This window comes from Haliotis cracherodii, unplaced genomic scaffold (assembly GCF_022045235.1).
Source record: "Haliotis cracherodii isolate W230 unplaced genomic scaffold, xgHalCrac1.p SCAF_11, whole genome shotgun sequence".
Classification (NCBI taxonomy): Eukaryota; Metazoa; Mollusca; class Gastropoda; order Lepetellida; family Haliotidae; genus Haliotis; species Haliotis cracherodii.
This window is the reverse complement of record NW_027266266.1, coordinates 42,456,931-42,601,109: the sequence shown is the minus strand read 5'-3', so window position 1 is coordinate 42,601,109 and position 144,179 is coordinate 42,456,931. Positions and strand designations below refer to the sequence as shown.

The 144,179-nt window shown below is 41.8% G+C and overlaps 5 protein-coding genes and 2 pseudogenes across 6 annotated transcripts in view; 2 read left to right on the top strand and 5 right to left on the bottom strand.

The window, feature by feature from the left end:
• LOC139455114 (NXPE family member 3-like) overlaps positions 1-3,567 on the bottom strand; it is a 9,215-nt gene extending 5,648 nt beyond the window's left edge. The window contains exons 1-2 of the mRNA XM_071236681.1: positions 3,549-3,567; positions 1,161-1,257 (exon numbers count right to left, since the gene is read on the bottom strand). Of these exons, the coding sequence (XP_071092782.1) occupies positions 1,161-1,257; positions 3,549-3,567 (116 nt within the window). The remainder of the gene's footprint in view (positions 1-1,160; positions 1,258-3,548) is intronic.
• A 12,236-nt stretch (positions 3,568-15,803) lies between these two features.
• Positions 15,804-34,495, top strand: LOC139455113 (NXPE family member 4-like; annotated as a pseudogene).
• A 4,876-nt stretch (positions 34,496-39,371) lies between these two features.
• On the bottom strand, positions 39,372-40,073 carry LOC139455112 (NXPE family member 4-like; the record flags this gene model as incomplete). Its single annotated transcript, XM_071236679.1, has 1 exon — positions 39,372-40,073. A coding segment is annotated over one exon (702 nt), but the record flags the coding sequence as incomplete, so codon positions are not given.
• Positions 40,074-41,194: 1,121 nt separating this feature from the next.
• LOC139455111 (uncharacterized) lies at positions 41,195-42,834 on the bottom strand (annotated as a pseudogene).
• A 4,946-nt stretch (positions 42,835-47,780) lies between these two features.
• On the top strand, positions 47,781-80,562 carry LOC139456523 (acyl-CoA dehydrogenase family member 10-like). Of its 2 annotated transcripts, XM_071238291.1 has the most exons (22): positions 47,781-47,824; positions 50,066-50,318; positions 52,299-52,447; positions 54,225-54,413; positions 55,099-55,257; positions 55,582-55,741; positions 55,863-55,957; positions 56,266-56,381; positions 57,814-57,995; positions 59,349-59,499; positions 60,093-60,238; positions 60,985-61,158; positions 62,009-62,206; positions 65,500-65,666; positions 69,918-70,058; positions 70,621-70,758; positions 72,390-72,480; positions 74,042-74,200; positions 74,915-75,087; positions 77,655-77,798; positions 79,354-79,431; positions 79,695-80,562. In XM_071238291.1, exons 2-22 carry the CDS (start codon positions 50,132-50,134, stop codon positions 79,845-79,847), a joined length of 3,150 nt encoding a protein of 1,049 aa, XP_071094392.1. In that variant the 5' UTR covers positions 47,781-47,824; positions 50,066-50,131; the 3' UTR covers positions 79,848-80,562. The 2 variants fall into 2 exon arrangements, with proteins under 2 accessions (XP_071094392.1, XP_071094393.1); XM_071238292.1 differs by lacking the exons at positions 47,781-47,824; positions 50,066-50,318; positions 52,299-52,447; positions 54,225-54,413 and adding an exon at positions 54,666-54,673.
• Positions 80,563-82,184: 1,622 nt separating this feature from the next.
• On the bottom strand, positions 82,185-107,734 carry LOC139455825 (ester hydrolase C11orf54-like). The gene is made up of 9 exons (XM_071237375.1): positions 107,607-107,734; positions 98,789-98,887; positions 96,123-96,196; positions 92,058-92,159; positions 90,100-90,174; positions 86,767-86,853; positions 85,940-86,089; positions 83,875-83,988; positions 82,185-83,385 (listed from the first exon to the last, which is right to left on the bottom strand). Exons 1-9 carry the CDS (start codon positions 107,665-107,667, stop codon positions 83,215-83,217), a joined length of 933 nt encoding a protein of 310 aa, XP_071093476.1. The 5' UTR covers positions 107,668-107,734; the 3' UTR covers positions 82,185-83,214.
• An 8,999-nt stretch (positions 107,735-116,733) lies between these two features.
• Positions 116,734-123,383, bottom strand: LOC139455824 (flavin-containing monooxygenase 5-like). The gene is made up of 6 exons (XM_071237374.1): positions 122,819-123,383; positions 120,670-120,725; positions 119,576-119,763; positions 118,672-119,024; positions 117,769-117,872; positions 116,734-117,138 (listed from the first exon to the last, which is right to left on the bottom strand). The coding sequence occupies exons 1-6, from the start codon at positions 123,381-123,383 to the stop codon at positions 116,734-116,736; spliced, it is 1,671 nt and encodes a 556-aa protein (XP_071093475.1).
• Between the last annotated feature and the right edge of the window lie 20,796 nt (positions 123,384-144,179).

Genomic DNA, 144,179 nt, shown 5'->3' with positions numbered 1-144,179 from the left:
GGTGTTCCATTTTTTGCACAACATCAACAACACATTTTCCAGCAGGACAACGCTCGTCCCCATGTCGCCAGAGCTACCATGGCCTTTCTGCAACAACACAACATTCGTGTTCTACCGTGGCCAGTCCTCAGCCCTGATCTGAACCCCATCGAACACTTGTGGGATGAGGTTCAAAGGCGCCTGCACAATGTGCGCCCAGTCCCTACAACTGCCGATGAACTACGCACAGCTGCTCTGGATGTGTGCAGCAGGATCCCTAGGGCCTTCACAAATCGCCTGATCCACTCAATGTACAGGAGATGTGTGGCAGTGATCAATGCTAATGGTGGTCACACCAGGTATTGACTGACATTTTGGTTATTGACCCGAAACTGTGTAAGCCTTAAACATTTGAAAAAAAAAAAATTAAGTCATCTGCCTTTTAATCCATTAAACTGTCTTCAGTCAATTTTTTGTCAATCTTGCCCTATTAGTATTTCTTGTCTTTACTGTTGAAAATAAATAACATGTATACTGCATACTCGACTTACGTTTCTTTTGCGTGTGAGTATATATTTGATATCAAAAGACACGAGAGTCAGATTCTCTCTATATATAGGGCTATCCGACAGACATAACATGCCGCAGTTCAGCATGGATACCCCACTCATCCGACCAGTCTTTGCTTTATCCCCTTAATGCCGAGAGCTCGGCGGGATAGCAACAGTTATCATCCAAAACTTGCTCCCACTGGAGATGTCGCTTGGGTGAGATCAAGCGATATCTACACTTTAGATATCGCTGCAATGAAATTGCATCACACTGCTTTGCAGACCATTGTGACGTCATTGTTATGATGACATCACAATCAAATGACATCACTAATGGCCCTGCCACTAAAGCTATTAGAAGTACTTTATACACTTAAGACACTGCTTATTACTGTCTACAAACTGAAAAAGTTGGAAGAATGATTTTGGATGATAAATAAAATCTCCCCCTCGTGTCTTCAATATCAAATATATCAACACTCGTTGTGAGATTCTCTATGTACCATCTTTTAACGTCTTTCTGGGGATCGAACCACCGACCTTCCGTTCTCCGGGCAGACGACTAGACCACGGAGTCGTTCGGATTGTCCATGAAAGAAACAAAAGGTAATACAAGCATGCCCTGCTCACCCTTGTACTCTCTGCCACGACAGAAACGACATCGTTACTATTACCAGAACAGCAGCCAGCAGGAGCAGTTGGATTTGGGCTGAAGCCATGATGGTTTCTAAAATAATAAACATCATGTTTTTCAGTGAAATATAGCTCTAAGGGATGCATGTATACTGAACAACAAACGTTCCTTTGACATTGAATAAGATTTACTGCAAAGTTATGTTTTTTACCAAAACTGAAACAATTTCGGTTTGCAACAGATAAAAGACTCCTGTAAGTGCTCAGATGGTTTAAATTTGCCATACTGATTTCATAAAAAAAAACATGAACATGCCAGAATGTCAATTTACAAATCAATAGCGTGTGTGTCCACCTCTGGTTGCGATGCAAGCAACACATCTTCGTCTCATGGAATTGACCAGGCGTCGCACAAAGTCCTGTGGGATATCTGTCCATATCTGCTGGGGCATGTTTCGAAGCAATAAGAGGCCGGGCGTTGTCATGTTGAAAGGTAATGCCTGGGCCATGACGACGCAAAAACGGTAGAACAACTTGGCCGATGATCTCGTCGCGGTAACGCTGTTCATTGAGATTTCCCTCTACCACTATCAAACGGGTCCCCTGTCGTGGTGAAATCCCACCCCATACCATAACGCTGCAGCCCCCAAACCGATCTTCTTCCATGACACCATGATTGACGTAACGTTCACCACGACGTCGGTACACTCGAATCCGTCCATCGCTGTGGCTGAGGTGAAAACAAGACTCGTCAGTGAATAGAACTTGTCCCCACTGCATGGTCGTCCAGCGTAGGCGCTGTCTGCACCACTGTAGACGTGCTTGACGGTGGTTTCCTGTCAAAATGGGACGTCTGGCGGGTCTTCTGGCGACAATCCCTGCACATCTGGGTCGGCGACGTACGGTTTGTGAAGATATTCGTCGAAGGCCAGGGATGCTTCTTGCAGTCACTGTTGCTGGCTGGAATCGATTTCGTAGGTGTGTTGTTCGAATCCAGTTGTATTGTCGATTATTGGTTACGCGTGGCCTGCCACTCACGAGGATGGTCTCTGACTGCATTCGTCTGTTGCCAACGTTGCCAACAACACCAAATGGTGTTTCTGTGGACGTTAAATTGTCTTACAACATCACGTTGACTCGATCCTGCTTCAAGCATACCAATGGCTCGCAGGCGCTCATTTTCGGATAGGCGTGGCATTTCGTAAATTGAATAATTGCGTAATTTTGTTGTTTTTCTGAGTGGTTGTTGTCAGTACGATGCTAAACAATGCATATGGAATCCCGTTAACGCATATGTTTTTATACCCATTCGTGGGTAGTGAAATGCATGGGGCTTGCATAAAAGTCATCTTTTGCATGGAATGCATGCTTTTCTGTAGCAGTTTTTGTGACTTGATTCCATACATGTACTACAATATTAAAAATCAAACTTTACTTACTTACTTTACACTAAAATATTGGTGTCACAGGAACTTTTGTTGTTGAGTATAGTAAAAAAACTGGCATTTACATAACGCACAAAAGAATACTTCCGTTTAAAATCACAAATGAAATAACAGAAATAATTAAAACATATTAAAGTTGCATGAAATATTGATAAGACTATATTTAATTACCAAAGATAGCTAGGATCGTAATGACACCCAAACCGGAAAAACGTAGTTCAGTATGTTATTTTATGTCTTAGTTTCGTGTGTTTCCACATCTTGACTTAACATGATGGGACACGGACTAAAGCGCCGACATTGGCTGTGCAGAGTTGTGTCCCTTGGGCACGCCAGAAACCTATGATTGTGGGTTCGAATCCCGGTTCGCCCCGATTATGTTTCTAGGTTTGTCAGCACCATACCCGTGCTCGTGGAAAACGTCTGAGACCTGCATCACTTCGGTCTTTCCTCCCACATTAAGCTGACACACCGTGATATAACTGGAATACTGTTAAAAGCGGCGTTAAAGCCCAACTCACTCACTTAACTTGCCTTTGCATTTGTTTGTGAGTGGCTCAATCGGTGAACACCTGGTGTCATCACTATTTGTGAGACCGCCTCCGTGGTCTAGTGGTAGAGTGTCTGCCAGGAGAGCAGAAGGTCCGGGGTTCGATCCCCGGCCGCGTCATACCAAAACAAGTTAAAAGATGGTACTTGTTGTTACCCTGTCTGGCTCTCGGCATTAAGGGGCTAAAACAAGGACTGGTCGGCTCGGAGTCTGTATACTGTGTCTGAGTGGGGCATTCATGTTAAACTGCGGCATGGTATCTCAGTGAGCTAGCACTATAAATCGGCATCGGTCCGGACTAGTACAAGCAGCCACACACACACGTGCATGCACGTCGCCATATAAGTGCAATAATCTTGGACGCGACGTAAAAACCCCATTTCACCTCACCTCGCCTCCTTTTGCCCATCAGTTCGCTCCAGAAGCATGCGTTTATCAATCACTATCAAATAGTATTGATGTCAAGAGAATTTTGGTGGCACCTGTCAAAAAGAAGAAAATCTGTTCATTTGATCTTTTACAGACATTGTAGGATCAGATGCTATAGGCAATTCATGGTAAGAATCAGAGCACGCTCAACACTCACCGTCACCTTCTGACGAATAGTAATCAATATTAACACAGGCATTGTCTTAAACCTTAGTCAACAAACACACTGGGCGTAGGACGGTTGGCCTGGCGTAAGGTATCGTGTTTCTAAGGTTTGCCAGATAACTCGGATAATTATGTGTATCACAGGTTCGTGTGCGTGCCTCCGTTTGTGCACGCGGCACAACGTAATGACCATTCTCGTGTTCCAAGTTCCAAGCCTATTATATCAGTGACAAGTATATCTCCAAGACATCAGTGTACCTGTCACACTGCACTTTACCTAGCGGTTTCGATTATTCAGGGTTTTTTCAGGACATATCTCTTCTAGGTGATCAGCGCAATAAGATCCTACTCTTGTTTAAGCAAACTGATCGGCACATATGAAGATTTCTTGCATGTCTTTGTGTTTGTGACGGGTGCCATCCGCGAGGCAGGGTATACTCGCCTTTTCCCGAATACGCGGTGTCATCACTATTTCATAAACATATGTTCATCGACTCTGCTTTTAGCAGTGATTTCTTATGAATATGGAAAGGATTTTGTCGCTTTTATGTATATCTTGTGATTATTATTACTTATCATACGCTCCGATTATGTTTCTAGCACCATACCCGTGCTGGTGGGTTTCACCGAAGTGGTAAACGTCTGATCACACTTGCTTTGATTTGTTTGTTTTTGTTTGTTCGTTTGTTTGTTTGTTGTTTAACGGCAGTCAGAACTATACCAGCTACATGATGGCGGCCGGTAAATATTAGAGTCTGGACCAGTCAATCCAGTGATTGATATCATAAGCATCGATCCACGCAATTGGGATACGGTGAAATGCATCAACCTGGATCTTCACGGATGTGCCATGACTGCTTTGCACACAGAACTGGGGCGAGAGGTAGACTTTCAGGTGGGATTTCAGTTCTGATAAAGAACAGTTTTATACCATTTTTCAGCAAGATATATGAAGATTTGTATATTGCTTAACTCTCAGATCAACACTCTTAAGATCATCTATGTATAGAATTTATATATACATTTAGAAAACTCACACGAGCATGAAAAACATAATGGAAATAGAATAGACAACTTGGAAAAAGTAATCTACTTCAGATTATCTATGACTTTGGCTCATATAACTTGGAAGGAGATTGATCATATCTTAGTTGATGCAACCAAATATCAGTTTATCACGCTGCTCATCTAATTGTGTCATCAATAATTGTGGTAGTCTGCTTATTGAGCTCTGTAGATCGGTGTCAGATCATCAATGACAATATACGTTTCTTTCACAAGCAGGATTTAGTCTTGTGGAATATGTTATTCTATCAAGTGATACCTCCCCCCTGACAGTACATATGCCTGTCAGCGCTAGGAATGAATCTGACCACGTAGCTTTTGTTGCACAGCTAAGGGAGCGACTATTTGATTTCTATGGGGGGGGGGGGGGGGGGGGGGCGGAAGTTGTTTTCTCAGCAAACTATTTTTTTCTGAAGCCATTTCTAACAAACTATTTTTTTGTAACATACAGCTGAACAAACTATTCATTTCAGATGGTAATTTTGCAATTTTATTATAGAGTAAAATATGCAATCATATTTCAGCAAATGCAGCCTGTGGTGTATTATAACATGAACAGCTATAGAACACCCGTTATAATAGTCTTTTTCATTCCCTGACATAAATACAGTAGTCCTGTTTGTAGCCTGGTGGAGGACGCGGTAATAGCTGTTTCTTTAGTCCCGGCCCGTATCGGTAGTATACTTCCAAGCCATCGTAACTGTACCAACCTTTGCCTGGCACACACACATCCCACGAAATGACCCCCATTGCCATACACTAAAGCAAATAGTGTATATACTCGTTCATTCATCTGAATAACATTGGGGTATCTGGTGAGAGGACAATTGTCTATCTCTATGTACACTACTGGTGGGGAATCAATGGTGAACAGTCTTGAAGATAATGTTCGGACACCAGAACAATTCTCATTGGAGTCTTTACCCTGAAACAGGCATGGTCGAGGATCATGTTCATTGGCAATCCATAAATTTAACTTCTCCTGAAGAGTAGTGTGTTGACCCTCCTCCCACGACAAAGAGATGTCAGTACTTGTTCTGTGAATGACTGGATTCTCACAGTCATCTTTTGCACTACATTCTGATGAAAATTCAGTGGTGACGAGAGGTTTCATCTTAGAAAATACTCTCCCCTGTTGTCCACCATAGCAGTTCCAATGTCGTGAGTCTTCGGAAAATTCATCAAACTGTTGTAGCCAGCATATTTTTCCATCAGCGTAGTGTTTCTCTTTAAACAGTGTGTGAACTTCCAGCAATTTAAGCGCAAATGGTTCTATAATTCTCTGAAAATTTCTCAAGATGTCTCTTCTGAATGTGAACAAAATATGGAAAAAATATAAAATGTTGTCAATAGGACAGGTGTTCGTCAGTCGGATGTCATCTTCTAAGCTGTAACCTCCCCATGGAACTGGATCTGGTATGCGCTTTACACGTTTATCAATTTTCACTGGCCCCTTAAATCAGACAATGTATACAGCAAAAACAGAGCAAGACGTGTCTCTCCAGCAAAGGATGATGGTGTGCATTGACGTGTTCAAATAGATGTTTCATCACAACAGAAACACTTATGACCAGGTCATATCCAAAGATCATATAATATAGTTTTATTTGAAGGATTTTGGTGAAAATTGTTCATACCGATACCTTTTCATTTAATACATATGCTTTATTTGTATTTCAAACCATTACTCAAACAAACCACAAAATAAATATGTTCAACATTTATCAGTGAATAAATGTGTTCTTTTACAACATTGTAGCTTGGTTATTTCTTTTTGGAAATTGTTAAATTGGACGCCTGAATATTTGTACATGCATTTAAATAGCAAAATGTGCTGAACTGAAGCCATTAACTTCATATACAGAAATAGCAACAAACAAGATTAAAGTAATAGTGATGTTGCGCCGAAGGCGGCGGAAAATTTTTACGTTTATAATGCTGGAATAATTCTTTAATTTAATAGATAAATGTTGCAATGACATGCAAAATTATATCTGGAAACAAACTATTCATTTTTCTCACAGTAGTAAACATTCTATTTATTTTACTGATTATCTCCAACAAACTATTCATTTGCAAATACTTCCGCGCCCCCCCCCCCCCCCCCCCCCCCCCATAGAAATCAAATGGTCGCTCCCTAAGCCTCCCTCGCAGATACCTACCCCTCTCTGTTATTACACGATATCGACAAAGTACTAAGTAGACATTATCTATGGATCACAACTCCTTTGATTAATGTAAAGGCGGCGTTTCGGTATAGATCCTTATACAGTTGTCAAACAAGGCTGGAACCTTCCAGATTGTGTCTACTTTGTCATCCGTCAACTTCTTATTAATGCCTCTCAAACAATTCATGGACCGAGTACTAAGGAACCAGGAATAAATTGATTGAGACATTGTTAATGTAATAAACAGTGAAATCACTCTATTATTAGAGGTGAGGTGAAATGGGGTTTAACGTCGCGTCCAAGATTATTGCACTTATATAGCGACGTGAATGCACGTGTATGTGTGTGTGTGTGTGTGTGTGTGGCTGCTTGTACTAGTCCGGACTGATGCCGATTTATAGTGCTAGCACACTGAGATACCATGCCGCAGTTCAACATGAGTACCCCACTCAGACACAGTTTACTGACTCCGAGCCGACCAGTCCTTGTTTTAGCCCCTTAATGCCGAGCGCCAGACAGGGTAACAACAAGTACCATCTTTTGACGTCTTTTGGTATGACGCGGCTTGGGATAGAACCCCGGACCTTCCGCTATCCGGGCGGATTGTCTACCATTAGACCACGGAGGAGGTCTCTATTATTAGAAGAGATATATATCGAGCAACTTACAAACTGACCGATCTATTTTGATATCGTTTTTCCATAATCTTCAGTTCATCAGATTCCAGGTACAAATCTCAAAAAAACAACAACTCAAAACATGTGAAAAACTCAAAACATGTAAGCTCTCATGTTTAAGTCTTTTCAGACATTTTGAGTGTGAGGACAATTTAAAGAGGTATATAAATGCCAAATGTGAGTTTGTAAGATGCTGTACCGGAAGGAAAGAAATCTGTGAAAGAAAAATCACTGAAGAAAGAAAACAATGATCACATGACAGTGACTGTAAAAAAAGTCTTTGTGATAACTGCTTTTAGTTAAAAAATGTCACGAAATAAAAATTTCTGCTGATGTTTGGTTCAACTATTTTAGCGATATACTTAACCCTACTGTGAGGGCTAACTTACTGATTTTGATTTAAATATTGTAGATTGAGTTGGAAAAAACACATGTAGCCACTGTACAGATTCACTTTTACCGAAGATCTTCTATCTGGTGTTATAACCGAATGTGAAATTATCAAAGCTATAAAGTCTTTGAAAGCAGGAAAGGTGCCAGAGGAAGATGGCATTCCTTCCTAATTTTAAAAAATGTTTGATAAATTTACACGTGCACATTTAAATATACTGATCAAAATAATACTAGATCATGGTAAAATCCCTGTTGCCTGGAATAATGGCATGAGTATCCCTGAATTCCAGCCAGACAGTGAAAATAAGCCAAATAGTTATAGAGACATCTCAATTTTAAATGTAATGGGTAAAGTATTCACAACAATTCTAAAGAAAGGATTGAGAATATGGATGGACGTTTTCGTCCTAACTACTCAACAACTGATATTTTCACAATCCAGGCCTTGAGCACAAAATATCTATGTAAAACGAAAGGAATATTCTTTTGTACTCTTATTCATTTTAGACAAACTTTTGTTGTTGTGGACAGAATATAACTATTGTAATTGCTTCATGCTTAGGGTGGCCAAGGTAAAATGTTTAATATTTTACGAAACATGTATTCTGTTGTATAATGTATCGTGTATAATGGTCGGAAACTGTTCGTTTCACAATGTGGTGTACGCCAAGGGTGTATTCTGAACCCGGTACTGTTTACTTTCTATATTATTGAATTAGCTGATCTCGCATCATGGTATATTTGTTACATGGTATATAAAAGATATAATGTTACACAGTAACACGCTGGTATTGTAAAGCAATCTGAAAAATGGACTTATAATAATACGGTTATTAAAACCAGTACCTATTATAAATATCTTGGGATAATGTTTTGATCAAGCTCAATAACAGCATGTACAACAATTGCCAGCCAAGCTTTTAAAGCCATAATTCCTATTTCACCTCTTTTCATTCAAAATCGCTGTAGCTTTGTTTGATGGAAAAAATGCTCCTATTCTACTTTATTTGACAGAAATTTAGGGTACCAAGGATATCAGTGCCATAGTCGAGACTCAGATTTTATACCTGAAAACATTCCTTGAAATTCATAAATTCGCTTTAAATAAAGCAGTACCTGGGGATACAGGCCACTATAGTACATATGTTATGTGCCAGCATAGAGTTGTAAAATATTGGACACGATTCCTAAGAATGGAGGCTCGTGTTATTTGATGCATGAAAGTTTGGATGATAATTTATTTTAATTAAATTATTCTTATTTAAGATATTTACTATTTTCAACAGTATTTTCTTTTGTGTGGACTTAGCAAGAAGTTGGTAATGACGTCTGTGCACACTCTGCCGACCATCAGCTCGAAACCAGCAAAACATGATCTCAGCAGATAACCATCATCCCGAGGCAAGAGAGTTAACTGACTATAAAAGTCCAGTTTCCACCCTTGCCGAACTAGGCTGGTATTATGGAGTTACATTTTGGCTGGACTAACGAGTCTATGCATAGTCCAATCAAAATAGCGCTCAGAAATCGAAATCTGGTTCGTAAACTGTCATGCAGATTTCGGTCGATTGAAGGATTTGCAAAGCATGTGCACCGCTAACTCGTTGTCAACAGATATTTTCCAAATCTTTTCATGTTTTTAATCAAGGTGCTCACGTGTTTTGATGCACTTCGCGATGTAAGACAAGTTTTATCACAATATATAGACCTTGATTATCGATCAGATCGTCTTGACTGGTCGCCGCAGTTTGTGTAAAGCAAACGCAAGTGATACGAGAGTAGGAATCTGATTGGTCCATAGGAGAGGCATAGAAGGGACATAACTCGTAATAGTCACTGGTGGCGCTACGATCGAGCCCAGGAATTCCAGCCTAGCTCGGCAAGGGTGGAAACTTGACTTTTAAAGTCAGTTAACTCTCTTGCCTCGTGAAGATGGTCAGATAACAGGAATCATCCCCAGTCTCGAAAATGCCAACGCCAAACCCGTCTGCGTGCGTGCATGCGTTTATATATGCGTGTGTGCGTAGCATATACATGTGTGTGTGCGTAGCATATACATGCCTATATGCGTGTGTGCGTGCGTGTGTAGGTGCGTACGTGTGGATTAGACAGGTTTTATCAGTATGTAGACCTTATGGCTAAAACTACAGATACAAAACAATAGGTTGGTCAGCATCCAGTTAGTTTGTGGGAATACAACTATAAAACAATATAGGTCTAGTTACAGTAGTACCTGGTATTTTAAAAATACCATGGCATTCATTCTAAAATCTCTCTCTCTCTCTCTCTCTCTCTCTCTCTCTCTCTCTCTCTCTCTCTCTCTCTCTCTCTCTCTCTAATTAAACTAATGAATATTTAATGTTTTCCCAGTTGAAGCGATCATAAAATCCCGAGTAGTTGTCTCACTTCAAGCACTCATAGTATGCCCATTTGAAAAAATCACAACTAAAATATCTATTTCAAGTACAGAGCCATTGATTTGATCAGGTCTTAGGTACAAACATAATCAGGTGTTCTTCCATACAGGTTTATCTTAAAGGGATGGCGTGATATTCTTAATTTACATACTGCCCTAATTAATGATCTATCCTGTAGTTGAATGATATATAAATCTGGGTGCAAGTGTAATTTAAAATCAACATAATTACTTAGAAACGTTGATGTACTTACCAATTTGTGCAACGGTTTTGAAAATAAAATCTATTAATCTTTGCTTCTATTGATACCATCATTAAATATATCCTCCAACATGATTTTACGAAGACATTCCAAGACATATCTGTCTGACACTTATGTACCATATCCTGCTCTTGACAACTTGCACTCATGGCATCCTTTTGCAGTCAAGCATATGGAAAAAACGGCCAATGGAAAAGACCAACCTGTAGAATGTCTTTCAGATTGGGTTAAAGGAAGTTTATGGTGTTGTCAATAGTAGAATGCACAAACTGAAAACTAGGTAACGGAATAGGAATAAGCCCCAGGCCAGCCGTTATCCAAAGTCTGCCGACATCAAAAGTGTGGCGTTGTTACAACTGACAAGACCTCAAATAACATAACCTTTACATGTAAGTATCACTACATTAATTGTTTGATGAAAGAAATTGGTATATTATATCATATAATGTCGCCTATAAGGCTTGTACACTAACTGAGGCAGATTTCTGCCAAACCATAAATCAGTACTATCAAATATGGGCTAGACTCCAATACCCGAAGACATGCCAATTCCTGTTTTGTACTGGATTTCAGAGCTCAATACACATCCGTACACAGAGAGGTATATTCTGGTTCCAGCAAATGTACCGACGAATCCCTGTCTCAAAGATTAACCGTAATCAATGATGCAATCAGGGAATGACTTTCACAATATTCACAGTATTGAGAAAGCGGATGTAATACTATGTCGATGATCAAAATCTCAAAAGATTTTGCTTTATTTTTTGTAATCTCTGAACAGAACCAAGGTCAATTATGTCAAAAACCTTTATTTTTCAACTTTGTACACCTTTGCCCCACGTGACAAACTTTATTCCTTGCATTAACCACTAAACCTGCTGACTATATATATACATGTCTATCTTCAGGTTATGAAAGGTTCTGGACAATTTGTCAAAAATATGTATTTTATTGAGAAACCAATTTGTGAAACGATGGAGATGCTCATAAGTAACATCAATGTGATATTTGTTGACAGGCATTCCCATGGGCACCAATTGTGTTCTCCTCCTTGCTGATCGCCGCCGCTGATTGGAACTAAGCTTCAGGTTAATCCATGATCACTCAATAATAGCCAAACAACAAATTCGTTTCCGCTGATTTACCCACCTGAACAAGAAAACAAAGCCTCCACTGTTTCATATTTGCATAAATATTCAGATTGACAAAAGACAATATCAACAAGGCTGTATGACAAGAGGGTTGACTTCAGCTTTACATTAGTCAACTTTCCCTTCATTTCGATATGAACTAGTCCCGCAGCTCCATTTTGTTTGTCAATATTTCATATGTTTGAGATACAATCGAACATGTTCGTTCTACGAAGATGTCAAAGAGCGTCATACAAACACTTGCTCAAAAGTTGTTTGATCAGGGTTACAACGTTTTTGGCCTTAGTAAAGCTTTCAAAACGCTTTATGGTAGACCAGCGGAAGACATTTCCAAATTTGATGCATCACTGACCAAAATTATGTCCGATGCAAATCCCTATTTTAACTTGTGCCATATGGGTTTTTTCATGTAAACAGTTGCTTGTGTTTGTGTCGACTGCCACAGGTGGGGCAGAATACGATCACCTTATCGTGAACACCTGATTTCATCACGAAGTGATTGTCATTCATAAACACATGCTTATCGTACAGCGGATTCTCATTTCAGCAAAGATTTTTTTATGATCATGAAAATGGTTTCGTCGCTATTTACACAATGAACCCATGTGGGAATTTGAACCGGGCCGAACGAACGCTTTATCCACTTGGCTAACCCACCGCACCAATTGACATTATAAATAATCAAACCTGAACTTTAAACAGACACCACTAAGATAAAGTTTTTTTATAAAGGTAAAATACTTATAATATATAAATGCACAAAATATACATTTATCAGAACAGAAATTAAACTATTACCAAGATTTCCCTGCATCCATGCAATACGAGAGAATGTATTCATCATACAAGCAACAAAAGCTACCATTGCTGAAGTCAAATTCCCAAATGATCTTGAGACAAGACTTAGCTTAGAGCGAATAAATTCACATAACCCGTCAAACTGCATAACTTATATACAGACTTTGAGGGTTGTTATTACATCTACAGTGTCTCGTTGCAACAGTAGTTATCGTGGAATAAATAAAAAAGCTACATTAAAGGCTGAATACTGATTTGAAATCTTCTTTTAAAAACTGCCCCTCTTAGTTTTAAACATACAGGAACAAATACTATTACGATGACATAAGAACAAACTAACGCTGAAACTAACATTGATTCATAATTATATATAAACTCCTTACAATGTGAACACAAACGTTTAGATTGTTAAACCAGTTTTCAAGCATAATTTAAATGATTTTAACAACTAAAATATCGAGGTTATTGATATGGGAGTAACAATAGCAGCAGTTACCATCTTACTGCAAGTGCACATTGTGCCATATTCTGTCATTTAAGGTAATGCATTAATTGCTAAGGACTGTTTTGTCAACAATAAAAATGGAAAAAAATGCTCACCCTATATAGTTATATCAGAGGATTCCATGTGTTATTGAAGGGGCCCACGATGAAGACAGGAGCTAGGAACGAAATACCTTAGGGCAAGAATCTAGATCTAAGCAAGAACAGCAGTAAAGCTTCCTGATAAACTGAAGCATAATTATCGTTTTACTTAACCTATTTCCAGGCTAGATTTATGGGGATATAGACATGCTGTTTTGATGTGGATATACATGTCATGAAACATTGTGAAATCATTTATCACATGTTGTTACTCAACACTTAACACCTTTCAGTATTACCCTTAAAGTTCTGTGACGTGATTAAGTCCCACTTCAAACGTTACATCTCACCTTCAGGGCTGTTTTTAATGTGGCATTCTTTGGATTCTTTCGGTACCATATCTGATACTGGGCGACAAGCAGTTATTCACCTGCGGTATTCCTAGACCAATCAGTCAGGAAAAGGTGCGTATATCCATCTATCGTCAATTCCACACTCACCAATGTGTCCACTGATTACAATGTCTCGCTACTTGTTGGTTCGACCTACTGGATGTCAGCACCTGTTCATCCATTTCGATGGTAGTTTCAGATATCAATTTCAGTCCCTTCTCAGAGAAGACATTTCTTTTCTTGGAATTGACTCCGGCCAATATCTCATTCCTTTCGAATTAGCGCTGCTACGTCGACAGCAATGAATGGGGTTGATTTTCTTTTGATAAAGATGAAACCAATTTTGCAACGGAAATATTAGATTCTCCAATCTCAAAAAAGAAATTAAATCTGCTATTCAAAATCTGAAAAACTTGAAAAGCCCTGGAATTGATATACTTTTAACAGAATTATTTAAATACTCTCTTGATAATACCCTGTCGTATTTGGAAATATTATTTAATACAATAATGGATACCTCTTACTTTCCTAAAGGTTGGACACTTGAAACTATCGTTCCAATTCACACAAAAAGGCTCAGCGACTGATGTTGAAAATTATAGGGGGGTTACACTTACCAGTATATTCAGTAAGATATTTATTAGCATTATTAATAAACGCTTGCTATTGTTGTCGGATGCACTTGATAATATTGAGGAAGAGCAAACAGGTTTTCGACAGGGTTACCCTACAAATGATAACATGTTTATCCTTCAGGCTCTTATAGATAGGTATATTCAACGTAAACGTGGAAAATTGTACGCTATATCTGTAAACTTTTCTAAAGCATTTGATTCAGTCTGTAGAGACAAGTTATGGTATGTAATTAATTCACATGGTGTCAGTAATAAAATGGGTAAATTGTTATTAGGTATTTATAAATAAGTTAAATCATGTGTTAAACAATACGGCATGTATTCAGATTCTTTTATCTGTCATACTGCTGTACGCCACGGATGTGTATTAAGCCCTTTTTCGTTTTTTGTTTTTTTTATTAATGAGCTTGCAGCCCAAATCAAAACAAATTATGATGATGGTGTTCAATTACATCCTGAAATATTTATGTTACTATTTGCAGATGATTAATCATGTTCGTGAGTACTGTAAAAGGTTTACAAACTTTGATAAATCAGCTACAATAGTAATGCAAAAGTTTTCTTGGTGTTAAATACAGTACTTCTAACGTAATGGTTCATGGGGAATGTGGTCGCATGCCCTTGCATATATATAACTATATAAAAATCATAACATATTGGTTAAATTTACTTTAAAATGCCAGAAAGTAGATTGCCAAAAAAATGTTACAATATAATGCTATTGTATGAAAAGAATACAATGGGCATACAATGTTAAATGTGGGTATGTTTACATCTGGTACAACCATGTTTCTTAGAGAATCATGCAATGTTCATATCGAAAATAAGGCAGGCGCTTTTTGACATGTACTTTCAAACAAGGAGATCTACTGTATAATATTATAAATATTATAAAATGCCAATATGCGCAGAAAATTATTTAACTGATGCAGAATGCAGAAAATGCAGAATATCATTAACACAATTTACATGCAGCTGACACAGGTTAATAGTTGAAGTTGGCAGGCACACAAAAAATACCAAAATGTTTAACATTATGTAGGCAATGTTCTTTAAATGTCGTCGGAGATGAATTTCACTTTTTATTTGTATGTTGTAAATATGATAATTTAAGGGGAAAATATTGAACAAAAATACTATGTACATCCAAATAAATACAAGTTTATCTCTTTAATATCATGTGAGCAAAACGGTTATACAATATTGATCTCTCTTTATATATCATGCCATAAAGAAATGAATCCTTGTAACATTTCTAACCGCTTCCACATTGTCATGTTTTCTGTACTGTGGGTCTGTGGCCTTACAGTTATACATGAATAACTTCTTTGAGTGGCAATGTTTATATATGAATAAACGGAATTAAATAAATCCAGCAATATGGCAGATTGCAATCCTTGTGCTGTCAGAATTACATTCGATTCTAACTCCATATTCTGAGACATATTCTGAGGGACCTATTATACACTCGTCTTCGCCTCTCTCATTCCACACGGATATGGTCTTGAATGCTTCCACGCAGGGAGTGGCGAGGGGCCAACAACGTGTGCAAGGTCGAAACAGCAAGCAAGAAGCTGAATCGTCGGATCGACAATCGAGTTGAAGAGCTCAAGGGCCAAGTGGTCAGGAACGACCACGTTGATCGACATGCTGATAGTATGTACCACAAAGACAATGTGCACCTTAGTGCAAGAAGAACACAGACCATCTTCATAGAGGATAGACTATCATTTAGTCTATGAAATCTTATATTACACAATATGCTTCTTGACTTTAAAAATAAAATCAAAATTTCCCATGCTCAGGGTCCAGAGGAGAGAGAGGTCAGCTCGTCTGATCAGGGTACAGCAGAGAGCTGATTTATTTGCAAGCTGCACTATACTAACACCACGGGAGTTATCTCCCTTTATGCGTGGTGCCCGCCTCGTCCATCCACAACTTGGCCTTTTCTTCCCAAAAATTTAACTTCTGTTGTCATTCTCAGTCATTCAGTGTATATTTCAACAGTCGTTTACGTCACACCAGTGATCTACCGACTATACAGATTTAATATATTCCTATCAAAGTCACAGATCTCTCAATAATAACGCAATTGTATCAGTCCAGCTGACCCCCTGAATGTGAGATGTAACGTTGGAAGTGGGAATTAATCACGTCATAGAACTTAAAGTGTAATACTGAGAGGTGTTCAGTCTTGATAATAACATGTGACATATAAAATACTAAACGAGCTCCCGTGTAATACCAATTTTATGAAACGAGTAAATAGTTCTGGTATTTGACGAGCGAAAGCGAAAGCTGATGTAGCTAGGGTGAGCATTTTGTTCCATTTTTATTCTTAACAAAACGGTCCTTAGCAATTAATGCACTCCCTCAAATGACAGAATATGGCAGAATGTGCACTTGTCGTGAGATGGTACCAGCTGTTATTGTTACTGTTTGTTTAAAAATCCCATATCAATAACCTTGATATTTTAGTTGTTAACAAAATCTTTTGAATTATGCTTGAAAACCGGTTTAAAGATCTTTACGTTTGCGTTCACATTGTAAGGAGTTTATATATAATTATGAATCAATGTTAGTTTCAGCGTTAGTTTGTTTTTATGTTATCATATTAGTATTTGTTCCTGTATGTTTAAAACTAAGAGGGACAGTTCTTAAAAGGAGATATTGAATCATTATTCATCCTTCAATGTAGGTTATTAATTTATTCCACGATATGTACTGTGGCCACGAGGCAATGTAGATGTAATTACTCTAAAAGGCTGTATATTAGTTATATTATATATTAGCTCTAAGCCGAGTCTTGCCTCATGATCATCAGGGAGTTTGACTTCAGCAATGGTAGCATTTGTCCTTTGTATGATGAATGCATTCTCTCGTTCAAGGAACAGAATTGCTGCTAGCCTGAGGGATGTTCAATGGTATGTCGTTTCATGAGTGATTAGGCGGAGCTTAGTGTAGCGAGTCACGGATGCAAGGAAATCTTGGTAATAATTTATTATTGTGTTCTGCTAAATGTATATTTTGGGTATGTATATATTATAATTATTTTACCTTTATAATAAAAAACCTTTATCTTAGTGGTATCTGTTTAAAGTTCTGGGTGGATTATTTATAATGTCAATTGGTGCGGTGGGGTAGCCAAGTGGATAACGCCAAGTATCCAAGTGGAACGGTTCAAATTCCCACATGGGTTCATTGTGTAATAAAAGATCGACGAAACCATTTTCATAATCATAAAAATCCTTGCTGAAATGAGAATCCACTGTACGATAAGCATGTGTTTATGAATGACAATCCCTTAGTATACTACCTTTATTAAATGTATCTCAGTGGTGTCTGTTTGAAGTTCAGGTTGGATTATTTATAATCTTTATCAAAATGAGAATCCGCTGTACGACAAGCATGAATTACAATCAAGTAATGATGATATCAGCTGTTCGCGAAAAGGTGGTCGTATTCTACCCCACCGGTGGTAATCGTCACAAACACAAGCAAAGGCAAGTCAATCGTGGAAACATCATGGAAACATGTGGCACAAGCTAAAAGAGGGAATTGCATCCTTTTATGTCAGCACTGCGTCAAATTTGGAAATGTCATGCGCATGTATACCATAAAACGTTTTGATAACTTTACTAAGGCCATCAAATGTTACCCTGATCAAACAACTGTTGTATGTTAAAAGTGTGGATTATAGGCAAAAATTGAGCTGCGGGACTAATCCATAAAATAATTAAGGGAAAGTTGACTATTGGAAAGCTGAAGTCATCCCTTTTGTCATACAGCCTTGTGGATATTTGTTTGGTCAATCTGAATATTTATGCAAATATGAAAAGAGGGAGGCTGTTTCACTAGACTTTTTTATTTCTTGTTTGGAATTTGCTGTGTTTGACTATTATTGAACTAGATGAGATTATCGATTCACCTGAAGCTTAGTTAAACGTCTTCCCTTGTTTGATGTTGCCAGTTCGAGCAGAAATTCCGATTCATATGCATTAAGAAACCGATCAGCAAGGAGGGGAACACAACTGGTGCCCATGGGAATGCCTACCTTTTGCCTAAACGTCCTGTCCACAAATATCACATTGACAGAATTCAGATATTTGTTTTCATGTTTGACAAATTGTCCTGGACCTTTGAAAATTGACATGTAACTATACACAATCGTGAACACTGTGAATATGGTGAAAGTCATTCCCTGATTGCATCATTGATTACGGTTAATCTTTGAGACAAGGATTCGTCGGTACATTTGATGGAACCAGAATATACCTCTCTTTGAACGGATGTTTATTGAGCTCTGATATCCAGTACAAAAGAGGAATGGGCATTTCTTCGGGTATTGGAGTCTAGCCCATATTTAATCTAGGTATTTTTGTTAGTTTCCAATGATTGCTTAGATTAGCTATAATCGCCGGCAGCTGAATGGACGGTGTAAATCCTGCTTGGGTCCCCACAGTCCCTGGTATGGTTGCCTAACTTTGGTTGCTAGCTCGTTTTTATCATGTTTTGTTATGTATAGTGATATCGTTTTATGTTTCAATACTATTCTAAATAAGCTGTGCCACTCTAGTTATTTTACGACAGTGGTTTTAGAAATTCAAAACAAATTTTGTATTGATGTCTATATTGTTGTAGTCACGATATCGATGGAAGACTGCTGATGTGACTATAAATCAATACTCACTCACTCGAAGCTATCACGACAGTAATCGCCATTATATATCTTGAAACATTATATTTTTAGGTTTTGGGGTGCATTTTACTCTTTAACAATATCTGTAATACAGGCCTGTGGCCTAATGATGTGAGTGAGTGAGTGAATTTGGTTTTACACCGCTTTTAGCAATATTCGGGGGATGGGATGGCCCAGTCGTCTAAGCCGCCGCGATTCGCTGTGCAGAGGCGCGTCCCTTGGGCGAACCAGAAACCTATGATTGTGGGTTCGAATCCCGGTTCGCCCCGATTATGTTTCTAGGTTTGTTAGCACCGTGCTCGTGGGTTTCACCAAAATGGTAAACGTCTGAGACCTACACCACTTCGGGCTTTCCTCCAACATTAAGCTGGCATACCGCGATATAACTGTAATACTGTTAAAACAAACTCACTTACTCACTATAGCAATATTCCAACAATATCACTGCGGTGGACACCAGAAATGGACTTCAAACATTGTACCCATGTCGAACATCGAACATCGAGGCACTCGTGAAGAGCAACCTCCCCGTGGTGAGTGCTGGGTAACGCTAATAGCTCTTCCCCCGTGTGGAACCGGGGCAGAATATTTCCACAGCACCCCATTGCTGGTCGTAAAAGGCGACCGAATTGGGCAACCTGTTTGCCGTGGGTTGCGTCCCTGTGTCGGCGGAGGACGGGAGTCTGGTGCTTGAGGGCACTGGATCCAGGAATAGCGTTCCTTTGCCCAACACGCCACTTCGACCCTTACTTCGCCCAGACGGGTGGTAAGATGGGCCCGGTCTTATCAATCGGCTGGTCATGCCAAGCCTTGAGCACCTTACATTTTGCTCACTGCTCTCACTATTTGGCTTGGAAATGTATAACTATAATTGAATTGTTTCAGTTTATGACCTAAATGTTATATATGAATTTATATGAATATTGATTTTTGTACTACTTGATATTTTCAAAATTTGCCTAGATGCCAGTGCCATAAGGTGGTGGCTCATGGGCCAATCCGGTGGATTTATTGATCTTTGATTACTACTTCTGCTTGAGTACACCCTCCTGGTATCCTTGGTGCCGTCTGTTGGAGATCCACAGACGTGTTGCATCGTCCACGTAGACACTCTATGGTGGGTGGGGAGCCAGGAGGGCGAATCAAATTTAATACTACCATGGCACCCCCACTCAAAAAACGCTCTCACGAATCTGATGATTCTGGAGATGAAGATTCTCCTCACCCTCTCAACAATCCTGCTTGGTCTCGTTTTCTCGTAATATCTGCGCCAAATGGAGATCCACTGATACTGAACCCATTTGCTATATCAAAGGGTATCTAAGGTTTTTTTTAGTAAAAAAGTTACGATCTGGCTCGCTACTTATCCATTGCAAAAAACAAATCCAGTCACAAATTCTCCTTTCCACCAAATCACTAGCTACTGTTCCTGTTCAGGTTACCCCTCACAGGACATTGAATTGTAGTAGAGGAATCGTCCGTGATATCGGACGATGCCTTTGCGATATGACTGAAACCGAAATTGTCCAAAGTTATACCCCCAAGGAGTTACAGCTGTAAAACGTTTTACAGCAAAAAGAAATAACGAAAGCACAAAAACAAACACATATATGTTTACTTTTTGTCTTCCAATGCGTCCAGACTCTCTCAAAGCTGGTTATTGTATCTTAAGGGTGGATACTTTTATCCCTAACCCCTTGAGGTGATACACTTGCCAAAAGTATGGCCATGGCTCGAAATCTTGCCATGAATCAGCCGCATGTCATAGATGTGCTGGAGCACGTGAAGACAGTAATCTCTGTGACAAACCACCTCGCTGTGTGAACTGTTCTGGTAACAACCCCTCTTCTTCAAAAGAATGCCCTACTTGAAAACTACAGTACAAAATATCAAAGATCAAACATATACGGAACATATTTTTTTTTTGCAAAAAAGTTTGTTCTAGCTCAGGAACAAGCAGGTCCGACATATTCTACTACTGTTTCTGCTTCTCTTCAGGTTTCCAAGCCTAAACATGTTTCATGTAAATCCATAGCATGCCAGACTGATTACACGTGGGCTAAAACCTCTGGTCCATCGTTATTATCTACAGCAATTCAGGTGAGACAATTACAAGAGAACTCTAGCTGTCAAACGTCACAGGTATTCATCGAATCCACGACATCATATGATAAGGATGCAGCTCTTACTCAGGACCGGACATCAAAAAAAGTTTCTGAACAGTCAGAAACAACCGTCAAACAAATTTCAAAAACCAAATCCAAATCCAAAACCGAACAATCTAACCAGTATCAATGTGTCAGAGCCCCAAAAGGGACAGAAAACAAGATCTAGCTATTTAATAAGTTTGGATCCCTTGAGGACATGGATGTGTCCGACGTGAGCCATCACAGGGCACATAGCTTGTCGCCCTCAAGGAAGGTGAGGGGTAGGTCCCCAGTCAATCCCCCTAAAAGATAGTTTCTCCAACAAATAGTGGAATTGTAGAGGATTAAAGACTAATTTTAATGAATTACATCTATTAGTCCAAGATCTTAATCCGTCAGCATTCTGCTTACAAGAAACATATTTAAAGCAGACAGAGAATTTTAATTTACGTCAGTTCAGTGCTTATCATTCGTTTTCTCCTCCAGGCGATAGGGCCACTGGAGGATCTTCAATCACTGTGCGACAGAATGTTATCCACAGTCCTGTTGTACTAAATACTAATCTGCAAGCTGTTGCAGTGCTACTTACTTTACACGTTGCACTTACATTGTGTTCTTTGTATATTCCGCCGTCTCTCCTACAGTCTGATCTTTAAAATCTTTACGATCAACTACCTAAGCCATATTTAATCATGGGTGATTTAAATGGCCACGATCCTCTTTGGGCTGGTACAAACACTAATACTAAAGGTAAAGCACTTGAGGATTTTATAACCAGTAATGATCTATGTACCTTTAATGATGTTACACACACTTATCTGCATCCCGCAACCGGGACTTACTCTTCTTTGGATTTGTCCCTTACTGACTCTAATCTACTTAACGATTTCGATTGGTCCGTCCACAATGATCTTTGTGGAAGTGACCATTTCCAATCCGACTGATGTTCCACCTCCTACAAGATGGAATTTTACAAAGGCAAACTGGTCTTTGTTTCAAACACTGCTTAAATAAAATAAAACCTGATTGTTTCACTGATGTTACTGACCCTATTAAGGAGTTTTCTGACGTTTTAAATAGAATTGCTGACGAATGTATACCTAAATCCTCAACAATTCCACATATACGTAAACCATAGTTTATCACCGAATGTAAACAACCTAGAAAAGCGGGGGGAAAAGCAGAGTAATATTTTCGACGCACCCTTCTGTCCACAATTCAAATAAATTTAAAATGTTAAATGCTAAAGCTCGTCGAGCATTTAAACAAAATTAACATCAATCATGGCAAAGCTACATCTCGAAAATAAATTCCCGTACACCAATATCTAAGGTTTGGAATATGGTGCAAAGGATAAAGGGTAAAGGAACAAAATCTGGTGTTCACCATCTTAAGGAGTGTGATACACTATTTACCAATAAATGTGACATAGCAAACAGATTAGGAGAAACTCTTGCTAAACATTCTTCCTCATCAAATTATACACCAAAATTTCAAAAATGTAAAGACCAACAAGAAAAAAAGACAATTAATTTTAATTCTGATAATGGTGAGAATTATAATGAATTTTTCTCCATCCATGAGCTGCATACCGCCATGGGGCAAGTTCATGATACAGCCACCGGTGCTGATAATATTCATTATCAGTTACTCAAACATTTACCCGAGTCATGCTGAGAAATATTATTAAATATTTTCGATCATATCTGGACAACTGGGAATTTCCCTTTATCATGGCGAAATGCTGTTGTAATACCTATACCAAAACCTGGCCGGGATCATACCGATCCTTCTAATTATAGGCCGATATCGCTTACCAGCTGTGTATGCAAGACCATGGAAAGAATTGTAGATAACCGACTTATATGGTATTTAGAAACTAATAATCTTTTAACAAATATTCAATGTGCTTTTAGAAAAAATAGAAGTACAGTTGACCATTTGGTTAGACTGGAAACATTTGTGAAAAAAACTTTAATTAATAAACACCATGCGGTATCAATATGTTTCGATTTAGAAAAAGCGTATGATACCACCTGGAAACATGCAATTTTAAAAGATCTTTATGATATGGGTTTGAGAGGGCGTTTGCCTCATTTTGTAGATCAGTTTTTAACAGAAATTTCCAGGTTCGTGTGGGATCCACCATGTCTGATTTTTATGATCAAGATCAAGGTGTCCCACAAGGTAGCATATTATCAGTAACGTTGTTTAGCATAAAAATTAATAGTTTAGCTAAGGTTTTAAATGACTCTGTTGACGGGTCTTTGTTTGTTGACGATTTTAATGTATCATGTCGAGGTAAAAATATGCACACGATCGAGAGACAATTGCAACTTTGTCTGAATAAAATCAATGTTTGGGCAGAGCAGAACGGCTTTAAGTTTACTAAATCTAAAACTAATTGTATCCATATCTGTCGAAAATATAAACCGCATAAGGACCCAGATTTACATCTAGCTGGAACTCCAATTAAAGTTGTAAAAGAAGCTAAATTTTTAGGAATATTTTTTTATCATCACCTTACTTTCTTACCGCATATTAAATATTTGAAAGCTAAATGTCTGAAGGCACTAGATTTACTGAAGGTCATTTCTAATTCCAAGTGGGGAGGAGATCAAACGACCCTCCCTCACTTATATAGATCACTTGTCCGTTCTAAGCTCGATTATGGCTCCATCACCTTTGGTGGAGCCTGTAAAAGCAACCTTAAATTACTCGATCCAATACATCACCAGGGTCTGAGGCTTTGCCTTGGATCTTGAAAATCCGAACTTCTCCAATTGACAGTCTATATGTTGAGGCCGATGAGCCATCCCTGAAACAACGCCGTATCAAACTATCTCTACAGTACATCACAAAATTTATTCTAATCAGTCTAACCCTGCATACTATTGTGTATTTAATCCTCTTTATGAGGATCTGTACAGTAAGAAGTCCTCTCTTATTCCGCCTCTCGGAATAAGAATTAAACCTTTTATAAATGCTGCAAATATTGATCTCGAAAATATAGCTCCTTTTCGCCAGCTTTCGTCTCCTCCTTGGCAGTTGGTAAAGCCACAGGTTGATCTTACCTTATCTAAAGGTTACCAAGCCATGTTGGAATTGTTGGTAATACAATGGCTGATGCTGCTGCAAAAGCAGCACTCAACAAATGTGTGACATCACTTCTTATACCATACAGTGATTATAAACCTGTCATTAGGTCTTACATCAGAAATCTAATGCAGAAGAAGTGGGTATAAATAAATTACATGCAATAAAAGCAAATATCGGTTATACCTACTTGGGTTGTCAGTCCAGATTTGAAGAGGTCATTTTAAGACGATGTCGTATTGGCCATTTACGTTACACTCATGAATATATTTTAAAAGGTGAGGATCCTCCATTCTACATCCCTTGTGATGAAAGAATCACGGTCAAGCATGTCCTGTTTGACTGTATTGATTTTTCTATCACAAGGGATAACTATTTCAAAGTTTCATCACTCAAGGATCTTTTTAATCACGTAAGTAGTCATTTAATCATATTTTTTTTTAAAAGAAATAGAATTATTCAATAAATTTTGATGATATGTTTTGTAATTAATAAATATTTCCGAATTGGTAGAAAGAAACATGTTAACTGAGATTGTTAGTGGCTGTACCCTTGATAGGGGTTAAAGTAGTGTAAAATAATTGTCCCCCAGAAAGGGTACGTCAGACCACGTCATTAGAAGTAAAAAATTTCCACCACAATTTTAATTGTAGAATTTGTGTTCGTTTAATCTGGCTAAATTTGTGAATAATAGCCAACAGCTGAGTGGGTGATGTAAATCCGGCTGGGGTCCATGCAGGTAGCAAAAGTACTGTAAGTCCCCATGGACGCTAGCATGGTGATCTACCTTCGGTTGCTGGTGATCTCTAGCCCATTTTTGTATTGTGTTGTTCACGGATACTTATGACTTTTATATATTCTCAACTAATTTTAATTAATGTACTTCTCGTCACGATATAGCTGAAATACTGCCGATGTGACGTTAAATCTTAACGCACTCACTCACTCGAACATCGAACCGCTTTAACCACTAGGGTACCCTACTGCCCCTCTAATTATTGTAAAACAGGAAATTAATGCGAGCAGAATATTAATGCGAAAAATGCGAGTGACGGAAGGTCGCATTAATTTTATGCGCATTAATTTTTCAAATAACAAAATACTTGAATTTGAACTGTACTGGGGCAGTACGGAATTACCCATTACAAACGTCGTACATTATTAACGTTTCTTTGTCAAGAATATGTTTGATATGGTGACGGGTTGTTAATGTGTAAACTGTTATTTATATTGTGAAATAATACACTTTTCGAGATACAAAGGGTACAATGTGAAAAATGTGTTTAGCACTTACACACTTGAAACGGGCCAGTATCCCCGAACTTAACACAAGCTCTTATATAAACACGTTTAAATTTCAATAAACATTGAGGACAAAGTATACTTGTGAATAATTCCACGAACTGAATGAAAGTGTGATCCTTGTATCAACGTAATATCACCGGCACACCTGTAGCTGACTCGGCGTTTAAACCTGGAAACCAAGAGTGCGATCTGTTATCAAGAAAGGCTCGCCAGATGTTTCATTGTATTGTAAATTAACACCTATGCAGCCTGCGCTGCCCGATTTTACACATAAAACCTACATAATTCGTTCTCGTTCTGTCATGAATATCTTGCAAGTCTTTCTGAAAGGCTGAAACTCGTGAGTTTGTGTTTATTTTCATTATGGTATTTATACAAATGCCAAAATGTGTTATTGGTTCAATCCGTGGAATATATTGAGCAAGTTTATGGATTGTTAGTAATAGTATTGGTCTCAATCGGTTTAATCAGCTGCCTTATATGTCTTGTTGATGTGTTGGTTTAGCCATCTTATGTAATTAACTGCCACACAGTTGCATAGTTAACGAACTTACATATTCGTTCATTGTTTCTTGATCAGTTATTGGGTCCATCTACTTTAAATTGTCTCTCGTTGATAACAGTACGCTGTTAATAATAAAACTGTGAACATTATCTATAATTTCCTTATTTACATGTATTGACACCTTAGTCGCAGGAGCTCTGCTCCGTGACAAACGGCCCGTGAAGATCTGGGGTAGAATAGGTCTCCAGCAACCCCTTCTTGCTGTAAAAGGCGGCTATGCTTGTCGTAAAAGGCGACTAACGGGATCGGGGGGTCAGGCTCGCTGGCTTGGTTGAAACATGTCATCAGTCCCAATTGCGTGGATGGATGCTCATAATATTTTTACTTTGTATTAATTTGCACTCTCCGCCGTTAACGCTAATCGCAACACAATCCAACATTAACTGAAGCAATACCAAAGACAGCGTGTTTGGTTCATCTATGAGAAGACAAATCACTTAAATATAAATGCCTTTTAGTTTATTAACTACTGTGGGATATATTAAACATCTTTCACAAATGTACCACTGTATACTGATAAATATATGTATCTCATGTATAGGTATACGCGTGTATATGTACAAGTTTATGTGTATGTAAGTATATGTGTTTGGGTGTAATACTGTGTAGAAATATATATATATATCATCACAAACAAATTAAAGGCACAGCAATGGGGACAAAATGGCCCCTACTTAAGCAAACCCTTGTACTTGGTTATTTGGAGACACTGTACTAAAAAAATGAAGAAAGATTCGGCATTAAATTTGGATAGGGATTTCAAGATAAATGGAAAAGATGTTTAGATGATTGTTTTGTTCTGTGGAATCGGAATGAAAACGATCTACAGTGTCTGATAAATATTTTACAGACACTCCATCCAAGTTTAATCTTTACTTTAGAGATGAGCGATAACGATCTATCGTTTCTAGATGTAATGGTTACAATTTCAAACAATAAGAATGAAACAGATGTATATTACAAACCGACCGATTCCAAGCAATACCTCAATTACAATTCCTGTCACCCCCGTCATACTAAAGACAGTGTTCCGTACTCATTAGTACGTAGAATCTGCGCGACAGTATCAAATTCAGATAGTGATATCAGATTCAGATCAAATATCAATATAGACTCGATGAACTGAGGGAGTCACTATTAGAAAGAAACTACCTTAGAAAAATAGTGGAAGACGCAATAAACAAGGCTAAATCACAAAACCGTTGTGATCTTTTAAAACCGAAAGATAAACCTAACGAGAGTATTCTCCCTTTTGTTACAACCAAACCAAACCAAACCAAAATTAAATGGCCTGAAATAACTGAATTATTTTATACAATTACAATTTATCATCCAAAACTGGCTCCCACAGGAGATATCGCTTGGATTAAATCAAGCGATATCTACACTGTAGATATCGCTGCAATGACATTACATCACAGTGCAAACCATGTCACAATCAAATGACATCACTAATGGCTCTGCTACTGAAAATGTTAGCAGTACTTTTTACACTGAAGACACTGCTAATTACTGTCTACAAATTGAAAAATTTGGAAGAATGATGTTGGATGATAAATAAAATCTCACCCTGGTGTCTTTTGATATCAAATATATCAACGCTCGTTGATAAAAGGGGCAAAGCCTCGGAATTTTTCCACTTTTATCAACTCGTGTTGATATATTTGATATCAAAAGACACTCGGGTGAGATTCTCTATGTATTGTACATATTTTACTGCCACTTCAATACTTTATTTCTGTATTATATGTGTCGTACGCCTGCCCTATCGTCTTACGCCTGTCTTATTATGACGTCACAAAGTTAGATTGTACTATATCTATATTTTATCTATATATATATATATAGAGTGTATATATATAGAGTGTATATATATATATATATATATATATTGAGAGAGAGAGAGAGGGTGTATATATATATATATATATAGATATATAGATATATATAGATATATAGATATATATTCATAATTCACATATTACAATTACAATGTAACAAAATGTATGTAGGAGAAGGCCTCGAAGTGTGTCACTTGTGCCTAATGCATTTGATTTTCCGCAAAAAAATATGCTTAAATCAATACAAATCCTAGTCAGTCGAGATATATCCCCTCACAAATGAATGTCGCAGATGTTCTCAGCAGAGGTGTGCATTTGGAGAGCCGGAACTGTAATTCTGATTTCTACTGTAAATGATTGACCAAAATAATATGTTGACTTCAGTAACTGTGATAAACTTAGTAGCTACCAAGTTATCTAAAACATTTTAAGTACAGCTTTGTCGTTTAGAACCTTCTTGGATAACTCTCGACTTCTTGGCAGCAGAGTTAAGATATTTCGAGGACCGGATACTTATGTTCGAGTTCAGGTTGCCAAATCTTTGCTTATGAGGCATGTTACGAACAGTATCAGAGAACAAGTCATTATCACTCACAGTGAAGCTATGATACCAGATGGTTAAGGACATTAGTAAATCTATATTTCTTGTACTTAACCTCCTATTTGTATCAGTTAATAGGCATGCTTCTTTGATCAAGAGAAGATATGTTGTGGAGAGGTATTAAACTCGCATTGATTTGGGTTCATGGTACATTAACACTTCATAAAAACACACAATGCATTTGGAAAACACTTCCAATAGATTGTTGCATTCGCTGCACGTGCAGGAACTATATTCTGACACGTGATACTTACAATCATCGAGTGTTCTTGTTCGAATAGCTTTTCATTCCTGCATCCAAAGTTATATGTTTCTGGCCTGTTTCGTGAACTTCATTCAAGATAATCACGTTAAGTTCCATAAAATATTATTATAGAAAGGCAGGTCTAGTTCCTAACTATTTGTATTTATTCATATAGAGTTAGAAGGACAAGGGCAGATACTTGCTCATCGTCTTTCACTGCGTAACACAGATTGGTTTCGATCCCTGGGGATCCCAAGCTGCCTAAGAGTTGCTGGAAAGTTAACAGTCACATTACTTTTATCTGAACGGGCGCCATTCGCTGCTGGGTGAACACAGGCATATTTCGGTAAAAGTCACTTGTCCAAACACGTAGTGGTTTCAGAAAGAAAACCCAAAAGCATCTCCACTTATTAGAAACATTTTATATACAGATTAATGGTTGTGTTTTTTTAATTTTAGATACAACCATGGCTTCATTTAACCAGAGGTTTCTCCTTGTTTCTTTTCTTGGGACATTAACCACTTTGTATTGGTGGTGCGGTTACAGGTGAGCTGGGCTTCATTTCTTTCTGTCACAGAACACGATGGACATAATACAACAGGCAGTTTAGAAAGTACCATCGTTTCAAAGGACCTTTTAGGCCTACTATTTGTTCCAGGTTACACTCATGGCTGAAATAAGCATATCACAAAAATATTCGGTAATTCCCGTGTCTCTGAAATGAGAGTGCAAATGGCCGGAGGGATGGCTGCTACCAGTAGCGTGGGACATGTCCTTTTCCGCCTGTACTTGCTGTCATCACTGATTTTCAGTAATCCGTTCATTTAAGTTTCATTGCTGGGTTTCCTTAAGTGCCTAGTGGACTCTTTTTTCGGCAGATTATAGAAACATTTTGAATTGATATGTAACAAGTGTTTACTGATGGAATAATCTAGTCGAACATTATCCAGAATGACGTGGATGTTGCTAATCATTAGTTCTTAACTATTCTCAAGTCTATATCACGAACATTGCATTTAAACCTAAAACCGGATTGTCACGTCTCAGTTGATTCAAAGCACGTGGTTGTAAATCTTATGACGTGTTTCTTGCACGTAATAGCTCAGAGCTATCATTATGTTTATTGCTATGAATATGCCACTTTGAAGAGACCCATTGTTTTAATTATGTTTGGGTCATTTTTAAATTTGAGTATTCCTTGGCACAGATTTCAAAACATGTCAAATGGACTGATGGCTATATCTGCTTTGAAACCTTATTTGAACAAAAGCACCTTAAGATGGAAAAGTTTCATAAACGATTCAAGTTGGCATGCTTCTGGAAAACTCTCAAGTTTGGCATTAATTGATGTCAAACATCTGTATAAGCTGGAGGAAACTGTCAAAGTGAAAATCGTCCTGTTTGACCAAAAGAAAAGACCTAAATCTCGTGGAGGTGATATGGTAGTAGTCTGGATGAAAGACACAAAGAATGGCGCTGCTTCCGCCGGAATTGTAAAGGATCGTGACAACGGGACGTATACAGGTATTCTGCGCACCTTGTGGACCGGAACAGCAGCAATAAAGGCAGCTGTTATTACATCCAAGGAACGAATGGACTTTACATATGACATTTTACGCAAAGGATACCAGGGGAAGTCAATTAATTGTATATTTAGGTCAACTAGGGCAGTTGAGACTACAAATGGATACATGGACATTAACAATATGAAAACAGACAATCTTTGCAATTTCACCAGTCAGTACCATGGTGTTCCATTCTATTGTGGCAAACCTAAAGGAGAGGGGTTGCAATGCGTGGACTGGACACAAGTGTCTTGCAGAGTGAAGAAAATGACTCTTAGCTCAAACGAGCAATGGTTTTACGAGTAAGTATTTACTCTTTCAGAATATGTTGATGCCTTTTTTATTGTGAAACGTAGATAAGTCAGTTTCTGTTTGAACAGGAAACATACAAGTTGTGTACGGTATTATTCTATATGTGTTGAAATGTTATACAACAAATGTCAATAATAAGGAGAAAACTCGACGGTTATATGAGAATGCTCATTGTTTTATCTTGTGCAGTGTTTGAACATGTATTTCAACATCTATTCTGTCCACTCAACATACTCTTTACCTCTGGATGAGACCCCTTATACAAAATGTATGCACTTATTATTACTCAGTTTATGAACATTTAGTTTTAACTGTTTAAGATGGAATGACAGCTGCTTTAATTAAAGAAACTCAAAGAGCGAATACTTACATCTTTTGATCACAACGAATACTGGATAGCGTTGAACACACATGGCTTTAGCATGTGGGGATATATGGAAATGAAGATTTCATGCACTCAAAAACTAAAGGAAGAGAATTTATATGTCAACTTCTTTATTATGAGGGACACAACGTTTCAGGGTATACACTTCCTGGTCATGGTTCATGTCAGATGAATGTAAATAATAATGTAACTGTAGTTATGGAAGATAATCCAGTAATTAAACACTTACAGAACAATACTTATCTTTATTGCCAATTATACAATGTATGCTACTTCTCATGTCACTTTCAATACATTGCTATTTGTATATGTACCATGTTTGGGAGGGGCATTCAGATAAGCAAATTTTGCTTGTTTGCTAATCCCTCCACTTTATGGAAATAAATATGTTTATATCACCAAAATCTAAAGGAAGAGAATTTATGGATGTCAACTTCTTTCTTATGAGGGACGCAACGTTTCAGAGTATGCACTTACTCCTGGTCACTGGTCATGGCAGGGTTGTGTCTCCTGATGTCGATGGCTTAGGTTATACATTGGAAAAACCCTCACATCCCTCAACACCAAACATAAAGAACACCTGTCGACAAACTAGATCTGAAATCCGCATTTCCGAACACATCCTCATGAACCAAGGCCATAACATCATGAGGGAAGCCGCCAAAGTCATGCCTACCAACAACAACAAATGGTGACAAAGAAACCTACAAGAAGCCATTGACATCAGGAGACACCAGTCAGCCATTAACCGTGACCATGGATTTATTTCTTTGATATTTGTCGGTGCTAATTAACTAACTGGCTTCTATTTGTCCATTGTCGTTTCCATTCTATTACCTATCAGTGCTTATTACCCCCGGCATCGCATTTGTCCATAGTCCATTGCCTATTACCAATCAGTGATAAGTTAATTGTTGACTTCACTTTGTCCATTGCTAAACACCTCTCGGCGCCAATTATCTGTTGGCTCCCCTTGTTAAGTATCCCCCTTTCTTGTCTTATTATTTTTCTTGTTCTTACAGGTACATATTTTGTTCTCTGCCTCATGGCATTTATTCAACTGAGTAAGGAGAAAATATATACCCTGAAACGTTGTGTCACTCGTAATAAAGAAGTTGACATCCATAAAATCTCTTCCTTAAGTGTATCACTTCTAAATGCCTTTCAAAGACTTGACTCAATACATTGACAATAACATTTCTTCTTTTCAGATCTTTGGCCCCAGAAAAACTTCCTGACGTTATCAATATAACCATTGGTCATGGTATGTGTGAACATAGTGGATATTCCATGCTTCCAGTGAAATATCATGTTTCTCTCGTCGAGTGACGGGGGCAAAGGAGATAGTTTCACGAATGGCGTAGCCACGAGTGAATCTATCTCCTTTTCCCATGTCACGAGATGAGAGAAACATGATATTTCACGAGACACATGGGCTATCCTATTTATGATATACTTGTTGTGTCGTTGTCTACCGGAAAATTAAATTATTTCATTACAAATGTAAAACCTTGAAACGTAAATTCTCGCTACCTTATACACAGGGACGGTTCACCACCCCTTGTATTTGCGATTTAAAAAGTAGTTTCGTGTTTGGAAAAGCTTAAAAAAATATAAACAAAAGTACAGTGTATCCAAAAAATTAGTCTCGCTCAAATTCTTTATCATACATTTAGATATGAGTATATACAAAATCAACTTTAACAAAAAATATTCTCGAAAACTTGGAGACTGCTGTTGGAAGCGAAAGAATACATACTGGTCAAGTAACAAAAGTGGCGCTTTGTGAAATGAAAAGTCTCGATTGGCGAGTTAAAATGAGAAATTTACAGTTTAAAACGGAACATGTTTTAGATATTTATTTAAAAAACGGCGAAAAGTGATATTAACTCCAAAAATGACCATTTCCATTATTTTGTCATTTCTTTGTCAATGTGGAACTAACGTAAAAAGGACGTCAACAGTTTGTGTACCTACTTGACATGTACGCTGAAGAGAGACAATTTAAGGGGAGGTAACTCTTGTAAGAGAATAGTTCAATCAAAGTGTTATGTTCACTTGAAATATCAAGTGTCATGTTCACTGCAATGAAAATATCTCTTTTCTCAACTTCTGAAAACTCACAAAGTGAGTATAAAATAAATGAATAAATATGTACACCAGTTGAATGGTACACATGATGTATATACCTTTGCAAACAAAATAATTATCACACAGTCTTTGTCAAAATAAACTTTCACCTTCCAATTTTGACGCATCAGTGACAAAAATGATTCCCAATGCAATTTTCTATTTTGACATCTACCATATGTTCCCGTTTCTTTTCAGGTGAACAGTTGACTTGCTTTTGCATGTGTTTGTAACGGGTGCCACTGGTGGGTCAGGATACGCTAACCTTTTTGCGAACCCCTGATATCATCACGATTTGATAGTGATTCATACTTGTTCATGATGTAGTCGGAATCGTATAATCGACGCTGTTTTCGCAGAGATTTCTGGAAAGCATTTTTTCGCTTTTATTTATTTCAATCGATGCTATCATGTGTTTATCAGTTTCAAATTATATGTCAGTATCACCTTTTAACAAAGAAGTATTAATGGTTGTCGTTTTATTGTTCTTACAGTGGAAGGTGATACCGTATCTGCATCTCGGCCATGTTACCTGCAGGACCCTCGGGACACCTGGCGTGCCACCCCTCCTGTTGGGTTTTCTTATCAACACACATGGCGCCCTCTATCGTGTTTTAGCAACATCACAACTTCAAATAGCTACCATCATTGCCTAGCGAACAGAACATTGAGACTGTATGGTGACTCCACTGCAAGACAGTGGTTTTCATATTTGTTCCAAAAGCTTAACCTCACCTTCAGAGCAAAGCCATCGGAGATTCTAAATAATGTTGAACTGATGTCCCAGAAATGGTATGAATACACTGCTGCATTCAACATCAGATACAACTATACTGTGTCTTGGTCACCACATGGTATACCCATGTTTCAGGATGGATCTAACCGGGAGGTAAAGCCACCAGTGTTTGTTCAATTAGAGGAAATACCATCGCAATGTACAGATATCATTCTCATTCACTTATATCTGCATTTCCAATTTTTTCCCTTACATGTTTATCGATCTCGAGTGAAGCGAACTAGACAGGCGATAGAAGAATTACTGATACGATCTCCGGATGTAACAATTGCTATCAAAGGACCACATATGGTTTCAGGTAAGCCCCAAACCACTCAGTTCGGGATGTGGGGTCCTGTGTATGAGAACATTCTCAAACAAGAGTTTGTTGATCTCAACAACCGGGTGGTTTACCTCGACTTCTGGGATATGACAGTTGCTCTAGAATCTACAGCTAATCACCCAAGTTCGCAGATAGTGAAAACGATGCTGGATATGTTCTTCGGATACGTTTGTAAAACTGAGCTGATTTGAAAGACTGAGTTGAGAAAAAAGTTTCGTTTGATCTTTTTGAAAATAAACTTGTTCCAGAAGAAACTATAAATTTAAGCAAAATAATCGCTGGAGATGCTAGATGGTATGAAGACATGTTGTGTTCTGATAAAAAAGAAATATTGTTTTGTTCAGCATTTCCTTTCGACCAACAAATGATATGTTTTAAAACAGTGACCAAATAAATACCAGCATATATTAGAAAGATTTGAATCTGGTAAATGTAGGTTGTTGTTATGCCTACGTGTGACATATATTAGTACCGACCTGTGTTTATTAAGTCATCTTTCACAATTTAGCGTTCTTCAGTCCAGTGACTTGATAAAAAATGACTTCCTCTCTGAGTATAGAGCAGCTGTTTTTACCCTAAAAGTTCAATCACTACAGGAATATTGATGAACGGATGCGTGCTGTTCATATGGAGGTTGCCCCACCGGAAGCCGCAATTTCACGTAAACGGGTGAAGGAATGTCAGTGTGGGAGAGATGGAAGAGCGTTTGGAACTTGGCGCCAGCTCCAGTCGATCCACCCCCAGCATCCCAAAAGAAAACATTGATCACATCCACAACTTGGTGTTAACAATAGGCGGATTACACACCATGTGTTATCGTTACCACAGGCTTCTCGTATGAACAAGAACATCTACAGATGTCAAACGTTTGTGTCCGATGGGTTCCTTGGATGCTGTCGGATGACATGAAGCATATGCCTTGTTAACTAGATATAATCACAAACGGAAGCCATTCTAAGCTAGTGACTGTTGATGAGACCTGGATCAATCACTATGATCCGTCCTGAGATCAAACAAGAATTCATGGAGAGGAAACACAACGTGTCTCTCCAAACCAAGAAGCAACTAGATCAACTAAGAATGTTATGGGCATCTTCGTGAGATTTTGCCATCCCAGGTGGTACTGCTTTATAAAATTTGGGGGTCTGGCTCATGGACTAATAATAGTTAAGTTCTATATATGCTAGCCTCAAAACGTTTTGACACTCTCTTGAATACTGTCTCTAACAAATATCCCAGGCCAATCTGAGGATGCAGGGGCACGGGTGACCCAGTCGTCTAAGGCGCCGCGATTCAATGTGCAGAGTTGCGTCCCTTGGCCCCGCCAGAAAACTATGATTGTGGGTTCGAATCCCGGTTCACCCTGATTATGTTTCTAGGTTTTTCAACACCATACCTGTGCGTGTGGGTTTCACCGAAGTGGTAAACGTCTGAGACCTAGGCTTTCCTGGGCTTTCCTCCCACATTAAGCTAAGTTAAACTCAAGTCACTCATTCACTGAGGATGTTACATGGTCAGTCTATTAAAAGAGAAAGACACTCCTCGGAGGCACCATATCGTTTACAGAGAAGATTAACTGTATCAAACGTCCTTTAAAAAGACGCCCGTGTATCCACCATGTCCAATTCTTGTTTCCACACCTTCTGATTACTCCCTGGCTGCTTATGTAGCACTGACTTCAGTCCATTGATGTATCTGTGTAAGTATCACTGTCCTGCCAAGATTGTCTAAGACTCCCAACATTACCCTACCCAATAATAAAGATGTATGTGATTGGGATAGTAAACACTGAATACATCAACTTATTCATGTGACAATGTGTCAACATTATTAAAATGTCCCCCAAAATGTAATTATTCAATAAATAAATGGAAACACCCCCGTGATTAAGTACAATCCACAAATTATAAACAAGGTGGGGTAACTGAGCACAAATTAAAACAAATTGGTGGTATTGGTGATATGAGAGCCTGTATACATGGTTGGATATTCCAAAGCAATAGGGGGGGAATGGTATTGAGGATATTTTTTCATAACATTATTCCTTTTTGTTTCAGTTAATTACAAAATGCGCCAAATATTTCGACCTTTTCTTTGAAATTGGATTCGCAATAACAGATCAGCAGCCGCATGTGCTTCCTTTTAGTATATATAATATACAAGGAATATATATATTATTAACTTTTTCATATCATATATATATTATATTTAAATACGAAAACAGAACTTTCTCTTTATCATAGTTTGTCATTTTAAATTAATATTAACATAAGTTTTGATAAATTCGTTTTCTTGCCAGGAGTTATATCATTATACATCATTTCATATATCAATTTCTAGTGCTTTCATAAATACCCCTGCATATCCTGAAGATCATCTCGTGAATAAAGACACAATTGAGTCAGTCCAGCTGAAGCCCTGGTGGTGAAATTTAACCTTTGAAGTGAGAATTAATCACGTCATAGAACTTTTAAGGGTAATACTGAGAGGTGTTAAGTGTTTTGATAAACAACAAGTGACAAATGATTTCACAATGTTTCATGACATGTATATCCACATGTATATAACATATGTATGGTCACCACGTTTAAGATTAATACGAGGAATGAGGTTTGTCATGTCTTACAATGGTGTACAAATTTGAAAAATAAAGGTTTTGACATAATCGAACTTGGTTCTGTTTTGCAAAAAAATCAAGGAAATCCTTTGCCATGGTATTATTTCCACTTACTCAAATGCCGTGAACACTGTGAATATGGGGAAAGTCATTCCCTCATTGCATCATTGATTACGTTAATCTTTGAGACAAGGATTCGTCTGTTCATTTGATGGAACCAGCATATACCTCTCTTTGAACGGCTGTTTATTGAGCTCTGATATCCAGTACAAAAAAGAGGAATGGGCATTTCTTCGGGTATTGGAGTCTAGCCCATATCTAATCTAGGTATTTTTGTTAGTTTTAAATGATAGCTAAGGTTAGCTATAATCGCCGGCGGCTGAAGTGATGGTGTATATCTTGCTGGGGTTCCCACAGTCCCTAGTATGGTTGCCTAACTCTAGCTAGTTTTTATCATGTTTTGCTATGTATAGTGATATCGTTTTATGGTTTTAAATAAGCTGTGACACTTAAATTATTTTACAGTCCTTTGCTGACATTTTTTTAGAAACATATTCCGTGTTGATGTCAAAATTGTTGTAGTCACGATATGGTTGAACTTGGCAAGAGTACTACAGTGTTAATAAATTTCAGATATTGCGTACAGTGTATGAAGTGCAAAGTGCTGTCTTTAAACAGCCCAGATATTCTTAGTTTGTTATCATCAGATTGTCCAGTATCATTCCATAAAGCACTGTACCAACTTTCATAATCAGTTGTAAATAGTCCTTCTTTCTCTGGAACTCTCGGGATGAAGTATCATCAACAACTACAACAGGTAACTGCTAATTAGCAAGCAATTTCAACACAGTATTATCCAAAGGCATTCTGATTTTAAGGGACCACGATTTAACGATACAAATGAACCGATTTGGAGAGGCCTTGTTCAACTTTCTCCAGTAACGAACAATATCAATTCTCTGCTTTGCGATGGGCAATAGCACCATCTCCGGCCTGCACAGCTGAATTTGGAGTTTTAGAATCCACACTAAGAAAATTGGCAAGCTCTGTTGTTGACCATGTTTTTACAGCTAAATTTTCAGCGACATTTCACCAATAACCTTAAATTTACCCAATTATTGCACCGACAGCTAGCCGACACTGTCCAACGGTCGACCGCTCGGCCGCTCGGCTTTCGTTGTTTGACTTTGTGTTTATGCCAGAGAATTTGTTGTCTGTAAATTTCCTTCTCTAGCATCAATAAATATTACCCCATTTTGGGTTTAAATGTATGTTTCCAAAATCCCCGTTGGCCGCTGTTAAAGTGACTTTCATCTCACGTCAGGTGGGATCTTATATGTATCCTGTGGTAGAAAGGATGTGATGATTATATTGGGGGATTATTAGTTAATATCATTTATGTAAATAATCATTGGTGTTGTGTGTTTATCTATGCACATATGCTTTTTGGTATCAACAATGCGTTGATCCTAGATCCATAAATTTTACGTTTCTCGATGGTCGTTTTTGTATTTTTCTGTCAAAATAACCCTCCTGCTTAATACTTTGGTCGTATAAGGCATGTGCTAGCTGTGTACAAATAATCTAACCATCGCGATTGCTACACAGTAGACCAGGTAAAGCTCTCGATTTAATGTTGACTACGTGTTACCACTGTGGATAAGGTATGCGTGTCAGGACGCTGCAAATGCGTTCATGAGATTGTGCTTATCACTTAAAATAGGACACAAAATAAGTACCTTTTTCAAGGCTCTGTAGCTCACCTGAATTATGAAGTAATAAATTGATAACACTCTAACCTTATTTTGGTTCAAATATCTTTTCAGCTAGGATGGATAGAATTACTATTAAACAGTCCGCGTGTTATCAAGAATTGACTTTCACTTTGTGTGAGTTCATTGGAGCATGAACCTTCATAGAGTGAGGGCCAAACTGTATGAACGTCGGAGCTTGTGTTCTAAAGGTGCTCCTAAATGTATCATGTAAGTACTCAGAACCAATCAGAGGAGCACCTTTAGAATACAGTGATAAAAAGAGTCTATGTTATGGTCTCTGGTCTGACTATCAGAACAGGACACTGCTGATCATGCTTGATAACTGACCACCAAGGTATTTTTGTGTAAATATTTGGTAAACATCTTTACCATCAGTGTTATCTGATCCCATCCCATGATCAATTCAGGGGGGCACGGTTGGCCCAGTCGTTTAAGGCGCCGCAATTCAATGTGCAGAGTTGCGTCCCTTGGGCAGGGCAGAACCCTATGGTTGTGGGTTCGCCCCGATTATGTTTCTAGGTTAGTCAGCACCATACCCGTGCTTGCGGGTTTCACCGAAGTGGTAAACGTATGAAACCTGCATCACGTCCGGCTTTCCTCCCACATTAAGCTGATACGCCGTGATATAACTGGAAATTCCGAATACTGTTAAAAGCGGCGTTAAACACAACTCACTCACTCACAATTCAGCTCTGTTTTACAAACGTATCCGAAGAACACATCCAGCATCGTTTTCACTATCTGCGAACTTGGGTGATTTGCTGTAGATTCTAGAGCAACTGTCATATCCCAGAGGTCGAGGTAAACCACCCGGTTGTTGAGATCAACACACTCTTGTTTCAGAATGTTCTCATACACAGGACCCCACATCCCGAACTGAGTGGTTTGGGGCTTGCCTGAAACCATATGTGGTCCTTTAATAGCAATCGTTACATCCGGAGATCGTATCAGTAATTCTTCTATCGCCTGTCTAGTTCGCTTCACTCGAGATCGATAAACATGTAAGGGAAACAATTGAAAATGCAGATATAAATGAATGAGAATGATATCTGTACATTGCGATGGTATTTCCTCTAATTGAACAAACACTGGTGGCTTTACCTCCCTGTTAGATCCATCCTGAAACATGGGTATACCATGTGGTGACCAAGACACAGTATAGTTGTATCTGATGTTGAATGCAGCAGTGTATTCATACCATTTCTGGGACATGAGTTCAACATTATTTAGAATCTCCGATGGCTTTGATCTGAAGGTGAGATTGAGCTTTTTGAAAAAATATGAAAACCACTGTCTTGCAGTGGAGTCACCATACAGTCTCAATGTTCTGTTCGCTAGGCAGTGGTGGTAGCTATTTGCAGTTGTGATGTTGCTAAAACACGATGCAGGTTACATGGACGAGATACTAAATCACCTTCCACTGTCAGAAAAATAAAAGGGGGCACGGGTGGCCCAGTCGTCTAAGGCACTGTAGGCACTAAGGCACTAAGGCACAGAGTTGCGTCCCTTGGGCACGCCAGAAACCTATGATTGTGGGTTCGAATCCCGGTTCGCCCCGATTATGTTTCTAGGTTTGTCAGCACCATACCCCTGCTCGTGGGTTTCACCGAAGTGGTAAACGTCTGAGACCTGCATCACTTCGGGCTTTCCTCCCACATTAAGCTGACACGCCGCGATATAACTGGAATACTGTTAAAAGCGGCGTTAAACCCAACTCACTCACTCAGAAAAATAAAACGACAACAATAAATACTTGTCTATAATACAGTGATACCGACATATAATTTGAAACTGATGAACACTAGATTAACTCATCGATTGAAATAAACAAAAGCGACAACACCCTTTCCAGAAATCTCTGCCAATAAAACAGAGCCGATTATACGATTCCGACTTAATCATGAGCATGTGTTTATGAATCTCTATCAAATAGTGATGATGCCAGGTGTTCGCAAAAAGGTGAGTCGTCCACGAGTGGAATGTGAAAGATTACTTTGAAAAAAACTGTGTAATAATTATTTTGTTTGCAAAGACATACATGTGTAGAGCATGTGTACCATTCAACTGGTGTGCAGATAAATTCAAGTTGACACATACCATGGCCTATGGTAAATATTAATAACATCAGGAAAGTATACGTATTCTGAGGCCCTTAATCTGAAAAAAAAATAAAATATTGCTGTCAACGTATTGAGTGTATAAAAGCGTCATATATGTTCAATGATATCTAGTATTCATTGTGATCAAAAGATGTAAGTATTCGCTCTTTAGGTTTCTTGAATTAAAGCAGCTGTCAATGCAGCTTATACAGTTAGAACTAAATGTTTATAAATGATTGATAATAAGTGCGTACATTTGTATGAGGTGTCTGATCCAGTATTAAAGAGTATGTTGAGTGGACAGATTAGACGTTGAAGGACATGTTCAAACACTGCACATGATTAAAACAATATTGTTTTTGAAATTTGTTGTATAACTTTTTAATACATGTACACGGATTACGTAAAACAACTTGCACGTATCGTGTTCAACCAGAAACTGACTTCAAACATTTTCTGGGAGAGTAAATACTTCCCAAACCATTGCTCGTTTGAGCATAGGTCATTTTCTTCAATCTGCTAGACACTTGTGTCCAGTCGACTCGTCGCAATCCCTCTCTTTTAGGTTTGCCACAATAGATCAACTGTCCGAGTTGACCCGAATATACAATTAATTGACTTCCCCTGTTATACTTTGCGTCTTATGTCGTATGTAAATTCCATTCGTTCCTTCAGGGGTAGAAACTAACATATTTAGTCCACTAGTCCTTATAATGATAACATATAGCAAAACCCTTAAAAATGGCAAATTTCTACTAGTCCTTATGATACCTTAACTATTGGGCAGTTTGGCAAGGACTACAGGCCTAGTGCCAATTTCTAACGCTGTCTTTGGATGAAACAACAGCTGCCTTTATTCCTGCTATTCCGGTCCACATGGTGCGCAGAATACCTGTATACGTCCTGTTGTCATGATCATTTACAATTCCGGCGGAAGCAGCGCCATTCTTTGTGTCTTTCATCCAGGCTACTACTATATCACCTCCACGAGATTTAGGTCGTTTCTTTTGGTCAAACAGAACGATTTTCACTTTGACAATTTTTATTCAGCTTATACATATGTATGTCCGTAATTAATGCCCAGCTTGAGAGTTTTCCAGAAGCATGCCAACTTGATTTTTTAATAATTTTTTTCCGTGTTTAGGTGTTTTCATTAAAATAAGGTTTTAAAGCAGGTACTGGCATCAGTCCATTTAACATGTTTTGAAATTTGTACCAAGGAAAACTCAAATCTAAAATAAAACAACATTGATGACCCTAACATAGATTAATACAACGGGTCTGTTCAAAGTGGCATATTCATAGTAATGTATTCAGATTGACCAAACAAATATCCACAAGGCTGTATGACAAAAGGGATGACTTCAGATTTCCAATAGTCAACTTTCCCTTAATTATTTTATGGATTAGTCCCGCAGCTCAATTTTTGCCTATATTCCAGACTTTTAACATACAACAGTTGTTTGATCAGGGTTACAACATTGATGGCCTTAGTAAAGTTTTCAAAACGTTTTATGGTAAACACGCGGAGGACATTTCCAAATTTGACGCAGTGCTGACATAAAAGGATGCAATTCCCTATTTTAACTTGTGCCACATGTTTCCATGTTGTTTACATGAGAACAATTGACTTGCCTTTGCTTGTGTTTGTGACGATTCATCACCAATGGTTGTCATTCAAAAACACATGCTTATCGTACAGCGGGTTCTCATTTCAGCAGAGATGAGAAACCTTATTTGTCCAAACACTGTAAACATACTTTGAGACATATTAAAAAGATGAAACTTGGCAAAAGTGATCATCAAGTTTGAAATTAAAGTGTCCATTGTTCTTAAAGTGAAACACATCACTAGTCTCTGCGACAATGGCATCACAAGTCAGTATCTCGTGTGTCCGCCATGTGCATTGATGACTGCCGTGCAACATCGATACATGGAATGGATGAGACGGTTGATGAAGGCCATAGGCACTTGAGCCCACACTCTGGGGAACGCCTGACGCAGTTCAGCTGCAGTTGTCGGCCTTGATCGGGCGCCATTCAGCCGTCTGTGAATCTCGTCCCACAGGTGCCTAATGGGATTTAAATCGGGACTGAGAGCAGGCCACTGCATGGTTTGATGCCATTCTGCTGGAGGAAATCTCTTCTCGCTCTCACAGTGTGGGCACGGGCGTTATCATGCTGAAACTCGTGGTTGCGGCGACGTGCCAAAAGAGGTATGGCGTGTGGTCTCAAGACTTGATCAATGTACCGAGCTGCTGTGACACCATTGCCTCTCCCTGGACTGATGTTCTGGAAGACCACAGGGCCGACCCTCTGTGCAAGACCAATTCAACCCCACACCATGATGCTCGGATCACCCCACGAGTCTCTCTCAACAACACAAGCATCCGAATAACGTTCCCCACGGCGTCGCCTGACTCTCTTTCTGCCATCTGCTGTTGAGATACAGTAACGGCTCTCGTCTGAGAAGAGGACTCTTCTCCACTGCTGGTGGCGCCAATGCTGGTGTTGTGTTGCCCACTGAAGACGGTCCCGGCGATGACGTGGTGTCAGAATGGGTCCTCGGTGTGGCCTGTGGCAGTGGAGGTGTCAATCGACGACGCACGGTGTCCGCACTAATGTGTCGCTGGTGTGTCCCCATAGTCTGTCGAGCAGTTTCCGCAGCAGTAACAAAGCGATCTTGAAGATGCTGTCGCACAATCTGACGATCCTGGCGTCGGGTGGTGACCCTTGGTCTTCAAGTACGTGGTCGGTCATCTGTAGTGTTGGTGGTCTGGTACCGTTGCTGGAGCCTGTATATGGTCCTTACGTGGACTTGACATGGACATTGGTTACTTGCCGGGCGGTTTGCCAGCTTGCAATCGTCCAAGGGCTTGGTGTCGCTGATTTCTTGTCAATCTTGGCATGTGGTAGCAATTCAATAACGAATGAATGTTATCCGATCTAGGTGGATTTTATAGGGCAAAAAATGGGGGAACGCATGTGAATTTCAATTTGCACGGAAATCACGTGCATCGGGTTACCGTTGCGGTTGCCGTGATGCGTTTGGAGTGATATGCACATCTCCTATGCGGCCAGCCGGAGTGTGATGTGCATATATTTAGATATAAAGGCGTTTTCTGCCACGTTCCTGCTCACTTACTTTTGAGCACAATTTTGACAATTGTGACAGTATTAAAATAGTAATATTAACATATATATCTATCATATAATGGGTGGGTTTCTTTGCAGGATAAAGCCAACGGATAAAAACGATATCCGTTGGTGTCATATGCGTGTGGTAGATAGTAGTTCTGTATATATCAATCATGTTTTATTAATTAGCTTTTAATTTACTATGTATGTTGTCAATAATGATATTTTGTATATTTCAGATATTGCAGTAATCAAGAATTATTTATTGTATTTCTCATTTCAGGCTGCATACTTAAATAGTTGTAAGTCAAGTATTATCATTAAAGCCCTATTCTAATGTCATGTTTTACTTAGTGGGTCAGTCAACTGCTTGGTGGTCAATCAGAGTGTAAGCCCAGGCGTCCTCTGGATTGGCTAGTTTTAAATCTCTGTGTCCCACTTTCAAACCCCTTTGTTTTCACCCTGCACTTGGCATTACTACTTCACTGTGCACTGGACTGGAAGAAAGGATATACTTATATAAAGGTTAGTAGTTAAAAGTTATAATTGTATTTCATGCCAGTATAATTATGCAAATCACTTAAGTTTAATCAATGTCTATATAGATCCTTAATTATATTTAAACATGTCACATTTACTAGTATTAGTGTGTGCATGGTGAGTGTATGTATACTAGATATATTTCATTTCACTATATGTGTGTCTGTGTTAATCTAGGACATTTGTGTATTCTGTGACTTGTATTGTGTATTAATAAGTTGATAATAGTTTACATGTTATGTTCATGTGTGTAGATAAACATACCTTCATGATGTATTTTATATCATGAACAGGTTTTCACGAGGGATTTAATCTATTTACAAGGGATTGTGACCACCCAAATACACCCCAGTGGGATTCACCGGGTATATATATATGTATACTTATATATTGCTTGCATTGTAACATAATATAATATTTATTGTACCATATTTATATTAAATGTGTAAATCCATTAAACTTACATATCTAAGCTTATAATTGTGAAATGTTATAAATGATATAACATGTATAGCTTATAAGTGTAGTAGATTATTAATTAATCTGCTTCAGTTTTGATGTACTAGATATAATTGTATGTTTATTATTGTATTCATTGTTCCAGGGTGTCGGTTTATCACGACAGAATAAATAATCAGACCTCACACCCTAGCCTGTGTCATTATGTTATCTGGGACACATATGCACCTATAATGGCTACAACATGCGGATAGAGATGCATATATCAAAGGTAAAGTAGGGACTAATTTCACTGTTTATAAACAAATATGACGTCGCCCTTGTCATTCGGCGATCGAGTCCGAATATTAACCAAAGGGAATTTGGAGAAACTACTGGGATAATTGCTATCATTATGAAAAGAACAGTCTAATATACTGAAAATCAGTGTCTAACTGTAACTTAGCTAAGACATTTTACAAGTTTTGGCAGCTTTGGAGATATAAATTGCGAAACAATTTTGCGAGAGCACGAGGCCTAGCCAAGCGGGATCTTTAGTCATATCTGTGCTTGTTGACCTCTGCGGCCTGGAATCTTTTCCACAAATAAAAATTGTTGGATTTGGCCGAAATATGTTCGAATTGTCACGTTTTTTCGTTTTGTGTACATCTGACTGCACTTCTTAACGTTATGACTGGACAGACTGTCAACAACGTCTCATAGACTAGGGTTAGAGTGCTTCCCTTTGACAAAGGGCAGCTACTCTAGCGGACAGACCGATTGATTGCCGCGAATGGCAAGTAAGAACCGGTAATGTTTGTGAGCGATGGAAACCGATTTTCAAAATGACATATGATATAGAGATTATCACGCTTGTGTGTTTGGGGATGGTAAATATCCTGTATTAGGAATAAACACTATGTATTTAACTCGCCAAGGCTTGCTAAGTACAATGTATATTCCTAATACGGGATATTTGCCATCCCCAAACACACAGGGTGTAAACAAGGACTGGTCGGCTCGGAGTCAGTAAACTATGTCTGTTTGGGGGTATTCATGTTAAACTGCCGCATTCTATCTTAGTGGACTAGCACTTTAAAATCGGCATTAGTCCGGACTATAGTACAAGCAGACACATGCACGCACGCACACACACACACACACGTGCATGCGCGTCGCAAAAAAGTGCAAAAATCTTGAACACGACGTTAAACCCTATTTCACTTCACCTACTTTCACAGTAGCTTGATCAAATGGCCAGTGGCATGGAGGTACTAAGCTGCAGCGCTGTTTTTCTAACACTTCCAAGATGACCCTGTAGGCGCAACAAACGCTGGTCGAGGTCGCAATAGATACCTGGACGAAGCTCCATGATCAAGTTGGTGACGCTTCACTCTTTAACATAGTCCACCCGATTGATGTGAGTCAAAAACTGAAAGATATCAGGATGGGCTATCTACAGTTGTTAAAACGAGAAATGTCCTTGAATTCTCGGGAAAGTCTTCTCTCGTAAGAGGCAGCTAAAGGGATCGGGCGGTCAGGCTCGCTGACATGGTTGATTCATGTCATCGTACCTCTATTGCGTTGATCGATGCTCATGAAGTCAATCAATGGATGTTCTGGTCCAGACTCGATTATTTACAGGCCGCCGTCATATAGCTGGAATATCGATGAGTGCGGCTTAAACAACAAGCAAACAAACAAACAACAAAACACAGTTGAGGACCTAGGGAGAAAGTAAATTGCACAATCCAATTATTGTCATTGCTAAATAGTGTTCCGGTCCTGTTTGTAATTTTTTAGAGCACACTACCGATGTGAAAGAAAAGATAATCAATAGCTGCCCGGAAGGAGCGATTGGTATCAATGCCTCATTACTACCATATACTAGAATACCATTTGGTACATCACAAAATATAGGTAACGAACAATATTTTAACATTCACCGTCGATTGGCGTTTGGACACTAATTATATTTCATTCTGCCATGAATTAGGAAAATATACGATTTTGAATGAGGTTTGATCAGAGATTATCATATCACAAAAAATCCCCTCGATTTCACGGCCGCATCAGGGATCAAGTACGCCAATATTTTTAGAATAGTACTTCTTTTACAGCCATTATCGGTAGGCATATTTTAATAATTATATCACAATTTTAGGCTACAAAATGCAAAGATGTGGTTACAACAATATTCAAAGAACTCGGGCAATACATTTCGTTCAGAAAATAGTATAGAAATCTACAAAGAGAATGACCACCTCATGTTAGCTTACGAAGTTTCCGTGCTACACACGTTCAGTGCCTGACATAAGTTCGAGTGAAGTATTACGGTGTTAACAAACTGCTTGAGCACGTAGAGTGCCGTGTTTGTTTTAAAGGCTGTTATCGGTGATTCAGATCGACAACCCACTCGAAACACTGGACTCAACCCATGCCGCTTCACTCAATGTATTTGCAAACACCAAAGAGTTCATGTTTTATTTAGTCATGGTAGAATGGAGATAGACATACTGTGTTTCCAATGTAGAGCTAGGGTACGTGTAGATTTAACCGCGCTACATTTAACATTTAACTGTGCGTTCGGTTCCAAATTCAAGATTTTAACTCCACTTTGAAAACAGTAGATCTATACAGTACATGTATCTCCTAACTCATTCACTATTAGTGAGTGAGCAATTCAAATTGATATATCGAAAAATGATAGAAGTAGCAGCAATAGTGACTGTTAGTACCTGGCCTTGAAACGATATTCATAAGATAAAAAAAACAGGGCTGAAAAAGAAGACTAAAATCCAACAAGCAGCTTCTGTGTGTTCTTAGTGGTCCACAGATTGTAATACCTCGTGATGGTTACCTCCCTTTGATGTGTTCTTTGAGAGTTCGTCTAGTTTTGTGTCACAGTTTACTGGTGCGTTTTCTTTCACATGCTTGTGTCATGATGTTACATGAATATTAAAATATATCTTATTTTAAAGAATGATTCAGAGCATAGGTAGAGTTGAAGTTCTCATTGTTTGACATTTGTAACTTTACCGAATGAAGAGAGATGAAAACAATGTTTACATTACCGACTCTCTCTACTGACTGGTCCAAAGTCCAAGAGCCGGTTTAGGCCTATTGGTAAAATGTTTTGATGCGGGATAAAACCATCCTCACTCACTCACAATGCAGGACTGGATACTGGAAAATGGTCATGCCAGGAATAATGTGGAGGAAAAAAAAGTTCAAATTTATGACGAATTTGTTGATACTGTTCAAGAACCCTATAGATTTCTATATATAGTTTTGGGTATTCTACAATTCAGGGGTCGGATGGTGAGTTTCACTTGCCACTTCCTGTACCTGCCTCGATTCTTCACATTGGAATGTAGGTCACCCACCTGCTGATATAGCTGGGATGTTGATAAAAACAATATAAAATCTCACTCACATTTTCGGTATTCTAGTGTAGAGTATTATTTTTTACAAGTGATCTCAACCTAGTACAAGTTTCTGCATTTTGATTAGCTACATCTCATGGAAAAGGAAAACAAGGTCGATAATGGTAAACAGTTGAGATGAAACATTCATAAACACAACAAACCCTACTGTAGTATATGGAAGCCACTGGTTGTAATGGAAATGTTATTGATAAACTTTAGGTAACTGAAAAAACGAGATGGCAGGCAGCAACGCCTAGTCTTGTATTTCTTTTATGTCATAGGTGGCACAATTAATTTAAGTCACCCAGTCGTCTAACGGACCGCATTTAACTGTGCAGAGTTGCGTCCCTTAGGCATGCCAGAAACCTATGATAGTGGTTCGAATCCCGGTTCACCATAGATACCCAGGCTTGTGAGTTTCACCAAAGTGGTAAATATTGGTACAGGGCCCACTTACACAAAGCCATCTTAGTGTTAAGGTTATCATAAGCCTATGTTAAAGTATGGGAGTTACGATCATATTAGCGCTAATATTGCTTTGTGCAAGTTTGCCTGAGACCTGCATCACTTTCTTCCCACCATATGTTGACATGTCATATAAGTTGAATACTGTTCAAGCCTGACCCACTCATTATTCATGTGACCCGTGAAGATTCACAGTAGACTAGGTCTTCAGCAAACCATGCTTGTCGTAAAAGGCAACTATGCTTGTCGTAAGAGGCAACTAGCGGGATCGGGTGGTCAGGTTCGCTGTCTTGGTTGATACATGTCATTGTATTGCATGAATTGATGCTCATGATGTCAATCACTGGATTGTCTGGTCCCGACTCGATTATTTACAGACGGCCATCATATAGTTGAAATATCGCTGATTGCGGCGTTAATGGGGCCTTTACACAGGATGGGGACCTTCGTGCCTCCAGTGTGCGACAATAAAATCTGCCAGGTCGTCTTTGGAGGCTTAAAGGAGGCAGAATGGTTGCCTAGGTCGTTCCAAGGTGGTACACAGGATTTTCAGACATCGCCATGGACGGCATGGTCGCTGTGAATTTTTAAACATGTTCAAAACAGTCGCACAAAGGTTGCCGAGGAGATTGGTTGTTCAAAGGTGGCTCAAAGGAGGCAGAAGGGAGGCACAAGCATTGCCGTTGTTGCAGAATGAAGGCACAGTGGCCGCTCAGTTGTCGCCAGGTAATTTTTCCCGTCAATCTGGGTGATGCTTCTGCCTCCCTTATGCTTCCTTTGGGCGACCAACAGCGTGCATTGAACGATGACCGTGGCGACTGCTGTGCCTCAATTCGGCAAGGACAGCAACCCTTGAGACACCATGGCAATGCTTCTGCCTCTTTTCTGCCTCCTTTGAGCTACATGTAATGCCTTCTTAGCCTGCCTATAAATAGAGGGCTTGTATCTGCAGTTTTTCATTGTCATTGCAGACGCTGAACAACTCGAGCAGTTACTGCTGAACAACTCCTGGAGCAGTTACATAGAAACATAATTTTCTGGGTTTAGGCGATCATTGAACGTCCTGGCCAGTTTTTGATCGCTCAAAGGTGGCACAAAGGTCGCAGCCCTGTGTAAAGGGGGCTTAAACAAGAAACAAACAAACATTATTCATGTCATAAAACTTGAGGGATTAAAAGACCAGTCTCTGCATTTAATATTGAAGTGAAGTACATTGTTTTACCCAACAACATAATAATATATATTTTCATTTTTTATTTCAGGTTGTATTTTCTGATCCACGTATGGGAAGTAGGTAGAATCAACTCTGTATAGGCCTGTTATGGAAGATGTCTAACTTACTTCTTGCAATGTCAAGATCTGTGCTTCGATCCCACACTGTAATCCCATACCAGTCGGTCGCCATGTTTTCCTCCTCAGCACGTAAACAAGGGCAGGCAACTCCTACAAGGACCAAAGCTGTCATCTTTGACATGGGCGGAGTGGTCATCCCATCACCAATTGAAGCCCTGAAAGGTTATTGTCCAATATTTATGTTTCATTGCTAATATTTGATATGACAACAAAAATGATAACAGCTTTACATTTTTTATATTGATCCGCGACAGTTAACACTAACTGTCAGTCAAACAATAGAAGTGAACAACCAGAAAGTCGGACACGACATGAGACCCACTGTTATCAGGAATAGGTGCATAGATAATATTAACAAATTCTTTTTATGATAATTTTCCCATTATGTAGACAATGAAATTGAAAAAGAAATACCGGTAGGTAAGGGGATATTATGAAATCGTTAGTGCTACCTCTGGATGTTATGAATGTGTCAGCTTACAATTTTATTAAAAGCAAACTAAGTTATGTTGTAAGATCATTACCATATTGGATGTAATAAGTGCCCAGGGTGCTCTCAAAATTAGAAATAGGGGGCTCTTATTGGAATATTATTTTGGTGAGAAAAAAAACAGAGTTGAAAGTTCGTAAATTTCGTGGTTTATGACGGCCTGAATTGTTTATATACAACACATAAATTTGACACATGAGTGTGTCATATGACACATGAGTACGTATTATACACGAATAAATAAGTCTTGTGTACATTGATCAATTGGAGGGGCTGCTAATTGAGATTGTTCACTAGCCAATATATTAGCAAATATCACCATGGGCGCTTATTACGGTATTTAAATAATATTTATAAACAGTAGGATTAGACCTTTCAAATGGTGTATAACATGTAGTAAAAGATGTTTTACAAGCTGATATTTTCCTTGATAAATGTAGGCTTCATCTATCACCCCAGAGTCTCTGGGAACTCGGTGGTATGGCAGTGAAAGATTCTACTTGACTGGTTTTGAAAGAGTTAACATCCATTGTTTGCCAAAAAAGTGTTCTGTATCAGATCAACATTCAGACAAAATAAAAAAGTAACAATTAAAAGAATAAACTGCATTGACAAATCAGGGGGCACGGGTGGCCCAGTATTCTAGGGCACTGTATTTCGCTGTTGAGAGTTGCGTCCCTTGGGCACGCCAGAAACCTATCATCGTGGGTTCGTATCCCGGTTTGCCCCGATTATGTTTCTAGGTTTGTCAGCACCATGCCTGTGCTTGTGGGTTTCACCCAAGTGGTAAACGTCTGAGACCTGCATCCCTTTGAACATTTATATAGAATTATTGAAATGCACAATGATCGTGATGATTTGCGAAATATGTTTGACATGGTAACTCATGCTGACTTTGTTAGAAATCTGCCTCCTTCCCCCAGCAATGAATGGGTACCCAGTAGGATGAGGTGGTAATGTGACTGTTAACTTTCTTCCACCTCACAGGCAGTTTGGGTTGTATACTCCCCAGGGAGAAGAGAATAAAAATCAAGTGCACACTGATCCATTGACCTGGGAAATAATGCAGTGCTTCGGGGAGTATTCCCGACATGGGTACAATGTGTGAAGCCTATTTCTGGTGTCCCCCGCCGTGATATTGCTGGAATATTGCTAAAAGCGGCGTAAAACCAAACTCACTCACTCACTCACTTTGGGGAGATGATTTGGCACAAATGATGAATATAACTATGTCCTATGTTATTAAATGTAACATGTCATGTCATTAGAAGTCTACAGATTGATAAAACGTATATATATGCATGATTAACTCCCCTCTGTTGTTCCAGCATGGTTAACTCTGGTGTGTACATGCTAGGTCCTTTCTGTGAAGGATTATGTCCCCTGTGTAGTGGTCTGTAAGGCTTAAAAAAATAATAGTCTTGGTTCTCAGGCACTGCCTGCATCATCATAAAGTTCGCCGCATGTTTCGTTTTTATTTCCATTTTGAAAAATAACACGAAAAAAATCCTTAATATGCAAATGGTAGTCAAATTGTCTATTCCAGTATTTTACTCATCAAGGAAAACATTTATGTGGGGAGGCCCTTTCCCAGGTTGATTGTACACATTGTTTATTTGGTTACACAAGTTTAGAACATTGACTATTTCCAGAATTTGAAGTGGGGCACAACCTACCGAGGGGGACTGTCATCAGTCTGATCGTCAATGGTGGAGAGAAGGGAGCCTGGCAACAACTGGAGAGTGGGAACATCACCCTCCAAGAGATGACGGACGCCTTTAGTGAAGAGTGCTCACAGAAGGTCAGTTCTCCATGGCAACGGGGAACTGTGTGCCAGCACTGTGTAGCTTCAAGGGTCTGCCGGGGCACGGGGGTCCAAGTCGTCAAAGGCGCCCTGATTTGCTGTGCAGACTTGCTTCCCTTGGGCACGCCAGAAACCTATGATTGTGGGTTCGAATCCCAGTTCGCCCCGATTATGTGTCTAGGTTTGTTAGCACCATACCCGTGCCCGTAGGTTTCACCAAAGTGGTAAACGTCCGAGATACGCATCATTTCAGGGCTTTCTTCCCACATTAAGTTGACACGCCGTGATATAACTGGAATACTGATAAAAACGGCGTTAAACCCAACTCACTCACTCACTCTCAAGGGTCAGCTGATCATCAGTATGAATCAATGAGGGCCCTGATGAGGTATGCTCTTTCGTGTACAACAACTACAAACTTTAATCGTAATGTGGTATATACACAAGTTAGTGTTTGGTATGTGCATGGTACAAACTGCAATGAAAAATAAAAGCAAATCTAGCTTTCCCAATGTTTTCCTAGAGACAGACTGACAGTCTGCTTTCACACTGCTGATATGCCAAACCACAAAAATATCAATCACAGCTGTGGAAGTTGGACTTGGGTCTTCATAACAGGGATTTCTCTAGACCTGTTCAGGGGCTGATATTCGGCCCTAAGTCTGCAGCAGATGCCTGCCAAAGGCACTTCGTTTGGAATTCCAGATAATTTTCATATGTTCCGATTAAGTCCATTTTATATGGACACCACAGTTGCCATTTTCTTTCAACAATGTATTCCAACACTGAGAGCATGCAAGATCGAAGGCGTTTGCGTTATAACCAGTATACCAGTATATTACCATATGCCTGTCTACAATGCATGTGTTGCAGTATGACCCTTGTGTATCAATATTTTCCAATAATAAGAAATAATATATAATATAAATTATATCTACTATATTGAGGCATTTGGATGGACTGGGTTCATTTCTAAACAGCATACACTTCGCACACTGCTAACATTATAATTCCATATTGATGACCTAATTGGAGGTCTCGTTTATCCATACTGTCATAACAGATATCGAAATCTGAAGTCTGGATTATTGAGTGAAGCATGGCAAAGGGGAACTGTGTGCCAGCACTGTGTAGCTTCAAGGGTCTGCGGGGACACGGGGGTCCCAGTCGTCTAAGGCGCCGCGATTTGCTGTGCAGACTTGCTTCCCTTGGGCACACCAGAAACCTATGATTGAGGGTTCGAATCCCAGTTCGCCCCGATTATGTTTCTAGGTTTGTTAGCACCATACCCGTGCTCATGTCCAGTTTCCAGTTTTGAGTTGCCATTTGTTCGACATTTTCTTTTGAAGGATTAAACCATGCCATCAGTCATGAAGTGTTATAGTATATAGTTCACTATTTGAAGAGTACAGATATGCCATCAGTCATGAAGTGTTATAGTATATAGTTCACTATTTGAAGAGTACAGATATTAGGCTAAAAAAAATAATAGTCTTGGTTCTCAGGTGCTGCCCTCAACATCAGAAAGTCTCATGTTGTTTCATACTATATATGACAAGAATCAATTCAGTATTTCTGAGCACACCAACATGAGCGAGTGAGTTAGTTAAAATTTATCGTTGCAATTGCATTATTTCAGCCATGTAGAAATGCAAACAATTTTGTATATATACCAGCGCATCATAAATACAAAGTTATATTTAGAAGCAAATATGTTAAATGTGTTTAGCATACACAATCACACCAACATGAGACTTATCTGATCTGTGTCCAGGTGGGCAGGAAGGTGGATGCCTCATCCCTGGTTGAGAAGCTGGGGATGAGTGTGACAGCATACCCCCAGATAGTGGACGCCATCAGGTGTATCCGGGCTGAGGGCATCAAGACGGCCCTACTCACCAACAACTGGTTCATCAACAGAGCAGAGAGTCTTGTGCCTGTCGACAGGTCTTTGTTTGATGTGGTAAGTCTTTGTTTGATGTGGTGAGTCTTTGTTTGATGTGGTGAGTCTTTGTTTGATGTGGTGAGTCTTTGTTTGATGTGGTAAGTCTTTGTTTGATGTGGTGAGTCTTTGTTTGATGTGGTAAGTCTTTGTTTGATGTGGTGAGTCTTTGTTTGATGTGGTGAGTCTTTGTTTGATGTGGTAAGTCTTTGTTTTATGTGGTGAGTCTTTGTTTGATGTGGTAAGTCTTTGTTTGATGTGGTGAGTCTTTGTTTGATGTGGTGAGTCTGTTGTGGTGAGACTGTATGATATAGGGTGAGTCTCTGTTTTATAGGGTCAGTCTCTGATCTGAATTTTTGTTTGATTGGGTGAGTCTGTTTGATGTGGTGAGTCTGTATGATATAGGGTGAGTCTCTGTTTTATAGGGTCAGTCTCTGATGTGAATTTTTGTTTGATTGGGTGAGTCTGTTTGATGTGGTGAGTCTGTTTGATGTGGTGAGTATATATTTGATGGACTGAGTCTCTGTTTGATAGGGTGAGTCTTTGTTTGATGTGGGTGAGTCTTTTTAATGTGGTGAGTCTGATGTGGTGAGACTGTATGATATAGGGTGTTTGATAGGATGAGTCTCTGATGTGGTGAATTTTTGTTTTTATTGGGGAATTTGTTTGATGGGGTGAGTCTTCATGGTGACTTCTACAATTCCAGATAGTTGAGTCATGTGTTGAGGGAGTAAGGAAGCCAAACCCTCGCATCTACCACACCTGCCTGGAAAGACTGAAGGTAGCACCAGCACAGGCCATGTTCCTCGATGACATCGGCAGCAACCTCAAGGCCGCCAAAGAACTGGGCATCCGCACGATCAAGGTAGAATAGGGAACTGACCATTTTGGAGTGAGGGGAGAGAGATTTGGTGTCGAGATTAGATATATTTTGCCACTCCAGGTACAAGTCTAGATATTGTTTTTGTTTGCAACTACGTTTTCAAGATTAACCCCCTTTCAACAATGTAGTTTTTGTGGCAGGGAATTCATTTTCTTTTTTTCAACAGTCTGAAGCATAAATCTCTTTTTAAGACTTTTTAAGAACAATTTATTTTTTTCAATAAAATTGCAATACTTAAGCTTTAACAATGTCTTGTGTGTCTGTTCATAAATATCATACAGTGATCAAGGGTTGCCATGGTTATAGGTAGAAGATCCTGACCAAGCGGTTCTTGCACTGGAATCTGAGTTAGGTCTACGCCTTCAGGGATATGTGGCAGGAACTGTATCTGTGCCGTCTCATCTAGCTCTGCCTGTAGACCATCTGATGTCCTACCTACAGTCTCACCTCAATCTGACATCTCAAGGTAAGCACATCTCATCTAGCTCTGCCTGTAGACCGTCTGCTGTCCTACCTACAGATGCTAAGCATCTAAGACCTGCATCACTTGGGACTTTCCCCTAAATCAAACTGCCACATTGTTTCAGGACCCCCAATACTGAGGTGCTTCAAGCATGGCCAGTCCAACCCAACCTACTTTCTCAACTATGGAGGCAGGAATATGGTCTTGAGGAAGAAGCCAGTGAGTTACAAGGACTATTTCCTAATTGTCACCATGACATATTCAGCTTATCCGTTTGAGAATAGGTCTTCAACAACACAATCTTGTCGTAAGAGGCAACTAATGGGATCGGGTGGCCAGGCTCACTGACATGGTTGGTGCATGTCATCGTGTCCCAAATACATTGATGGATGCACATGATCTCATTCACTACGTTGTTGGGTCCACACTCTGTTATTTACAGACCGTCGTCATTTAGATGAAATATTGCGGCATTAAACAACAAACAAACACTGTCATGCATGTGTGAAATCATGTTTTTCCTCCAGCCCGGCAAGCTGCTGCCATCCGCCCATGCGGTGGACCGAGAGTATCGCGTGATGAAGGCTGTCGGGGAGAACGGCGTCCCTGTCCCAGAGATGCTGGCTTTTTGTGACGATGAAAGGTGATTAGTAAACAACTTCCTGTTGTGGTTCTCTCCAACAATAAAATACCACTCACTATTTTTTACCTTCCTTGTCCGTCACTTTACCCAGAGATGTTTACATCAGTCACACTCTGACAAGTGTTCAGGTGCTGCACACACACAGTGGTAGGGCTGGGACAAGTCTGAATATACTGCCTGGTTACCTGACGCCACCCCAGAACTTGCCGTATAGGTCTGAAGAGTTGGGTTCAACATGTCCAGCTGGGAATTGTTTTATCAGAGCCCTTGCACTCACTCACTCACTCACTCACTCACTCACTCACTCACCCACTCACCCACCCTTCCACTCACTCACTCACTCACTCACTCACTCACTCACTCACTCACTCACTCACTCACTCACTCACTCACTCACTCACTCACTCACTCTCTCACTCACTCACTCACTCACCCACCCACTCACCCACCCACCCACTCACTCACTCGTCTGAGACCTGCATCACTTTGGGCTTTCTTGACACATTAAGCTGACACGACGTGATATAACTGGTATTATGTGGAAAACGGAGTTAAACCAAACTCATTCACTCACTCACTCACTCACTCACTCGTCTGAGACCTGCATCACTTTGGGCTTTCCTGCCACATTAAGCTGACACGACATGATATAACTGGAAACGGAGTTAAACCAAACTCACTCACTCACACTCCCACCCACCCAGCCACCCTCCCTCCCACTCCCTCCCTCTCCCTCCCTCTCCCTCCCTCTCCCTCCCTCTCCCTCTCCCTCCCTCTCCCTCTCCCTCCCCCTCTCCCTCCCTGATCCCAGCAGTACATAGTGGGACCACAGAAAACATATACACAACTGACAACTGACAAATCCCAGTTTCACATACCTCTTCCTTCTTGGTCGTGACAGAAATTGGTCAATGAATTTCCTTTGTAAATGTAATTTCTGCCTGATATTTGCTGAATGGCTCCACTGACTTGTTTAATGTGTTATTGACTTATTTTAAGGTGAGGTGAGGTGAAATTTGGATAACGTCACATCCATGATTATTGCACTTATATAAGCGACGTGTATGTACGTGTATGTGTTTGTGTGGCTGCTTGTACTAGTCCGGACTGATGCCGATTTATAGTGCTAGCTAACTGAGATACCATGCCCCAGTTTAACATGAATACCCCACTCAGATGCAGGATACTAACTCTGAGCTGACCAGTCCTTGTTTTAGCCCCTTAATGGCGAACGCCAGACAGGGTAACAACAAGTAGCATCTTTTAACGTCTTTTGGTATGACGCGGATGGGGACTGAACCCTGGACCTTCCGCTCTCCGGGCGGACGCTCTACCACTAGGCCATGGAGGCCGTCGACTTATTTTAAGAATTACATTATTTATGTTGGGATAGAAATTAAAAATGACAAAGTTTGTTTGATGTCTGTTTCAGTGTCATCGGGACCCAGTTCTACCTCATGGACTACGTACCAGGGAGAATATTTGAGGACTTCTACCTAACTGGGATGGATCCAGCAGAGAGGAAAAACATTTATTCCGCTATGAATGATGTTCTCTGCAAAATCCACTCCGTGGATATAAACAAAGCTGGGTTGGAAACCTATGGCAAACAAGGTAGCTTGCAGTGCCCTTCACAACTATTCCTTCACCAGTAGGTCAGCCTCTGTGGTCTAATGGTAGAGCGTCCGCCCAGAGAGCGGAACGTCCGGGCCGTGTGATTTCAAAAGACGTTAAGATATGGTACTTGTTGTTACCCTGCCTGGCGCTCGGCATTAAGGGGCTAAAACAAGGACTGGTCGGCTCGTGGGACAGTGTACTGTTTCTGAGTGCAGTATTCATGTATAACTGCGGCATGGTATCTCAAGTGGGCTAGCACTATAAATCGGCATTAGTCCGGACTATTACAAGCAGCCAGATACACACACATGTGCATGCAGGTCGCTATACAAGTGCAATAATCTTGGGCGTGACATTAAACCCTATTTCACCTCACCTTCACCAGCAGTGCATAAAGCGTCAACTGATCCCACTAAGTCAGGATTCTACACAGCCTTGTGAAAATAGGAGTCATGATTATGTACACATATCTGGAGGTGGGGGGTCATTTTCTAAATTTGGGGGTCACAATATTGTGAAAAGCAGTGTTGAACCCGACTCACTCACTCACTAGTGTCTAGTGTTTGCTTAGCTGTGTCTGGATTCCACTCATAAAGATCTGGATTAGAATAGGTCGTTAGCAACCTATGCTTGCCGTAACAGGCGACTATGCTGGCCGTAGGTGATGACTAATGGGATCGGGTGGTCAGGCTCTCTGACTTGTTTGCTGCATGTCATCGTATCCCAATGGCAAAGGCCCGCCGTGATATTCATGGAATATTGCTAAAAGCGGCGTAAAACCAAACTCACTCACTCCCAATGGCAAAGGTCAATGCTCATGATAGCAATAACTGGATTGTCTGGCCAGACTCGATTATTTACAGAGCGCCATCATACAGCTGGAATATTGCTGAGTGCGGCGTTCAACAACAAACAAACTAAAATGTTATAACATCCTAGACTCACCCCAGAATAACGAAAGGTCGGCCTCTTAGGACTGTATCATATTTTGCTAATATTGAAACATTTGCTCATGCTAACTCTCACCCCCAATACATGTAACAGTTTTTTTAGTTTTGACCACCCCCTCCCTAAATAATCTTCAAATTGATAAACAAAATTTTTGAAAACTAGAACTCTTCATGCCCATCCCTCTTATAGTTGTTATAAATTTTGGCGACTAACCACCCCACCACCCCACCACCCCACCACCCCTCTTTTGTTGCCTCTTTCATTACCCCCACCTCCCCCTAAATCTCACACCCTATGATAAATGCCCAGTCCCTAACGGAAATACTGTTCAAAGCACCCATTAGACTCTCTCACTCACTCATTCCACACTTACATCTGATGTCAAGATCTGCTTTCAAGGTAACTATATGGAACGGAACTTCAAGAGATGGGCGAAACAGTATGAGGCAAGCAAGACCAGGGAGATACCATCAATGACAAAACTGATGGACTGGATTCCAAAGAACTTGCCCCGGGATGAGAGAGTGACTGTTGTACACGGGGACTTCCGGTAAGGATTGGCACACGTACAACAGAGGAGTTCCCTTAGTACCCGGAGAACGGAAGGTCTGGGGTTTGATCCCTCACCGACTCATACCAAACAATGATAAAAGATGGTACTTGTTGTTACCAAGTCTGGGGCTCAGCAGAAGGGGCTCTAACAAGGACTGGTCGACTCAGTGTCAGTATACTGTGTCTGAGAGGGGTATTCATGTTAAACTGCAGCATTGTATCTCAGTGGGCTAGCACTATTCATCTGGTATTAGTCCCGACTAGTGCATGCAGGCTAGCTAGCTATATATTTTATTGACATATATACACCCCATTTCTGAGTGCCATGGATTCCACACACAAAAGGGTCTACTGTCAAAGAATATTTGTTCTACTTGGCATATTTTTTTTCCAAATCTAGGCGGTAAAGAGATGAAACCGAATCATTTTATTGAAATGTCATCTGATTGGGTGGTCAAAGTTCACTCAGGGTTTTCGACCTCACTTGATGAAGGAGTAACCTTACACTCCGAAACATTGTGTTACTCATTATGAAGAAGTTGACATCCAAAATTCTCCCTCACAATGTGCTTTTTCATTTTCACCTTGCAGGTTGGACAACTTGATATTCAGTCCATGCAAGTCTGATGTGCTGGGGGTTCTAGATTGGGAGTTATCTACCCTTGGTGACCCCTTGTCTGACCTTGCTCAGAGCTGTATTATATACTATCTGCCTAAAGACTTTCCATTGTTTGCAGGTTGGTATTGTTGATACAGACTCAAGTCACATTTTCTATATCGCAACAAGCTTTATGATGTACGAAAAAAATTCCAACAAATTGAAAAGTCATTATTCAGCAGTACTTGAACTTTATACAAAAGATGTGAATGTAACAAGGGGACCATCCTTGGTTATCAAGTGTATTTTTTCTCACTTTATGGTGATATCTACCCTCTATCCATTCTCTACCATAGCTTCGTTTTGAGCCCAATTTGGCAATTTGGTCTAAGGCAAAAAATAGCCATTCTATCCAATTACACTCTTGAGATATGGGAATACTGTGTTACGTTAGAGACATAATCGATGGAGGTGAGACGTCACGTCAGAAATGAAACTATGGTGGCAGATAGGTCAGTGCCTTTATCAACCTAGAATGGGGATTATACACTGACAAATAAAGGATATAAGGCTAAAAACAATATTAGTCATGGTTCTCAAGCACCACCCTCATCATCATGAAGTCTGCCGTACGTTTTGTTTTTATTTTCATTTTTTTTAAAATATACAAATCCTTATACTTAAACACAATGCACAAAAAAAAAAAATAGAAACAAAAACAAAATGTGCAGTGATCTTCATGATGAGGTGGGCTGTGCCTGAGAACCAAGACTATTATCATTATTTTTTTAGCCTAAGGTACTAGAAATACAAAAAATTATCAGGATTATTATGCCATATACATTGTTAAATAACACCAACAAAGGAAGATTTTGTTCACATCAGGATTTGTTGGTGAGGATGTGTCGAAGCTTGGTATTCCAACAGTCCAGGAATTTGTTGCCCAGTACTGCGAGAGAATGAACATTCCACCAATCACAAACTTGGATTTCTACATGGCCTTCACCTTCTTTAGGTTTGCAGCAATCTGTCAAGGTGTCTATAAACGAGCCATCTCAGGTACGACCCTGTAATGTTTCCATGAATTAATTTAGTGTTATTGAATCCCCAAAGTAAAAGGTTTAGTTTTTCAATATATCTGTTTTAACTTTACATAGTCAATGTCAACCTGAGTTGTCAGGTGTGGTAAGTTCGGAGTTATCTACTCCCAGTGACCTCTCACATGAGCTTGCTAGAAAAGTATCTTATAAACCACTGATGACGTCATACTACAGTTACAAGCAGGCAATATCAGCAATGCCCGGGATGTCCCAGTGGAATGCCCAGCCCCGGATAAATACATTCCAATTGTAATACCTAGGTTTTACAATTAACTTTTTATGAGCTTGCCTCTTGATGGGAACACAATTGTGTGTGATGATTGGTTGAAAGTCCCAATACTCTTTTATCATGTAAATTCAATTACGTGAATCTAACCTGCAACCTGATCACATATTGTAATTTTGTAACCCACTGAGCTACCAGGGCAGGTGATGAGAAGTCATTCAGTTTATTATATCATGACTCCAGCTAGTCCATGCTGCACATGTTTTTTCTCTCGCATGCTTTGAGCGAATTCCTTTTATACCATGATAAACTGTTTCACTTTAAGGTATGTAAATGTTTTCTTATTTTTTCTGGTATTTCTTGCATTTAGATGGTTCATAAGTTGGATAAAACACGCCTCCTTGGTTTTGGTTGAAAATGTAAAACTATGATCTCGGGGAAAAACCTCAGGCCGAATATAGGGATGTCGAAATCAATATATTAACCCTGACTTCGTGGGTAGGATGCTGTGGAAAAGAGCATGCATCAGTGATGACAACTATGTCTTGTCAGTGTAGGCTAGCGTGCTCTTCTTCCACTATAGGACAAGGAAGTTCCCCGATTGCTGAGAAAGTTGGCAAGTATGCCGAGACAATGTCCAACATTGGATGGAAGATGGCATCCCAGCAGGGCACGGGATCCCAGGTCCAGTCAGGGCGAAGAGCATATTCCACAAGTACCAGGTCCATGATGACGTACATGTCCCGACCCCTGTCCACACAACCACACACAGGCACTGTCGGTAAGTACCTGTCAGTAGGCTACAGCTGAGCTACCCTCTCACACACAGGCACTGTCGGTAAGTACCTGTCAGTAGGCTACAGGCTGAGCTACCCTCTCACACACAGGCACTGTCGGTAAGTACATGTCAGTAGGCTACAGGCTGAGCTACCCTCTCACACACAGGCACTGTCGGTAAGTACATGTCAGTAGGCTACAGGCTGACCTACCCTGTCCACACAATCACACACAGGCACTGTCGGTAAGTACATGTCAGTAGGCTACAGGCTGACCTACCCTGTCCACACAATCACACACAGGCACTGTCGGTAAGTACATGTCAGTAGGCTACAGGCTGACCTACCCTCTCCACACAATTACACACAGGCACTGTCGGTAAGTACATGTCAGTAGGCTACAGGCTGACCTACCCTCTCCACACAATCACACACAGGCATTGTCGGTAAGTACCTGTCAGTAGGCTACAGGCCAAGCTACCCTCTCCACACAATCACACACAGGCACTGTCGGTAAGTACCTGTCAGTAGGCTACAGGCTGACCTACCCTCTCCACACAATCACACACAAGCACTGTCGTAAAGTACATGTCAGTAGGCTACAGGCTGACCTACCCTCTCCACACAATCACACACAGGCACTGTTGGTAAGGACATGTCAGTAGGCTTCAGGCCAAGCTACCCTCTCACACACAGGCACTGTCGGTAAGTACATGTCAGTAGGCTACAGGCCGAGCTACCCTCTCCACACAATCACACACAGGCACTGTCGGTAAGTACATGTCAGTAGGCTACAGGCTGACCTACCCTCTCCACACAATCACACACAGGCACTGTCGGTAAGTACATGTCAGTAGGCTACAGGCTGAGCTACCCTTTCCACACAACCACACACAGGCACTGTCGGTAAGTACATGTCAGTAGGCTACAGGCTGACCTACCCTGTCCACACAATCACACACAGGCACTGTCGGTAAGTACATGTCAGTAGGCTACAGGCCAAGCTACCCTCTCACACACAGGCACTGTCGGTAAGTACATGTCAGTAGGCTACAGGCCGAGCTACCCTCTCCACACAATCACACACAGGCACTGTCGGTAAGTACATGTCAGTAGGCTACAGGCCGAGCTACCTCTCCACACAATCACACACAAGCACTGTCGGTAAGTACATGTCAGTAGGCTACAGGCTGAGCTACCCTCTCCACACAATCACACACAGGCACTGTCAGTAAGTACATGTCAGCAGGCTATGAGACGAGCTACCCTCTCCACACAATCACACACAAGCACTGTCAGTAAGGACCAAAGCCTCTTTCCACAATACCGCCTTAGCCCAAGTGTGTGAAATAGCCACCTGCCTGCTAGCGTAGCTGGCAATATTTTGTTTGGGCGAAAGTTTCTGAAGTTTTTTCCCAAGCCCAACTGGCTACTGAAATTTTTAACGACTATTTGTTTATGCACACTTCTTATTTGATCAAAATTTAAAAAGTCCTTCCAACTCAGTAGATCAATCATATTTAATTGATCAGAAATAATGTTTTTAAAATTTAATGTCCATAAGAAATGGATATTGTGAGATAAGAGTTATTCTCTTCATCTTTTTTGAGTGACTATTGTCACTTTAACACTGTAAAACAAACGTTTTGATTGGTTGCAATTTGTAGTTGAACCAATCACAAGCTGTGTCACTTAACAAACTTTGACAACCCATGTCAAACATTGTGAGGACGAAAAATAAGCTGTCACATTTTTAAAGAGAATTATGAAACTGACTTGTAACTTACAAGCCTAGGTTTTAGTGTTATATTTATGATCAGTGTAGCGCTAAGAGCCCCTTGTGAAATCAGAACCTGAGCCCCTTGTGTTTATTTTAAGACAACATTAACACTTTGGACTGATAACACCAATGTCTAAAGCTTAAGGGATGGGACCCAAAAAATCTTTATCGTATGGATTGAGGAGACTTTGCACTGAATCAGTAAATGTGTACATTACAAGTAGTAGTGGAACGATACACCGATGCATCGATAGATTGCGATTTTTTACTTCTCAATACAAGTATCGATCACAGTCACACACTAAATAAAAAGTATTGATTCTTACCTCAAAGGTATTTAGGGCTGGGACAAGTCCAAATTTACCCACCCAGGTACCCACCACCTTATTACCCGACCCTACACGGTTACCCGCTGTAGATATTTAGAGATAGGTACAAACTGTCCGATTTGGAAAAGTTTGATTGTAGCCCTGGCAGAATGTATTTAGATACACATGAAAATCGATCTGGTCATGCATACACTGAAGTTTACTGCATGAAGTTTTATCTTTATTCAAACATATACAAGTCTGAGGGAATGCTTTCATTGTCAGAAAGAAATGCGAACATTAGTGACTTGTAGTGTAACCATAGAGTTTTTGTCATTAAACAATATATCACGTGACTAACCACGGGTCCGGGTAGTCCTGTTGGTACCCGGGACCTACTCAGGACCCACCCGACCCGAGTACCTGAGTTACCTGTCCCAGCCCTTAAGGTATTCTTCAATGAAAGTTACACCAAACTCTAATTACAAGTGAAAATGAGTCTATCGTGCCATTTTGACACTGCAACTGTAAATCGTTAATGTGCCAGGTATTTGGCCAACCCGTCTATAAAAAAAGTGGGCTTAGGCACCACAGATAACAGCACATCCAAGACTTGTGATACATATAGGATTGTGAGCAAGGCAATCTCATTAAAATCAGATCTTAGTTCTCGCTATCGCTAAACAAAGATCTGAGGACATCCCATTACGGATCAGGTCAGAATGACCTTTCATCCAACCAATCAGAGCGTCGCTTACCAGATCATGAAAGTGACTGTCGTATGTGTTTTCTAATCATGCAACCACGAAATATTTAACATGGGGTATTCCGAACGACAATTACGGGTTTTATGATCATATCCATACAACCTAGGCCATTTATATGCCATTCCAGATTGTTCTTCTTATTAGTTTTAATTTTTTTAATCGAGAATACGTCAAAATATCTTTCGAGGCGTAGTCGCCAGTTTGAAACTAGTGTCGTAAAGCTCGAGAAAGCAGCCTTCTGATTGGCTAATATCGATTTCTTGTCAGTCATTTCATTGGTCGGTCAAAATTCACAAAAGGTCGTTCTGACGTGACCCGTAATGGGATGTCATCAGATCTTTGTTTAGCGGTAGCGAAAACTAAGATCTGATTTTAATGAGATTGTGAACACAGTTGGTGTATCGTCCCAGCCCTTAATTGCAAGTGTATCTGCTGTATTGTAGGGGCCATGGCAGTGTCGGTGAAGGGCTTGTCCCCACAGGTTCAGGATCTCCATCAGAGGGTGCGGAAGATGGTCAACGAGGACATCATCCCTCTCGAGGCAGATATAGCAGCCCACAGCATGGGGCCACACAGATGGGAGCTTTTCCAGCCATTGCACGATCTCAAGGTCATGTCACATGAGGGTCAAGGCTGAGTCAACATGCCCTTTGAATTAAGTTGAAGTTTGGTTATTCTTGACTCGTGAAACAGTGGGTCGGTCTATCAGATCAGTTCATACCTATAATTTTCATTTGATAATTTACAGGTTTTAAAAGCAAAGTTTGAAACCTCAAATTGAACGTACTGTGAAGGGTAGAGTGGTCTAGAACCCCCATTGTTCATACCACTAATAACTAGGTTTTACAATTAACATTTTTTAAACTTGCCTCTTGATGTGAACACAAATGTGTTTGATGACTGGTTTAAAGCCACAATTTTTTATCATGAAAATTCAATTACGTGAATCGAACCTGCAACCTCAAATATCGTGGTAAGTTTTGTAACACACTGTTTCACCACTGAGCTATCGGGGCAGATGATGAGAAGTTGTTCAGTTTATTATGACTCCAGCTAGCCCATGTTGCACATGTTGGTTTTTTTGCATGCTTTGAGCGATTTCCTTTTATACCCCAATACACTCTTTCACTATATAAAGGTATGTAAATGTTTTCTTATTTTTTCTGGTATTTCTTGCATTTAGATGGTTCATAAGTTGGATAAAACACGCCTCCTCGGTTTTGGTTGAAATGCAAAACTCTGATCCCGGGAAAAGCCCGCAGGCTGAATACATAGCCAAAATCTTACCACTGTGAAGATTGGGTAGAATTGGTCCCGAGTAGTTTATGCTTGTCATGCTAATGGGGATCGGGAGGTGGTCGGGTAGCCTGGTGGTTACAGCGTTCCCTCGTCACGCCGAAGACCCGGGTTCGATTCCCGACATGGGTACAATGTGTGAAGCCCATTTCTGGTGTCCCCCGCCGTGATATTGCTGGAATATTGCTAAAAGCGGCGTAAAACCATACTCACTCACTCACTAATGAGGATCGGAGTCTGACATTTGTGGCTGATTGCATGTCATGGTATCCCAATGGCGGTGTGTCTTGTGAAGACTCTAATGTTTACATGTTGCTGTGACATAGTTGGAATATTGCAGACAGCAGCAGAAAACTAGAAACACCATACGTGGGGCTAAGACAGCCATTTCCAGGTCTGGGTTAGAATGTGTACCAAGCAGCACTGCTGTCATATGAGGCCAATTTATTGATACGGTGCTCGTGCTTGGTTTAATTGCATGTTATCATACATGGACAGCATGAAACGTTGTTCATAATATCACTGGTTTGTCTGGTCCAGATTTAATTCTTTACAGGCCTCCCTTATACAGCGGGAATATTGTTCAACAATGTTAAACAACAAAGAAAACATCATATCGGTCTGATGTCACCTGTAATTGGATGTTCTCAGATCTTTGTGTAGCGTGAGGGAGCACTAAGATCTGATTTTAATGAGATTGAATACTGTAAATCTTGATGTTAAGTGACACAGCTTGTGATTGGTTCAACTACAAATTGCAACCAATCAAAACGTTTGTTTTACAGTGTTAAAGTGACAATAGTCACTCAAAAAAGATGAAGTGAATTAAATGTGAAAAATGCGAGTGGTCTTTGCTCGCATTATTAAACATCGCATTTATATCAACAGTAAGACATTTTGGATAGCAGAAATACCAAGTTAGATATACGCTGAAAACAAACAACTATGTATTCCACATCACTGTTTATTGAGCAGCACTTGTTGCAAGTATATAAACAATGTCATTCAAAGACATCTTGTTTAGATATAAATCCACTGATGCTTGAGAGGACTAGGTGTCGCATTCATATTGAGTCGCATTTTTGGCTAGGGGCCAGCGGTCGCATTCTTTTGGAGATGCATTAATTTCACGTTTTACAGTGCTTATCTGCTAATTATCATCCTTGGTCCATCAGCATATAAGGAATAACGGCCGAAAGTTGGACTGCGTTAGTTTGGGTTGTCCTCCCATATAGTGTATATATAGGCCCAAACTTGGGCTGCATCACATAGGCTATCCTCCTATATAGGCCCAAACTTGGGCTGCATCACGCAGGCTATCCTCCTATATAGGCCCAAACTTGGGCTGCATCACATAGGCTATCCTCCTATATAGGCCCAAACTTGGGCTGCATCACGCAGGCTATCCTCCTATATAGGCCCAAACTTGGGCTGCATCACATAGGCTATCCTCCTATATAGGCCCAAACTTGGGCTGCATCACATTGGGCTATCCTCCTATATAGGCCCAAACTTGGGCTGCATCACGCAGGCTATCCTCCTATATAGGCCCAAACTTGGGCTGCATCACATAGGCTATCCTCCTATATAGGCCCAAACTTGGGCTGCATCACATAGGCTATCCTCCTATATAGGCCCAAACTTGGGCTGCATCACGCAGGCTATCCTCCTATATAGGCCCAAACTTGGGCTGCATCACATAGGCTATCCTCCCATATAGGCCCAAACTTGGGCTGCATCACATAGGTTTTCCTCCCATATAGGCCCAAACTTGGGCTGCATCACGCAGGCTATCCTCCTATATAGGCCCAAACTTGGGCTGCATCACGCAGGCTATCCTCCTATATAGGCCCAAACTTGGGCTGCATCACATAGGCTATCCTCCTATATAGGCCCAAACTTGGGCTGCATCACATTGGGCTATCCTCCTATATAGGCCCAAACTTGGGCTGCATCACGCAGGCTATCCTCCTATATAGGCCCAAACTTGGGCTGCATCACGCAGGCTATCCTCCTTACTGGGCCCAAACTTGGCCTGCATCAAATTGGGCTATCCTCCCATATAGGCCCAAACTTGGCCTGCATCACATAGGCTATCCTCCTTACTGGCCCCAAACGTGGGCTGCATCACATAGGCTTTCCTCCCATATAGGCTCAAACTTGGGCTGTATCACATAGGCTATCCTCCTTACTTGGCCCAAACTTGGGCTGTATCACATAGGCTATCCTCCCATATAGGCCCAAACTTGGGCTGCATTACGCAGGCTATCCTCCCATATAGGCCCAAACTTGGGCTGCATCACATAGGCTATCCTCCTATATAGGCCCAAACTTGGGCTGCATCACGCAGGCTATCCTCCCATATGGGCCCAAACTTGGGCTGCATCACGCAGGCTATCCTCCTATATAGGCCCAAACTTGGGCTGCATCACATAGGCTATCCTCCTATATAGGCCCAAACTTGGGCTGCATCACATAGGCTATCCTCCTATATAGGCCCAAACTTGGGCTGCATCACATAGGCTTTCCTCCTATATAGGCCCAAACTTGGGCTGCATCACATTGGGCTATCCTCCCATATGGGCCCAAACTTGGGCTGCATCACACAGGCTGTCCTCCCATATGGGCCCAAACTTGGGCTGCATCACGCAGGCTATCCTCCCATATAGGCCCAAACTTGGGCTGCATCACATAGGTTATCCTCCCATATGGGCCCAAACTTGGGCTGCATCACGCAGGCTATCCTCCTTACTGGGCCCAAACTTGGGCTGCATCAAATTGGGCTATCTTCCTTACTGGCCCCAAACTTGGGCTGCATCACATGGGCTATCCTCCCATATAGGCCCAAACTTGGGCTGCATCACGCAGGCTATCCTCCTTACTGGGCCCAAACTTGGGCTGCATCACATAGGCTTTCCTCCCATATAGGCCCAAACTTGGGCTGCATCACATTGGGCTATCCTCCTATATAGGCCCAAACTTGGGCTGCATCACATTGGGCTATCCTCCTATATAGGCCCAAACTTGGGCTGCATCACGCAGGCTATCCTCCCATATGGGCCCAAACTTGGGCTTCATCATGCAGGCTATCCTCCCATATAGGCCCAAACTTGGGCTGCATCACATAGGCTATCCTCCCATATGGGCCCAAACTTGGGCTGCATCACGCAGGCTATCCTCCCATATGGGCCCAAACTTGGGCTGCATCACATTGGGCTATCCTCCCATATAGGCCCAAACTTGGGCTGCATCACATAGGCTATCCTCCTATATAGGCCCAAACTTGGGCTGCATCACGCAGGCTATCCTCCTTACTGGGCCCAACTTGGGCTGCATCAAATTGGGCTATCCTCCTATAGAGGCCCAAACTTGGACTGCATCAAACTGGGCTATCCTCCTATATAGGCCCAAACTTGGGCTGCATCAAATTGGGCTCTTCTCCTATATTAAGCTGCCTTCACTGCTCTGACTGAATACTTTGGAAAACATCATTAAGCCCCCACACCAGTAGGTCAAGCTATGACTTTGTCAGACGTCTGACTGATGGGACGTTTGTTCATTACAGAAAAAAGCCAAAGGCCAGGGTTTATGGAACCTGTTTCTCCCAGTGGAGACTGACCCAGAGCGGAAGTTCGGAGCCGGTCTCACCAACCTGGAGTATGCCTTCCTGTGTGAGGAGATGGGGCGATGTGTTGTGGCTCCAGAGGTAGGAGAACTTCATCAATTATTCACTATTTTCTTATTCCCTGCCAGAATATTTTGTTCAGTGTCAACTGGCACATGGTCCTGTGCACAGCAAACAGGCACTGATCAAGTCAAGCTAAGTCAAGTCTCGTTGTTAAGAGTGTGGATCAGCACACTTGACTTTTAGGGCTGAAACACATCTTGTAAAAACAACCGGTTGTGCCTCCTAAAGCAAGTGATTTTGTTCTAACTTTGCAGTGAAACCATGGGTAGATTAGGTGGTAAGGTGAATTTTCAAAACACTTAAGAGACAGCCTTGGTTGTATGAGTCCCAGGGAGTTGAGAACGAATTGAAATTCATGTCCCTTCTAACATGGGTAAAAATGTCATGTGGTTTGAGCATGCGCAGTGTGGAGTTCTGCTCTGTGTAGGCAGTTTATCATTGCTACTACTGGTCAGACATCAGGATCAAAACTTGTTAAATCCACTCCCTGAATTTATAAATGTTGGCAATTGAAAAGTCAAATTAGACAGTACTATTGTTATTTTTGGATGAATTGTGACAAGTGTGTTGTGTGGTGTAGGTGTTCAACTGTAATGCACCAGACACAGGCAACATGGAGGTGCTGGTCAAGTACGGGACAGACCAACAAAAACAAAGATGGCTGACACCACTACTGAGCGGGGAGATCCGATCCTGCTTCGGAATGACCGAACCAAATGTACGAGATACAATTTAATCTTATTCCTTTCCAGTGATTGAGAGTATCGTTTTACAACACTTAGCAAAATTCCAGCAATATCACAGCGGGGACAACAGAATTGGGCTTTGCACATTGTACCCATCTGGGGTTTTGAACTTCACATAGCTTGTGAATAATATATGTGCATAATTAAACCAAACTCACTCACAGGTACGTGATGCCTTCAATACAATTTGCAACTTCAATATAAGACCAAATCGCAGAGTATCTTTTGCACTTTTATATTTCAATATAATCTCCATTCACCTCAATACACTTATTCCATTTGTCCTTCAAGCTTTTAATACCACTTTCATAGAAATCTGCAGATTGGCCCTCTAACCACGCCTCTGTGGAAGCCTTAATGTCCTTGTCATCCTGGAAGTGTCTTTCATGTAGGGCAGATTTCATTTGCCGGAACAGGAAATAGTCACTGGGGGCTAAGTCTGGGCTGTACAGTTAAATCACCCATCCTACAGCCCAGACTCTATCCGGACCTGCTCAGAGGCCAATATTTATTGTCATAACTAATATTATAGTTTAACAGAGGCAACTTGGATTTCCCTGACAACAAGACCAAAAAAAAATTGGCTTTAGTGTTCAGTTTTATATTTTTGCATTGAATGAAATATTGAAATACCCCTGAATTTGAAAAAAATAAGGACTTGTAAGAAATCTCAATTTTGAACAATGTTACATTTTTATCCAGGGGCAGAATCCTAGCTAAGACCCTGTTCACTGACTCTACCATGTGTGATCAGACTTGCAGGTGACACTACAGGGGAGATTCTGTGAGCTTGATAAGACTAAATTGATAAGACTAAAAAAATAATAGTCTTGGTTCTCAGGCACCGCCCACATCATCATTAAAGGGGAAGTGTACACGCAAAAATCACTTTCTTTCTTTTTCTACACAAAACGCAATTTTAGAATTAGTTAGTATCTGTGTTTGAAAATATACACTATTTTTTTTTCACAGTGAAAGTAGGAAGCTCACAATAGTGTGAAAGTGATATGCCGTTATGAGGCCTTCGTTTAACGAGCGAAATAGGCCTGAGTTATCCCCCTTAGATTATGACGTAATTGGTGCCAATTCAACTGGGTCCCTGTCTATTCTCAACGCAAAAGTTATCAAGGACCAGTTTGCGGTAAAAAAACATGGTCTACGACACACTCCGGCGCAGTGGTGACTCAGCACAACACAATTCTGGCTGGCATCTGAGGTGCTAGAATCACAAAACTGTACCTACACCACGTGAAGCGGCTCTAACAAAGCATGATGACGTCATAATGTTTATCAATTGGCACCAATGACGTCATATTGCAAGGGGCATAAGCCATGGTGTTTTTGTTATGGAAATAGAACACTTGGTAAATGTGAAAAATATAAATCGTTTTAGTGCAAAAAATATGTTAATTAAATATGATGTTTTTATATTTTTGTCTATGACACTTCTATGTTAACACATTTGATGTGGAAAAAGTACAAGAAAAAATGGTTCATTCCCGTGTGAACTTGCCCTTTAAGTTCTCTTGGGTTCTTGGGCTGCAATGCCTTGTTATGATGTTGAAAGTCTTCACATGAGAGTAACTGACCCCTGTATTGACAGGTTGCATCCTCCGACGCCACCAACATCCAGTCATCAATCAGGAGAGATGGCGACGACTACATCATCAACGGACATAAGTGGTGGACGTCAGGTGAGAGGATGTCATAATGGAATACATCAGGCAGAACTAGTTGCTTGTCCTCTCATTCCGGGGCAGGTCAGAAGGTGTCACTGTCGTTGTAGAGGGTACTTCAGAAACAGATCTCAGGTACCTCCTCTGTATTGAAAAGGGGGGCACACGTGGCCCAGTCATCTAAAGCGCCGCAATTCGCTGTGAGTTGCCTCCCTTGTGCAGGCCAGAAACCTATGATGGTGGGTTCAAATCCCGGATCGCCCTGATTATGTTTCTAGGTTTGTCAGCACCATGCCTGTCCTCGTGGGTTTCATTGAAGTGTAAACATCCAAGACCTGCATCACTTCGGGGTTTCCTCCCACTTTAAGCTGACACGCCGTGATGTGACTGGCGTTAAACCCAACTCACTCACTCACTGTACCGAAAGGCAGCAAGATTGGAATATACGAGAGTATTGAACCCTGACCATGTATACTTGGTATGAGTGGATGCTGCCTTTCCACATAGCACCAAGCTGATTAGCAAATCTTGACCATACAAGTCTGTAAAGGCATGTCCTTTCCCACTTGTAGTGGTCAACAGGGGTCAACAGGGGTCATCTGCCAGTCTCGATCTGTCTGCAGCACTCCCCATCACAAGACTCAAGACAGATGAAGGAGGACACAAGTCTGCAGCATGAAATGTTACTGATGGTAACCTCTGCTCTAGACAATTCCATCGAAAAAAGATCCCAGGATATTTGACTTTACCTCACATCACACTTCCCTGGCCAGCTAGGTGCACATCACCACCAGGGGGAGCCACCTCTGCTGCCATTTTCCTTCTGACATTGAGTTGAGAAAATCTTGGTGTGACCTGTTTTGCAGACTTCACCAGTGCTGTACAGGGCAATTGGGTAGCCTTGTTTAAGCGTGTGCTTATCACAACGAAGGCCCGGGAACAAGTTGTGAAGCCCATTATCACATCCAGAAGGGGATGCACAGACACCTTACTTGTTTACTTGATTGTTATGTGCTCCCCTAGTTTTTCAAAATCCTCTGAAGCTCATATCTAGTGTCCCCTGCTGTGATATTGCAGGAACATGTTCAGAGCAGCATGAAACCTTTCTTACTCTGTGATCTACATTTTCATTTTTGTTAAAATATGGTGAGATGAGGTGAGGTGAAATGGGGTTTTACGTCGCGTCCAAGATTATTGCACCCATTTAGCGATGTTCGCGAGTGCGTGCGTGCGTGCGTGCGTGCGTGCGTGCGTGCGTGCGTGCGTGCGTGCGTGCGTGCGTGCATGCGTGCATGCGTGCATTCTTGTACTAGTCCGGGCTAATGCTGGTTTCTATAGTGCTAGCACACTGAGATACCAGTTTAAAATAAATACCCTACTCACACAGTATACTGACTCCGAGCCGACTTTGTTTTATGCCCTTAATCCAGAGCGTCAGGCAGGGTAACAACAAGTACCATCATTTAACATCTTTTGCTATAATGCGGCCAGGGAGGCAGTCGTTAAAATATGGAGTTGACATAACTCACTGGTATATTAGACGTAAGAATAGCGTGTAAATCAGAGTTCCTTTCACAAGGTGCCCTCGACCCCCGATGTAAGCTCTGTGTATTTATGGGCAAGACGGACACAGGAGCGGCGAGACATCAGCAGCAGAGTATGATCCTCGTCCCGATGGACGCTCCGGGAGTGAAGATTGTCCGGCCACTCACTGTGTTCGGATACGAAGACAGTCCAGGTACATCTGCACTACACATACATCTTAAATAGAACTATAGCAGTGATGACTGTATGATGTAAAACAATAGTAATGTGTGGCCCAATTTGATGCATTGAAGAACATGGCCTGATTATGATCTGCTGGTGGTATTGAGTTTTTGATGGGCAGATATTTAACATTCGAAACCTTACAAGCTCCGACTTAAGAAAAGGTTTGAATGCTCACAAACACCAACAATTCTGGAAACACATGAATTGTATCTGCTACTTACTGCCTATCATAGGCCAGTCAAGAATGCTTGCAAAATTAAAGATCCTCTTATTTATTCATTTCTTGGTAAAATAGTTTTCAGTTACCGTATTCGACGTAATAAGCGCCCCGCTCTAAATAGCGCCCACTGTGATATTTGCTAATATATTGGCTTGTGAACAATCACATTTAGCACCCCTTCGGATTGATCAATGTACACAAGACATATTTATTCGAGCATAATACGCACACGTGTGTTAAATGCATTCTTAATTATGGGCAATGAAATTCTGGAAAAATATATCTGTCCCATATAAACATTTCAGTCTGTCAGCATAAACCACAAAATTTATCTTTCAACTCTGTTTTTCCACAAAATAATATTCTGAAAAGAGCCCCCTATTTCTAATTTTGAGAGCGCCCTGGGCGCTTATTACGTCAAATTCGGTATACTTAGTTGTGTCATGTTTTTGTGTGTGCCAGCCGGCCATGGAGAAGTCGTGTTTGAAAATGTGCGGGTTCCTGCCTCCAACATCCTCCTGGGTGAAGGTCGAGGGTTTGAGATAGCTCAAGGTCGTCTGGGCCCTGGTCGAATCCATCACTGTATGAGGCTGATTGGCAATGCGGAACGGGCACTTGAGTTGATGGTGAAGAGAGTGAGTAGATGAAGGTCAAGGCCAGACATAGCAATCTATATATGTTTTGCAAATCCACAAATTTTGATATACATGTATGCCAGAGCACCAAGATAATGACTTTAAGTATATGAATACTATGGTACTGTCAGAAATGCTAGAAAATTTTGGCCTGTTAAAAAGGATAGAATTTTTTCGAAAACTGTTGCTTTTGAAATATCGAGTAACTACGGATCTACCTACCTGTGGTTTGAAGTATTTCAGTCAGAAAGGAGTCTCGACAGTAATACAGGAGTAAACTTCAAACAAAAACAGCAAGTATTTTAGGTCCAATGGGAAGAGTCTGAAACAATCTATAGACATATGCGCATGTGACTCCGTCATAAAAAATAATGCAGTCTTCATATAAGATCTAATCCACAAAAACGAGTCATTTGGAGAAAATTCTTGATGTGCATTTTATAAAATAAGAAAATGACGCTACATTTGTTTTGTCAGTCATCTCTGCTCCCATGATGCATGTTGCATTACACTTAAATAGCCATAGCCATGGTATACGACATGGAGTCTGTAGATAGTTCTTTACACTTGAGAGAGATAGAGTGAGTGAGGTGGGTTTAACGCCGCTTTTAACATTATTCCAGTTATATCACGGCGTGTCAGCTTAATGTGGGAGAAAAGCCCGAAGTGATGCAGGTCTAAGACGTTTACCACTTCGGTGAAACCCACGAGCACGGGTATCGTGCTGACAAACCTAGAAACATAATTGGGGCGAACTGGGATTCGAACCCACAGTCAAAGGTTTCTGGCGTGCCCAAGTGACGCAACTCTGCACAGCGAATCGCGGCACCTTAGACGACTGGGCTGGCCGTGCCCCCCGAGAGAGATAGAGGGAAACCATGTACATGTAGTCAAGTCCTGTTAATCCGACATGGTTGGTTGCATATGATAGCGAGAACTTGTATCTGATTTTAGTGATATTGAGGTAATCTTTGCATGTGATTAATCCTGTTTTGTTTTAATTAAAGCATTAATTGTTTATTGTTAAGCAAGTTTATCTCTGCAGCCGTTGTAATAAGCAGCTACCAGCCGATTCGTCTCGCATCAAAACACGTGGCTGTGTACTCGCGGGCAGATGACCACCAAGTACGCTGATCACTGTGTCGGATTAACGAGACTGATTAATGAGTGATTTCGGCAATTCGTTGCAAATTAGGTGTGTCAGAGTCGCAGTGTGAGACTGTCGGATTAACGGGTCTAAATAGCACTCATTTAATCGGTTCCCATCATTAGTGTCAGATAAAGCCGATTGTCAGATTAACGAGTGTCGGATTAATGATACTTGACTGTATAAGTTTAGATAGGGTGTATTACTGAACTGGCTAAGCGCTGGGACTTTCATACCAACAAGTCTTCGGTATGATAAATAAACAAAGAATATAGGGGTCATCTCAAAAACAAAACCGGGACATAAAAGGATATCAGACAGCTTGGATACAGGGCTGATTAGGCGTATAGTGTACAGGCTTTATGAGCAGAAGGTACCCCCAACTTGTAGTAGAATTCGAGAGGAAATTAAGGACACAAGAAATGTTTCCCGGACTACATTAATTATTGCTCTCCATGAGATTAGGTAGATTCACGTTATTTTGATATATGCCGTTTTCATAGCCCTATGATTCGTAGTTGTTAAATGAAGCCAGAAGGATTTTTCTAGCATTTCGGACAGTACTTTCTCATGCCTCTGTGGGGGTTTTGAGTTAGAATAGGCCCCTAGAGCTCGGCTGTTGACGTGACTAGAATGGATCTTATGGTGAGGTTCTGTTACTTGGTTGATTGCTTGTTAGTATACCAGGACCCACTTGCACAAAGCGATCTTAGCGCTAAGATGATCTTAACTCCCATACTATAACATAGGCTTACGATAGTCTTAGCGCTAAGATTGCTTTGTGCAAGTGGGTCCTGAACATTATGGGACATGACTCATCCCATCAGTCATGTCCATTCTCAAACACTTACATGCCACCATAATATTGCTGCAATATAAAACTGCGCCATTAAACAACAGAAAAAACATCAGAAAATACAAGAATCAACTGTTTCATGTAAGACAGTTCATACATATTTTGTCAAATTATATCATCTAGTTCATAAGTTTTTGGGGGGATTCAAAAGGAGATATTTTCAAACTAATTAAATCTAGTTTGTTTGTTGTTTAACGCCATATTCAGCAATATTCCAACTGTATGACGGTGGTCTGTAAATAATTGAGTCTGGACTAGACAATCCAGTGATTGATATCATGAGCATCGATCCACACAATTGGGATACGATGACATGCATCAACCAAATCAGCGAGGCGAGTCTGACCAACCGATCCCGTTAGTCACCTCTTACGACAAGCCTGGGTTGCTGAAGACCTATTCTATACCCTGGATCTTCATCTAGAGACTATAAGAGCCAGGGTAACAGAGATTGCTTAATGATACTTGCTGCTAAAGGTAGAATGCTGAACATCTATGATGGGAGAGGGGATTGCCTCTGGGTCAGGTTAGGTGGAGTTCAGTCTGTGTTTGCCCATGTTTCAGACTCAGGAAAGAATTGCCTTCGGGAAGCCATTAGCAGCTCAGGGAACGATACAGGCTGACATCGCCCAGTCTCGTATAGAGATAGAACAGACTCGTCTTCTGGTGTTGAAGGCTGCCTACATGATGGACGTGTACGGGAATAAGGTGAGTGTTGTATAGAGATAGAACAGACTCGTCTTCTGGTGTTGAAGGCTGCCTACATGATGGACGTGTACGGGAATAAGATGAGTCTTGTATAGAGATAGAACAGACTCGACACCTGGTGTTGAAGGCTGCCTTCATGATGGATGTGTACAGGAATAAGGTGAGTCTTGTATAGAGATAGAACAGACACCTGGTGTTGAAGGCTGCCTACATGATGGACGTGTACGGGAATAAGATGAGTCTTGTATAGAGATAGAACAGACACCTGGTGTTGAAGGCTGCCTTCATGATGGACGTGTACGGGAATAAGGTGAGTCTTGTATAGAGATAGAACAGACACCTGGTGTTGAAGGCTGCCTTCATGATGGACGTGTACGGGAATAAGGTGAGTCTTGTATAGAGATAGAACAGACACCTGGTGTTGAAGGCTGCCTACATGATGGACGTGTACGGGAATAAGGTGAGTCTTGTATAGAGATAGAACAGACACCTGGTGTTGAAGGCTGCCTACATGATGGACGTGTACGGGAATAAGGTGAGTCTTGTATAGAGATAGAACAGACACCTGGTGTTGAAGGCTGTCTACATGATGGACGTGTACAGGAATAAGGTGAGTCTTGTATAGAGATAGGACAGACACCTGGTGTTGAAGGCTGCCCACATGATGGACGTGTACGGGAATAAGATGAGTCTTGTATAGAGATAGAACAGACACCTGGTGTTGAAGGCTGCCTACATGATGGATGTGTACGGGAATAAGGTGAGCCTTGTATGGAGATAGAACAGACACCTGGTGTTGAAGGCTGCCTACATGATGGACGTGTACAGGAATAAGGTGAGTCTTGTATGGAGATAGAACAGACACCTGGTGTTGAAGGCTGCCTACATGATGGACGTGTACAGGAATAAGGTGAGTGTTGTATAGAGATAGAACAGACACCTGGTGTTGAAGGCTGCCTACATGATGGACGTCTACGGGAATAAGGTGAGCCTTGTATGGAGATAGAACAGACACCTGGTGGTGAAGGCTGCCTTCATGATGGATGTGTACGGGAATAAGGTGAGCCTTGGATGGAGATAGAACAGACACCTGGTGTTGAAGGCTGCCTTCATGATGGATGTGTACGGGAATAAGGTGAGCCTTGTATGGAGATAGAACAGACACCTGGTGTTGAAGGCTGCCTTCATGATGGATGTGTACGGGAATAAGGTGAGTCTTGTATAGAGATAGAACAGACACCTGGTGTTGAAGGCTGCCTACATGATGGATGTGTACGGGAATAAGGTGAGTCTTGTATAGAGATAGAACAGACACCTGGTGTTGAAGGCTGCCTACATGATGGACGTGTACGGGAATAAGGTGAGTCTTGTATAGAGATAGAACAGACACCTGGTGTTGAAGGCTGCCTACATGATGGATGTGTACGGGAATAAGGTGAGTCTTGTATAGAGATAGAACAGACTCGACACCTGATGTTGAAGGCTGCCTACATGATCAGATAATGTTTAGGTTGATCAATTTTTTTAATTTGATCATTTTTGTTTGTATTCCAAGGTCGCTGCACCAGAGATAGCCATGATCAAAGTATCAGCCCCAAGCATGGCCCAGCGAGTCATTGACAGAGCCATACAGGTGAGAACAATTGTCAGACCCCACATAATAATTATGGCCCAAGACAGACCATACAGGTTGGAACTGTGGAACTCTGTCTGTCTGCCTGATGTCTGTCTGTCTGGCTTATGTCTGTCTGATGTTTGTCTGCCTGATGTCTGTCTGTCTACCTTATGTCTGTCTGTCTGATGTTTGTCTGTCTGTCTGATGTTTGTCTGTCTGCCTGATGTCTGTCTGTCTGTCTGATGTCTGTCTGTCTGTCTGATGTCTGTCTGTCTCTCTAGGCCCATGGTGGAGCTGGCCTTCACCACGACCTGCCCCTGGCGATGATGTTTACCTGGGCTCGTATCCTGCGTCTCGCCGACGGCCCTGACGAAGTACACAAGCGTGCTGTGGCAAGGATGGAATATGCAAAGTCTGTCAAAGCCAACTTGTAGAGAATTATTAATCAAAACGTACAAAGAAAACCTCGAGGAGGCAACCTCATTCCTGCAAAACTGGACGAACAGTCGTTGCTCATTAGAGATTGAAGATAATTTATTATGATTGATATAAAATTTGATCAATCTTGATTTCCGAGTTTTCCCCATTGTAAGTTTCTAAGTGGCTCTAAAAGAGGGATTGACCCAGGCCAATTGGCAGTACTTGTGGTTCAAGTCATTCAGAACACACATAGCCTGCTAACTCAGATTGTATGACGGAACTCATTCCAGCAGTGTGAGTGTTATTACTGAAAACTTCACCATCTGATGGCCATTTCAACTCTTGGAATGGTAAATTGAATAACTGCTGATGAAGACTGGGGGATTGAACCAGATGCCAATACGCAGAGAAGCAGTGAAAACTAAGGTTGTTTGAATGGCCATGTCAGTGGCAATTGTCTTGAGTCAAGCCAGCTACACCATGATTGTTCTTTGGGTTTCTTCCCAGGTCATGCTTGTGGTAAGAGACGACCAAATGGATCGGGTGGTCAGACTCAGTGACACTTGGTTAATAGCATGTCATCGTACCCCGAAGATGTGGATCGTTGCTTATAATATCCATCACTGGTTTGTCTGGTCCAGACTCGACTATACATACAAGTTGCAGTCATATATCTGGAATGTTTCTGTGCGGCATTAAGGCTTAATAAAAATAAAAGAATTGGTTCTCTGGCAATGTTTTTTTTAAATACATAGTATAGTGTATAGTGTGGGCAGGCGGTGTCTTTTTTTGGTCTTTTGCGGGGGGGCAGGGGGGGTCAAACTAGGGCCTCCCTACATAAATGTATTCCTTCATGAGTAAAATACTGGAATACAAGTTGGACTTGGAATATTTAAGGATTTTTTATATATATTTTTTATAAATTTGAAATATAAACAAAAGGTGCGGCAAACTTTAAGATGTGCCTGAGAACCAAGACTATTTTTTTGTTTAGCCTATAAACCACCAAGTGAAGAAAATACTGAAGGTTTATCCCAGAGTAGTGAAACCAGGGTAGTAGTGAAATCTTTATTTGAATAGCTGGATCCAGATTTTCAATAACCCCATTTGCATCTTGAGGCTAATTTCTCTTTAATGAAACTCTTTACATATCTTAGCATTGCAGCCAACTGTGTGAAGTTTCATCATCCACTGAAACTGTTATCACAATTTCAGTAGAATAATAGTGCTTGTTGATCATTTCCTAGTTGATAGTGTAGACTAATACCATTGGGTTTTTTTCTTTGTCATTCTAAGAATGACAGGGTATTACTATGATACACTTTTGAATGAATCCATAATCCATGGCTTTACATTATGATTTACAATATTCAGCCACAATCTTTAGTACCACTTTAGTGCCACTTTAGTGTAATTTTAGTGCCACTTTAGTGCCACTAGTTATTTATCAGATCAGATGATGTGATTCACACCTGAAAAATGTGTAAATCTGTTCCTATGCTGCTGTAAAGGATAGTGCTATCTAAGGTGTATATTGCTTTGTATACTGGAGTAATAATGAATTGACGTTTTTGTATGAAAACAAAAAAAATCTATTTTCTATATTTGTTGACTTTGACTTTGTTGTTGTTGAGATTGGTATCAAATATCAAAGTTGATACATTACTCGTAGATATATAAAACTGGTGGATCAAACAGAATGCAGGTAGAGTGAGTGAGTGAGTATGGTTTGACTCCGCTTTTAGCTATATTCCAGCAATATCACGGCAGGGGACACCAGAAATGGGCTTCACACATTGTACCCATGTCGGGAATCGAACCCGGGTCTTTTGTTTTCCAACTCCAAAAGCAGATTTGCCTGCTGTGACCTTGAAAATGGGGTCAAGGTCACCAAAACCGACTGGTGTCTGCGGAGTCTGTATATATACCATAGTTCCAAATATGAAGACAATCCAGTGTTTAGTTCTTGAGATATCGCGGCAACAAACAGGTGAGACATACGGACGGACGGTCGTGAATACTATATCCCCGCTTCGCGCTTTCGCGCGGCGGGGGAAAACAATACTCACTCACCCACTTATGGCCATGACCACCCACTGTGAAATCCAAAGCAAAGACGTAAGTGGTCTTAAAGTTTAGTCTGGGTAGACAGAGGTCCAGATTAATAAGTTCTTCAATGTAACACACAATTTGAAAGAAGTATCTTCACACATCTTTGATAAAACATATGCCATTCTTAAATTTTATGTTTGTGAACATAACGTTAATTCAAGAAAGTGTCAACTTCCGTTCTCACTTGTGAAAGACGAGAATGAAAAGCAAGAATATGAATGTGTAAAATATATTTAATTCAATAATGTTTCAATCATTGGATACAAATCATAATACTTTGATGACTACTTTAAAGTAGACATTTGACTTAATAATATAATATCACTGTAAGCTTGAGATGCCACTTGTCTGTAAATCACAAGAACATCAGAACAAGTTTCACAATGCGTTCTGTTTATGTGGAAACAGTTATACTGTGACAAAGAAATGTAATTCTGAGATTATCACATCAGAAATCAGACAGTAAATGTGGAATCTATAATATCTCCAGCAGTCCACATATATTACCAAAATTGCTGTATCCATAACAAAATAATAAATTAAAGTATATTCTCACTGTATTTCTACATTTTGCAAGATTTCATATACAGCAGTTCAACTAATATCCAGACTAGCCCTACTGAGGCGACTGCTTGTCGTAAGAGGCGACTAACGGGATTGGTTTGTCAGGCTCGCTGACTTGGTTGATGCATGTCATCGATCCCAATTGTGTGGATCGATGGTCATGATGTCAATCACTGGATTGTCTCGATTATTTACAGACCGCGTCATATAGCTGGAATATTGCTGAGTGCAGCCTTAAACAACAAACAAACAAACAAACTAGCCCTATTGCTTCAGTGCGTCATTTTGTGAATTATATTTTAACCTAGAAATGAAAAACCTCCCATTCTGTGATTCCTCTGCAAGTTCTCAAGAATGAATTCTGAAACATATTGTTCCATGGAATTGAAAAGCTATGTGAAAATAAAAAAAGATCAGAAAACCAGTGCAAATTACAAACTGCATGGATACAAATGAACTTTTTATCATCTTGTGTACATGGCGTAATGCAACTGATTTGTACTAAGAATTTACATCAACACAATCACATTAATTTTATGTTCCAACCCAAATGAGTAGAAATAGATTCAAGAATAAAAGAATCAAGCATTTGCATTAAGGATAAATATTTAAATTCTTAAATTCTATTGATAGCTAAACTGAAGGTCAATTACCCACTTCGACCTTCACCCACTTAAAAATGTTTCATGACCTTGACTTGTGACCTCAGCGCCCCACTTTATGAGTTTCCTTTGGTTGGTCAATTCTATAGACGAACTCGGCCAATGAGAAGTAGGCTCTGTACTTGACCTCGTTGGGCGTGGTGTCATAATGGTAGTGACCTCCCTGACCATGTGTGCTGAAGCAGTGGAAGTGCTCTGTCCGAAGGTCAAGGTCCTTTAACATAAGAGGTCATTTTCAAAAAAGCCATGTTAGTCCAGATAAATGGCTCAATAATTCACAAAAGGATTGAAATAAACATAGTTCACAAAATTATTTAAAACATTGGCCGCAATCGACGATTCAATGATCATGTTGATGAATTTAAATTGTGATTTGTCAGTCAGCATCAACTTTGCGATGTAGGTAAGAAAACTGCTATCGATATCCATGCAAGCCCCTTTCTGCATATTGTATGTGTCATTTTCTAAAACTACTCTAGAAATCCGCTTGGTGCCTGACTTTCCAATTCACTGCGATGGCCATCAAACTTTCAGTGTGGCATAGATCCGATAAGACAAGAAAAGTGTCTTTACATCACACCAAATGACAAGATATCCATACACATGAAACAGGCCGGCCAGCCAACTTGTATGGGTTTCACAAGACGGCAACAGGCCAATCAGATAACTAGATTCTTCAGCGATTAATAACAAAGAAGCTCACAGGGTCATGTGACACCAGCTCTCCCAGGCACACCAGAGGTGCATCCATCTCGAAAAATTTCAGCCAGTTGTTGACATCTTCGTCAGACTTGAGAGGAGTCTTGGAGAAGTCGGGCTGGAAGAGAACATCATCAAGTCTATATAGACACACACACCAAGATGCCAAATTGCCAACCACTATGATTTGGGTGGAATCATTATAATATTTTGATCCAAATTCTGCGAATACGATTAAGCGAAACATGAATTTTTCAAAAAACATTGCCAGTAACTAGATTTTGACCTTGCTACAATCATTGTCATATAAACAAACGGTTAATAATCAATAATAATAATTTCTTTTTGCTTGTGATGGGAAGGATATGAGATGTTGGGGTGATAAATGTTATGCAAAAATGAGCCCTACTCTGCGCATGAACTTGACGTCAACCCTAGCAGTGGTAGAAACTACCATTTTCGGTCCACTAGTCCTTAAAATGATAACATATAGCAACACCCTTAAATATTGGCAAATTTCTACTAGTCCTTATGATAACTCAACTATTAGGCAGTTTGGCAAGGACTACAGGACTAGTGCCAATTTCTAACGCTGCCTAGCATTGCCCGGTATTGAAGTACATGACGTTGTCTGCAAGGCTGTGGCTGATGTTGCATCAACACTATGAACATACACAGGTAACCACAGAGCTCATTGGTCAGACCCCTCACCATCTTCCCGAGGCAAGCGACTATCAAAGTCCAGTTTCCACCCTTGCCGAACTAGGCTGGTATTATGGAGTTACATTTTAGCTGGACTAACAAGTCTATGCATAGTCCAATCAAAATCGCGCAACAAAATCGAAATCCAGTTCGTAAACTGTTGCGCAGATTTCAGTCAATTGCAGGATTTGCAAGGCATATGTACCGCCAACTCGTTGCCAACAGATATTTTACAAATCTTTTTATGTTTGTGCTCACGTGATTCGAGGCACTTTTGATGTAAGACCTGTTTTATCACAATATAGATCTTGAGTTTTGATCAGATCGTCTTGACTGGGCGCCGCCATTTTGTTTGAAGCAGATGCAAGTGATACGAGTGGTGGAATCTGATTGGTCCACAGGAGAGGCTTAGAAGGGACATAACTCGTAATAACCACTGGTGGTGCTAGGATCGAGCCCAGGAATTCCAGCCTAGTTTGGCAAGGGTGGGAACTGGACTTTTAAAGTCAGTTAACTCTCTTGCCTCGGGAAGATGACCCCTCACTGGATCCCCTCTTGCTGGAATCAGGTCCTGACATGATTCATTGGTCAAACATACTAACTACACTTCTGAGAGACTGGGTGTATTCTGGTTGACGGAGTACGCTAGTACATACAAACACATGACCCACTGTTGTTGCACTGTCAGTCAAAAACTCTAGGTTGACGTTAGACAGACGACCATTTAGCTACAGACAATAATAACGTACAAGTTCAACATGGTCGCTTTAATTTTACTATTTTAATTCTTGTAGAGAAATTAATGTGCCACAGACAGAAATCTGTGGTCCACGGTCAGGCAGTTACGTGTACAAGTGACCCCTCTCAGGTGCTCACTTTTACGTGTAACAGGAGACCCGTCACACACATGTTAGGTCCTCTAATATAAATGCCGAACACCATGCTCTTGACAATAATATCACTGTGGGGGTTTAACATGGACGCTTTAATTTTACTATTCTAATTCTTGTAGAGGAATTAATGTGCAACAGACAGAAATCTGTAGTCCACGGTCAGGCAGTTTAGTGTACAAGTGACCCCTCTCAGGTGCTCACTTTTACATGTAACAGGAGAGCCGTCTCACGCACATGTTAGGTCCTCTACTGTCAATGCCGAACATCATGCTCTTGACAATAATATCACTGTGCGCGTTTAACATGTTCGCTTCAATTTTATGATTCTAATTCTTGTAGACATTCATGTGCTACAGGCAGTTACATGTACAAATGACCCCGGCAGTGATCTCAGGCAGACTGAGGCATGTCGGGGACTGGTCTCCTGTACACACTAAGTCCTCTGCTGCTAATGCTGAACATGGTACCGCTGACCATGATGTGCAGGTTGGCCTTCCCACTCTCTATCAGGAAAGTTCCACCCAGGGCGACCGGCCTGGTGTTGTAGTGATCTGCCAGACTCGTCCTCAGACTGGTCATGAAGTTGTCTGGACCAGTCCTCCTGCTCGCAACCACTTCGATGACCTGGCAAACCATCACAGATGTGCTGATAATAAACGTACCAGAATGACATAAATGCTTACCACATGACCACTACTTATTTGAAATTGCAATCAAAGAATGCACTTAGTTTAATGACAAGTGGACATGGACTATGAGTATCATTCCAAACACCACCCACATAGAGCAGGGAGAGTGAATGAGTGAGTTGGGTTTAACACCGCTTTTAACAGTATTCCAGTTATATCGCAGCATGTCAGCTTAATGTGGGAGGAAAGCCCGAAGTGATGCAGGTCTCAGACATTTACCACTTCGGTGAAACCCATGAGCATGGGTATGGTGCTGACAAACCTAGAAACATAATCTGGACGAAACGGGATTCAAACCCACAATCATAGGTTTCTGGCGTGCCCAAGGGATGCAACTCTGCACAGTGAATCGCGGCGCCTTAGACGACTGGGCCACCTGTGCCCCCTTGAGAGAGAGAAGATGGGGGGGGGTGGGGGCGGGGAAGGCTTCAAACAAGTGGATATTGACTATGAGTATTACTCCCAACCGCACCCACATGGGGGAGAAAGAGAGAGTAAATGGGGGTGGATGTGTGTGTGTGTGGGGGGGGGGGGGGGGAAGAGGCCCATGACAAGTGGACATGGACTACGAGTATCACTCCCAACCGCACCCACATGGAGCAGACAGTATACCTTCCCTGGTTTTCCTTCTGAGCACAGGAAGTTCCCCATGAGGCAAAAGTCTGTAGAGTTTACTTTCTCTAGAACACAGGCGTCATTCTGTAACAAAACCAATCAGACAGGAAGATTGAGAGATTGTTGTTTCCACTCACCATTGTTACAGCTACATTACACGGACCTGTAAATAATAAAACACCATGTATAACAGTATCTCAGTTAAAACCCGTGAAGATTCCGGGGTAGAATAGGTCTTCAGCAACCAATGCTTGTTGTAAAAGGCGACTAACAGGATCGGGTGGTCAGACTCGCTGACTTGGTTGATGCATGTCATCGATCCCAATTGCGTGGATCGATGCTCATGATATTAATCACTGGATTGTCTGATCCAGACTCGATCATTTACAGATCGCCGTCATATAGCTGGAATATTGCTGAATGCAGCGTTAAACAACAAACCAACCAACCAACCAGTTATATCACTGCATGTCATCATGATGTAGAAGGTTTGTTTCATTTTTTACTTCTTTTTGTTTAAGACCATCCTCAGCAATATTCCAGCTATATGAAAGCGATCAGTAAATAATGGAGTCTTGACCAGGCAATCCAGTGATCGATATTGTGAACAGCGATCCATGTCATCAGGGTATGACGACACGCAATCAACAAGGTCTGACCATCAAACCCATTTGTTCGCCTCTCACGACAAGTTTAGGTTTCTGTGGAAGAAGCCCGAAGAGATGCCCGTGTTGGACATTTACCACTTTGCTGAAGGAAATAATCATACAATGCAATCCAGTGGTTGACTGCAAGAGCAACTACCCACATGGGTGGGATAACCAACAATCAGCCAAGATCTACATAGGGATCTTAGAACTACGACTGCTGTAAGTCTGTGCTAAAGCATGGGAGTTTCCATCTGCAATCGCTTTGTGGAATGGTGCTCTGATCACTCATGATTTGAAGCATGGGTACTAGAGACCTAGTCTAACCCACAATCTCACCAGGGGCCACTAACAGCAAGCATGGGTACTAGAGACCTAGTCTGACCCACAACCTCACCAGGGGCTGCTAACAGCAAGCATGGGTACTAGAGACCTAGTCTAACCCACAATCTCACCAGGGGCCGCTAACAGCAAGCATGGGTACTAGAGACCTAGACTGACCCACAATCTCACCAGGGGCCACTAACAGCAAGCAGGGGTACTAGAGACCTAGTCTAACCCACAATCTCACCAGGGGCATAAAACAGCAAGCATGGGTACTAGAGACCTAGTCTAACCCACAATCTCACCAGGGGCCGCTAACAGCAAGCATGGGTACTAGAGACCTAGACTGACCCACAATCTCACCAGGGGCCGCTAACAGCAAGCATGGGTACTAGAGACCTAGTCTAACCCACAATCTCACCAGGGGCCGCTAACAGCAAGCATGGGTACTAGAGACCTAGACTGACCCACAATCTCACCAGGGGCCACTAACAGCAAGCATGGGTACTAGAGACCTAGACTGACCCACAACCTCACCAGGGGCCACTAACAGCAAGCATGGGTACTAGAGACCTAGACTGACCCACAACCTCACCAGGGGCCACTAACAGCAAGCATGGGTACTAGAGACCTAGTCTAACCCACAATCTCACCAGGGGCCGCTAACAGCAAGCATGGGTACTAGAGACCTAGACTGACCCACAACCTCACCAGGGGCCACTAACAGCAAGCATGGGTACTACAGACCTAGTCTAACCCACAATCTCACCAGGGGCCACTAACAGCAAGCATGGGTACTAGAGACCTAGTCTGACCCAAAACCTCACCAGGGGCCACTAACAGCAAGCAGGGGTACTAGAGACCTAGTCTAACCCACAATCTCACCAGGGGCCGCTAACAGCAAGCAGGGGTACTAGAGACCTAGTCTGACCCACAACCTCACCAGGGGCCGCTAACAGCAAGCAGGGGTACTAGAGACCTAGTCTGACCCACAACCTCACCAGGGGCCACTAACAGCAAGCAGGGGTACTAGAGACCTAGTCTGACCCACAATCTCACCAGGGGCCGCTAACAGCAAGCATGGGTACTAGAGACCTAGACTGACCCACAACCTCACCAGGGGCCACTAACAGCAAGCATGGGTACTAGAGACCTAGTCTGACCCACAACCTCACCAGGGGCCACTAACAGCAAGCAGGGGTACTAGAGACCTAGTCTAACCCACAATCTCACCAGGGGCCGCTAACAGCAAGCATGGGTACTAGAGACCTAGACTGACCCACAACCTCACCAGGGGCCGCTAACAGCAAGCAGGGGTACTAGAGACCTAGTCTAACCCACAATCTCACCAGGGGCCGCTAACAGCAAGCATGGGTACTAACCACCTATTCTCACCCACAATCTCACCAGGGGCCACTGACAGCTAGCATGGGGTACTAACCTATTCTGACCCACAACCTCACCAGGGGCCACTAACAGCAAGCATGGGTACTAGAGACCTAGTCTAACCCACAATCTCACCAGGGGCCACTAACAGCAAGCATGGGTACTAGAGACCTAGTCTGACCCACAATCTCACCGGGGACCACTAACAGCAAGCATGGGTACTAGAGACCTAGTCTAACCCACAATCTCACCAGGGGCCGCTAACAGCAAGCATGGGTACTAGAGACCTAGTCTGACCCACAACCTCACCAGGGGCTGCTAACAGCAAGCATGGGTACTAGAGACCTAGTCTAACCCACAACCTCACCAGGGGCCACTAACAGCAAGCAGGGGTACTAGAGACCTAGTCTAACCCACAATCTCACCAGGGGCCGCTAACAGCAAGCATGGGTACTAGAGACCTAGACTGACCCACAACCTCACCAGGGGCCACTAACAGCAAGCAGGGGTACTAGAGACCTAGTCTAACCCACAATCTCACCAGGGGCCGCTAACAGCAAGCATGGGTACTAGAGACCTAGACTGACCCACAACCTCACCAGGGGCCGCTAACAGCAAGCAGGGGTACTAGAGACCTAGTCTAACCCACAATCTCACCAGGGGCCGCTAACAGCAAGCATGGGTACTAACCACCTATTCTCACCCACAATCTCACCAGGGGCCACTGACAGCTAGCATGGGGTACTAGAGACCTATTCTGACCCACAATCTCACCAGGGGCCACTAACAGCAAGCATGGGTACTAGAGACCTAGTCTGACCCACAATCTCACCGGGGACCACTAACAGCAAGCATGGGTACTAGAGACCTATTCTGACCCACAATCTTACCAGATGCCCTGACTAGCAAGGTTCTTGTACAGCCTTCCAATGGTCATGAGATTAAACGTTAAGAAACTGTTCCTATGTCCTACCTCAGTCTTGGCAATGTAGGAGTTGTTGATGGCAGTCCCAGTGTCAGTCTCTGGAACCTTCACATTGCCAATCAGCTGCAAACACAAGGACAAACACAATGCTAAACCAATCATACATGTGATTAAAGACATGTCAGAGACACCAGTGCTTGTATCCATGGCACAAGATTTCAGCTTCATTAACACAGGGGGTTCAGAGAAATAAACACATGCAGAAAACTGCGATCAAGGAAGTGAGGAGTGAGTGAGGTTTTATGCCGCTTTTAGCAATATTCCAGCAATATCACGGCAAATGGGCTTCGTTTATTGTACCAATGTCGGGAATAGAACCCGGGTCTTTGGCGTGACGAGCGAACGCTTTAACCACTAGGCTACCCGACCTCCCCTAAGGAAGTGAGGAGAAAAGGTGAGGTGAGGTGAGGTGAAATTGGGTATAACGTCGCATTCAAGGTGAGGTGAGGTGAAATTGGGTATAACATCGCATTCAAGGTGAGGTGAGGTGAAATTGGGTATAACGTCGCATTCAAGGTGAGGTGAGGTGAAATTGGGTATAACGTCGCATTCATGGTGAGGTGAGATGAAATGGGGTTTATCGTCCCATTCAAGGTGAGGTGAGGTGTAATGGGTTTAACGTCGCATTCAAGGTGAGGTGAGGTGAAATGGGGTTTAACGTCTCATTCAAGGTGAGCCGAGGTCAAATGGGGTTTAACGTCGTATTCAAGGTGAGGTGAGGTGAAATGGGGTTTAACGTCGCAGTCAAGGTGAGGTGAGGTGAAATGGGGTTTAACTTCGCATTCAAGGTGAGGTTAGGTGAAATGGGGTTTAACGTCTCATTCAAGGCGAGGTGAGGTCAAATGGGGTTTAACGTCTCATTCAAGGTGAGGTGAGGTGAAATGGGGTTTAACGTCTCATTCAAGATTATTGCACTCATATAGTGACGTGCATGTACGTGTGTGTGTGGCTGCTTGTATTAGTCCGGATTAATGCTGATTTATAGTGCTGGACCACTGAGATACTATGCTGCAGTTTTACATGAATACCCCACTCAGACACAGTATACTGACTCCGGGCCACCAGTCCTTGTTTTAGCCCCTTAATGCCGAGTGCAAGACAAGGTAACAACAAGTACCATATTTTAAAGTCTTTTGGTATGACGTGGCCCGGGATCGAACCCAGAACCTTCCGCTCTCCGGGCGGACAGTCTACCACTAGACCACGGAGGCGGTCAAAGAGGGGGAAAGGGATGGGATTTAACATTACATTCAAGATTATCGTGTTCAAGATTACTGCATTTATATAGCAGCAGATGCAGGCATTTGTGTGCTTGTACTGGTCCGGACTATTGCTGTTTGCATAGTGTTAGCCTACTGTAATTCCAGTTTAATATGGGTACTATAAGATACTATATAAGATACTATAATAAGGATATATATCAGATATATATATATATATATATATCAGACATATACTGACTCATTGTTTTATCTCTTAATGTCAAGCGCCAGGCAAGGCAACAACAAGTACCATATGTAGATGCTCTATCCACTAGGGAGATCAACGAGGGCAACCCCTACAACATAATGGAGGAGTCCAAGTCTCAACTCACTGTTCACCCCTACAACATAATGGAGGAGTCCATGTTTCACCTCACTGTTCACTCAACAACATAATGGAGGAGTCCATGTTTCACCTCACTGTTCACCCCTACAACATAATGGAGGAGTCCATGTTTCACCTCACTGTTCACCCCTACAACACAATGAAGGAGGCCATGTCTCACCGCACTGTTCACCCAACAACATAATGGAGGAGTCCATGTCTCACCTCACTGTTCACCCCTACAACACAATTGAGGAGTCCATGTCTCACCTCACTGTTCACCCTACAACATAATGGAGGAGCCAATGTCTCATCTCACTGTTCACCCCTACAACACAATGGATGAGTCCATGTCTCACCTCACTGTTCACCCCTACAACATGACATGGACCAGCGCCAGCTCCAACAATGAAGGCACCTGGCAGGTTGACCAGCTTGGAAATCAAGGGGAAGTTAAACACCTGCAATACAACGGGAGAATTAACTGACACATTATGCTGACACATCAAAGTGACATAACACACCAACACATCACATTGACACACCACGCTGACCCAACACGCCGACACATCACATTGACACACCACGCTGACCCAACACGCCGACACATCACATTGACACACCACGCTGACCCAACACACCGACACATCACATTGACACACCACGCTGACCCAACATGCCGACACATCACATTGACACACCACGCTGACCCAACACGCGACACATCACATTGACACACCACGCTGACCCAACACACCGACACATCACATTGACACACCACGCTGACCCAACACACCGACACATCACATTGACGCACCACGCTGACCCAACACGCAGACACATCACATTGACACACCACGCTGACCCAACACGCCGACACATCACATTGACGCACCACGCTGACCCAACACGCAGACACATCACATTGACGCACCACGCTGACCCAACACGCCGACACATCACATTGACACACCACGCTGACCCAACACGCCGACACATCACATTGACACACCACGCTGACCCAACACGCCGACACATCACATTGACACACCACGCTGACCCAACACGCCGACACATCACATTGACACACCACGCTGACCCAACACACCGACACATCACATTGACACACCACGCTGACCCAACACGCCGACACATCACATTGACACACCACGCTGACCCAACACGCCGACACATCACATTGACACACCACGCTGACCCAACACGCCGACACATCACATTGACACACCACGCTGACCCAACACGCCGACACATCACATTGACACACCACGCTGACCCACACACCGACACATCACATTGACACACCACGCTGACCCAACACATCGACACATCACATTGACGCAACACGCTGACCCAACACGCCGACACATCACATTGACACACCACGCTGACCCAACACGCCGACACATCACATTGACACACCACGCTGACCCAACACACCAACACATCACATTGACACACCACGCTGACCCAACACGCCGACACATCACATTGACACACCACGCTGACCCAACACGCCGACACATCACATTGACACACCACGCTGACCCAACACACCGACACATCACATTGACACACCAAGCTGACCCAACATGCCGACACATCACATTGACACACCACGCTGACCCAACACGCGACACATCACATTGACACACCACGCTGACCCAACACACCGACACATCACATTGACGCACCACGCTGACCCAACACACCGACACATCACATTGACGCACCACGCTGACCCAACACGCAGACACATCACATTGACACACCACGCTGACCCAACACGCCGACACATCACATTGACACACCACGCTGACCCAACACGCCGACACATCACATTGACACACCACGCTGACCCACACACCGACACATCACATTGACACACCACGCTGACCCAACACATCGACACATCACATTGACGCACCACGCTGACCCAACACGCAGACACATCACATTGACACACCACGCTGACCCAACACGCCGACACATCACATTGACACACCACGCTGACCCAACACACCGACACATCACATTGACACACCACGCTGACCCAACACGCCGACACATCACATTGACACACCACGCTGACCCAACACGCCGACACATCACATTGACACACCACGCTGACCCAACACGCCGACACATCACATTGACACACCACGCTGACCCAACACGCCGACACATCACATTGACACACCACGCTGACCCAACACGCCGACACATCACATTGACACACCACGCTGACCCACACACCGACACATCACATTGACACACCACGCTGACCCAACACGCCGACACATCACATTGACGCACCACGCTGACCCAACACGCAGACACATCACATTGACACACCACGCTGACCCAACACGCCGACACATCACATTGACGCACCACGCTGACCCAACACGCAGACACATCACATTGACGCACCACGCTGACCCAACACGCCGACACATCACATTGACACACCACGCTGACCCAACACGCCGACACATCACATTGACACACCACGCTGACCCAACACGCCGACACATCACATTGACACACCACGCTGACCCAACACGCCGACACATCACATTGACACACCACGCTGACCCAACACACCGACACATCACATTGACACACCACGCTGACCCAACACGCCGACACATCACATTGACACACCACGCTGACCCAACACGCCGACACATCACATTGACACACCACGCTGACCCAACACGCCGACACATCACATTGACACACCACGCTGACCCAACACGCCGACACATCACATTGACACACCACGCTGACCCAACACGCCGACACATCACATTGACACACCACGCTGACCCAACACACCGACACATCACATTGACACACCACGCTGACCCACACACCGACACATCACATTGACACACCACGCTGACCCAACACGCCGACACATCACATTGACGCACCACGCTGACCCAACACGCAGACACATCACATTGACACACCACGCTGACCCAACACGCCGACACATCACATTGACGCACCACGCTGACCCAACACGCAGACACATCACATTGACGCACCACGCTGACCCAACACGCCGACACATCACATTGACACACCACGCTGACCCAACACGCCGACACATCACATTGACACACCACGCTGACCCAACACGCCGACACATCACATTGACACACCACGCTGACCCAACACGCCGACACATCACATTGACACACCACGCTGACCCAACACACCGACACATCACATTGACACACCACGCTGACCCAACACGCCGACACATCACATTGACACACCACGCTGACCCAACACGCCGACACATCACATTGACACACCACGCTGACCCAACACGCCGACACATCAGCCAATACAACAAGATCATGAAGCTCTGTGAGGCATCTCAAAAAGGGTTTACCGGCATGAGTGAGTGAGTGAGTGAGTGAGTGAGTGAGAGGATGAGTGTGAGTGAGAGGATGAGTGAGAGTGAGTGAGTGAGTGAGTGAGTGAGTGAGTGAGAGGATGAGAGTGAGTGAGTGGATTTGAGTGAGTGAGTGGATGAGTGAGTGAGTGAGTGAGTAAGTGAGTGGGTAAGAAAGTGAGTGGATGTGAGTGAGTGAGTGAGTGAGTGATTGAGCACTCTCTGAACAGGATCCAACCTTTAGTGCAAGGTTCCTACAACTTGATGGCTCATACATAGTTGCTCTCATCAAACGAAGACGTGGATATAATATGGTATTTATAATATGAAACCTGGGATAAAAAAGTTACAGCAACATGAATGTGTACAAACATGTGAAATTAATACACAAACACACTTAAAGCATGTTATTATTCATGAAATAACCCGGGGATTCAGAAATTGAATGGGTTGTTAAAATTCTAAATGAAAAGGACGAAGGCATACTTTCTTGATCACCACCGCTGATTATCTAACCCATGTTGAAACGACATTCACCAGGTCAAAGATGGACAAAAAATATTCAGCTTGTGGGCACACTAAATACAAAAGGGTAGACCTCTTGTGCCTCATGTGCTCCATGTCACCCTTGACAAAATTACATACTGTGTATGACCGTAGATAAGTTGAATTTTGAGGACCAGAAAAAAGATGCTATACAATGGGCTCGGCTTATATACAGGATACACTTTCATGAAAGTATTTTCCAGATCGTGATCTGTCAGAAACATTGCTTAAAGGACGGTCCGGTACCAGTAGATTGGATTTTTTTAAGTCTGCTACCACTACAGCCATTATTGTTATAAATGATCTATAAAATTATTATTATACACCAATTTAGTCATTTAAAAGTTCAAGGTTTATCTTTCTTCATAAACTCAAATATCTTTACATATAACAATATAATCCACAGATGATGCCCATGAAAAAATTACATCACATATGACCTACTGACCTTGTCCCTCTGAGCTAGTGGCAGGAGATAGGGAGGTCCACCCACATCGGCCAGTCTCGGACTCCCACATATACCTGGTAGACAGACATGCTTCATCACACCCACAGGATAATTAAAATAATTTTCAGGATAAATTTCATTTTTGAAATTTTTACATATTTCAAATGAGTTTTTTCAGCTGCTGAACATATTACATCATAATGTTGTTTTGTGACTGCTGTGTTGAAAAATTGGTGATGCATCTATTTTTTGCGGTTTGTTCCCACTTTGCCAGTCAGCTGAATGTTGTTTTAGTGATGAGTGATGAGCTGACTAAAGTCTGTTTCGTCTCTACTCACTGGAAAACTCTGATCACTCAGCCAGGGGTTGTACTATGATCATGACTGAACTGTGTTAAATCAATTTGATGTCCAACCCTAATGAAATATTTGGTATCACTGACAACACTGATCATTGCAAAATGACAAACGCACAGGTTAACATAGGATTTATTCAAAATTCTCATGGTAGTAGGCATTTAATATATTCTGGTTCTAAGTGTAGGGGGCGGTCGGGTAGTCTAGTGGTTAAAGCGTTCGCTCGTCACGCCGAAGACCTGGGTTCGATTCCCGACATGGGTACAATGTGTGAAGACCATTTCTGGTGTCCCCCGCCATGATATTGCTAGAATATTGCTAAAAGCGGCGTAAAACCATACTCACTCACTCACTCACTCACTCACTCTAAGTGTAGAGTTTACACTACAAAAGGTACCAGAATTCACTGGAAGTGTTGTCTGGCAAACCCTTGGGAACTTTGCTGACTACGTGACAGAACAGTAGATCGAACAGAGCGAGCGTTCCACGTGGAACCACTTCAACACCTAAGGGCCACGTTCGACCAACCACGTAGAGGGATGGCATTCCAAAATTGTGAAAATGTCAGCAAGCCATCCCATCATGTATAAATTCATTGACTTGAGGTGAGCTGAGGTGAACTGGGGTTTAACATTGAGTCCAAGATTATGGCACATATATAGCGACGTACATGCACGTGTGTGTGTGTGTGTGGGTGTGGGTGTGTGTGTGTGTGTGTGTGTGTGTGTGTGTGTGTGTGTGGCTGCTCTCCGGGCAGACGTTCTACCACTAGACCATGGAGGCGGTCACATTGATGTGATAAAGAAAGAACAATCCAATGTTGAATTTACACTGCACCAGTTACAGGCGACCAACCCAGAATGTAAATGAATTATGCCTGAATGTCCTGAAGACCTGTCTGCTGCAGGCAACATATTCTGCCATTGAAAATAGAGATGCTCTTTCCCATCTTGTTGGTGTGCCAACGTAAAATATGTCTGTATATGCTATGCTGATATGAATAATACATAAATTTTGTGATGTACATATTGATTACCTGGCTACTGTATTTGTGAATAAAATATGAATACCGAATGATATGAATGTCATTTTATAATAAAATATTAAATAATTGCCTGAATTCATAATGAAATATAATACATCACCAGAATAATGCTATGTGAATAAAAACAGCACTTTGATACTATTCTATAGTTTTGGCTGGCTATAGACTATAGGCTACAGACCGAAACAGACCATCACCCAATCCCCTAATGTATAAGGGATTATCATGGCTGAGTGATTTCTATAACTGAAGACCGCCTCCGTGGTCTTGAGGTAAAGCGTCTGCCCGGAGAGCGGAAGGTCCGGGGTTCGATCCCCGGACGCATCATACCAAAAGACGTTAAAAGATGGTACTTGTTGTTACCCTGTCTGGCGCTCGGCATTAAGGGGCTAAAACAAGGACTGGTCGGCTCGGAGTCAGTATACCGTGTCTGAGTGGGGTATTCATGTTAATCTGCGGCATGGTATCTCAGTTTGCTAGCACTATAAATCGGCATCAGTCCGTACTAGTACAAGCAGCCACACACACACATGTGCGTGCACGTCGCTATATAAGTGCAATAATCTTAGACGTGACGTTAAACCCAATTTCACCTCACCTCTATATCTGAACAATAGCGACTGGCAAAGTGGGAACCCCTATTTTTGACAAATTGAAAATTTGAATTTCATCTAGTCTTCATATTCCCCACATACTACTTGGATCAGGGGAACACAACATAAGTTATGTTTATGCTTTTCAATTGCCATTTAAAAAAAAAAAAACTTCATAGTTTTGAACTGTGTGTTTTAAAGGGAAAAATCAAGAACGAAGGTGTTTTATACATTTTTAAAGAAATGTTGGTCATGTAAGCTAAAAAAAAAACAAGAGCAAAGGTGTTTATACTTTTTTTAAGAAATGTCGGTCGAGTAAGCTAAACATAAACTGTATGTGCTTATCTGTAAAGTCAAAACAGGAAGAAAACAAAATGTGCCCCATTTTGTCAATTCATTTCACACTTTTGAAATTATAGATCAGAACATTTGTAAACCAAGAAATTAAACACAACTTCCAACAATGCTATGAATTATTATTTATGAACTAATTCTAATGCATAAATAGTTTTCTATTTTAACATATGCAAGATATTGCATTTGTGTTGCCTATTATACATGTGATTAAATAAATAGATCTCCTGCTGTTCTAACTTGTTGCTAATCAGTTGACACAGGACACACTATTCCTACAGAACGGCCCACATTCAGTATTATACCAGTTCCCAGTACCTTTGGCTGACAACAGGAAGGGTTCCTGTGTGAGGTCCGGACAGTCCACGACATTCACTGTGACATTCTCGAAGTTCTTGGCCAGTCCTTCTTGCAACACTGAAAATAACATAATCACATGGATGGATGGATGGATGGATGATGGATGGATTGACATGGATGGATGGATGGATGGATGGATGGATGGACATGGATGGATGGATGGATGGACGGACGGACGGATGGACGGAGGGACTGACTGACTGACTGACTGACTGGGGTTTAACACCACTTTGAACAGTTGTCCAGTTATATCATGGCATGTCAGCTTAATGTGGGAGGAAAGCCTGAAAAGTGAAATTATGTAGTTCTCACACATTTACCATTTCGGTGAAACCCACAAGCATGGGTATGCTGCTGGCAAACCTAGAAACATAATCAGAATGATCCAGGATTCGAATCCATGATCATAGGTTTCTGGCATGCTCAAGGGAGGCAACTCTGCACAGCCAATTGGATCGCCTTAGACGTCTGGGTCACCCATGACCCTATATGTATTATTTGATATATCATTGAGCCTACATATATTCTGGTTTATCACCCTAAACTGGCTTCCACAGGAGATACTGCTTGAGTGAGATCAAGCGAACTCCAACATTGTCCAAGGAGATATCACTACCATATAATTACATCACAATGCTTTGCAGACTATTGTGACATCACTGGTTACCATGACGTCACAATCATATGACATGACTTAAAATAAGATAAGATATCTTATTAGCTTTTGAAAGGCAGCAGATCACTTAGATTACATGTCACAGACTCACTTGTCATACTGAACTAAAGACAAAGTTTTAGTTTTATGTATAGGAGAATGTCCGAAAAATAATCGCGAGATTGAGGACTTTCTCCAACTTAAAAAAAAGTTCGATCAAGTGAATGCCTCGAACTAATCTTCAAGTGATTTTCACTATACTATGCTATACTATGGGAGGGTGACCGCTCTTGTTTAACTATGGGAGGGGAACCTTTCAAGGAAAACTATGGGACGATTTAGTACCCATACTCAAACTATTGGAGTGTCAGCAAAATGATTGCGTCTATCCAACTGTCATTAAAGTTCACGTAACTTTGTTTTAAATTGAAATAATGTGTGAAACCCACCAATATTTTGTTGGGATAATTCCATACCCTGCAAAAAGAATCCTCACTCACTGACCATCAGTCAAGGTTCCAGATAATCTCTGGGTATTTACTCGCATGTTATCATTCACTTTGGACATGTATAGTTTTCTATGGGTATTCAATATAGTCTTACTCCCTTGGGTCCAGTGAGTATATTGGGTATTTTTAAACCAATGTGTGAACCCTTTTTTTAAAAAGTCAACTTAAAACTGTTTCTAATTTGAATGTGTCAGTGTGATGTCCCAAGCATCTCACGTATTGTATAAGCTCATAACAGTGATGCATGTCTAGGTTATAATGTGCCAGCTGTAGCACTTGTTGGCTTTATTCACAGCAGTAGAGTTCACATACCGTATTCGACGTAATAGGTGCCCAGGGCGCTCTCGAAATTAGAAATAGGTGGCTCTTATTAGAATATTATTTTGGTGAAAAACACAGAGTTGAAAGATAAATTTCGTGGTTTATGCTCACAGCCTGAAGTGTTTATGTTAGGGCTGCAACTATACAGGAAGGTCACGATACGATACGCATCTCAATATTCTGGTCACGATACGGTACGTATCTCGATACGCAATGCTAAAAAAACAAGACTTAAAGCATGTCAAGATTGAACCTTTCATGATTTTGGAACAGTCAAAATTATTTTATAATAACAAGACTACTGAAGTTGTTCAACTTTCCTTCAAAACAATTCAAAGTTCAAACACCAGAAAATAATTATTGTACTCCCCCAGTGATTAAACTTCAAAGAATTTTGATACAATGGTCGAAGAAATTGTATCTGAAATTATTGTTTTATCAGGAATAATTTATTCCAATATCGTGTTACCTTAGTTGCAGCTTTTACTATATATATATTTATAATTATAAGAACCACAAGTGTAGCATTTTGGTACTGGTGATTGCTGTTGCAGGATATTTTTACGTATGGAACAATTTGACCAGTCACCCTAGGGACTTCCCGTGCTACATGTATTTCGATTGCGATAATGTTATGTTGACATATATTAGCCAAATTGCCACAAATATGACTTTTAACGAGTCAAAGTATAGCAACTAGCAACTAAAGTTCTTTTCAATGCGTCAAAAGCGGTAATCTGACCGTGGTTGCTGTATCTCTTCAAACACGATTTCACATAACTTAATGAAAACAATATTAAATGAAATTTTGAATAAAATAATTAAAAAATATTACATACACAAGTCCAGATACAGTTGTATACAATGAACATGTTTTAATAACAAGATAGTATAATAATGGTATTGAATTGCGTACTTCAGTTCGGATTTGCTGACTGGTATTTTCGGTGTTATGTGCTTGCGGTGATCAGCTGATAATGTTTTATGAGATGGGGAAAAACATCTGTCGGTGTAAAACCTGAGCTTTTTTAAAATGTAAGTACGTTTTTGGGAGCCATGCGTTAGCACCCGCTATAACCAAGTTAGCGGTTTATTGAAAGGCACAATAGCGAGGAAACGCTGTACTTGAGATTTGCGTTCCGTATCGATAAATGGGCCCACGTTTATCGTATATCGTATCGTGGGTCAAGTATCGCGATGCATCGGAATATAGGTGTATCGTTTCGCCCTTAGTTTACGTACGACAGATATATTTTTCCAGAATTTAATTGCCCATAATTAAGGATACATATAACACACAAGTGCGTATTATACGTGAATAAATAAGTCTTGTGTACATTGATCAATCAGAAGGGGGGCTAATTGGGATTGTTCACTAGCTAACATATTAGCAAATATCGCCGTGGGCGCTCATTAGAGCGAGGCGCTTATTACGTCGAATACTGTATATACATGATGCCTGGTACAAGCTGAAAAGGCTACTTTGGTTATTTATATGCACTGTGTAGGGCTAAGACGATTCCAAATTTACTACCCGGGTACTCACCCCCTATTACCCAACCCTACCCGGGTACCCGTTGTAGGTCTCAAGAGATACAAAATGTCCGAATGGGAAATTTATTTTACCACAGCACTTGCAAAACGTCTTTAGATACATGTATTAAACAATCTGGTCATGCATACACTGAAGTTGACTTAAGTTATGTCTTTATTCAACCATATGAAAAGTCAGAAGGAATGAGCGCATAGTCAGAAAGAAATGCAAACATGAGTGACTTGTAGTGTAACCATAGAGTTCAGATCATTTTTGTCATTAAACTACATATCACACGACTAACCACAGGCCCGGGTAGTCCTGTGGGTACCCGGGTCCTACTCAGTACCCACCCGACCTGGGTACTCGAGTTAACCGTCCCAGCCCTAGCACAGTGTTATTTAGCCGAGAGCCACAATGGCGACCCCATCGCGTTGCTCATCTATGCAAGGTTCATAGCAGAGAAATTGTTTGTTGTTTAGCATAACTCTCAGCAATATTGCAACTATATGACGGCGTTTGGATCAGACAATCCAGTGATTGAAATTGTGAGCAACGCCCCCCACTACCGGGGTATGATGACAAGCAAACAATGAAGTCCCTAAGCCATAAACACCCGATCAAATTGGTTGACCAGCAGAGCTGGAACTTCATACCATGGCATAACAGCAATGTTTATAACACCCAACGCCCAACAGTCCAAGACGGTCTATTTTGCTGACAGACGGTCAGGTTTGAAAACTTGCATGCCTGACGGTCGGGAGCAATAGGGAAACAACTCTCCAACACTTTCAACTCTCAGCCATTTTGATTGGCCCACATAATCGCCAGATGCCACTTAGCATCAGCGACCCAATAAAATTGGTTTTCGACCAATCCTCGCGTTTGATTGGATGATGCTTACATTAACCTTTAACCTTGCAAATTCGTCTGCGTGTGTAAATGTGTATGTACAATTATGAGTTTAGTATAGATCTACAGTAAATATGTGTATGTAATATTTTTGCTAAATCAAATACTCAAAACAGCAGCAACCCTTATTTTTCAAGCAAATTGCATGTAATACAACAATTACTACTCCCTTCTTCATCCAAGTTTCATGGTATAAACCCTACACATGTGTATTTGTCATTCACTTGATGTTCATTAATGGCTTTATTACAGGTAGAATTAGGGGTAGAAACTCAATAACGTTCACCCCTGCCTCGGAGAGTGTCAAGGATATATACATGTATGTTTATCATATAATGGGTATGTTTCTCTGCAGGATAAAAGCCAATGGATAAAAAGGATATCCGTTGGGGTCATATGAGGATAGAGATGCAAATATCAAAGGTCAAGTTGGGACTACTTTCACTGTTTACAAACAAATATGGTGTCGCCCTTGTCATTCGGCGATCGAGTCAGAATATTAACCATCGGGAATCTGGAGAAACTCCTTGGATCATTGCTATCATTATCAAAAGAACAGTCTAATATACTAAAATCAGTGTCTAACTGTAACTTAGCTAAGACATTTTACAAGTTTTGGCAGCTTTGGAAACAAAAATTGCGAAACAATATTGCGAGGGCACTAGTCCTAGCCAAGCGGGATCAGTAGCCATATCCGTGCTTGTAGACCTCTGCGGCTTGGAACCTTTTGCCACAAATTAAAATAGTTGTATTTGGCCGAAATATCTTTGAATTGTTACCTTGTTTCATTTTGTCGCTGTGTGTACATCTGACAGCACTTCGTAACGTTATGACAGGACAGGCCGACTGTCAACAATGTCTGAACATGGCCGTGACGTCTCATAGAAGAGGGTTGGAGTAGCTTACCTTTGACAAAAGGCAGTTACTCTACTGGACAGACTGATGTAGGGTTGCGACAGGTACTCGAGTACCAGAAAACGGGTCGGGTAGTTTAGGACTCGAGTCCAATTTTCAGGACTCGAGTACCCGTTCAGGGGACATAACTCTAATTGCCTTTCGTAACTCCTAAGTCACTTTAAAATGGACGACAAAGCCGACAAACGTTCAAATGTTTTAGGTAAGCCATGCAGGCATTTAATAAAAAACATAAAACCTTAGAATAGATCAATAGATGTTAGATGACCTTTTATTCGCAAAAGCATTACAAACAAGTGGGACAACATTGAACTACGGGTACTCGGGTCCAGTTCGGGTATTGTCTGCCAGGTACTCGAGTTCAGTTTTCGTACCCGGTCGCAACCCTAGACTGATGTATTGCTATGTATTGTTGCGAGAGGCAAGTAAAAACAATTGTTGTTTTGCGTATATGTTGCTTCGCCACTGTATAAGAAACAGATTCTAGTTGGAACTATATTGGCTACTGTCACTGTCCGACTGACACATCACTTACCCTGTGACGTAATAAATATTAATGCACGCATTCCAGGAAAACTCGCAATGATTCGGTAATGTTTGTGAGAGAGGGAAAGCGATTTTCAAGCACAGAATTAAAGAATGACATTGTATGCTAAAGAGGTTATCACGCTTCTGTGTTTGGGGATGGTAAATAGCCTGTATTAGGAATAAACACTATGTATTTAGCTCGCCAAGGCTTGCTTAATACTATGTTTATTCCTAATGCAGGATATTAACCATCCCCAAACACACTTGCGTGATAACCTCTATATATATAAAAAAAATTATTTAAAGCCGCACTCAGCGCTATTCCAGATATTTGACAGCGGTCTGTAAATAATCGAGTCTGGACCAGACAATCCAGTGGTTAACATCATGAGCATCGATCCATGCAATTGGGATTGATGACATGCATCAACCAAGTCAGCAAGCCTGATCACCCGATCCAGTTAGTCGCCTCTTACAACAAGCATGTTATGTAACATGCATGTGGCAGCACAGCAAGAGAGGAATGGTCAATTGAATTTCTGCCAATAAAACAATGCCTAGCAGAAGAGAAAATACAATTTAAATAGTAAATCATCATGTCTAGAGAAAATTCATCTCTAATTTCACATTTTTATTTACTACGTTTGCTATCACCTGTTCGTATATTACCTGAATTCTGTAAAGGGATACTATGTAAGTTTTTACTGTGCATAATATGATGTTGACCGATAGCATCACCCTTTCAAGTCGTGAATGCATTAATCAACAACAAACACATGTCAGTTTGGCTGCAGCACCTTATAGTATATCTTTTCTTATGATATCCTCCAATGGTCGCATCGAGCAGCGAGAACTGCACCAAACACAAGTCTAACCAGTCAAGATTATTGTCCTGAATAAGGACATTTTGAAACCACAAAAAAAAAAGCCCATCCATATTTCAATACTTTCAAACTTAGAGTGCTGTTTCCCCTTTAAAGGGGCACTGATCTAACGCAATTCCCCGGACTGGTTGTTGCCTTTGTTATTGTTTTTTCCCCGTGAGTACCCAGATGATACGCCACGCAACTGAGCGTGACCAGAGACTGGGTTACCGTCTGCAAGGACAGCTAAATAAACTTGGAGGCTGGAGGCAATATTTGTTTTACGCATTTTTGAACACTGATTGGTTAACTGTGATCTATAAAGATTTCGACAAAGGGTGTATGTTAATTAATTTCTTCAGCCTAAACAAACAGACAAAAAGAACGGCGGAGCTCATCGGATGTCGTCATTTGGAAATACTCAGATGGTTTAATAATAAAAAAGTATCCATGCAGTGAAAGCATTTTCGGATTTCGGATTGCGTCGATAATACGATTTCTACTCCCTTGTTGTCATCCACGTTTTCTGGTATAACCCTACACTTGTGTATTTGTCGTCATTCACTTGATGCTCAGTTAATGAATTTATTACAGGTACAATTAGTGGTAGCACCACTTAGATTACCTGACAAAGGTTCCCATTTGGCATTTATTTATTATTCAATCTAAATCCAGGTTTGAAGTGAGGTGAAATGTGTGTTATGTAATATGCACGTGGCAGCCCAGCAAGAGGTGAATGATCAGTTGATTTACTTTTTTTGTAAATCAACGGATCGTTCCTAGTCATCAAAGGATTAACAGAAAATACGTTGATTGATTAATCACTGTTATCTTGCACAGTGGATATGTCAAAAGTGAGTGTTTACATGTCTAGGTTTACTAAAACAAAGGGAATTCACTCATATCATGGCGTGAAGTGCCGATGTAAAAACAACACACTTTGTTCAAAGGGTTAACTGATAATACGTTAATTGATTGCTCATTGTTATCTATCACTCAATGGATTTTTTAGGAACCGTGGACGATATGAAAATAGTAGTCATGTGGGCTTTCTCAGCCGACCCTTGAGACTTGACACCTATGTGAAACACCTGAAACAATCTAAGTGATCAGTTGAGAAATGAACACGGGTTATCTTTTAAAACACTTGATTGTTACAGTGACACGTGATAAGTTTCTTTGTACAGCTGCAGACAAGTGGGATATTGTTCCTTTGCGTGGATATTCCCGGATACACTCCGCGAACAAGGAAGCTGCCTCAAATTATATACATAAATTTGGTAGGTTGTAATTATGGTATTTGCATTTTGTTTTCCTTCATTTGCTGTAGCATTGAACCGATTCGTTCTTGTTCCTCTACGTCTTGGTTGGGAAATTCTTCAATGCGCGAGAGACGTTGTTTCCACAAGTCTTTTCCTTTGTAAGCGTGTATATATTACCGTTAATTTGTAAAATGTGATTCTCTCAGGCAATTTATAAAATGTGTAAATATTTCAGTCATTTTGACTGAAAAATCTGTCCAGATTGACTAAAATTGATTAAGACGATCAAAAGGGCCTACAAACATCACAACAGATTATTATGTAGGATTAGAAGCCAAACAACAGAGAAATGTACTTTTTCAACGTAACATTTTCAGTCTCTTGGTGATGACATTAAACATCAAAATGTTTGGAATTCGTTATCATGATAATACAGAGGGACATATTTTTCAGTCACTTTGTAAAATAACTGAATATTTAGGCGTTTAATAAATTTGAAAATGTTACACATTTTGAGAGTAAAAAATACACACACTATAAAAAAAACAATGCTCAGGTGAAATATTTACTTTGTGTTACAAGTCAAAATAGTGTAAACGAAAATCGCAAAATTACCAAGCAAGTGACTTATCAAAACTTCGTAGCATTACCGTGCTACCCACAAAGATAGCTACATTTCCTTATTATCTCGAAAACTGTATTTCATTTTGTTGATCAATGTGACCATACGCCCTTATTACTACCCATACAAGTGACTAATGCGCTTACGAATGGCGCAGCAGAGGTCGCAAACTATTCTATATTTTTGCTATACATCCAGGTACTCACTGGGAAAAAACAATAACAAAGGCAACAACCAGTCCCGGGGAATTGCTTTAGATCAGTGGCCCTTTAAAGTTTAAAGTTACTAAGTTGACAATCCACCAGTTTAATGTTATTTTCTGAGAACTAACATTAAACAGTACTATTGTGTTAATCCTTTTGTTTGTCTTGAAAAGTCTTTACTGGCAACATTTAAACTGGTCTTGTAATTTTGCAATGTTACCACATGTTGTCTGACTTATACACTGATAACAGTTCTCGTTCTTAAACTTTTAAACAAGACGAGACTATTCTATATGGAAGTGGGTTATACCTGTAGATAAGGGCGGCGTGATATAATTACCTTACCATCAATACTGGGTCAATACTCGTTCACTGGACAGCAATCCCACATTATATACTGACATGAATGACACCCGCCTATGTGCATCGATCAGATAACAAAATATATCTACCTCTTGCTGCTTCTCCCATGGGAGGCACGTGCATGGAGGCCTTCAGAACGGGAGTCGACATTGTAGGAGAGATGACGAGCAGAAATAACGTGCCTCACGCCTGTGAAATGTCCTAATTCTTCAGCTGTTCAGCGACCAACCTCGTGTCACGTATAAACATTAGAAGTCAAGGGAACTTACTCTCACTGCACGATCCTTATTCAAAGAAGCGGTACTATAATATAAAAAAAGACTACACAGACGTCATCAACATGCAACCTTATCTCGATGAATGCCCAGTAAAGAAAAGCATGTACATTTCGCCAAGTGGTAGTGGAATCTGTTTGTGATCAATGCTCAGTTCTTGATGACTAGGAACACTATTAATATCATGCAGTTAACACAAAGAAGAATTTATCAAGAAATCCCGTGTATATGTAATAATAATAAGTGCATTTAAAATGCACTAGATTCCATTCACCAAGTGGATGCTCATAGCGCTACACTATTATTACCCCTGTCAATGGATCAGTGAGCACTCGATTTTCATTCTCAACTCCCTGCGGAGTATACAACCCAAGCTGCCTGTGAGGCGCTAGAAGGTTAACAGCCGTGGTCTAACTGAAATACTGTTCAAAGCGGGGTAATCCCATCTCGCCCCTTTGAATATCATGTAACAAAATGAACATTCCTTTTGTCGCCACGTTGTTTATTGTGCTATTATAATGTACGTATGTATGTAGGTTATAGAATATTGTCACCGTTTCGTGACGGAATCTCTGTGTAATAAAAATGCCTGTCACTATATCTGTTTGCCTAATGTGCTTGTCAGTGATATTTAGACCATGGGTAAGTTTGCAAAATGGAATGTTGCGGAAACCATTTTCTTTATAAGATCTATGTATTTAAAGATGAAATACTTTATTTGTCTGAAAATATTAAATGTTATCGGTATTTGACATGATATTACCTATATCGTCACGGACAAAGGTGAAAGTACTGTCAGTATAATATCTGCTTCTTGCTGATTGGCTAGTTCCTTCGAATTATTCCATTATGTTTACTGTTTACGAATGGCCCCCAACGTGATATCAAGCGACCGCATTGTCGATGACGTAATCCATTTTTCATGACGTCGCTCGTGATTTTTTGTGACGTTATGAACAACAGAGTAACTGAGCTGCTGTTTCCAATTTTGAGATCAGGAAACTTATTTTTTCTACATTTCCTCAGACAAAAAGACTGTAGTAATATAAAGAATAAGCTACTCGCAACTAGCAATTACGGGTTATCTACCCCTTAGTGAAATAATGTTGAAGGTTCCTCGCCATAACCTGACCGTATGCAGGACATAGTGGATATTCTTGGACTCAGCGTGTGTGTCTGTTCGTACTAGTCGGCATTGAGGGGCTAAAACAAGGACTGGACGGCTGGGAGTCAGTATACAGTGTCTAAGTAGGGTAATCATGTTAAACTGCGGCATGGTATCTCAGTGGGCTAGCGCTATAAAATCGGATTTGTCCTTGTTTTAGCCCCTTAATACCGAGCACCAGTCAGGGTAACAACAAGTACCATCCTTTACCGTCTTTTAGCATGATGCGCCCGGGAATCGAACTCCGTACCTTCCGCACTCTGGGCAGACGCTCTACCACTAGACCACTAAGGCGGCCCTGTGCAGTGAACGAAAAAGACATTGTCCCGTATGCCAGACGTCGACAAATTTCTTGTTTCATTTGTGGTGTCCCTCGCCGTGATATTGCTTGAATATTGCTAAAAGCAGTGTCAAACCTCACTCACTCACTCACTCATCGTACCCCGACAGCATAGAACATTGTTCATAAAGTTAATCACTGGATTGTCAGGGCCAATTCGCGAATTTACAGGCATTTTTGGACAAAAAGGACATCTTGCTTACTGGACCCTCTCCAGAGATAGTGAGTGAGTATGGTTTTACGCCGCTTGTAGGAGAAAATAAGGAGAAATTATATAATGAATAAAATCGATCGTTTCATAAAACCAATGGAATCGTTTCCTTGCTATAATATATATTGGTGGACTGCTCCATATAGAACTATAAACTTACCTAAAAGTTTGTATTAACAAACAAAATTCCATCACTTTTTTGATAATCTAAATATATTTGAGAACGGAATTTGGTAATACCTGGAGCATTCAAGAAAATAATTTTGAACCACAATCACATGATTTACCTGAAAAAGATCAGATTTCATGATGGATACCGCAGAAGCCTAATATGAAGACTATTTACTTTTCTGAACTTTTGTAACGGGAATACCGTTGCCTGAGACGTAATACAATACACATATAATCCTTAGATATACATCAAAATACTGTAAATATGGACAATGTTAGTACGGAAACCCCGCTCTAACGACTATCCCTGTTAGGCAAGTCTACTGATGTACCAAGTTAATTACTCATTAACACATTTGGTCTGTTTGTTTGTTTGTTTATTGCTCAACGCTGCACTCAGCTATATTCCAGCTATAAGACGACCGCCTGCAAATAATCTGGTTTTGACCTGAAATTCCAGTGATCGATGTTGTGAGCAACGATCCGGCGGGGTATGATGACAGACTAGCAACCGAGGCTGACCACCCGATCCATGTGGTCGCCTCTCACAACCAGCATAGATAGCTGAGGACGTATTTCAACCCGGAATTAATAAGATACTTAAATAGTAGCTTAGTGATTAAGAAATACGATATCGTCTAGATTAACGAGATTCGACAGTAGATATCTAAGCACACCCGCATTGTGACTGAAGAGAGTACCTCTGACGGGTGGACGCTTCCTCCCCCGACTTTACTCTCAGTGAATTATGTAATGGTCTCGTACCGACTTCGACTGAGGTCATTGTGACCCAGAATCCTTGACCCACTGACAGGTGGCCATTGTTCTCACGCGCTGTCTATTTCGGTTTCAAATTCATATAATGGCTTTTTTCTCCCCACCTACTTCTCCCATGTAGTTTTAATTGTCCTCGATTGTAAAAGAGCTAGTTTGTTAAATAAATGTAGAAATTTATAGTTTTTTAATTATCAATTTTTATTCAGGAATCCCCGATACAAGAGTGAGTGAGTGAGTATGGTTTTACGCCGCTTTTAGCAATATTCCAGCAATATCACGGCGGGGGACACCAGAAATGGCCTTCACACATTGTACCCATGTCGGGAATCGAACCCGGGTCTTCGGCGTGACGAGCGAACGTTTTAACCACTAGGCTACCCAACCGCCCCTTAAGGGGCTAAAACAAGGACTGGTCGGCTCGGAGTCATTATACTGTGTCAGAGTGGGGTATTTATGTTAAACTGCGGCATGTTTTCTCAGTGAGCTAGCACTATAAATACACTTGCACGTCGCTATATAAGTGCAATAATCTTTGACGCGACATTAAACCCCATTTCACCTCACCTCACCTCACCTCACCTCTGTGTTAAGTTGTTTCAGTGGCCACCAGAGTGCGTCAGGTTACGATACTGGCCCGTGAAGACCCGGGGTAGAATAGGTCTTCAGCAAACCATACTTGCCGTAAAAGGCGACTAAGCTTGTTTTTCAAAGATATATCTTTATTTTACCTCTTGCTTAAACTGTTTCAAGGTTGTTGGGGTTTTTTTCAAATTTTATTTTACACTTTTGAACGAAAACATTAGCAAGTTACAAAATGAGATATATTGCTTGAACGTGTGGCTGTTAGGCAACTTACTTCCTTTTAAAAAGGCATTAAAGCACACTATTTCAGTCTCTTCAAAACTTCAAACTTACTTGTGAAATCACAACTTAGCTAGATAAATAGTATCTTTACAAAAAATATTGATCTGTCTGGGCCAAAATGATTCTTACAGCATTTAAAGATACTAGAGACACAAAACTAAGAGGGTTCCACTATAGCCCTTTGCGCCGATTAATACCAACAAATTTGTTTTTATTTAGATTAAAATGTCAGATGAGATCAATTCAGTTTCGGTGCGGTGGGGTAGCCCATTGGCTAGTGGCTCGCTCGTTCGAAGGTCCAGGTTCGATATCCCACATCGGTACATTGTGTGAAGCCCATTTCTGGTGTTCCCAACCGTAATGTTCCCCACCGTAATGTAGCTAAAAGCGGCGTAAAACCATACTCACTCACTCATAACGATTTCTAAAATTATGCAAATCCTGTGGGACAAAAATGGTCCTTATCATGCCTTGTCCTTTAAAGAAAAAAAAAAAAAAATTTAAACAGGATATCCTTCTCCATCACGACTTACTTTAACTTATTTGAACGACTGTCCACTTTGAAGACGAACATCGCATTTAATTTGTTTGTGAAATTAGGAGAGTTAACGTTTATTATCGCTTATAAAGCACTACTAAATTCCAAACACGTCAGAATTCTAACAATTATGTTTTAATTACGAGTAAAACATATCACTTTGTTTATTAACTGGGTATCGTAAACCTTTGTTTTGTTTGTTTGTTATTTAACGCCGACCTCAGCAATATTCCAGCCATATGACGGCGGTCTATAAATAATCAAGTCTGGACCAGACAATCCAGTGATTGACATTATGAGCAACGATCCAAGCATTTGAGATGCGACATGAATCAACCAAGTCAGCGAGACTGGCCACCAGATCCCGTTAGTCGTCTCTTACGACAAGCTTAGTCGCCTTTTACGGCAAGTATGGTTTGCTGAAGACCTATTCTACCCCGGGTCTTCACGGGCCAGTATCGTAACCTGACGCACTCTGGTGGCCACTGAAACAACTTAACACAGAGGTGAGGTGAGGTGAGGTGAGGTGAAATGGGGTTTAATGTCGCGTCAAAGATTATTGCACTTATATAGCGACGTGCAAGTGTATTTATAGTGCTAGCTCACTGAGAAAACATGCCGCAGTTTAACATAAATACCCCACTCAGACACAGTATAATGACTCCGAGCCGACCAGTCCTTGTTTTAGCCCCTTAAGGGGCGGTCGGGTAGCCTAGTGGTAAAAGCGTTAGCTCGTCACGCCGAAGACCCGGGTTCGATTCCCGACATGGGTACAATGTGTGAAGGCCATTTCTGGTGTCCCCCGCCGTGATATTGCTGGAATATTGCTAAAAGCGGCGTAAAACCTCAGTCACTCACTTTAGCCCCTTAATGTCGAGCGCCAGACAGGGTAACAACAAGTACCATTTTTAACGTCTTTTGGTATCACACGGGCCTTGCGCTCTCCAGGCGGACGCTCTACCACTAGACCACAGAGGCGGTCCCTAGCACATGAGTGCACGTCTCAAGTGAAGAGTCTTATACAATCGTTTATGCATCAATGTAAAAATACTACATAAAGGCCTTTGGGCTTTCTACAAATAAACATATATGACCTGTACACTCGAATCCTGTCAATCAATCAATATATAAGCTTATGATTTCTCTCATCAGGAGAATGTAAAGACAACATGCTGATCTATAGATATCCGTCAGTACATCCGATAGTCTAATATAGAAAACGGCCATCAATCAATGTTATTTATAGGACATAATTATAAGTGTATACGATACGCTAACAACGACACATTTCCGTAATGATATTACGACGAGAATTAAATCATGGTACGCGAATGTTGTACAATATGTCCCTTATGGGCTTCCGTAGTAGCAGCTGTTGGCTCGCGCTCCTTGATCGTATTGTGAGATAACGGGCTGTTCCTGTCCGTCACTGACCCACTGACCTTGTCCAGCAAAAGGGGCCTTGCAGTAGCTCTTCTGTATTTTCATTTTAGTTTGACATTTTCGTCTTTGTTTTGGACATTTTCATTTTAGTTTTTGACATTTTCGCTTCACTTTTCTGCGATACAATATCTTCTTTATATATAACATATTTGTATGACAAATCGTGTTAATTTGCAAAAGGTTACGATAACAGTAAATGAAATATCAAAATATTGAAAAACAGACTCCATGTCCCTTATGGGCCACCGTACAAATTGTTGCTCATTTTGAGAGTATCATTCATAATTATTTCCTTTAATTCTCCTGTCGATCGTGATATTTCTTAAAATCATGATAACCTTGTATTTATTAATAACTAAAGATAAGAAGACGAGAAATATTATTGTGCATTTATGTCGGCAGACACAAAACTGGAGCAGACGTTATCGCGTTAATAGTGAGTGAGTATGGTTTTACGCCGCTTTTAGCGATATTCCAGCAATATCACGGCGGGGGACACCAGATATGGGCTTCACACAATGTACCCATGTCGGGAATCGAACCCGGGTCTTCGGCGTGACGAGCTAACGCTTTAACCAATAGGCTACCCGACCGCCCCAATCGCGTTAATAAACTGCATGAGTTGTAGCATACGTGTTAAATGATTGGTTCAAAATAAATATTTTAAAAAATATTTCTGTTTGTTTCATTTTTGTTTCTGGACAAAACATATGCATTTAACGCATATGGCATTCTATTTGTTATGAGTAACGGAATCATAGAGATTGTCCGGTTTTCGTTCACACGCCAACTCTTATCGTGTCTGGCGGCACGGGTGGCCCAGACGCCCAAAGCGCCGCAATTCGCTGAGCAGAGTTGCGTCCCTTGAGCACGTCAGAAATCTATGATTGTGGGTTCAAATCCCGGTACACACAGATCATGTTTCTAAGTTTGTCAAACGTTTCCCCTAGTTCCAAATACATTTTTGAGATCTTTAGGGTATTACCTCTATGAATGCATACTAGAAACTAGCAATTCGACCTGAATATTTCTAGGGATTCATTTGGGCACTTCCGAAACGATACCTGAGTTCCAAAAATATTTCTTGTAAACCACGGCTGTCCTGAGGATATCACTGAAATAGTGCTATTAAAGCACCCAACTCAATCATTCACACAAGGTCTCTCTCTGAAATTCTATGACGTTTGATGACAACTGAATCACGTGCCTTTCGGAAGGCAGAGAAAAATCAACTAAATTGAAGTTTCTTTAATAAATATAAATGAAACGCAACATTAAATGGATGTCGTCAGGCCGAAATCAATGTGTACACTCGATTTTCATTCTGATCTCCCCGGGGAGTATACAATCCAAGCTGTCTGTGAAGTTAACAGTCACATGACCATCTCATCCTACCGGGTACCCATTCACTGCTCGGTGAACAGAGGCATGTTTCGACCAAAGTCACAAGCTAAAAGACACCACTTGTTCTTCATGTCCTTCAGTGTTGGGCAGGACAGAAGCCATTGGACCCGTGAAGATCCGGATGGAGAATAGGTCTTCAGCAACCCATGCTTGCTGTAAAAGGTGACTATGCTTGTCATAAGAGGCGACTAACGGGATCGGGTGGTCAGGCTCGCTGACTTGGTTGATGCATGTCATGGTATCCCAATTGCGTAGGACCTCTCCGTAGTCTAGTGGTAAAGCATCCGCCCGGAGAGCGGAAGGTCCGGGGTTCGATCCCCGGCCGCTTCATACCAAAAGACGTTAAAAGATGGTACTTGTTGTTACCCTGCCTGGCGCTCGGCATTAAGGGGCTTAAACAAGGACTGGTCGGCTCGGAGTCAGTATACTGTGTCTGAGTGGGGTATTCATGTTAAACTGCGGCATGGTATCTCAGTGAGCTAGCACTGTAAATCGGCATCAGTCCGGACTAGTACAAGCAGCCACACAAACACACACACGTACATGCACGTCGCTATATAAGTGCAATAATCTTGGACGGGACGTTAAACCCCATTTCACCACCAATTGCGTAGATCGATGCTCATGATGTCAATCACTGGACTTTCTGGTTCAGACTCGATTATTTACAGACCGTCTCCAAGGAGAATGTACAGTATATTGCGTGGGAAACAAAAACGATATACAAGCACTGTATTGAGAGGTGTTTTATTTGTGTTAAATATCGGTAACATACATATATGGCACATATGAAAATGTACAATGAAATGAAAAAGGCGACTTAACAGGTTACATATATACAAGCGGAAACAGCACTCAATTCAATTATGATCATACAAAACGCTCATGGATTTGCATTCAACGGAGCACATTTGCACAAAGACTATCGTCACTCGCAGACTTTAACATAGTCGTAAAAGAGTTGCAGCACTACGAATACTCAGAGCATATATATCAGCCACAGGCCGAAAAACGCCTGTTCAGTAGACATATTACACAAGTTTAGACATAGCCGGGACCTTTAAATTGGCTCCTGATCCTGAGGGCGATGAGGTAGCCTAGTCGTTAAAGCGTTCGCTCGTACGTCGTGATCCGGGTTTGATCCCCCACATGGGTACCGTCTGTTAAGCCTATTTCTGGTCTCCATTGCTGGACTAATGCTAAAAGCGGCGTTAAACCAAACTCACTCACTCTGATCCTGCTCTCTTATGAAAGGCTTGATAAACTAAACGTAATAATCAAATATGCCCCCAAATAATTTAGCTACGCGATAAATCGCAAAGAACAATGAAGAGCGAAGCCTGGTTTATTTCACGATAAAACATTGTTTTATCATGATGTCTTTCCTGGAGATTCGAGCATGCGCTCGCAACTTGATGACGTTATTTTTGAGAGGGGGAGCATCTAGTGAGTTGTTACCCATAGATGTAGATGGGCAAAGCAGATAAACGCAATGGTTGAACAATCGCATCCAAAAGTTAGAGACATAAAACAATCGGTATTAGGAGAAAAGGTACAGGTAATCGACGTGAGGATTTGAGAATATATGGGAAATATCCGGATTCTATTGAGGGAGTCATCATTATTTAAATACGTGTAAACCGTTTCAAAGGTTGTACATTTTATCATCATCCTTAAAGAGGCTGTATATAATGCTGTACATATTGTATGATAAACACCCACTCGTCGTTTATTTCTTAAATTAATTAGCCTTGTTTGTCTTGTACGTCAAGCAATGTAAAATTAAAAGTCGCATCCACCAAGATGTAACTCTCTTTATATCCACAATGCAAGGATGCTGATATCTAACTTCGTAAATCATACTGCGCTAAAGCATACGTCGCCGGTTTGACGGCTAACTATAAACAAATTAGTTACGAAAAGGGGAAGATAACTCTGATAACCATCAACTGGCGCCACCGGCAGAATCCGCGGACGCATATGCATATTTAGTTAAAAATGATATCTGAGACAGAACGGAGTCTATTGTTATCTCGCAAGAGCGTGTTCAACACGCTCCTTCTGAAGAAGAGACACAATGTCAACTACAGAGAGGTCCATGAACGAGTCGAAGCACCACATGGTGACAAGCGTGAAGAACACAAAGACATAGAGCAGCAGCATCAAGGTGCTGTTCCTTTCCTTCCGGGACGGGCGCTTCTTTGCGCACACCTTCCTGCAGGTGGCGCCTCTGGTTGCTCGGGCAACGGCGTCCATGATAATTGGTCTTGCACCTTTCCACTTCCCAGGGCCGGTTAGTCTGTACTGTGCGGGGACACACGGGCCGAAAAAACATTTAAAAGCTAAGACGGGGTCTTCAAACAGGAGTCTTTTAAAATTCGGTTTGACGCCAATTTTAGAAGCGATATTGTCCATATACTCGATCCAGTAAGTCTGAAATTCAACAAGATATAATGAAAGTTTCATGTTAGTTATTATGGGGTACATAAAACCATCGTTCAACGCGAGTTGCATGCAAACTACAGGGCGTATCCGAGAAACTTGACGTACCTGTAGTGTGTCTGTGAGATTTAACGTAGATCATAGTCCGGATTTCGATTTCGTTGCGCGATTTTGATTGGACTATGCATAGACTCGTTAGTCCAGCCAAAATGTAACTCCATAATACCAGCCTAGTTCAGCAAGGGTGGAAACTGGACTTTGATAGTTAACTCGCTTGCCTCGGGAAGATGGTTTATATAAGGCCTATGGCGACCTGTACGGTGTGTCTGCGAGACTTGACGTACCTGTACGGTGTGTCTGCGAGACTTGACGTACCTGTACGGTGTTTCTGTGAGACTTGACGTACCCGTACGGTGTTTCTGCGAGACATGATGTTGATATTAGGCCCAAGGCGTACCTGTACGGTGTGTCTGAGAGACTTGACCTACTAGTACGAGACTTGATGTAGATTTTAGGTCTAAGGCGTACCTTTACGGTGTGTCTGCGAGACATGACCTACCTGTGCGGTGTGTCTGCGTGACTTGACCTAGCTGTACGGTGTGTCTGCAAGACTTGACCTACCTGTACGGTGTGTCTGCGAGACTTGATGTAGGTGTGGTTCATCAAGGCAAATCTCTGGGAGACCGATTTCAGCATGACCTCCTTACTCGGCAAACTCACCTCCCCTGCAAGAAATAATATGTCATTATGCCACTGCAAAAGCACAACCTTCCTTTCAATGAAACAGCAAACCACTGGCGTTACGGGAGTACACTACGTCCCTAGGGGCAGTGCGCCGTGCTTGTCGGGAGATGGTTGAATGTTGTTTAACGCCGCACTCAGCATTGTTCCAGCTATTTGACGGCGGTCTGTAAATAATCGAGTCTGGACCAGACAATCCAGTGATTGATAACATGAGCATCGATCCACGCAATGTTGGATACGATGACACGCATCAACAAAGTCAGCGAGCCTGACCTTACGATCCCGTTAGTCGCATTTTACGGTCCAGCTGGGCCCCGTTCCACAAAGCCATCTTAGCGATAAGGTGATCGTAAGTACCATACTTTAACACTGACTTACGACAGTAAGTCAGTGTAAGATCGCTTTGTAGAACGGTGCCCAGCATGGGATGCTACGAAGTATTCTAACCCGGATCTTCCCGGTGCTTGTCGGAAGTGAGGACTGAAATTGGGTGGTTAGAATGTGTGACGGGCTAACTGTCACTGTGTCGTGTCCAGAGTGAGAGTGTGTTTTGGGTTTAGCTCCGCTTTGAGCAGTATTCCAGTTACACAGCGTGTCAGCTTAATGTGTGAGGAAAGCCAGAAGGGACACAGGTCTTAGATGTTTACCACTTTGTTGAAACCCACGAGCACGGGTATGGTGCATACCTAGAAACGATCGGAAGGAACCGGATCCGAACTCACAATCAATGCGACTGACTGCATCCTTAAACAACCATTCGCTAGCGGCAGCGTGACCTACCTTTGACCAGCTGAGTGAACCATCGGCATTGCATCTCGGATATTGGCATAATGGCGCCGATTGGTTGGACGAGTCCAATCACACTAAATGTAGGGTGGGTCAAGTTGGTCGGAAACATGTACTGATACAGGTGCGTCCTGTTGTTGTCAATCCTCAGCACATCTTCATCAACAATATCGAGCCGGTAGTCATAACCAGTCGCATATATCACGGCATCTATGTCCTCAAAAGTATCGTCTGCGAACTCGACGCCATTTTCAGTGAATGTCGTTACGTTCGGCTTGATGCTGACTTTTCCAGTCACCAGCTGGTAGGGAAGCTCGTCGTTGATGGTCGGATGTGCTTCAAGCGCCCTAGAATAATATAAAAAAGAATTAAAAGAATTATAAGTGTGTATATCAATGTTTCCCAATGACGTCACTAATTCTTTGTCTTGGTATCGCGCGAAAACAAGCATCGACAGTACAAAGCTCACCAACAACTTGTTGACAATATTATACTACTGAATAAAGGTTAAGGAACACCCGAATTTTTCACCTTACTATAGTTAACTGTCATGTGATGACAGATTAACTATAGTAATATGAAAAAATTGGGTGGTCTATCAGTTTTTTGTAAAAACAGTCATCCAATCAAATTACGCCCATGAGCGAGGGAAATTCTGTGCTACGCTACAGACAGATGCGATGGAGGTGGTTGCCTATTCCGAAGCGAAGCAATCTTGGCGAATGGATCCAGGGCATCCATCATAATAGAAGAGAGATATAATACCCTTGATAAACGAGGATGCATACTTACCCCGAAACACAACATTCACAGTCACTCGCCCCGCATTTTAGATAATATGTCATTAAACATTAAATTAAATCTTACTAAAAGAGCAATAGTATATCTCAACCCCTACCCATGCTGTGGCGACAGACCAAACGTGTCATGGTCCACTTTGAAGTTAGCCTGCTTCTCCACGACCCACTGTAGCAGGTTGAGGGGCAGTGAGAACACGAACCGACTGTTGGCAAGGAGATCAGCAGGGATCCCCTTGATACTTGTCTTGCCGATGATCCACGCACCCCTTCGAGTGCTCAGGAACACCTGCGGGAATGGGATACTGCAATTCAACAAACTGTCGGACAAAAGAAAGTATCCACTTGAATATTGGATTTGACCAAAACATTACCAACGTTATTAAAACGTCACTAGGCTGAAAACAGAAGCCGAGACACTGAAAACACAACTATGATACCCCTATCAAAGATATCACCGTCGAATACCCATTTCTTGTTTGCCTTCATTTCTTTTGCCCGTCGCTATATGGCTGAAATAATGCCGATGCGACGTTAAATTTTAAGTTTTAATCGTAACTTACTCATTTTCAGCCTTCATCAAACATGGGTGTATACTTTCTTTTGCCCGGCAGTTTACGTGCAGGGTCAAGAAATGTCTATGACTCGTGCATAATCATATTATCTTTAAGAATCCCATTGGGTTCAGAGTTGGAAGAGTCCCTGGCCTGGCTCTAGAGGAGATGAAGTGCAGCGTTCGGTAGATGACGTGGTAGATGACGTGCCAACGTACCCCGACGGCGTGGATCGTTGCGCGAATATAAGTCACTGGATTGTCTGGCCCAGGTTCGAATATATACAGGCATGTAACAAGAATATTGTTGAGTGCGGCGTTACACACTAAACACACACAGTAGTAGTAGTGGTAGTAGTTAGTTGATAGTGGTTATTAGTACAGACGATGGTACTACTTGTAGTGGCAGTAGTAGTTGTAGTAGTAGTAGTAGTAGTAGTAGTAGTAGTAGTAGTAGTAGTAGTAGTAGTTAGTAGTTAGTAGTACTGACGATGGTACTAGTAGTAGAATAAGTTAGTAGATAGTAGTTATCAGTACTGACGATAGTAGTAGTGGTGGTGGTGGTGGTAGTAGTAGTACTAGTAGTGGTGGTGATTAGTAGTAGTAGTAGTAGTAGTAGTAGTAGTAATAGTTTCTGCTCACCTTCGATGCTGCTCGGGACAAGTCCACAGCGATGTCCGCAGCTGAGTTACCAATGCCTGCAAACAAGACAATACAACATTTGGTCAGCATTATCTTGACGTTCACATTTTTTTAGGATATTTCACTTAGATTGGGTGTGTGTGTGTGTGTGTGTGGGGGGGGGGGGGGGGGGGGGGTAAACTGCGTGCAACCCGACTCACTCTTATCTTCTATATCGAGTAATGACTTTCGAAGAGACGAACTTACTTATAACTATAAGGGAATACGAACAAATCCATGCATTGAGAACTGCATCCCAAAATGTCATATTGTATATACATATATTTGATAGCTTTGCAATGACAATTGAAAACAGGATTTCACCAAAACATTTGCAACAGTTATCAAAACGTTACTAGGCTGAAAGCAGTGGCCGAAACACTGTATGTTATTTTTCCAAAACACAACTAGGATACCCGTACCCAATACATCACAATCGAATAACCAGTTCTTATTAGTTTCAATTAAACACCATTAAACACGGGTGTGTATTTTCTTTTTACCCAGCACTTTAGCAGTAATGTATTACATTCACTTTATGTTCGTTATATACCAGAATGGAAACAAGAGGAAGAAACATGAGGGTATAGCTTCGGTATCAATTTCAGAAAGAATGGGACTTAAGACCAAAATGGGCATTATTTCTAATTAAAGTATAATATTTATGGCTGCACGTACGAAACGCCTTTTAGTGAATGGATGCCGAAGTTACACGGCCTCGTATCGCATATTCCAACCTCTGATGGTCAAAGCGCTAAAACGCTTTTTGAAAGTACATACACACACAGAAAGTCACAGACGCGCACGTATTCACAGGCTCGTACACTTTCACGTAATTCCAAACGCTACTATTATGTTGACAAAGCCACCGAAGCGCTGTCGTAACGCCGATACTAAACATAGATTTATGATGGCCTAACACTACAATCGCTTTGAAAAGTGAGCCCAAGTTAAACACCTAAATTTAGACACAGTAGCGCTACATGCACTACCGCATACCCGTATACCCGTACTCGAATCATAAATAAATTCACAGCTTTTTGTTGTTTTTTGTTGTTGTTTTTAATTGTTTTGTTTTTTTGTTTTTTTAAAGGACGATCAGAAGCTCACATTTTTCATTCCCCGAATATATTTTGTTATATAACAGATATGTTGATTCTTTAATTTGTATTTCATGCGTGTCATAATTTATATCTACAGGTTCGCGTTTATTGCTCCTTGGCTGAAGAATAATATTTCCCAGACGTCGTCTTACCCACACCAATCCCTATTATCAATCATTAAACACAAAAAACCCTTTTGACAATAACACTCGACTCGACCTTTCATTAATATTCATCAACATTCGGAGGTCAAGCACGTGACAGGTGCCCGTTGAGTGGTCAGTAGGAACAATCATTGCAGATTGATACAATCTTAGCATGGGCAGTGACCACTGTAGCGTTAAATGTGTCAAGGTCAGTGGTCATCCCGCGCCAGTCTGTGTAACTATAGGCTGTGAGAAATTACCCCAGTTTGAGCGTTTTTTCTACAAAGAATCTTAATTCAGCCTTTGTTGCTAGGGCCACGGGGCATGGTGAGTTATGCCCCGCTTGCTGTGGGTTTCATTACCGCTAAGTGCAGGACTGGGTGTTTATTTTATCACGTGACTGGATCAGGTTTTTTATGTAAAAAATTCAACATGGGTCTCAAGTTTAAGGTTCCGTGAGAACCGACATCGGTTATAGTTTCTCGATAATAAGTTTGTCAAATGATTATTTTACAATTTCTCTTCTAAATATGTAAAATTATGAACGATTGACAATTGTATGACACCAACCCTTCGTATCAAGCCAAAAACGGCACTGGATTAAAACATACCATCAACTCTATTTTAAAAAAATATTTACATACACATCTAATAAGTACATAACTTCATTTAATTAACATCTTCGTCGAGTAGGCGAAAAAATACATACACATAAAATAAGTAAACTCAAACAAGCTCATTAAATATCCCAAACAAAAGACTTCATTTCCATATTACCATCGATATAAAAAAAATGCAGCATAATTTGATAATTCATACTTAGGGCCAACAAAAAAGTGGAAGAATTTTTTTCACACATACCTATAACAAGTACTCGTTTTCCACTGAAATTACTGGAATCTTTGTATCCTTGAGAGTGTATGACGGGTCCTTTGAACTTGTCCGCACCCCTAAATGTCGGCGTGTAGGGGACAGAGTGATGACCAGTGCAGACCATCACCCCATCAAACACCCGCGTGAAGGGCGGGGCACCCTCAACACTCACCGTTACCCCCCACCGTCCTGTGGCGTCATAGTCGCTAGCTTTGCTAATGTTCAGAACCGCAGCGTTAAAGCGAACATGTGCCAGGAGTTGGAATCTTGCAGCGTACAAACGGAAGTATTTGAGAACATATTCGTGTGGCAAGAAGGGTGGAAAGTCGTCAGGAGTAGGGAAATCACTGAAAGACATCATTTCCTTACTAGTGTTGATCACCAGATTTTTGTAAATGCTTGCGCGATCATTGGTGACCGTTTCTGAAAAGTTCCAAAGGCCACCGATATCGTCCCCTCTTTCAAAACACACAGGGGCAAGGTTTTCGTCAAGGCAAGCTTTGACTGCAGCCAGACCACTACACCCAGCGCCAATGATTGCTATATACTTCATCACTGAACAACGTCTGACTTTCTGTCAGGGAATACATGCAACGGGTGAGATCGGCCCTTTTATATCATACTACTGGGCTGTCATGCGGGCCAGACGGTTGCGTTTTGGCGAACTGCGCGCGATACTGTTCGTGAACACCTTGTTATCTTTTTGTGTTATAGAAACGTTTCATGCGATCGGAGATGCGGTTTTCTTCTTTAAAGAGATCTAGGATAGAGACAGTCCTAGCACATTTGATTCAAATCCCCCAATCCCATTTTTTTGGGTACTAGCTACATATGTAGGATGTGTATGCATGCACCAAACAGTCAATTACCCAGAGATAATGTCTCAGGTTCACTCGGCAGTTACAATAGTATAACCAGTGGAGGTATCGATCCCCAGCAACCCATGGTTGTCGTATGAGGCGACTAAATGAATCAGGTGGTCAGGCTCGGTAACGGTTGATTGCCTGTCATCGTATCCCAGTTGTGTGGTAATCGATGCTCATGATATCAATCACTGGATTGCCTGTAGCAGACTTGATTATTGCTCGATATAATCTCAATGTAGAGGGAATTACAATATCTTGACCTACCTCGCTTGACGTGATACCCAGACCTTGAGTCCGCTTCGTGAATACAGTGTCGGTAGTGTGTGCCGTTGTGCATTCGTCACCACTCGCCCCTTTCCGTAACCTGCAAGAAGACTCGTCCCCCTATCGATGAATGTTATGTGAGAAAATACGACAAACCAATCAGAATGCGCGTATGATTTCAAGTTCTTCGTCAAAGAATCCCTCAGAAACAATTTTTAATTTAACATACGTCTTACATCTAAAAATATACCCAACACAGAGTTAAATGTGGTCAATCATACTGTAAAATTCCGCATGTCCCGATGTGCTTTAAATTGCATCTAAAATATATATAATATATGGGGAAATATATGTGAACCATTACGCAACGAGTTGACAATTGTTTTATGTATCCCCGTTTGCGCTCAGACGGAACCCGGTCGCAAAAATGGCCATGAGAGGGGCACGAGTCGCTATTCGGCTTGTCCCGGAATAACACGAGTTGGTCACGAATGTGCCGTTGTGGTGTAAGCGGTGTTCTTACTCTATGAACTCGGGCAACCAGTATAGGGGGTTTGTAAGGGACTGATCCAGATGTTTCAGTCTGGGTAATTACTGTTACCGCTAGTCCAGCAGGAGTAACCACTGATCCCCGACAGTCCTGTCAGAATAATCACTGGTCCCCTGTATTCCAGTCAGAGTAATCACTGGTCCCCAGGATTCCAGTCAGTGTAATCACTGGTCCCCAGTATTCCAGTCAGTGTAATCACTGGTCCCCGACAGTCCTGTCAGAATAATCACTGGTCCCCAGTATTCCTGTCAGAATAATCACTGGTCCCCGACAGTCCTGTCAGAATAATAACTGGTCCCCAGTATTCCAGTCAGAGTAATCACTGGTCCCCAGTATTCCAGTCAGAGTAATCACTTATCCCCGATATTCCAGTCAGGGTAATCGCTTATCCCCACTATTACAGTCAGAGTAATCACTTATCCCCACTATTACAGTCAGAGTAATCACGTATCTCCACTATAACAGTCACAGTAATCACTTATCCCCGATATTACAGTCATAGTAATCACTTATCCCCGATATTACAGTCAGAGTAATCACTTATCCCCGGTATTACAGTCAGAGTAATCACTTATACCCACTATTACAGTCAGAGTAATCACGTATCCCCACTATTACGGTCAGAGTAATCACTTATCCCCACTATTAAAGTCAGAGTAATCACTTATCCCCACTATTACAGCCAGAGTAATCACTTATCCCCACTATTACAGTCAGAGTAATTACTTATCCCCGATATTCCAGTCAGAGTTATTACTGATCCCCAATATGCCAGTCAGAGTAATCAGTTATCCCAAATATTGCAGTCAGAGCAATCGCATATCCCCGATATTCCAGTCGGAACAATCAATAATCCCCGATATTACAATGAGAGTAATAAAATGCTTATTGATTCATTCATCTGAAGGGATTTCATTACATGTTTTGTATCCGAAACTGGTTAATTGATATAGGTACTTATCGACAGGACAGGCATTTTTATGTAAATTTAAGGGTTTTATTTTTGTAAATTATAATTCTAACAAATTCAAAATGTCGAATTCATATTAAGGGACTGATCCAGATGTTTCAGTTCCGGTGTTCTTTAAACAAGTCACCATGAAGCCTGGTTGCCTGGAGCTTCATAGCCTCTCTGAAGAGTTTTACATTTTGTAAATTATAATTAAATAACTTCAAATTTTCGAATTCGAGTTGTGCCTTGAATTTTCCTGTGTTCATTGCACAAGTTTTGGGAACTGTTCATATGGTTTCCAAAGTGTATTAGATTTAGAACAGTATAAGGTAAACGAACTCAACATGTCAAGTACAAAGTCTGCGTAGCCTCACACAAGTGGTGATGTTATGATGATTATATCTCAGTCAGTTACTTGCCCACAAATCACAGCAAGCCGTGTATCTCGAGAGATGTATGAAGCGGTTTGAGTGAGTGAGTATGGTTTTACGCCGCTTTTAGCAATATTCCAGCAATATTACGGCGGGGGACACCAGAAATGGGCTTCACACATTGTACCCATGTCGGGAATCGAACCCGGGTCTTCGGCGTGACGAGCGAACGCTTTAACCACTAGGCTACCCGACCGCCCTGAAACGGTTTGAAAGCGGACACATAGCTGTATGTGATTGTTTCTTTGTTTGCCTGCTATAGATTGTTTGTTTGTTTGTTTGTTTGTTTGTTTGTTGTTAAACGCCGCACTCAACACTATTTCAGCTATATGTCGGCAGTCTGTAAATAATTGAGTCTGGACCAGAGAATCAAGTGATTGACATCATGAGCATCGAACTACGACCACCAGATACCATTAGTCGCCTCTTACGACAAGCATAGTCGGCCTTTGCGGCAAGCATGGGTTGCTGAAGACCTATTCTACCCTAACCGTCAAATAGGGGGTTTCTTCATCATCGAAATTCGCATTAAAATGTTATCACGTTACCTTGGTCTGTCTTGACAAGTATTTTCCTGTTAGAGGATTGGTCAACCAGTAAAATCATAATGATTAATCATCATTATTATGACTATTGATCTTATGATCTTACTTGCCTCCGCCGTTGGATGGGTGAGCTATAATTTGTATGTTTCAGCCACATTGTGACTAGACAAAGTAATGCATGTATATTTTCTAAAATCCTGTCATCAATGGACAGTAAAACAGGCAGTAACATCCCAGGCTTGTATCTAAAGACAGTTTGAAAAGAATATTAAGAACGGACTATTAAACAACAATATAAAACTCAGGATATTAATCGCCAGCAACCAAAAGCAGGTCACCTTATTCGGATTTACGGTACAGTGGATCCCAAGCAGGATTTACACCATCACTTTACCTGCTGGCAAGTTTAGCCTAGAATTAAAAGAACAAAAAACAAACACATATGCTGTGACAAAAAAGCGGTAGCCATAAAAAGACTTTGAATCACATGGTCTTGCGCGTCTTTGAGTATAAATGTAATCATATTCCCGAGCAAGGGACAACACCTAGAACAGTATAATAGAGCACCTGCCGAGGAATGCTTCAGATGACCCAAGGTCACACCCAGACACAAGTAATAAACAGTATATTTACAGTTTCGTTACTTTGAGCATGTAGGTGAAGAAAACACGGTCACGTGACACGAGATCTCGAAGGGTCATGTCAAGGATATGTCGTGCTGCCCAGTAGTCATCATACGCCAGACAAAGGGTCTGGATTTGTGTAGCTGACCCACACGCCTGTGGGGCTACACGATAACCCCAGACCTTCACGTTTGAACGATATCTGTACCGGTTGTCTGTGTGTCTGTCTGTTTAGGCTGTATGTGTGTCTGTCTGTTCTAGCTGTCTGTGTGTCAGTACCGACTGTCTGTGTATCTGTACCGACTGTCTATGTGTCTGTCTGTACCGGCTTCCTGTCTGTACCGGCTGTCTGTCTGTGTGTACCGGCTGTCTGTGTGTGCCTGTACCGCCTGTCTGTCTGTGTGTACCGGCTTTCTATCTGTACTGGCTGGCTGTGTGTCTGTACCGCCTGCCTGTCTGTGCAGGATGTCTGTCTGTGTGTACCGGCTTTCTGTGTATGCCGGTACCGGGTGTCTGTGTGTGCCTGTACCGGCTGCCTGTCTGTCTGTACCGACTGCTTGTCTCTGCGGCTGTCTGTCTGTGTACCGGCTTTCTTTGTATGCCAGGATCGGCTGTCTGGGTGTGCCTGTACCGCCTGTCTGTCAGTGGGGGTACCGGCTGTCTGTACCGGCTGCCTGTCCGTGTCTGTGTCTGTGTGTACCGGCTGTCTGTTCGTGCCTGTACCAGGCTGTCTGTGTGTCTGTCTGTACCGGCTGTCTGTGTGTCTGCATATACCGGCTGTCTGTATGTCTGCCTGTACCGGCTGTCTGTGTGTGCCTGTACCGGCTGTCTGTGTCTGTGTGTACCGGCTGTCTGTGTCTGTCTGTACCGGCTGTCTGTGTCTACCTGTACCGGCTGTCTGTGTGTACCGGCTGTCTGTGTGTGCCTGTACCGGCTGTCTGTGTCTGTGTGTACCGGCTGTCTGTGTCTGTGTGTACCGGCTGTCTGTGTCTGTGTGTACCGGCTGTCTGTGTCTGTGTGTACCGGCCGTGTGTGTGTGTGCCTGTACCGGCTGTCTGTGTCTGTGTGTACCGGCTGTCTGTGTCTGTGTGTACCGGCTGTCTGTGTGTGCCTGTACCGGCTGTCTGTGTCTGTGTGTACCGGCCGTGTGTGTGGTAGCCTGTACCGGCTGTCTGTGTCTGTGTGTACCGGCTGTCTGTGTCTGTGTGTACCGGCTGTCTGTGTGTGCCTGTACCGGCTGTCTGTGTCTGTGTGTACCGGCCGTGTGTGTGTGTGTGCCTGTACCGGCTGTCTGTGTCTGTGTGTACCGGCTGTCTGTGTCTGTGTGTACCGGCTGTCTGTGTGTGCCTGTACCGGCTGTCTGTGTCTGTGTGTACCGGCCGTGTGTGTGTGTGCCTGTACCGGCTGTCTGTGTCTGTGTGTACCGGCTGTCTGTGTCTGTGTGTACCGGCTGTCTGTGTGTGCCTGTACCGGCTGTCTGTGTCTGTGTGTACCGGCCGTGTGTGTGTGTGCCTGTACCGGCTGTCTATGTCTGTGTGTACCGGCTGTCTGTGTGTCTGCCTGTACCGGCTGTCTGTGTCTGTGTGTACCGGCTGTCTGTGTCTGTGTGTACCGGCTGTCTGTGTCTGTGTGTACCGGCCGAGTGTGTGTGTGCTTGTACCGGCTGTCTGTGTCTGTGTGTACCGGCTGTCTGTGTGTCTGCCTGTACCGGCTGTCTGTGTCTGTGTGTACCGGCCGTGTGTGTGTGTGCTTGTACCGGCTGTCTGTGTCTGTCTGTACCGGCTGTCTGTGTGTCTGCCTGTACCGGCTGTCTATGTGTACCGGCTGTCTGTGTGTGCCTGTACCGGCTGTCTGTGTCTGTGTGTACCGGCTGTCTGTGTCTGTGTGTACCGGCTGTCTGTGTCTGCCTGTACCGGCTGTCTGTATCTGTGTGTACCGGCTGTCTGTGTGTGCCTGTACGACACAACTGACAACGTATTCGAGTGATGATAGTAGGTTCAACGAGCTGTGGGAAATTATAACGCTTTCCAGCCAGCAGCCCATCTGTGGTCTACCATCTATCTAGCCACAATCCAATCTGTGTCTACCATCTATCTAGCCACCAGCCGATCTGTGTCTACCATCTATCTAGCCACCATCCAATCTGTGGTTCTACCATCTATCTAGCCACCAGCCGATCTGTGTCTACCATCTATCTAGCCACCATCCAATCTGTGGGTCTACCATATATCTAGCCACCAGCCGATCTGTGTCTACCATCTCTCTAGCCACCATCCAATCTGTGGGTCTACCATATATCTAGCCACCAGCCGAACTGTGTCTACCATCTATCTAGCCACCATCCAATCTGTGGATCTACCATCTATCTAGCCACCAGCCGAACTGTATGTCTACCTATCTATGTAGCAGCAAGCCAATCTATATGTCTGGCATCTATCAAGCCGTCCCCCGATATGTGGGTCTACCATCTATCTAGCCACCAGCCGATGTGTATGTTCATCCATCTATCTAGCCACCAGTCGATCTGTGGGTCTACCATCTATCTAGCCACCAGCCGATGTGTATGTTCACCCATCTATCTAGCCACCAGTCGATTTGTGGGTCTACCATCTATCTAGCCACCAGTCGATCTGTGGGTCTACCATCTATCTAACCACCATCCGACCTGTGAGTCTATCCATCTATCTAGCCACCAACCGATCTGTGGGTCTACCATCTCTCTAGCCACTGACCAATCTGTCTACCATCTATCTAGCCACCATCCGATATGTGGGTCTACCCATCTATCTATCCACCAGTCGAACTGTGGGTCTACTATCTGTCTAGCTACAAGCCGATCGGTGATCTACCATCTATCTAGCCACCGGCCAGTCTGTCTACCATCTATCTAGCCACCAGCCGATATGTGGGTCTACACATTTATCTAGCCACCAGCCGATTTGTGGGTCTACCATCTATCTAGGCACCATCTGATTTGTGGGTCTCCAATCTATCTAGCCACCAGCCGATCAGTCTACCATCTCTAGCCACCAGCCGATCTGTGATTTATCTAGCCACCATCCGATCTGTCTACCATCTGTCGAGTCAACATCCGATCTCTGTGTTTGGAATATGTCTAGCCAACATCCGATCGGTATGTCTATACCATCTGCCTGGAACGAGCCGATATGTTTGTATGTTTATAACCTGTACCTGATCAGATGGTGCACCCGTCTGTAGTTGCTGCAGACATGCTTCTACTAATTTAATCGTCACTGTGTTATCTTAGCATTTAACCAATATCCTGATTTTCGGATACATTAAAATGTTGCAAGTGTTGTTCAGTGGGCATTGATTCGATCTTCTCCATCTAACACGACTCATCGTGTCCAACCCGACGTACTCCTAGCCTCAAACTAGCACCACAAGCTTTGTCTTTGTCAGCGACCTGGGTCAGCTTCTTAAAACCTCTGTCTAAATCATTTCTCATTGAATCCACAAACCGTCCTTCCACAATGATCCGAGCGACTGTCTTTTATTACACGTGTAAATAACCTGTCCGCGATGTTTTTTTGTAAAGACGGGAGATAGGTCTTTTAGAGGTCACTCACTGACCATTTAATATGTGTGGGAAAAAATATAGAGCCTCTGCGTACAATGAATGACGTGCTTTGACCGCGACTGACCGCCATGCGATTGTCCTATTGTAACGCATGGAAACCATTGAAATATGACTGATAGCTGAATTTGATGAATTGGTATATATTTTTTTCGGAATATTTAATTTCACTGGAATTGCAAAAACGCATCACCCCTTTTTGCAGTTTTATCAGCAAAATGTTTTGTTCTAACTATTAACCAAAATCATAATATATACATGAGATTCGGGTCGCCTTTTTTAATGGATCTGATTCATTTACACTATTTAGATTCGGACAAGGCGTGATTTTCTATGGAATCGCAGAAGGGACATTGTCGCGAAAACAAAAAAATAACCAAAGCGCCACAATGCGTCAAAATGTCGCGTTGTCGCAGTTTGGTTAATTTTGAAATGCGAGAACGCGAGAATGTCCCTTACAGTATTCCATAATTTTGACACTTTTAACTTGTTTTTGTAAGGGCGACAATGTCTCTTCTAGGGTACCATAGTGGTCAGTTTATAATGTAGAGCATACGTCTGTGAAGTTAAAAAAATCTAAATCTATGAGATAACACATAATCGATTCGTACAATATGCTTTGTCATGGTATTCCACCATGACATTTTAGAATCCTGAATTGTAAGTGCTCTCTGGTCTCGAATAAGGAGGTCCATGTACTGTGTATTCAAAAGAGCTAGGGTACATGTAGATGTAATCGGAACTGAACGTCATGTTTACATTATTAGTTGCTATTGCTACGGCTTGCAATATAGAGAACACTTAGGGGGTGTGTCTGTGTGTGCGTGCGTGTGTGCGTGCGTGCGTGCGCGCCCGAGCGACAATCCAGCGCGTCAACAAACAGTTTATTGTCCATATCAATCTCTGATCAATCAATTTGAGTCGGCCCTTTCTACAAGCATGGTATTCGGTGGGGTAGCACTATAAAACCAGCATTAGTCCGGATAAGTACAAGCAGCCACGCACGCGCAGGCGCATACGCACACGCACTTGTACGTCACTATATAAGCTAGGGCTGGGACGGGTAACTCGGGTACTCGGGTCGGGTGGGTATTGAGTAGGACCCGGGTACCAACAGGACTACCCGGACCCAGGGTTAGTCACATGATTATATTGTTTAATGGCAAAAAAGTATCTAGAACTCTATGGTTACACTATAAGAGACAAATGTTCACATTTCTTTCCGACTCTGAACACATTCCTTCTGACTTCTGATGTTTGCGTAAAGATAAAACTTCAGTCAACTTCAGTGTATGCATGACCAGATCATTTTATACAAGTATCTAAATACATTTTGACAGGAGTACGATCAAACGTTTCCCAATCGGACATTTTGTACCTATCTCTTGAGACCTTTAGCGGGTACCTGGGTAGGGTCAGGTAATAGGGGGGGGGGGGGGGGGGGGGGGGGTTACTGCCCGGTGTACCCGGGTAGTAAATTTGGACTCATCCCAGCCCCAATATAAGCGCAATCCTCTTCAACGCGACGTTAAACTCATTCCTCACCTCACCTGGTGGACGGCAATTTCGAACACCCCACGGAAATTCATGTCATTTACCCGTCATGACCAATTTAACAATTGTTCTGAAAAAGGTATTTAAGTTTATTTCATTCGGTCAGACGGAATGAAACATCACCACTTTCCACTGAAACTTCTGGAAAGAAAAGTAAACACGTTAGATGATATATCCCACTTAGATGAATGAGTCCGTGATAAGAAAACCCAGGCACCGAGTCAGTAGGCCATGTCGTTAGAAGTCTTCGTAAAAGATTCGGTGATGTCCTACATTGTAATGTCGTGTCTACAGAGGTAGTGAAGCGCCTGTAAAATACAAACATGAACACTATCGCGGGCGTAAAAGGGTTTTTTCCAACCCTCTGGTGGCAATACACAATGCGTATCAGTACACATTGGCATATTGTTGATACTATTGATATACATTGAACCAAACATCCAATTCCAAGCTTTCAATTCTTGGGGCCAACGGCAAAATGTTCTTAATACAAGTAAAATCTTATTTGTCATCCTCCAGGAATTTAACATAAATGAAAATATTAAAAGAGGCTTATAAATTTGGGAAATTGGAATATCTGGGTATTAAATTCGTGTTTTAGTTTGTCATGGTAGAAATGAGATGCACATACTCGTGGTTTCACTGTACAGATGTTACCTGTAGATTTTACGGCGCTAAGTTGATTTTGGGACCGAGCACGCGGCGTCAGGCTTCCGGTGTTTAATTTAGAGTGGTAAATCATCAAGTTATATTGCTCTGCATTGAAAACACAGTTTATCCCCATTCTTTCTGAACAACATTAACATCGAATATATTGAAACTTTGAAAATCGTAGTAACCATGGTAACTGCAACACTGCAGTTTGTTCTCTACAACTGTAGATATTAAAATTGATATCTGTTCCAGCGGCGATCCCGACGTGAATCTCAGTAACTTATATTTTGAGGTGATTATTGTGATTTGAAACCTGTAATTTGACGTCTCACAATCGAGTATTTAATGGAAGAATCTTGATACACACACGGATATAAACATATTTTTTTATTATCTCCACTTTATAATTATTTGCAAAATACTTGATTTTCTCATATATGCGAGGAAGGATATCGATTGGTCTAATGGCGTTTATCAGTATGTTCTACTTCAAATCGACAAGGGGTCACGGATGTGCAGAGTTGCGTCCCTTGGGCACGCCAGAAACTTATGAATGTGTGTTCGAATCCCGGTTCGTCCCGATTATGTTTCTAGGTTTGTCAGCACCACACGCTTGTGTGTTTCACCCGTCGTCTAAGGTCGTCTCAGTTAAAGGCCTTCATCACTTTGGGCTTTCCCCTTACATTAAATTGTGATACAAGTGTAATATTTTATTGTTCAAAGCCGTTATACCTGTATGCTGTCCATCATAGTTTGACTCAGACCTTTTCAGCTACCCCGGGCCCTCATCCCATCTTCAAGATATTAAAAAAGCATACTTTCAATCAAATATTTTCATAAAAGACATTTAGAAGTTGAGATTTATAAGAGGCGAGAACCAGCACAGACATGTTGTGATAGACTCTGAAGAAGTTGTCAGACATGAAGAGTTTCATGTCTTAAACAACATTATATATTTTTTCCCTTCTTTAAGGTAGACTTAGGGCGGTCGGGTAGCCTAGTGGTTAAAGCGTTAGCTCGTCACGCTGAAGACCCGGGTTCGATTCCCGACATGGGTACAATGTGTGAAACCCATTTCTGGTATCCCCCGCCGTGATATTGCTGGAATATTGCTAAAAGCAGCGTAAAACCATACTCACTCACTAAGGTAGACTTAAGATAAATTCAACTAGCCTGACCAGGGTTCCGCTTCTTATTGTCTACTTGGGTTTGGAAGGGTAACTCGGGTACTGAAAAGGACCATGGACACCCACAGGAATACTCAGACCCGTGGTTAGTCACATGATACGACATTGTTTAATGACAAAAAATATCTGGAACTCTATGGTTACACTACAAGTCACTAATGTTTGCATTTGTTTCAGACTATGCACACATTCCTTCTGAGTTCTCTATGTTTGAATAAAGACAAAGCTTCAGTCAGCTTCTGTGTATGCATGACCAGATCATTTTATACCTGTGTCTAAATATATTTTGCCAAGACTACGGTTAAACTATGCCCAATCGGACATTTTGTACCCATCTCTTGAGATCTACAGCGGGTACCGGGTAGGGTAGGGTAATAGGGGGTTGGGTACCCGGGTAGTAAATTTGGACGCGTCTCTGCCCTGTTGTCTACAGTGCAGTTTGTCTACAATGCAGCTGACTAAAAGCAGGATACTGTTTCCCCTTAAGGAGTACGTGACCCAGTCCAATTATAGATTTGTTTGTTTTGTTTGTTGTTTAATGCCTCTCTCAGCAATGTTACAGCTATATGACGGCAGTCTGTAAATAATCGAGTCTGGACCAGGCAATCAAGTGAATGATATTATGAGCATCGATCCACGTAATTGGGATACGATGACATGCATCAACCAAGTCTGACCACCCGATCCCGTTAGTCGTTAGTCCACCTTTTACGACAAACATGGTCGCCTTTTACGGCAAACATGGGTTGCTGAAGACCTATTCTGATCCGGATCTTCATGGGTCTAACGTTTGTAGAAAGTGATGACAATGGTAATCATGTCAAATGTACAGAGGTTAAATTTACATAAATTCTTCAGGAAGTATTCATTACTTTTAGTTGTCCAATGATGGTGGGTTCAAATCCCAGATTCACACTGATTATTTATAATCATTGTTGGGTCTTCAACATATTCATGCTCCTGAGTTTCACAGAAGTGGTAGGCATCTAAGAACTCACTCACTCACTCACCCACCCACCCACTCAATCAGCAACCCATGCTTGCTGTAAAAATCGACTAGGCTTGATCGAGTTGTGGTGGTCAGGCTTGCTCATGATGTCAATCACGGCATTGTCTGGTTCAGACTCGATTATTTACAGACCTCCATTTCATACCGGTAGTCATACAGCTGGAATATTGCTGAGTGTGGCGTTAAACAATACTCACTCACTCTTATGTGTGCATTTTTTCCATTGAGACACAACTTGAGAACAATTTTTCTGACAGCCTTTATTATCATTTGCAATTGGAATTCATGCAGACGACAGACAGACAGAGAGATGGCAGACAGTGAGTGAGTGAGTGAGTCGGTGAGTATGGTTTTACACGCTTTTAACAATATCCCAGCAATATCATGGCGGGAGACACCAGAAATGGGCTTCACACACTGTACCTATGATGGGCTTCACACATCGTACATATGATGGGCTTCACACACTGTACCTATGATGGGCTTCACACATTGTACCTATGATGGGCTTCACACATTGTACCTATGATGGGCTTCACACATCGTACCTATGATGGGCTTCACACACTGTACCTATGATGGGCTTCACACATTGTACCTATGATGGGCTTCACACATTGTACCTATGATGGGCTTCACACATTGAACCTATGATGGGCTTCACACATTGTACCTATGATGGGCTTCACACATTGTACCTATGATGGGCTTCACACATTGTACCTATGATGGGCTTCACACATTGAACCTATGATGGGCTTCACACATTGTACCTATGATGGGCTTCACACATTGTACCTATCATGGGCTTCACACATTGTACCTATGATGGGCTTCACACATTGTACCTATGATGGGCTTCACACATTGTACCTATGATGGGCTTCACACATTGAACCTATGATGGGCTTCACACACTGTACCTATGATGGGCTTCACACACTGTACCTATGATGGGCTTCACACATTGTACCTATGATGGGCTTCACACATTTACCTATGATGGGCTTCACACATTGAACCTATGATGGGCTTCACACATTGAACCTATGATGGGCTTCACACACTGTACCTATGATGGGCTTCACACATTGTACCTATGATGGGCTTCACACATTGTACCTATGATGGGCTTCACACATTGTACCTATGATGGGCTTCACACACTGTACCTATGATGGGCTTCACACATTGTACCTATGATGGGCTTCACACACTGTACCTATGATGGGCTTCACACATTGTACCTATGATGGGCTTCACACACTGTACCTATGATGGGCTTCACACATTGTACCTATGATGGGCTTCACACATTGTACCTATGATGGGCTTCACACATTGTACCTATGATGGGCTTCACACATTGTACCTATGATGGGCTTCACACATTGAACCTATGATGGGCTTCACACATTGTACCTATGATGGGCTTCACACACTGTACCTATGATGGGCTTCACACATTGAACCTATGATGGGCTTCACACATTGTACCTATGATGGGCTTCACACATTGTACCTATGATGGGCTTCACACATTGTACCTATGATGGGCTTCACACATTGTACCTATGATGGGCTTCACACATTGAACCTATGATGGGCTTCACACATTGTACCTATGATGGGCTTCACACACTGTACCTATGATGGGCTTCACACATTGTACCTATGATGGGCTTCACACACTGTACCTATGATGGGCTTCACACATTGTACCTGTGATGGGCTTCACACACTGTACCTATGATGGGCTTCACACATTGTACCTATGATGGACTTCACACATTGTACCTGTGATGGGCTTCACACACTCTACCTATGATGGGCTTCACACATTGTACCTGTGATGGGCTTCACACACTGTACCTATGATGGGCTTCACACACTGTACCTATGATGGACTTCACACATTGTACCTATGATGGGCTTCACACACTGTACCTATGATGGGCTTCACACATTGTACCTATGATGGGCTTCACACATTGTACCTATGATGGGCTTCATTGAACCTATGATGGGCTTCACACATTGTACCTATGATGGGCTTCACACATTGTACCTATGATGGGCTTCACACATTGAACCTATGATGGGCTTCACACACTGAACCTATGATGGGCTTCACACACTGTACCTATGATGGGCTTCACACATTGTACCTATGATGGGCTTCACACATTGTACCTATGATGGGCTTCACACATTGTACCTATGATGGGCTTCACACATTGTACCTATGATGGGCTTCACACATTGTACCTATGATGGGCTTCACACATTGTACCTATGATGGGCTTCACACATTGAACCTATGATGGGCTTCACACACTGTACCTATGATGGGCTTCACACACTGTACCTATGATGGGCTTCACACATTGTACCTATGATGGGCTTCACACATTGTACCTATGATGGGCTTCACACATTGAACCTATGATGGGCTTCACACATTGTACCTATGATGGGCTTCACACACTGTACCTATGATGGGCTTCACACATTGTACCTATGATGGGCTTCACACACTGTACCTATGATGGGCTTCACACATTGTACCTATGATGGGCTTCACACATTGTACCTATGATGGGCTTCACACATTGAACCTATGATGGGCTTCACACATTGAACCTATGATGGGCTTCACACACTGTACCTATGATGGGCTTCACACATTGTACCTATGATGGGCTGCACACATTGTACCTATGATGGGCTTCACACACTGTACCTATGATGGGCTTCACACATTGTACCTATGATGGGCTTCACACATTGAACCTATGATGGGCTTCACACATTGTACCTATGATGGGCTTCACACATTGTACCTATGATGGGCTTCACACATTGAACCTATGATGGGCTTCACACATTGTACCTATGATGGGCTTCACACATTGTACCTATGATGGGCTTCACACATTGAACCTATGATGGGCTTCACACATTGAACCTATGATGGGCTTCACACACTGAACCTATGATGGGCTTCACACATTGTACCTATGATGGGCTTCACACATTGTACCTATGATGGGCTTCACACATTGTACCTATGATGGGCTTCACACATTGTACCTATGATGGGCTTCACACACTGAACCTATGATGGGCTTCACACATTGTACCTATGATGGGCTTCACACATTGTACCTATGATGGGCTTCACACATTGTACCTATGATGGGCTTCACACATTGAACCTATGATGGGCTTCACACATTGTACCTATGATGGGCTTCACACACTGAACCTATGATGGGCTTCACACATTGTACCTATGATGGGCTTCACACATTGTACCTATGATGGGCTTCACACATTGAACCTATGATGGGCTTCACACATTGTACCTATGATGGGCTTCACACACTGAACCTATGATGGGCTTCACACACTGTACCTATGATGGGCTTCACACATTGTACCTATGATGGGCTTCACACATTGTACCTATGATGGGCTTCACACACTGTACCTATGATGGGCTTCACACATTGAACCTATGATGGGCTTCACACACTGTACCTATGATGGGCTTCACACATTGTACCTATGATGGGCTTCACACACTGTACCTATGATGGGCTTCACACATTGTACCTATGATGGGCTTCACACACTGTACCTATGATGGGCTTCACACATTGTACCTATGATGGGCTTCACACATTGTACCTATGATGGGCTTCACACACTGTACCTATGATGGGCTTCACACATTGTACCTATGATGGGCTTCACACACTGTACCTATGATGGGCTTCACACATTGTACCTGTGATGGGCTTCACACATTGTACCTATGATGGGCTTCACACATTGTACCTATGATGGACTTCACACACTGTACCTATGATGGGCTTCACACACTGTACCTATGATGGGCTTCACACATTGTACCTATGATGGGCTTCACACATTGTACCTATGATGGGCTTCACACATTGTACCTATGATGGGCTTCACACATTGTACCTATGATGGGCTTCACACATTGTACCTATGATGGGCTTCACACACTGAACCTATGATGGGCTTCACACACTGTACCTATGATGGGCTTCACACACTGAACCTATGATGGGCTTCACACATTGTACCTATGATGGGCTTCACACATTGTACCTATGATGGGCTTCACACATTGTACCTATGATGGGCTTCACACATTGTACCTATGATGGGCTTCACACATTGTACCTATGATGGGCTTCACACACTGAACCTATGATGGGCTTCACACACTGTACCTATGATGGGCTTCACACACTGAACCTATGATGGGCTTCACACATTGTACCTATGATGGGCTTCACACATTGTACCTATGATGGGCTTCACACACTGTACCTATGATGGGCTTCACACATTGTACCTATGATGGGCTTCACACACTGTACCTATGATGGGCTTCACACACTGTACCTATGATGGGCTTCACACATTGTACCTATGATGGGCTTCACACATTGTACCTATGATGGGCTTCACACATTGTACCTATGATGGGCTTCACACATTGTACCTATGATGGGCTTCACACATTGTACCTGTGATGGGCTTCACACATTGTACCTGTGATGGGCTTCACACATTGTACCTATGATGGGCTTCACACACTGAACCTATGATGGGCTTCACACACTGAACCTATGATGGGCTTCACACATTGAACCTATGATGGGCTTCACACACTGAACCTATGATGGGCTTCACACATTGTACCTATGATGGGCTTCACACATTGTACCTATGATGGGCTTCACACACTGAACCTATGATGGGCTTCACACACTGAACCTATGATGGGCTTCACACATTGAACCTATGATGGGCTTCACACACTGAACCTATGATGGGCTTCACACATTGTACCTATGATGGGCTTCACACATTGTACCTATGATGGGCTTCACACATTGAACCTATGATGGGCTTCACACATTGTACCTATGATGGGCTTCACACACTGTACCTATGATGGGCTTCACACATTGTACCTATGATGGGCTTCATTGAACCTATGATGGGCTTCACACATTGTACCTATGATGGGCTTCACACATTGTACCTATGATGGGCTTCACACATTGTACCTATGATGGGCTTCACACATTGTACCTATGATGGGCTTCACACATTGTACCTATGATGGGCTTCACACATTGTACCTATGATGGGCTTCACACATTGTACCTATGATGGGCTTCACACATTGTACCTATGATGGGCTTCACACACTGTACCTATGATGGGCTTCACACATTGTACCTATGATGGGCTTCACACATTGTACCTATGATGGACTTCACACATTGTACCTATGATGGGCTTCACACATTGTACCTATGATGGGCTTCACACATTGAACCTATGATGGGCTTCACACATTGTACCTATGATGGGCTTCACACATTGTACCTGTGATGGGCTTCACACATTGTACCTGTGATGGGCTTCACACATTGAACCTATGATGGGCTTCACACATTGAACCTATGATGGGCTTCACACACTGAACCTATGATGGGCTTCACACATTGTACCTATGATGGGCTTCACACATTGTACCTATGATGGGCTTCACACATTGTACCTATGATGGGCTTCACACATTGTACCTATGATGGGCTTCACACATTGTACCTATGATGGGCTTCACACATTGTACCTATGATGGGCTTCACACATTGTACCTATGATGGGCTTCACACATTGAACCTATGATGGGCTTCACACATTGTACCTATGATGGGCTTCACACATTGTACCTATGATGGGCTTCACACATTGAACCTATGATGGGCTTCACACATTGAACCTATGATGGGCTTCACACATTGTACCTATGATGGGCTTCACACATTGTACCTATGATGGGCTTCACACATTGTACCTATGATGGGCTTCACACATTGTACCTATGATGGGCTTCACACATTGAACCTATGATGGGCTTCACACATTGAACCTATGATGGGCTTCACACATTGTACCTATGATGGGCTTCACACACTGTACCTATGATGGGCTTCACACATTGTACCTATGATGGGCTTCACACACCGAACCTTTGATGGGCTTCACATTTTGTACTTATGATGGGCTTCACACATTGTACCTATGATGGGCTTCACACATTGTACCTATGATGGGCTTCACACATTGTACCTATGATGGGCTTCACACATTGTACCTATGATGGGCTTCACACATTGTACCTATGATGGGCTTCACACATTGAACCTATGATGGGCTTCACACACTGTACCTATGATGGGCTTCACACATTGAACCTATGATGGACTTCACACATTGTACCTATGATGGGCTTCACACATTGTACCTATGATGGGCTTCACACATTGAACCTATGATGGGCTTCACACATTGTACCTATGATGGGCTTCACACATTGTACCTATGATGGGCTTCACACATTGAACCTATGATGGGCTTCACACATTGAACCTATGATGGGCTTCACACATTGTACCTATGATGGGCTTCACACACTGTACCTATGATGGGCTTCACACATTGTACCTATGATGGGCTTCACACACCGAACCTTTGATGGGCTTCACACATTGTACCTATGATGGGCTTCACACATTGTACCTATGATGGGCTTCACACATTGAACCTATGATGGGCTTCACACATTGAACCTATGATGGGCTTCACACATTGTACCTATGATGGGCTTCACACATTGTACCTATGATGGGCTTCACACATTGTACCTATGATGGGCTTCACACATTGTACCTATGATGGGCTTCACACATTGAACCTATGATGGGCTTCACACATTGAACCTATGATGGGCTTCACACATTGTACCTATGATGGGCTTCACACACTGTACCTATGATGGGCTTCACACATTGTACCTATGATGGGCTTCACACACCGAACCTTTGATGGGCTTCACACATTGTACCTATGATGGGCTTCACACATTGTACCTATGATGGGCTTCACACATTGTACCTATGATGGGCTTCACACATTGTACCTATGATGGGCTTCACACATTGTACCTATGATGGGCTTCACACATTGTACCTATAATGGGCTTCACACATTGAACCTATGATGGGCTTCACACATTGAACCTATGATGGGCTTCACACATTGTACCTATGATGGGCTTCACACACTGTACCTATGATGGGCTTCACACATTGTACCTATGATGGGCTTCACACACCGAACCTTTGATGGGCTTCACACATTGTACCTATGATGGGCTTCACACATTGTACCTATGATGGGCTTCACACATTGTACCTATGATGGGCTTCACACATTGTACCTAAGATGGGCTTCACACATTGTACCTATGATGGGCTTCACACATCGTACCTATGATGGGCTTCACACATTGTACCTATGATGGGCTTCACACATTGTACCTATGATGGGCTTCACACATTGTACCTATGATGGGCTTCATAGATCGAACCTATGATGGGCTTCACACATTGTACCTATGATGGGCTTCACACATTGTACCTATGATGGGCTTCACACATTGTACCTATGATGGGCTTCACACATTGTACCTATGATGGGCTTCACACATTGTACCTATGATGGGCTTCACACATTGTACCTATGATGGGCTTCACACATTGTACATATGATGGGCTTCATTGAACCTATGATGGGCTTCACACACTGAACCTATGATGGGCTTCACACACTGTACCTATGATGGGCTTCACACATTGAACCTATGATGGGCTTCACACATTGTACCTATGATGGGCTTCACACACTGTACCTATGATGGGCTTCACACATTGTACCTATGATGGGCTTCACACATTGTACCTATGATGGGCTTCACACATTGAACCTATGATGGGCTTCACACATTGTACCTATGATGGGCTTCACGCACTGTACCTATGATGGGCTTCACACATTGAACCTATGATGGGCTTCACACATTGTACCTATGATGGGCTTCACACATTGAACCTGTGATGGACTTCACACACTGTACCTATGATGGGCTTCACACATTGTACCTATGATGGGCTTCACACACTGTACCTATGATGGGCTTCACACATTGTACCTATGATGGGCTTCACACATTGTACCTATGATGGGCTTCACACATTGTACCTATGATGGGCTTCACACATTGAACCTATGATGGGCTTCACACATTGTACCTATGATGGGCTTCACACATTGTACCTATGATGGGCTTCACACATTGTACCTATGATGGGCTTCACACATTGAACCTATGATGGGCTTCACACACTGTACCTATGATGGGCTTCACACATTGTACCTATGATGGGCTTCACACATTGTACCTATGATGGGCTTCACACATTGTACCTATGATGGGCTTCACACATTGAACCTATGATGGGCTTCACACATTGTACCTATGATGGGCTTCACACATTGAACCTATGATGGGCTTCACACATTGTACCTATGATGGGCTTCACACATTGTACCTATGATGGGCTTCACACATTGAACCTATGATGGGCTTCACACATTGAACCTATGATGGGCTTCACACACTGTACCTATGATGGGCTTCACACATTGAACCTATGATGGGCTTCACACACTGAACCTATGATGGGCTTCACACATTGAACCTATGATGGGCTTCATTGTACCTATGATGGGCTTCACACACTGTACCTATGATGGGCTTCACACATTGAACCTGTGATGGGCTTCACACATTGAACCTATGATGGGCTTCACACACTGTACCTATGATGGGCTTCACACATTGTACCTATGATGGGCTTCACACATTGAACCTATGATGGGCTTCACACATTGTACCTATGATGGGCTTCACACACTGTACCTATGATGGGCTTCACACACTGTACCTATGATGGGCTTCACACATTGAACCTATGATGGGCTTCACACATTGTACCTATGATGGGCTTCACACATTGTACCTATGATGGGCTTCACACATCGTACCTATGATGGGCTTCACACACTGTACCTATGATGGGCTTCACACATTGAACCTATGATGGGCTTCACACATTGAACCTATGATGGGCTTCACACATTGTACCTATGATGGG

Coding starts and splice junctions, on each gene's coding strand:
- LOC139456523 (XM_071238291.1), top strand. CDS start 50,132: ATGTCTAACTTACTTCTTGCAATGTCAAGATCTGTGCTTCGATCCCAC. Junction 52,448..54,224: donor GTGAAGAGTGCTCACAGAAG/GTCAGTTCTCCA, acceptor ATCTGTGTCCAG/GTGGGCAGGAAGGTGGATGC. Junction 62,207..65,499: donor ACCACACACAGGCACTGTCG/GTAAGTACCTGT, acceptor GCTGTATTGTAG/GGGCCATGGCAGTGTCGGTG.
- LOC139455825 (XM_071237375.1), bottom strand. CDS start 107,667: ATGTCGACTCCCGTTCTGAAGGCCTCCATGCACGTGCCTCCCATGGGA. Junction 86,090..86,766: donor CAGAAGGAAAACCAGGGAAG/GTATACTGTCTG, acceptor ATGGTTTGCCAG/GTCATCGAAGTGGTTGCGAG. Junction 83,386..83,874: donor AGCTGGTGTCACATGACCCT/GTGAGCTTCTTT, acceptor CTTATGTTAAAG/GACCTTGACCTTCGGACAGA.
- LOC139455824 (XM_071237374.1), bottom strand. CDS start 123,383: ATGAAGTATATAGCAATCATTGGCGCTGGGTGTAGTGGTCTGGCTGCA. Junction 120,726..122,818: donor AAAACGAGTACTTGTTATAG/GTATGTGTGAAA, acceptor TCTTGTTTGCAG/GCATTGGTAACTCAGCTGCG. Junction 117,139..117,768: donor CTCGCAGACACACCGTACAG/GTAGGTCAAGTC, acceptor GTTGAATTTCAG/ACTTACTGGATCGAGTATAT.